Here is a 144,179-nt window from a genome sequence, read left to right on the forward strand (position 1 = left end):
ATATACAATGTATATGTGTGTATATATATATATATATATATGTATGTATGTATGTATGTGTATATGCTTATGTATATATACATGTATATATATATGTATGTATATATGTATGTATGTATATATGTATGTGTATATATGTATAAATATATGTATATATATGTATTTTTATATATATTATGTATTCTGATACCTAATATCTACAGTAGAACAGTATTTCCACTGGTGGTACACATACCACAGTGTGAGAACCATGGTGTTAACCAATGTAGTTCATCTTATTATTATGCTATAGGCGTCACGTACAGTAATTAATAAATATTTTTACAATTGAATAGTTTTGATTGCAGATATTTATTGAAAAATATACATGTGCATCCTCTAATTTCACTTAGAACACAGATGATATGTATAAAAAAAAAAAAGCCATTTTCTTTTCCCTGCAGCTAATATATTAGCTTAGTCATTTAGCTTGTTCTTTTAGCCGTATTTCACCTTGGCCTGATATGTTTTCCAATCACAGGTCATGTCCAAAATGATCACACAGCGGTGGTAAGGACTTTGGTGGCTTGTAACATAGTACTAAGCAGCAGACTACAGACTAAGACCAGGTCAACATTAAAGTTCTTGGCATCCTGGTGTGTTTTTAGCTTTACTCATGTCCCAATTTCCCCTAAAACCATTACAAGCATTTAGGACAACATTACATTGATGTGATTTTGCTTCAGAAATGTGAGCCCACGTGTTTCTGTAGTTAGTTTACATGTGATCCTGGCAACTGGGTTGTCTTTTTAAGATACTTTCGGCCTGGTAATGATTAAACGAATAAAGAAGAAGAAGCCACATTTGTTCGAGTCAAAAACACTTCATGCTCTATTACGGGGTTTTTATCCAAATTCCCATCATTTTAAGTCATTTTACCAGCACAAAAAGCTAATGGAAAGGCGAAGCTTAGTGACTTAGCAAATTGAAAAGCTAATGGTGAAAGGAAAAGCAGTGAGTAAAGTGAAATTCAAATTGGAATGGATATTGCCCTGTGTAATGTGCCTGATTAAAATATGCACTGTTAATTCACTTGCTATACAGGTATTCATTACTCTAAACTACATTTTCAGAAAGATTTTCACAATTCTGTTAATGATTTATTGTTTTTATGGCGTATACCAGGGGTGTCAAACTCATTTTCACTGAGGGCCACATCTGCATAATGGTTACCCTCAAAGGGCCAGATGTAACTGTCATACAGGATAAATTTAACTAAATGTCACCAAATATAATGTAAACTAAAGGTAACTACTCCGTAACATATTGCTAAATAACGTTCTGTATTTATTACTTATTCAAGTTACAAATATGATGCATTAAAGATTTGTAACCCTGTCCGCGATGGTGTTTCTAACTCTGTATCTGGTCAGAGCAGACCTGCTCACACACCTTCAGCATGCACTGCTTCAAAAACACACCCTCAGAAAAAGACTTTGAAGCACGGGTGATTTCTTCAGCCACAATAAAGCGAGCTTTCACTGCCACATCGTTTTCGGTTGTGGCTTTTGTGAACACATTCTGCTGCGATCACAGTCTCAATCTCAATTTCACTCGTCGCATGATGCGTATACAATGAAACACTGTGATCTAGTGGCGGGATGCCGTCACTTTGCAGGTAACGCAACCGCCATGCATTGTGGGAAATGTAGTTTATGGTCAATGCATGCCTTAAAGCAGCATATACCTATTTTAACACAGATTTTCAAGACCAATTAATCACTCGCTGGCCACATCTGGTCCCCGGGCCTTCAGTTTGACACGTGGTGTATACATTGACTGTTTTATTATTGTAACTTACTTTTGTCCAACCTCTAGATAATTTCATGTCCAATGCATTTATCTTTGGAACACAACCCAGAGCTCACAACCTTAGATTAAGGTCAAATCTTCACCCTTCATATACCACTTCAGAAGAGAAACATAAACAAAGGTTTAGACTTAATTACTGCGAGGCTCCCTGCTGTCACAGCTGCTGGTCTTATCAAAGCCAACATGTTCATCTGTCTTGTGTGGACACACCAGGCTGTACAGACTGAAAAACCAAACACAGCCACGGATATACAGGCGGAATTATTCTTCACTTTTTAAGACAGCTTACAGTTTTACTGTTGACTGAGATTTTTCTCCTCATCTCTGCTTGCCTCTCTGTCTCCTGTCTGTCTCTCAGACACACACACACACACACACACACACACACACACACACACACTTGCATTGGAAACAAGGAGGGAGGGAGAGTCAGTCTTATTCTTTGCTTGTCAGTCACACAAAACATGAAGATGACTGGCCCAGTTTTAGCAAGACTGTGGTGAACAGTCCTGTGTTTTTATGCAAGTCCCTCATTTTATGCCATGTTAAATATGCTGTCTTATAGTGGAGCAATTATATAACCAAATGTTGGCTTAAGAAATGGTTAAATGCTGTATTTCACACCAGTGATTTAATAAAATGGAAGAGAAATGTCACATTAAGCTAGTCATTACACATGAACTAAACTGTATCAAAACATTTGTTTTTAATTATGGCCAACAGTTCAAAAAAATAAAATATGTTCCTCCAAGTATTATAATAATTCAATGCATAAATACCCATTCTCTGAAAGTATGTTCATCTGTACACTCACTCAGTAATTGATCACTTGACCAGAGCTCCTTCAGCATGAATTACTGCGTTGATAGAATCAGAAAGCACAGATTTACTGCAGCACCAAAAATGAAGAGCTGTGAGTCACTGCAGCTGTATGTGCCGCCATCTTGTTTAGATTTCACAACGACTTGATGTGTTTTAGTATGTAGGCCATCCATCTGCCTGTGGCACTGAAGCCCAGGTTGCCTTGATGGTGGTGTTCAGTCTGTCTGTATTGTTGGGTCATGCGTTTCTCATCTTTCTCTTGACAATACCCCAAAGACAAATAAACTCTATGGTGCTTCAACTCAAGCAAGTTGGCTGACCAATCAAGAGTGCAGTAATATCATGGTCAGGAAACCAGTTAAGCCATATTTCCACCGAGTGGTACGGTTCGCTTTGGTGTGGTACGTTTCATATCTTTTTGCGTTTTCATTTGGAATGGTACCAAAATAACCACTCCCAACCATTTTTGGCACCCTTCCCTTGGGTTACCAGAGTAAAATGGTACGGTCCGGGTGGCGCTAGACCAGCTCCACCCACAACAGTCAGCTGATTTTGTGACTGAAAAACGTCACTCCCTCGCGACCAGTGTTTCTTCAATGTTTATTCTCATACAAAGCTTGATGTCATATGAGACAACAGTTACAAACTGAATCGAAAATCTCCTTATAGATGGCTGTGTTGTCTTGAGTAACACAGTGGAGCGACACCAGCAGATGACATGGCACACCAAATCATCACCAACTGTGGAAACTTCACACTGGACTTGAAGCCACTTGGAGTCTGTGCCTCACCACTTTCCCCACAGACTCTGAAACTTTGATTTTCAGAATGGCTATTGGTTAGTTGGTCCTTACACAACAATGGCTTGATACCAGGAATGTACGGTTCTAGCCAGTTTCCTGAAGACATCTGCATCTGCATGTGCTCTTGATGCACTGGCTGCAGCCTGAGTCCAATCCTAGTCTTGAATCCACTTTAGTTGAACATCTTGTCAAGGCTAAACCAGCTCTACCACATGTTCCCTTCCAACCAACTCTCCAATGATAAAGCATTCAGCTAACATCCAGCTCTTTCAGCGCTGACCCTCTGTGGCTTAACATCATCTTGGATCATGTCTTCTGGACAACTGTCAAGTTAGCATTCCTGTGGTAAGGCGAACTGAGCAAGGTGTAGTAGAGAGACACAGTTTATACTGTAGGGACAGTTATTTACTCAAAGTTGAGATTAAATGTAATGTTGAAATGGAGTTAAAGTTTTGAGCTAATTAAAATTAGAATGCTTAAAATGCTTGAACCATTAATGAATCAAGGACATAATCATTTACACCTCCTTAAATGACTGATAGAAAATATTGAACTTCTTCTAAAAAAGATATTGTAGATTGATATAGATAGATATTGTGAGCTGCGTCTGTAATCGTCAGATGTCTTAATGTAATGATAATAATATGCTCTGTTTCCAAACCATTTCTTCTTTTCTAATTTAATCCAAATGACCTTAAATACAAGGATTTCCATGGCCTAAGTAGAGCCAAGCAGGTATTTGTCAGATCCTGTTTGGATCTCTTTTGCTCAGTTGTCACAGAAATATTGGTGTTCAGCAATGGAACCAATGGAAAGGAATCAATGTCAGTCATATGTGGTGTTGCTGTCTTCAAATCCAGTAAAACAGGCTCTATGCAGCTCGCTGCTGTTTTTGAATTTCATATTTTCTAACACGTCAACTGTTAAATCATTCACGAAGAAGGCAAAAACAAGTGTGCGATACGTTGCTACCGGTCATTGGTTTCCTAATGTTAATAATAGATCCTGTTTCTGTTTTCCCTCGTTATAGCAGTACATGGTCAAAGTGATGGTGCTGACGATGACGACGATGTTGTACTGCACTGTATAGGATACAGTGAATATCCATTGTTGCCTCTCCGTCTCTCTTTCTCTCTCACTCTCCCTGACGCCTCCACATGATGCGCGTTGCATTAACGCTGAGGTGAAGAGTGGGAGGTAGAGGGCAAACTGAGAGGGCTAAAAGAGAGAAGGAGAGGGACAGAGAGATAGTGTTTTGTGTGTGGGAGCCTGAAAGATAGATAGATAGATAGATAGATAGATAGATAGATAGATAGATAGATAGATAGATAGATAGATAGATAGATAGATCTTTATACTACATCTCCTATGGTACCCTATTTCTAAAGAGTCTGATTGTGATGATTTCCCAAGGGCAACCCACTCAGGTCAAACTAATTCTAGAAGGGATTGAGAGAAGGTGGAGAGAAAGATTAAAAAAATTGCAACACAGAGAGATAAGTGACAGATAAGAATGAGAGATGTGCTAATGGAGAAAGAAAAGGGAGGCAGATGGAGAGGAGAAGTTGGTCTCTTTGCTGCTCCAAAGCTCTTAAATCCCTAAAGCTGTGTGGAGTGTAATAGAAGGGGAGAAAGAGAGAGAGAGAGAGAGAGGAAGAGAATGAAAGAGCGAGAGGCTATGTTGATGAGAAGAAAAGCGAGGCGAGGGAGAGAGCGAAAAGGAGAGGAGGAGGAGGGTTTGCGTTGGTGTGTTGGTTGGCAGAGAGAGCGCTTGTCAAAAAAAGCCTTCCTCTGACAGAAGGCATGATTCACGGGAGAGGGAGAAGGAGAGAGAGAGGGAGAGGGAGGGAGGGAGGGAGACAAGTGACAGAAAAATAGAAAAGCAGCACAGATAAAGCGAGGGAGACGGCGTGGCAGGGATACCGGGTGAGAAAAACAAATGAGGATGCAGGTTTGAGACAGGATGACAACACATGACCTCGATGGAGCTGAGTTGGATGGACCGGATTAGCTGATGAAGCCTTTTAATGACTGCGAGCGTGTTGATAAGGTTCTGGCTTTTCTATGGATCAGGGTAAAATAGAGCAGGTGGCAGCAGCAGTGATGAAAGAGAGGGTGTGTGTGTGTGTGTGTGTGTTTGGAGGAAGGCTGCTCTAGAATGCTGGCATGCTGAAAAGATAGAGAAAGAGATAGAGACTCTGGATGGTTCTCAGCTATCAATAGACTCATTTGACGGAGGATAACTCATTTGTGAGAAAGGCATCGCTAATACAAACAAGAGAGTTCTGACTCCTTTATGTGACATTGGGTGAAGTGTGGATAATTTGTGGGAAACTGACAGATGTCATTGTTTTCTTTTCTTTCTTTTGTGTGGCGTATGACGTTCCCTGAATGTAGTTTTGATAAGACTTCATTTGACTTAATTCATTAGTTGTTCTGTGGGGAAATGAGTCACTGATCCGTTGAGTTTGCCAGATCGCTCTTGTTATTTTGGACTTCGTGTCACATTTAGAGCTAATCAGCATATCAAGTCATATTTTGCTGCAGTTCAGCAAGTTGCTACCCTTATTTCTTTTGACATGTTGGATAATTCAGCATCAGATTTCTCTTATTGATTGAGGCGGCTGTCATCATCTTTGCTTTATTTTTAGCACCACCTTTGCATTGTGCTTTAATACTAAAAATGGTCATGTTAACATCTCTTCAACGCCAACTGTTTGAAGAGTTCATGTTTTGTTGATCTGTCTATGAAGAGCTTTCCGGTTTTTTCAGTTCTATGAAATTAACCAGCAGGCTGAGCCGTGCAAGGCATCAACATTTTGCTTTGTGTTGGCATGTCCTGTAAACTAAAGTCCTTCTTGAACAATAAGTTAGATTTACAGTTTTTGAATGTGTTTTTTAGGCCCTGTGGTCTAAATATATACAGTAATACCTGTAAAATGTATTGATGAAAGTATGCAACTAGAGCTTCAATATTTAGCTAAGTGTTAGTCTGGCCTTCCAAGAAGGACATAGCATATACAATGGCCTGTTTTTCCACTGTAGAATTGTACATTTGTTTATATATTTTTTTGGTCTTCCCTCTGATGCAGTTCTGAGGACTGCTGGTTAATTATATAGTGTAAGATTCAAGGTTTATAAGTACATTTGACCAGGGCTACAGTGCGGAGCTCACTGTTTAACCAGTCCTTGGAGGAAATGATCAATAAACCAACTACGAGTAAATAAAAGGTTGTACCTTTTGGCCAACAGTCTCAGGAAACACTTTAAAACAATTTGCTTTTCATGTGATTCACCCAGACAAAGGCTGCAACTCATTGATGTGTGGAAGTCAGTGACTTTAAGTGATTGTTCTATGTTTTCAGACAGTTTTTTGGCTACTTTTACTCTCCAAATTAGAGGCATTTCAACAGTTTCAACAGTTCCTTGAGACGCAAAGAAAACTGACACGTTCAAGATTAGCGGACGGTTCAAACTGTTCAATAACATCTCAACATTGACTATGCTAAAAAGCACTCTCTGATATGACAAATCTCTTCTTTCTTTTTTTCCGTTTGTTTTCCACAGGGAAAATTATGTAAATCAACAAATACTGTCAGATTGAGCCAAGAAGATTTAATTGGATTCAGTTCTCCACCCACTGCTCTCCTTCATTCTGTTCCTCTGTGTCTGATTGACTAATGCTCAGCCTGATAAACACTTAAATGGCTCTGAGAAGGTAGTCGATAAACAACCGCAAAGAAATGCAGTCATGCCGGAAAATAGTGGGACCGAAGATGAGCCAAGATCAGTAACACTGTGGACATAACTGGACTTATTCGTCTGATCTTTTGTCTCTCCAAAATCAGTGTGGAACGATTCTTTAAGTAGTAATACATCTCCAAGGATAATGTAGATGTAGATGTCGTTTGCAGTGCATGGAGAAGAAGAAGAATTTTCTTTTCATCACAAGATTGTCCGCATCATTACAGAAGATATATGGTTCAGTATATTAAATTGAATGTAACATTGCAGTTCTTTCAGTTTTTCATGGCCCTTGGGAAGCCAGCTGCCATGCGTCTTGCACATTCCGAAAGGCCAGTTTCGAGCGATTCTTGTCAGATTTTGTGAAACCAACAACTTCACAATTCACACTTCAAACTTCACACGTGCCTCCCACCGACCCCTCCCACCATCAGCTATCCATCCAAGCATGGGCAAGCCTCTTAGCCGTCCTGGGTGTTTCAGGAAGAGCTCCTGCTGCCTGGAGAAACATGGAGCTGGAGATGGGAGAGTGGGAGGGCGAGACGGGGGAGTGGAAGGGGGATATGGAGATGGCTACATACCCCAGCGTTCCATCTATGACACCATGTGCATCAATCAACAGATTGACAGCCATCACCACCACCCTGGAGGGTCCATACGGCGAGAGGGAGGGCTTGAGGGTAATTTTAGCTACTCTGCAAGTGGCTCCCTCAGGGTTTGCAGATCCCCAGCCGATATGTTTGACCCGCAGCCCCGCTCTTTAACTCCAAATCCCTCGTTTGTTCGGCGACTGGATGAAAGAGCCATTTATGATTCTTTGAAGCTTGGGGGTCAGGATGTCAATGGTGGTGGCTGCCACTCCCCAGAACAATTTACCCGATCTGTTTCTCCCTCTGTATCCTCATTCTCAGCACCAGGAGTGTCCTCCTCATCTAAGAAACATCACCACCACCATCACCATCACCATGGAGACAGCACAAAGAGCAGAGATGGACGACATTCCTGGAAAGTCTTGACACCTCCACAACACCTGGAGTGTGTGGAGCTCAGAACAAATGAAATGATGGACAGAGGAGGAGGATATCTAAATCCTGGGCATTATCCTCCTCCTGGAGGTCAGTCCTCCTCTCTTACCTCTCCCCTTATTTCCCCCTTCTCTGGCTCTCCACTTTCTTCAGGCTACCATACTCCAGTTTTTTTCTCACCTGCCAAACCTCGTCCCAGTCAATCTCAGAGTTTGCGTTGTTCCCCTCCCCATGCTGTTCAATCAAGGCACTACTCCCAAACCCAGAGTCTACGGCTGTCACCACCCCAAGAGCTTAGACGATCACCCTATCGTGCTCCACTTGTTCAGCTGTCTGCTCATGACCTTGAGCAGGACCTGAGGGATCGTGGAGGAGGGTGGAACCGCACTGAGCGAGAAAGGGAATGGGAGAGGGAGAGGGAAAGGGAGATGGAGCGAGGGTGGGCCCAGCGAGAGTGGGAAAGAGAGAGGGAGAGGGGGAGACTGGAGAGGGAGAGGGCAAGAGAAAGAGAAAGGAGGGAAACATCATTTTTTGGGACATTTGGGTATGGTCGGCCAGTTCCTCTGAATTCAGAGAGGGATTCTGTGTTTTTAGATCATGAACAGGGTTTAGACACAACACCCCTATTGCTTCCCCAGCCCTCACCTTCACCATCGCCCAGTGCTGCACCCAGAATGGGCACCAGTGTTGTGGGTAGGAATAGAGCTGGGTCAAAGGTTGGCCTTGAAAATGTAGGTGGTGGGATGGTGTCTAAGTTTGATAATGGGAGTGTTGGTTTGGTGTTAGTTGACAGCAAAACTGGATGTGGGCCAAGGTTAATAAGTGAGGTTGATGCTGGGATCCATCATCACAGGTGTGAAAGCAGGGATAAATATGATAAAGGATCAAGGGCTAGTATTAAAAATGGGTCTGAAATAAGAATGGGTCCCCACGTGAAAACAAGACCAGGAGGACGGGATTTTGAAGGAAAAGTGCAATCTGGGGTAGCAATAGAAAATATTGCCCTGTCTGTAAAGGAGGGACACAGGGAATCAACAACTGGAGAAAAAACTGGAAGGGTTTTGACTAAATCAGAATATAGTGCTGAGGTGACGCCTGCAATTCTAAGTGAGACTGAGAACAGGGTTGGACCAAGAAATGAACCGGAGATTGGAGCTGGATCTGATCAAGGAATAAAGCCAGAGTTTCATGCAGGCATTGAGGCTCAAGTTTGTTCAAAGCAGGTGGAGAATGTGATTGTAAAAGAAGCTGGAATTGGTGCTAAAGATAACAATGACATTTATTCAACCGTAGAGTACAGAGTAGATGCCAAACTTGACACAGAAGTTAAGATGACGTCCGAGCTTGACACAGTGAAAGAGGCTGTGGTTTTAGATGAGACCGAGTCCAATAATGAGTCTGCAGTTGTCAGTGAAGCTCAGGACAGCACTGACACTACAGATAAAGCTGTGAGTGGACACAAGATTGAAACTGCCCCAACAAATCAGTCTGATAAAAAGCCCCTGGAGATTGAAAAAAGTGAAACTAGTCATAAAAAGAAAGGTTCCAGGTCGTCGAAATCCAAATCTTCCAAGTCCAGTTCCAGGACACGACCTGGCACAGCCACAGGGATGCGACCAGGCATGGTCAGCCCACGCTTAAGCAGAGGGCTTGCAGACCTTGAGTCACCAGCGCCCTCTGACAGCATTGAATCCACTTGGCCTCGCCGTATCATTGTTAGAAAGAGGACTGTAAGGCAAGGTGGGGCACTCCACAACCTCCCCATTCTCCCCCCACTCCCTTCTGTCCTCTCAGCTTTAGAGAAAAGAAGACCACAAGCCCTCCTCCAACTGCGTTCAGAGAACCTTCCAACAAGCATAATAAATTTTGTGGGCCGATGCTCACTTAAAGAACCATCCAATTTAGAATCAGCACAGGTGGCCAGTATGGTGGGCAGGGCCTCCTTGAAGGAGCAGAACTTGGAGCACTGGAGGGCCTGCAGAGAGTTGGATGAACACAGGACATTGGGAAGCAAGGAGACAGATGCAGAAAACAGTAAGAAGATGAAAAGGGAGGAGAGGACTGGTAAGGAAGAGAAGAGAGAGGAAAGGAGAGAAGAGAGTGACAAAAGGGACAAAGTGGGTGAGGAGAAAGAGAAGATTACTGTCTGTGAGGGACTAGTAGAGGAAACCAAGCAAGAAATGAGACCGGGTGAAGAAGAAGTCCAAGCTAATGCAACCAAATATACAAGAGTGGAGAATGATGCTGAAACAATGTCTGGCAAGTTGGAGAGTATAAAAGATGAGATTAAAGAGGGACATGGACAAGAGCTGGAGGTGGTTAAAATACAAAAGGAAGAAAGTGAAGTGGAGGGAGGAGAAGGAGAGACACTCGGAGAGCAACGGGGCACAGAGAGTTGGGATGTGGTCCTTGACATGGTGAACACATTGTGGGACGACGGCTGGGAGAAAGGGGGCAAAGGAGGAGAAGGTGATACGGATTCCTTCTCTGGCTCGCTGCAGCGTTGGCCTCTTCTCCGGCCACCAGTTGGCTTTGGTGGATCACACCCGCCCTCCTCGGCTGCCTCAGAGCTCAGCCTGACAGAGTTGGAAAGGAGAGCAAGGGAGCTGGACTCTGACCTGGAGCACTTAGACCTATCTCAGCCCCAAAGAGACAAACGTGATTTAAACAACACACTGCTGGAGCCACAGCGGCAGAGAGCTGACATGTATCAAACACATCCTGGGCCTCAGAGAGAGAAGGTTCCTTTATTGACAGGTAGGTTTTTTTTTTTTTTTTTTTTAATACGATAATAACAATAATATACTTTTTTTTTCTTATTGAAAAGCCTCAGTTTATCCTACGCAAATGTTCACATTTAATACACCAACCCTCATTGTGTTTGTTTATTCATGTAAAGCAATAATGGCATTATGAGTTATTACTGTGCAGTGTATGTTGTTAAAATAGTTTTTTGTTGTTTTGAACATTTTACAGCTTTGTAAAACCTTCAGTTTACCTCTAGAGAACATCCTTCCTCTCCTCTGTTATCTTGAAATGGGTGTTGGTAATTGCCTCAACAGCCTGCTCTGAGATAAAGTGCCCAAAGTGCGTCCTCAGCGTCATCTTGCTACTGCTATTGTGTATTTTCGATTTGCTCTACAAAAAAAAACATGCCAAAACATGATTTGCAGTCTGCAAAAGATTTTTTTTAATTTTAACATTATTCCTGAGTCTCTCTGACATATTAAGAGGATTTTATGGCCAGTTGCTTTAGAATTATTACATAATGCACCTTTAAATTAAATTATTTACCCTTGAAAGTGGTGGAAACATTTGCATATGAATAAAAGAGGAATGTGTATGAGGAAACTGCAACGACTTAGTGCAAGAAGCAATTATTACTACAGTCATAGTGACCTCTGCATTTACCCCAACCTTGTTACACACCAGTCGTGAACACATGGGATGCTCAAGTTCCACTAACTGTAGTGACCCAGATTCTTTATTATTTTATTAAATGCCCAAACCAGGGCAATAATGGAATCACTAGGGGAACACATAACTTGTTTGTTGCCTCTTTGAATGACGTAACATTGTTCAGAAAAATCGATTAATTGACTCTAATTATGTTTGTTCCGTTATGTAACCAGTTGAAACACACTGAATAGCTTCCTGTTTTCAGCGGATGCTCTTAATTGTTTTGTTGTGCGTGAATTCTTGGCTGGGATGTTGACAGGAAATTATTTCACTAATACAGAGAACAAAATAATTACTGCCAGCAAAAGTGTAGGGTCAGCAAAGAGTAAGATTTAATAATCGTAACCATAGTTACTATTTTGTCCTCAATATTAGGACAGTGCTGTAATAAGTCCAGGTCTATACAGGTTTATATACACAGTGAATCACTGTTGACATGCTTTTCCTTTTTTTACTGGCTGGGATCCAAGACACTTGCTTGACCAGGAGAGGGAAGGAATGAATAGTTGAAATGTTTTGATGATATTTCCTGAGTCTTTTGTTTGATTTTTCAGGAGTAGGGAGTCGATCTCAGGTCAGTCTGGAGCTCACGTCTATGGCCTCACCAGCCACAGACACAGACAGACCTGTGGACTGGACAAGCCAAGGCAATGGGACGTCCACTCTTGGCATAAGGTAAGACCATGAACATATGAAGGCTGACTCTCTCTGCCCAATTCAAATTCAAGACAAGGCTTTATACTTGGCCCATTTTTTTTTTTTACCATTTTTCTTTGGATAGTTTGAATTTATTTTGTGGTTGCCTGGGTCATAACATTGAAATGGAACATGACACATTTAACTAGTTTCTGAGGATTTCTCCAAGTCAGTTGCAATAACCTTATTAAAATATTGTATGAACAAGACTGTTAGTCTCACTTAATTGTCAATTATATTGTATTTTGTTGACAAGCAGCAGATTGTTTATAGTAGTACTTGAAAAGCAAGTACTTTGATTTTATCCTTGTTTGAAACTCTACGTCATCGTCAGTGTGCAAAATACCACCCCAAGTACCACACTGCCATATTGGCTATCTTCCCTGTCATATGTGGGCTTGTGTGGGCCTTTTCTACAGCGTCATTTGGAAAGCAATTAATTTAAAACATTAAAATTCAAAATTACCAATAAAATTATTTACATTTTGTCTGGTTATATAAGATAAGAAAGCATGAAAAGTGTATTATCTATATAAATCATTTATGTAAAACTGAAATTACAAAAATCTTTAGGAAAAAAATGTTTTCCAATTACACTGTAACATGTTTAGACCCCCCTAAAATTTTGCCTGTGAGGCTTTCAGGGGGGCTCAACTGTTAATCAGCCTAGCCCCCCCAGACCCCCCTGTATCATCGTTGTGTTAGTCTCTCTGTCTCCACTTCTTAAAGATGTTCCTCTTGTGCTTCTTCATATCTTGAGGCCAAGAAAATAAAGGGCTTTTTGGATTTGCATTTGTCTTAATACAAAAATACTTTCGAGGTAATATTTTACTGGAATATTTGAGAGCTAGCATACTTTTATGATGGTGTATCTGTCACCAAGATGTCCATGGAAGCATTCAAACTTGAGCTCTAAAAAAAAGGTCAAAGTGCTGCGATTGTAGGGCTGAGTCACAGACACCGACCGATTGCTTTGATCAAATCCACTAGGTTATGAAAAAGTTGATGGCAGGATGTGGTAACTAACGGTAGAAATAGCATTAGACGTCAAAGTCACCGAAAATTAATTATACACATTTGGGAATGAATCTAACAGTCATGTGACTGCCTTGTCTTTTTTCTAGCTCGACTAAGGAGGACAGCTCTCCAGACTCCAATATAACACTGGAGTCCGACTCCAGTGGTGTCTTTCTGTCCTTATCCAATCAGAGTCAGGAGGACGGAGGCTCCGACAGCGACCAGCCAGTCAGTGGCTCGGACTTAGGAAGCAGCACGTCACTGGAGAAAGACGCAGAAGACGGAGGCATAAAGGAATGGGGAAGGGAGGAGAGTGCAGAGCTACAGTGGTGCTACCCATCACTCCTCGAGACGTCACATGATGACCCGGGATTTAGTAAAACAGAGCAAATACACTTTGGAGAGGAGGATGAACAGAGGATGAGTGATGTGAATGGGAGAAAAGATGGTCAGATAGGAGCAGGGTCAATTATTGAAGGCTCTCCAGCTCGGAATTACCAACAAAGTAAAGAAATGCCCCCCAGGAAAAAAGTGACCCTAATGGGAATTGAGTCCCCTCTTGCTCTGTCTCCCTCAAAACAAGCAGTCCGACACTTTTTAGATCCTAATCAGAAACCAATCAGAAGCTCCGGACTGGACTGTGGTGACATAGATCCCTTTGTCCAATCGGACAGCTTTGTTTACCTCGCTGTTTCTGCAAGACGCGCCTCCCAAGGTGAAGTCACCGCAGTGACAGAAGTCACCGCCCTTGATACAAAACAAGATTTGATACAAACAAGACTTGACAACATGATGCCACATTTAGGCAGCAGGACCACACACTTGGACTGGTCACATCCAGAACAGGCTGCCAAGCTGACTCACCTTGGCCCACAAAAGCCAGAGGAAGGTGATTTTCTGTGCACGGACAGCTTTGTCTATCTGGCTGCTCCAGCCTGTCTCCTGCTGGGGCCTCCGGGAACCACACCTTACAGTGGCAGGTATATACATTCATGTTTGTTGAGTATTCCATTTATTAATTTTTGCTTCAATACTGAGTCATTAGGACCAGATTCTGGTCTCCACGAGGACCTACTGGTTCTGACAAGGTCAGTGTTTATGCCAGAAAGGGTCCTAAAGAGGCATCAAATACAAGTACACACACACATAGTCTGGTTTCCATGACTTCAGAGGACATCACATTGACTTGCATTCATTTCCTGGAGACTCACTGTAACTCTTAACCATAACTACGACTGGCCTAATCCAAACCTCATCCAAACCATACCTCCATGTCTTCACCTTAAAAGTTGATCATTTTTATTTTATGGGAAATTACATTTTGCCCCCATGAGGAAGACAAGTCCCCATTATGTGACTGTGTGAACAGATTTATGTCCCCACAACATGAGTAATACCTGGAATACACTCAAATTTTGCAAAGGTTTCATCGTAAGGACACTTGACCCTAACCCTAGACATAATGCATTCTCTAACCCCCTTATCAACCATCTAAATGCCTAACCCTTAATCCCAATTCTAACCCTAAAGCCAAGTCTTAACCCTCAAAATGTCCTTTTAGCAGATGAGAGAAAGTGAGGACCAGCCAAAATGTCTTCACATTCCCAAAATGTTATTCCTTCCCTATGATTTATATATATTTTTTGGTCCTCAAAAAGATACCATACAAGAAAACACACACACATTCTGCCAAAGCACTATCAGCTAAATACACAGTGAAGATAATACCTTGCTTGTGCAGCCATGTCAGTGCACAAGATGATGCAGATGCTGTAGGATTGTTTTAAATAAATAGATGCAATTTTTTTTTTTTTTTTTTTACTTCAATTCATTTGACTGATTATGTGTGCCATGTTTTCTTTTCCCAGGGATTCAGACTCAGATAGTTCAGGTTCCGGTCCTGTTGATGTATCGGTGCTGGGTTGCGATTCAGTGGCAGGAGACAGTGACTGGGACTCTGACCTGTCTGACTCGGATCCCAGTCGCTCCTCCAGAAACTTTGCCGCTGGAAACAAATCCGCCGGAGTGTCACGACCCAAGCGGCCGCCGACTGAACCGGACTGGGACTTGTTTGGAGAAACGACTGAGCCCGAAGTGCTGACTGAGCTCTTCACAGAGCAGGACAGGAACAACAACGGCAAAGCGAGAACAGTTACCGGGGTAACCACCTGCATGCAAGGGACTCCAAGCATTCCCATGGCAACTCAGCCTGTCACTACACCGGTGAATCTGTCCACATCAATGGAGCAGTCGTCCACGACAAAGAAAGTGACGTGGCAGTTTAAACCCGCCCAGAGGTCCGTCTGCACAGGAAGCAGGAAGGAGAAGGACGTGACATCGTCGACGTCATTTGTAAGGTTTACGGAAATGGATGGAGCTGAGACGCACAGACCTCTCCCTTCATCTCCATCGTCGTCGTCATCCTCACCATCATCGTCGTCCTCAGGTTGACCTTGTTTTGTTCTAACATTTGGGAAAAGCTTTCATTGCCTGAAGCTGATTGTGTCGCCGAAAGGTTTTGTTTTGTCGAAACTGCTTCAACAGTTAGAGCTTTTTCTTTTTGCCCGTGAATTTTGAATTTAGCTGCTGCCTTTGCCTTCTTATATATATATAAATTGCTAATTGTTGCATTTATTTTGTAGATTAGCCTCAATATAAAGTATATAACCAGTTTTACTTTTGGGACAGTGTGAGACTCAGGCCCTAAACAGGACCTTCAGGTTGAGTTGATGTTCAAATACGAACACTGAGAGAAAAGGAAGGTAAAATATGCACTAATGAGGTTTATCAGTGAAAACGGTGAATATTTGAAAACAGGGTAAAATTTATGAGTTACAAACACATATTCTATCTAAATAATATATATATTAAGAGTTCTGTGGGATTTTTTTTATAGATATAGTAAATGTATGTACAGGATATTCACAAATATAAAGAAAACTCCTTTAAAAGATTAGTTTTATTGTTCAAATACAAAATACAGACTCAGTAAGACTGAGTGAATGTGTTTTATTAACCCTGCAATGATGAACCCCTAACCCATATCATACTATATGATGACTTTAGTACCTGATCTTACCGCTTCATGTATGTCATTTAAAAACTGACTTTACTGTGAATAATGTATTTTATAACCAGAAGTTTTAATAGTGCATTGATAATATATTTTGAACACTGAATGTGCAAACAGGAACAAATAATGGAAGGATTTTGTCAGTGGTAACAGTTTATTTAAATCCTTTATTTATCAATTACATGTGAAAGTTGTGAATGTAATGATCAAGCAATATGCTTTACGGACTGTTTGGTGCCAATAGTCGTGTTTAAAATTCATTTTATTTGTACAGTTAAATACCGATTGTACAGTCAATGCGGCCCTACACTTGTTTAGAGGCTCCATGTGCAATGTTTTTTCCGACTTGTCGTGAGGCAGCTTGATTTAGTGTTGAGGTATGTTTGCTATTAACAATGAGGCCATTGCTGAGATGACTCACAGCTCACAGCCTGGTCTCTCCTCACTGCTGTGTCATATTTGGCTCATCTTCGGAGGACAAACATGTTTGTTTTTTTTTCATTTTTTTATTCTTTCTCTCCAATTGTCACTGAAAGAATATCTCACAGCTTGAGCTTTGTTTGTGCTGAAAGGAAAGGAGAAGATTTCCGTTCAGATGCAAGTGGGAGGCACACGACGTAAAAGGTTTCGGCGTCGGCAGAGTGGTAGAGCTGTCAGTCATCGCAGCAGTGGTCCTGATGTGAGGTTATTACAAATACTAAAATGAATGTGTTAATCATGACCTGATGTTACGAATGATACACCTTTCCTGCACAGTACTGTCACACTGGTAAAGGAGAGGTGGAAGGTTTACAGAGTCTTGTCATTCATGCAAAAATAATAATAATTATCATAATTCCTGTTCCCGTTGAATTTCCACTTGAATTGGAGATTGACGGCTGTTATTTTCCTTGCAGTGTGTGCAGCTTCAAACTCTCCACCTGTCCTTACACACGATGACAATGCTTTGTGTAAACCAGCAGGATTTGGTCGATCCATGAATCACCTGGCAGGTTCAGTGATGGGTTTATTTCTGGCGCTGATGTACTCGCATGTCCTGGGAGGAATTAAGTGCTTCATGAGCATATCCACCATTTTAAAGGTGCAGCTCTCTTCTTTTTTTTCTTTTTTTTTTGAACTGTCCTTGTATCTTTCGAGGTCAGTGCTATTCATAGCTGATCTAATGACCTAATGTAGGTTTAAAATGACCACAGCGTCTGGCTGCTGGTGGTTTTTCCTAACCATGTTCCTATCAGTGTGTATTATTAAACGCCAACAACACACACTCTAATTTCTGTTGAGAGACATTTTGGCTATATGAAAGCTCCCATAGAACGGAGGTTCCAATTCACTCTGTTTTTTTGGTGTGCATCTGCGTCATTACCTCGTTTATGAAGCCCTGAAGTTTCAAAACAAACAGTTCAGCCACTGCTGAGAACGCTGGGTTTGATTGTATTCTCGTCTCAGCAGATAGACAGCAGATCCTCCTGGTCCGGGCTCGAGTCCGGGCACATTCGGTTGCGTACATTAAACCGCAGAAGAAGAAGAAGAATGTCCGTTGTGGAGGTGTTTCGCTTGTGACAGTGTCTTCTGACTCTGGGTCCGACTCCGGGTCAAAGGCGTAAAAGGGACTACGGTGGGGCAAAGCTGTTTTTAAACATTGTTAAAACAATGTTTTGATAATGAGTAGCAGTGCTTCCACCATTCAGAGAGGGGGGAGCTGCGCTTCTGAGAGCTGACGTGCTAATTACGTCACTTCCAGGTACCTGGCCAATCATAAGACAGTTGGGAAAGCTCTCATTGGCTGGCCAATCACAACACAGTTCAGTCTTCTGGGGGTGAGATTTCGGACTGAAACAGCATGGCTGAAGAGATCTTCAGTGAGGAGAGATTTTGATCGGCTCGTTTGCAGCAAATAGTTAATGTATGTAAGTAGACCTCCGTAACTCGCATGTGCGATAGGACCACTCTATGGGAGCTTTAATCAGTTAGGTGGCCTTCTGTTTTTAAAACCTGCCCCACACGAGAGGAACAAACTAAAGTCATGTAACTTAACATGACTTGAGAATGTAAACCGACATGGAGGTGAACTGTTGGCGTCGTCAGTTAGTTCTCCGTTTATTTAACACAAGTAATAGTGCTGGTTTATTATTGGTTTATTTTAAACAAAAGTACGTAACATCCGTTTCCCGGTCAACTCCGTCTCATTGGTTTAAAGTAGACATACCCTATTTCTCCAAGTTAACCAAATTCCCTGGTGTCCTAATGAACATGTCTGTGACATGCTTTGGTCAAAATACCATAAGAATGAAGCACCACAGCAGTTCAATCACCCTGCCAAAACAGCCCTGTTCAGAACCCTCGGTTTTGAGTGCCTGTCTTTAAATGCAAATGAGACACAGGAAACTATGTCAGCATCACTGAGGCTCCGGCAGCTAATGGCAGTTAGCATTTGGAAAAGCGATCATTTGCCAACTCTAGCGGGCACATTGCCGTCATATATAACATGTATCCACTGGACACGTAAATCTTCTGAGGCTGGAAGTTTGTGTAGAACTCTGTGCTGCACTGTGATTTTTTTCGTAATTTATTCATTTATTTAAGGTGGTCAGACCAAACCTTGCAGTGTTTGGCAAGCTGAAGATTGTGTTACATCACTGATCTAATTACTAAGCAACAAATTTGAAGTTATTTTAACTGTACTTTCCACCTTTTACGATGAGCCACTTTTAAACCAATTCTAAAGTTACACACACACACACACACACACACACACAAGCCTTAGTAACTGCATACATACAGTTCTATGTAACAACCGAAAATGGTGCAGTTCAAACACCCTTCAACTCTACAGATAAATCTTTAGCGTAAATGAATGTCCGTTACCGGAGACTCTCTGTTTCTCAGTTTTTTGTTTCCGTGTCTGTCTGTCACGGAGTAATTTGTTTTACATCAAGACTGACGACAGGAAGGTGGAAAGAGAGACAGCAGTGAAGTTTAGGTTAAGGAATTAAACATGATCTCTGGGTCTCTGAAACATGAGTGAGCTATCAAGATGTGTTGAAAGGGAACAGTTGGAAGATGCACCTCGCATCAGTCGTCTTTCCAGAAAGCTCTGCAGACTTATGCTGTGTTCACACCGAACGCTGTTTGTCACATTGCTCCGTGCTAATCGCATCTATCGCGCCGCGGGATCATTTTGTACGTTTTGTGACGCGATGGCCGCAAGTCACCGTATTTCAAACAGAAGTAATGGGCATTTCTTTTTACCATCAGTTAAAGCATTGTTGCGCTCTAAACCGTAGTCAAGGCAGCTACTGAGTTTGCGCGACAATCGTTTCGCTGGCAGCTTCAGCACGCCGCCAACCGATTCCGAGTGACTCTACAACCGATTCATCTAGGACTTCATGGCTAGTTTCAATTGAGGAGGCGGCTACCGACGCAGCCGTTTTTTCTCACTTATTAAACCGAATATCCGGTCGCAATGGTTTATCGTTCACAACCCTACTTAGCAAGTACGGGACTCGCGAGCATCTCAACGCAAACGGTTTCGTTTTGCGCGATAGACGCGATGGCCGCAATTTTGTCACGTCGCTGCGCATTAATTGCCAACATCGCGTCATGTGTACATTGGCTTTGTTTATGAAGTTGCCACGCGATGAATTTGTGGCGCGTCCGCTGTTTTAGCGACAGAAGTTACACACTGGAGCCTTAAGCGGTTGAGTTGGAGTTTTCTGAATGTAGTTGTATATTATGGCTAATATTAGCGAGCCAGCTGAGAATTATACATGTGAATGTGACAGAATTTAAGCTAACAGCCTCTGCGCACCGCTAACCCATGGGTCAAGATAACAAGTCACAGACCAGTCTCTTTTATACTAAATACTGCAAAGGATAATCATACTATGGTCCAACAAAATGTTAGATTTAATAATGATTAAAAACAACAACTATTATTTAGTATTATAACCTTTTTTCCAGGCCAGGTTTTTGTTACATTACAAGGTATACACACGCCACAACAGTCGGGGATACTTTTAAGATTTGATTTTATGCAATCTTTTGCAATATCTCTTTATTGTTGTGATTCTGATTTGTTTTTTTTAAATTTGAATAAGTCAAAATGTATATTTTAGGCAAGTCTCTGACGAGCAACAGTGACACGACAGTGACACTATAAACGTCGGCGGCCATGTTGCTCTGTTACGAGGTTACTGTGACGCGTCTCGCGGTGTGTGATAATTGGGAGATGCTGTGGGATGGAAGTAGCTGCACAGCAGCTTCACTCGACTGTACAATTAAGCGGGACTGTATCTATGTTCCCCGCTTTGTATGTGAAAGGGGAAGATGGGACCCTTTCTCTAAAAAAGTGTCCTATGTTCCACACTTTCACCCAAAAGGACCCGGGGAACATAGGACCCTACCCCTTACCCTTACCCTAATCCTTTACCCTGGAGCTCCACACCCAGGCTTCCACAAAGTGGGGAACATAGGACCTTTTTTTGGAAAAACGGGGGAACATAGGACCCGGAGAACATAGGTACGACCCCCAATCAAGCTATTAACGGTCCACGCTACATTCACATCGACGCAGTGACAACCCCGATGTTTAAATAGATTTCCGATTCACGTCTGAATTATCATACACCTAATTCAAAGTTCAAAATCCTTCCGAGGAGATGTCACTGTTTGCCTTAAAGAGGCAGTAAACACAGTTCCTCTTAGGGTGGACATATAACATTTAATGTATATTTGTATAAATAGAGAGGGTGTTTTTGTTATTAGAGTAACATTTTTTTACAGACACTGTGTGATTTATTCTGATTCTGTATGAGCCTACGCAGTCAGTCTATGTGACTCCTAACGCGCTCATGCATGGAGAGCCGTGCCGTTTATTTGAAGAGGACGGTTTGCTGATGTATAAATTGGCCCGATTCTAAACTGCCTGAACAAACTGTCCCGTGTTTCCACACTGCCCGGACGTTTCGTGCTCCTATGTGTCATTTGTAAAGGGGGTTGTTTCTTAAAAGTCACCTGTGTGAGAGTTCCCGAGTGGCACTTGAAAACCTGTTTTCTATTTGAATAGTATTTTTTCTAAGCCTGCTGCTTTACATGTCTGCTGGAAGGGAAGCTTGGACCATTAAGTCCACTTTAAAGCTCACAAACCTCACAGGCCATTTAAGAGGATGAGCCCGATTGTAGTTATGTGTACTTTATTTTTTTTCACCCCCAATAATGTAATATTTGATTTTCGCTGGCATTAAACTGTGGCAAAACATCTAGTTTCACTGTGATATATTAGAATAAATGACATTACACACTGGCTTTTGTAAAAGGCCATATGCATAATATTGAATATTTTGCTGTTCATGTTAACTCTGGTCACTGTTTAAGCTTAGTGGTGATTAGGAACCAAGACCTGAGAGACGTTCGTAGTGGAAAAAGATGATTTATGTGAAATCTTATTGTGTGCTGTTATATTCCTAAGCCTTGCTGAAAAGTTGCAAATAAAAATTTGACTCAATGGTGGCACGTGACTCATTCTAGCCTCTCTTTTTTTTTTTCTTTGTATGTCTTGTCTCTCTTAAAGGTGCATTATGTAATAAATCTAAAACAACTGGCCATAAAATCCTCCTAACATGTCACAGAGACTCAGGAATAATGTTCATATAATAAACTCAACTCACCAACAACAACAGTACAGCCAAAATATTTGCATTAAAAAATATATTTTGCAGACTGCAAATCATGTTTATGTTTTGAAATCATGTTTTGGCATGTGGCGCCACCTACCGCCGTCTACCGATTGCAGTCAGTAGAGTCTCAGCTGCCGACTAACCACGGGTTGCCAGTTACGTCAAAAAACAAAACCTAATAGACCTCGGTATTTTGAATTTTAATGTAGTAACCGTTTTTAGCCACATTCTTACATATGGCACCTTTAACTCTTTTCCCACACTTTACATGTTATTACATCAGTGCTTACAGAGATGATGCTTATATTCTCTAATATTGGCTCACTAAAATAAAACGGAGAACATTTTTTTTACAATCTGTGTAACAGACTGGCAGCAGTCTGGTCTCCTAGGAAAAGGATTTTAGTTTAGTGCAATCCATGGGAAGCATTTGTAAATACTATCCAGGAAAATGGTTGGAAGTTATGTTTTGGTAAATTGCTCATCACATCACATCACAGTTCCAAATTATCTTGTAATATTTGAATCCTGCCCTGCGATGGACTGGTGGTCTGTCGCCCTACTTCAGCTGGGATTCACTATGAATTGCAGCGTGTTGCGTCACAGTTACTGAACGTTGGGTCACACACAGTTTGACCACCAGCACATTTGGGTCACGTTCAGTTAGAATACTAAAATTATACATCACAGTCCCAGACTGTTAAGTCACACAGGGTAGAATACGAGATGTCTGTTGCGTCACATAAGGTTTGAATTCACAGTTGCAGAACATTTGAGTCACATTCAAATATAGACTATAATAGAATAACGATACACAGATCACGATCACAGTTATGAAACGTTGTGACAGACAGTCATTCTCTCGACTTTTAGATTGCAGTTCCAGAAATTGAGTTTGGGAATGCTGTGTCATGTCGGGGGTTAGAATTCCAGAATGCTACGTCACAATTTTGGGTCACGTTCAGATAGATTGTACGGTGGCCAACAGGGGAAAACGACCCAAAACACATGCAGGAGGAGAAACGAGCTGCATATTCTCAAACGCTGCGGATTCAAATGCACAAACGAATGCAACGTGAGAAACGCATCGCATAAGAAAAATGATGCAAAACCGAAAACACACGCACAAATCCCAAATCACAAGCAGGAGAGAAAACGCAAGCATATTCAATAACAGAAGTGGGTCTGTTGGAGGGCTCACCGTCTTGCAGCTCTACGACCAGCAAGTGCGATACTCCTGTATTTTTTTATGATCAGCGTTTTCATTCGCCAGTAGTTCGCTCTGGAAAGAAGTATGCTTTTATTACATCTCAAAGTTGATGATCATTTCGTATCTCGGGTGCCCACGGACCCAGGTCCCGGGTTCGAGCCCCGAGTTGGAACAAGGACCTTTCTGCAAGGAAGTTTTCATGTTCTCCCCGTGTCTGCATGGGTTTTCTCCAGGCTCTCTGTCTTCATCCCACAGTCCAGAAACATGTAATGTGGCGATAAGGTATATTGGTCACTCTAAATTGACCGTAGGTGTGAGAGTGTGAGTTGTTTGTCTCTCTATGACGAACTGTCCAGGGTGTACCCCGCCTATCACCCTATGTCAGCTGAGATGGGCACACCCCCTGCGACCCTCCTGTGGAGGATTAAGCAGTAGATAATGGATGGATGGAAGAGCGAATCTGGACTTTGAATTGGTTATAGGACAGCTTGACCACAGTAGGATATCGTAACGGCTGGGTGTTTTCTCTCCTGATGGTGTTTCGGGTCGTTGCAGTGCGTTTGTCGTGCGATTTTAATTACAAAGCTGTTCAGGACTTTTGGCTCCTGTAATGTTATAATCCTCGAAATATGTTATTGTGTATGTATAGTAGGATCAGAATTGTGGAATAGCAGATATGTAATTCCCACACAAACAAAAACTGTGTCATCTTTGCATTAAACAGCACATGGTGTGTCAGGACTTCACTAATGTAGGTCTGTCCATCTATTTAAGGCTGATTAATTAGAGCACTTTGAATCAGGCCAAAGAGAGAGAGAGAGAGAGATGGGGTTGGCATTATGAATAGTTAATCTATGTGCCAGTTCCATAACCACCGCAGGGACTGTGGTGATTTACTGGCCCAGATGACACAGTCTGTTTGCTACACTCTGGAAAAATATTACACCACATTTTATTTTATTTTCTTAAATTATCATTCTTGAACTCATTTGAGCAAACTTTCCACAAAATATACAAGAATTTGGTTTGTTTTCCTTCGTGCAAAATGATACTTCTCGTGGTCCTGATTGGATCATTCATCCATGAGTGCTGTCCTCCATATGGGAATTCAAAACTACTCTTATTTATATGCCCATAGAAATATTTGTAATAGGTTTTTTAATTTTTTTGTTGATTTTGCTCTCAATGTTTGCAGTCTCAGTATCATTGATCCAGTCGACACTGACCGTTTGTGCTCCCGATGTCACTTTTTAAGTACCTTATTTTTATTACATTACAGCATTATTGCAGTTGTTGCATCATCTGAAGACTGGGACTTTTATACTTGTGTCTGAAATAAGAAATATAATACAGTTTCATAGTCAAAGTGACCCTGAGGAATAAAATGTGTTTATTCTGCCCTTAAAGGTCCAGTGTGTGAGAAACAGTGACATCTAACAGTGAGGCTGCAGAATGCTCACCTCTGTTCACTCCTCTGTTTTCCAAGCACATCATGAAACGATGGTCGTGATGAAGTACGTCAAGTGGTTAACGCAGCAATCATTGCAGTTAGTAGAGTCTCTGCTGCCGAGCAACCACGGGTTGCCAGTTACGTCAGGAAACAAAACCTAAAAGACCTCGGTATTTTGAATTTGAATGTAGTAACTGTTTTTGGCCACATTCTTACATATGGCACCTTTAAATGTTACTTCTATAGACCATGTCACTGTTGTCATGAAATACAAGATTTTAAAGTTTTATTGTTTGGGTTTTTTCTTGTGGTAAATTGAACTTCCTGTTTTTTTTTTTCATGGTCTTCAGGTTTTCATTTACTCTGCACTCCATTTTTTTTTCTGTTGTGTCTCAATAGTTTCCTGTTTTATTTTGTGGTGACTTCCTGTCACCTGGTTTCCTTCCTGTAATTGTTTGCTCTGCCCTGATGTGTTTCACCTGTGATCAGTTATCCATAAGCTCCACAGTCTCTTCAGTCTGGCTTCCTGTCTCTGCTCCTCGTCTTCTTCAGGTATTTACAATTCTCTGTTTGTTACATTGACCATCACTTCCTGTTTTTGAGTATTTTGGTCTAATATATACTGTTAAAAACTTGTCACATGGACATTTTATGATGTTAAACCAAGCTCCTCCTCACTCCTTTAGTCATTAAAGAGATCCTAACTCCTAATATAATTCAGATCGGTTGGATCAGTTCATTGAATTAAAACCGTAGTGCAGCAATTCCGTGTTGGTCCAAATCATGGCAACCGTGCCATCCCCTGAACTATCTCCATGACAACAGAGCAAACTTCAGAGATAAACTTGCCACTCTGCTTCCCACAATATCCATAATAAAGAGAGAAGCAGAAGAGAAATGGAAAAACGTAGACCCTCTGTTTGTGATGCACCAACCAAAGCGAACTGTAATAAATCCCCTCGCCTTTATAACCACACAGAATATACAGAGCTCTATGCTTTACCGTCTCCGGTGTTCATTCAAACGATTTGATTGAACGTTAAATGTAAATTAAATTAGCCCGAGATTTATTCTAGCTCGGTCGTCTTTTGCGGCCCCCGTAATCTGCATCATGTATGCAATATTCAAGGCAAAACAAAGCACACGAACCACTATAAAACACTCACGACTAAGAGCAGCTGTGCACTATATCAGTATCTATCTCTGTCTGTGTCAGTGTGTTAATTAACCTCTTCTCTGATTTGCATTTGACAACTGGAGAGTGAGAACAGGTGTTTCTGCTCTGAGCTGCTGCCTCACTGATAATAATCCATGGACACTATTTTTTTTTTTTTTTTTTTATCATGGCAATTTACCAAAAATATCAAAAAATAATATATAATTCTGTATATAACATTGGATTTTTTCAGCTGGTTGACGTAGTGAACCTGCTGTTTTCTTTTAATTGGCGACTCTTCTGGTTCCTAAAAGAAATAAACTTATCAGTTAACATTTTCCTGAGGGGTAAATGGTCTCGACCGCTCGTTTCAGGTGTTTTTCAATGCAGAAAAAAATATAAATACAAGAAAAAAAGAACATAAAAATTGAAATTGTGAAAACCACTAGTCAAAATATACATCATTAACTCTTTAAAGTACTACTCAACCATTTGGTCGAGCACACTTTAATCTCACTGAATGTCACTTGTTCAGAATGTTGTACTTTTTTATGTAATTATGCAAACCAGGTTTATTATGAACGTCTCAACCGTTTGGTAGAGGCCTGTATCTGTAATACTGTAGGGTCTAATAAAAAATAAATTAAAAAATTAAAAAATATTGATTGAAAAAATAATTTAAATGCAAAGAAATTTTCCTTTGCTTTTCTCTTGGTGCGTACCTTAAAGGGTTAACAGACTCGCAAATAATTCAGACATTAAGGATAAGAAAATATTGACAACACTACGAATAATTTCTATGATAACAATAATAACACACAATGACATAATTAGTGGATAGAGCAAAAAAAATTAAAATAAAGTTTTGTTTCCATGTATTTAATGGAATACTGACCTCTAGATGTTTTATGAGACAATGTTTTTATCAATGTATTTTTCAATTAGGTGTATTTGTATAAAAAGCATCAGTGTGCGTCATCCATGTCATATAAACATATCATCACCCCCAACGTTTGACGACACGTACAAAACACACAATCCAGTGAGTACACACAGTATATCATCTGTTAAAGTCATTCAATAGAGCAATAAATAGTGTGGATGTACTATATCAACCATTAATGAGAATGATGGATGTGACTCTTTTAGTCTCGAAAATGAAGTGATGTGACTCTCTGGTCCTGAAGCTTTCGTTTTTTTTGGTTTTCATTGTGGTTCCTCTGCTGTAAAATGGTGATTGATGATTTCGCTGCTCAGTTTTATGATCGTGTTCAATGGGCTGCAGTGAACGTTGCGGAGAGAATCAAACCGGGTTGTAATGTTGGAGATGATGACAGGTTCAAAAAAACGGGCGTAAAAAGGAACTAGCACTGACTGGTAGACTGGTAGTTTGAAGAGTTCTGGTCCCGTTAAGTGTCAAATATGCTGTGTTTCCATCATGGTACGTTTGGTTTGGTACAGTTCAGTTTGGAATGGTAAAACCAGGGGTCAGGCCTGTGTTTCTACTGAGAATAGTACCTTACTTTACTTGGTAGGTGGGATGTTGTTAGGGCTGCAGCTGTCGAATATTTTTGTCATCGAGTATTCATTGTAATTTACACTCACCTTGTTGGCTTCTTGTTTAAACGTGAAATGGTCCCACACTTTGGACATTTACTTCCTTGTTCAGGGCTGTTTCACTCTTTGCCATCGCGCCAGCTGAAATCCGGATGTGCGGTGAAACGCGGCTAAAGCGGTCTGCGTGAAACAATGATTCCTGTGCTGAACAGGCCGCGCGAGATAGGAATTAAACAAATCCTCGAGATTTTTTTTTGTAATCGAGTTAGGTATAGAACGAGGCACAACCAGAGGCGCAGCTTGTGAACAGGCAAGGCAGGCAACTGCTTCGGGCCCCGAGCTGATAGTGGGGCCCCCTGAAACCTTCCTAAATGGGCCCCACTTAACTTCAACCCCCGTGAAGTTATTGTTCTGCAAGTTGGAAAATGATTATTTGCAGTGTAATGCTTTTTAATCTTTTTTAATCAGTTTATATGTTTTTTCCAGTTATTTACAGTATTTTATTGGTCTATATATTCATATTGTTTTATAATGTGGGTTCTTTACAGTGTAATGTATTTTTTTTACTAAGTTTATATAGTTTTTTTTAAAGCTATTTACAGTATTTTATTGTCCTTTATATTTTCCACATACTTTTTAATTACAAGGTTTTTCCATGTTATTTCATTCATTTTGAAAAAAAAAATATTTTTAACTCATACATTTTTGGTTGTGTCAGATTATCTGTAACAATGTTGATGAACACTGGTTGGAAAGGCCCCCTGGGAATGTTTTGCTTAGGGCCCCTACAGACTCTAGAATCGCCTCTGGGCACAACAGACAACAATGGAGGACATCCAGCAGCTTTTGGCTGCAACAAAGCTGACCCTCATCCATTTTACCCAATGGAAGGGTGCCAAAAAATGGTTATTTTGGTTCTGTTGCTAATGGAAATGCAGACAGTACAGCACCGAACTGTTCCACTATGTGCAAACATGGCTACATTGACCTTTTTAAAGCAGAACTTTGCAAGTCGGGTCGCTTTTTCTCGTGCTCTATCCTCAGCCCCTGACACTCCCCTCTCGCTTCCCCTCTCCTCGCCATGTGAATTGTAAACAAAAACGTGGTCCATCTTGAATGCTTCTGTGTTTTTCAATTCTCGCCATTTACTCACAGGCTCGATCAGACAGTTCTGCTTCTTTTTCGCCAGCTCTGCCATGATGAACATCTAAAAAAAAATGCTGCCTTGATCTTATAGCCGGTACCTGGCTAGGGTTTGAGTGTGTAGTGCTGTGAGGTAATGTTTCACGTGAGACCTCCTGATTCTGAGGACTCCGGGTCGGCGGCCCTGAACTTGCAAGGCTGTTTTTTTCACTAACTAGACAGTAGAGAGAGTCGAGACGGCCCACATCACAGTGGGTTGTCTCTTTAGACACAAACACATGAGAACATGGTGACGTCTTTGTGTTTCTGCAGTGACCGTGAACACACTGTTGACTTTAAAACTCACCGACTGATGAAAACTGTCTTCATCTTTCATACAGAGACGTCAACGTTAACAGATGGAGTCTCGAGCAGAATAAACAGAATTATATAACTCCGTCCCTCACCGTCTCTCCCTCTCGCTGCCACTGTCTCAGTTAGGTGTCTTTCTTCTTGTTTTTGTGTGTATTTTTCACTGTGTGAGTGTGTGTGTGTGTGTGTGTGTGTGTGTGTGTGTGTGTGCATGTGGGTGGGTGCTTGATAGCTTTTTTTATTGTGTGTGTGCTGTTCTGTGTGGGTGCTAGCTGTTTGTATGCACTGCATGTGTGAAGAGAGGAGGACGAAAGGAGCTGTGGAATCTCAGCACGCGCGCGCACACACACACACACACACACACACACACACACACACACACACATGTAAGAATATAAAGTGGAAAGCATTAGGATTCAAGGTTGTATCTTAGGCTGTACAGTTGCACGCTGTAAGATAATATTCTGTTATCTTTGTCTGCGGCTCCAGCAAATTAGCAATCAACCTTGTTTATTATAATCGTACCTCTACAGAAAGATGTCCCACATTTGCCTTGCTGAAAATAGGGCAAACCAATAATAATAATTATTATAATTATGATAATGGGATGTATGTAAGATCAATTTGATGGGTAATATTAGGTATTTATTTATTACAGAAAGTTTAAAGGGTTTGATTGTGGCGGAGGCTCCCACAGAGATGTTGCATTTGTTTAACTGAGTAACCATGGAAACGCAGATGTTGAATTTTGCTGAAATAATATAATCGTCAGGGCCGGCCCAAGCTGTTATGGGGGCCCTAAGTAGATGGCGGTGATACACATTGCCTGTGAACTGCAATACCGCCATACAGAAGAAGTGTACTGTTTTCATTCACGTTTGAAAATGTCGGTTCCAGCGGAGGTCCTGCCTGTTGTGTGGGCTATGTTGATTTATCTTCTTTTTGATAAATCAACGAGGAAGAAATATGCGAAACAGAAGACGCGATCGCCGTCTGCACGCAATAGTCAGGATAAGCACGAAACATCCGCATGTATAGATTTTTTTTACAGGCGTATTTGCGAATAGTTCGCATACAGTCGTTTGCACCGGTAGCCACCATATTGTTCCAGAAAATCGCCGGTGGCTGAGTGTGTAAGGCATCATGGGACACTCCCTTGCCCGCAAGCCTGGTCCAGAGCTGACTTGGTGGCGAGGGGCGTTTTTAGGGGAGGAAAGGCACTCCCCCTTGCCAGAGGTGGAAAGTAACGAAATACATTTACTCAAGTTACTGTATTGAATACTTTTTTTGTGTATTTTGTACTTTTTTTAACTAAAATCAGGATTTTATATTTTACTTGAGTACGTATTGACTCAAGTATTGTACTTAGTTACTTTATAAATCCTATCAGTTACATTTCAAATGAACTACTTTTTACTTCTTCTTGAGTACATTTTCAGATGACTACTTTTACTTCTACTTGAGTAATATTTCATCAAAGTATTTGTACTTTTACTTGAGTACAATATTTTAGTACTTTTTCCACCTCTGCCCCTTGCTCCCTAAAGTGTTGGGACACCCTACCCCCAAGCAGGAACGCGCTAAAATCTAGGGCTGGGGTTTGAATTGGGACAGGCCGTAAAGTAAGAGAGTCGAGTTTGAGATGGTTTGGTAAAGTGTAGACGAGGGATCGTGATTATATTGGACGGATATCTTGTCGTCGCATCGACATTTCTGAAGTGACGTAGCTCTCATGTACGTGGAGGTGGTGAAGTGAAACACCAAGAGCAGCTCCAAAACGAGATGCTACAGTGTGTGTTATATGACATCATCCTGCTGGGCTTTTTTTTTACCCTGCAACATTGTGTCTATTTATGGAAACCATATTGGATAAAGGATACACTTGAGCTCTTCTTTGCTTCAACCAGATGCTTTTTGTGCTTAAACGTAACCACATTCATATCCAGGAAATGGGTACCGTCGCTGTTACGACCCGGCTTGTGAGGGGAAAGGGAAGCAACAATATAACACGATGGTTATTTGTGGAATTAGACAAAGGAGTGAAATGGTGTGAATTCCAAAAATAAATGCTGGCTTAATCAAAGTAGAACGGGCAGTGGGCGGTGTTGTGCGCAAAACAGATATAACAACTAGAAGAGGACTCTTCAAAAAGAAGGAGCTAAATTATCTGAAGAGAATCAACAACCCGGTTCAAATGAAGTGACTCCAGGTGCACTTTGACGTGCAGTCGGCATAAAGACAAGGTCTTCTTGTGGTTTCCTCCTTCGGTGGGCGAGATCACCGGGGAGAATCACGCTCCTGTCCACACAAAGACACACAGTCTACTTTGCATATCTAGAAAAAGGAAAAGGCAGGGTTAAAGGTGCATTATGTAATAAATCTAAATCAACTGGCCATAAAATCCTCCTAATATGTCACAGAGACTCAGGAATAATGTTCATATAACAAACTGAACTCACCAACAACAACAGTACAGACAAAATATTTGCATTAAAAAAAATCTTTTGCAGACTGCAAATCATGTTTATGTTTTGAAATCATGTTTATGGCATGTGGCGCCACCTACCGTCGTCTACCAATCATTGCAGTCAGTAGAGTCTCAGCTGCCGAGCAACCACGGGTTGCCAGTTACGTCAGAAAACGAAACCTAAAAGACCTCTGTATTTTGAATTTGAATGTAGTAACCGTTTTTGGCCACATTCTTAAATATGGCACCTTTAAGGCCAGAAGTGTGGTGATACTGAAGATATCTAGATTTCTTTAATATGTTCCACATGTAAATAAGCATCTTCATCTTAGTCGAGGAACAAAAGCTTGCGTTTACACAAATGTAAAATGGCATCATGTGATCCAGGTGACTGTGTCGCCAAATCAGCATGTCGCTAAGAGGGATTTTAAAGTCCGTCTCACTGTCCAGGGTGAAGTACAACACAGCTACCTTTGCTACTCTACCTGAAAAGACAGAGATAAACGGATAAAGACAGATAAAAAAATGGGATACAAGCAGGATGAAGAGGAAGAGAAGATCAGGAGGTTGTTTAAGACCCTCACAAATATCATGGTAAAGACCTGAGAGAGACAGAGCGGAGCTATTTTAAACCTGGGCAAGAGCTCATGGAGCTCAAAGAAGCAGTGTGGGTTGATGATGTTGGCCATCACAGCAAACCCTGTGTGTGTGTGTGTAGAGTGTGTGTAGAGTGTGCGTAGAGTGTGCGTTCTCCACCCTGTGGAAACCTGGCATATAACAGACTGGGTTCTTTAAAGACATTACATAATGCTGACTGAGGCTTTTATCACAGTGAAGCACCTCCAAATTTGTCTCTGAGTCAAATCGTTCCAAAATAATTCTGATTGTTGTCGTTGGGTTTTTTGTGCAGCGCTGAGCACATTCTACCTCAACTGCCAAGACCCTGTGTAATGAAAAATAATATATATATATATATATATATATTTTAAATAGGTCATATTATACCCCATTTCTCCAAGTTAAACTAGTTCCTTGGTGTCCTAGTGAACTGTGACATGCTTTGGTCAAAATACCATAAGGATGAAGCACCACAGCAGTTCAATCACCTGCCAAAACAGTTGTCAACACACTTTATTGTCCCCCTGGGGACATTAATGTTGTGCTCAGTGGTGCTGCATATAAATAAAAGCTATATCATAGATAATAATGGAAACCTTGAATTTGAAGCGAGAATAAAATCAAGTCATAAACACATTAATATTATAATTATGCAGCTGCCAACATTTTTGCACACTTATCTCGATATTGCAGACTCTCCCGATGCACTCAGGACAGTATTGCACATACTGTAAATTAATGGCGGGTCTTTATTTATGTGGCAAAAATCTTCATGTAAGTGATTTACTTTATATTTTTGTTTCTCTGCATCTTCTGCCAGATGGTAAACGCTCATTCTCACAGTGAAGGTAATGGGATGGATCATCCACTATCCTTTTTTCCTCTGTGCTCCTCTCAAGAGGCTGCTCACGAATAGTTTGGATGATGATGACTTGCACTTATTTACCTCGGGATAATCATGGAGTGCATTTGCCAGGAAGCACCAGTACTACTACTATGTACTACTATGGTACCGTGTACAGTGTAGTACAGTGTGTTGTTTCTGGATGTGTCCATGCAGAGGATTGTTGTCATTAAGTGAAGATGATTAGCATATTGCAAGGACCATGAAGGATTTATGTTATCCCTTGTTCTGTTGTCAGTGTCATATTTCATGTTAAAGTTCAAGGACTTATGAGCATATCCGATCAGAGTCTGATCTTCCGGACCAACTGATCACATTATATATTGCAAGTGATTGCAATAGATCTGATCTGTGTGTGTCCATATATTGACATGGATTTCTATAGTTACAGGCCACATCCCCGTAAAACAAATAGTCTTAAAAAAAAAAATCAACAAAAAGGGCGACAGAATTCTGTGCCTGTTTGTGTCCCTAATGTGGAGCCTCGTCCTCCCACGGTTTGTTGTCTTCCTTGCTTTTATCTCATTTTGTTTTAAACTATTGTCTTCCTCTGTGTCAGCCTTTTAACACGCCTGCAATTAACTTCCATCTCTGCAGATCTACGTCATTGATGTAGTTTCTTTTTCTGTGAAGCTACTTTGTAAACTTGGCTGTAACGACTGTTTCCTCACTAGTCGAGGGGAAAAAAGCAGTAAGTTGATAAAGAATAATACACATTATCACGACATCAATGAGAGTTTGTATTTGCTGTGCGTTTTCCAGTGTTGGAAACAGGGCCGGCCCAAGAGTGTATGGGGCCCTAAGCTGAATGCTGTCAGATTGAAACAGATGTGGAAAAATCCAATCAGAATCACATTTGAAAACACCTCTGTATGTGGTTTCAATCAGCTAATGTATTTTTTTAATTGTCCAGACTGCAATTTGCATTTCACAAACAGCTGACTGCACCGTGTGCATCCCCCCCTGTGCGAGAACCCGCACCAGACACGCAGTGAAAACATCTGCATCGTGAATAGTTTGAACGTGATGTTTTGGCAAATTGTTTCACACTTGACACATTAACATCTCTAAAGTGACGAAACTCTCGTGTAACACCCAGACGAGATTGTGAACACGTGTCGCCGGTGTGATCCCTCGGGTGTTCTGACATCGCAAAGTGCTGTGAGTTTATGGGTTTCATGGTGTCATGGTAATAAAATCCCACAGTGTTTTTAACCCTGCATTGTTGCCGTTTTATCTCTGGACTTTGGTGGAAAAGACAAAGTGACTTATGTTAGGTGTTATTATGAGTCTCTGAAGTCTATTTGTCCTTCACGTGTCCCTGATGGCAGCCATGCTTTTAGTAGTGGCTTTGTCAGTGTACAGCTTTAACTTGATGCTTTTCATTTATTATATATTTTGTGAAGGAAATATTGTGCTAAAATACTTACCAATGCTGAGCACAGAGGCTGCTGGATATAGGATTACCTTGATATTTGTCCACGACTGATGTGGGAAAATATGCAGTTCCTAATTTTCCTTTATGTTCCTGACAGTCAACTGTTTTTGAGACAGTGATTCAGGGAAAAATAGGAAAAGCGCAGGTATAAATAATAAATTGAAATAAAGGGTAAGTTGCGAGGGTTGTTGTTGGACGTTGTTGGAATTGAACACCTAACATCCTGTGCCGCTGACACAAGCGATAGACCCACAATGCAGTTCGGCAACTTGTGATGACACTCAAAGTGAATGGGCTAGTGCGGTATAATTCTGTTTTTGTGTTTTCATAAAGTGCTTTAACTTAAATGGAAGCTGACGTAAAATTTAAAAACCGTTATTTGTGCTTTATGGTAAAGAATCCAGTCTGTAGGTGAGTCTGTGAGTCACCTATATAAGCTTAATGATCTGGTTTATGTCTGGTCTTCATACACATTCCTGTATATATCTATAAAACCAGCAGGTGTGCAGTCCAAATTTCATCTCTTTATTTATGCCCTTTATTTACTATGTTTCTCCCTCTCACACGCACGCTTTTTGTGCTTGGTTTGAAATGAGTCTCATCATGATGGAGGGATAATGATTTCTCCACAGTCATTTTGGCAGGACACAGTAGGAGAAGCACAGGTGTTAATTATCAAATGAAAGATAGCCGAGTTTCATTTAGCTTCCTCAGTGTTGGAGAGTCTGCTGACTCACTGTTGGTGTTCCTCACTTGCAGGAACTTGAACAGAGTCATTGTGAAGGTTAACAGTGACACCTGTGCTTTTCCTACTAAGATGTGTCAAAATGTCTGCGGTGAGAGAAGCTGATTCCCTGTTGTATCCTGCTCTGTTGAACACCAGCTGCAGGTAAAACCAAGATGTTGTCTCTTGAAGGGGTGGAGTGGCGCCCTCTGGTGGTTTAATTGCCACATGTGGCAGCAGGCATTTAGCTTTTTGGTGCATTACTGCCACCACTCTGGCGTACGGTTCAGCTGTAAATATACTCAACAAAAATATATAAACGCACAAACTTGAAATGGTGAACAAAAATAGAATGTCATGACGTTTGCTCAGATTCTTGATGCATTTGTTTTGCTCAAACCCAGTAGTCCAGTGTCACTTGCTCACTCCTATTGACTACAATCTCAGATTGAGTATTTCAACTCACCAGAGTCATGGAGCATGGCAGAGTGGTGGTCAATATGCGTGACCAGTACACAGACACTCCTTATGGTCTGGTCAATAAAAGGGCACACCAAAATGTGGACTTTTGTCACTTGTCAATATGCCACAGATGTCACAAATCATGAGGGAGCGTGCCATTGGCATGCTGAGTGCTGGGTTGAGCGTTACAGCTGTGGCAACACAACTGAACGGGCATCATTCCACGATCATTCCAGGCCACGATTGACACACGTCGCCGGTGTACCACTCTTGCGTGAGGCTAATGGTGGACACACACGTTATTGAAGTTTGTGAACTTGGATCATCGACCCCCATTGTGTTCTTACTGCCATTACTCCAGGACTTTTGTTTTGAAATTGAGCCTAATGCTCGCAAATTAAAGCCACTTTTTTTGAGTGTAGTTCATCACAGACATCTTGACAGGATATGAATTCCCACACACCCACTTGTACCAATCAGTGTGACACTTCAGAATTTTTGATATACGTGTTTACTATTCATGGTGCAGTACCCCCTTTGGGTCGGCCTGAAACGCTTTGTTCAGCCTAACTTGGCTTAAGTTCCATCTCTTTTACTCGTAAAGGGCCTGTAGGAAGTATGTATTCCTATAGCGGGAGCTGAAGAAGATTTTTCAGTGATGGCCAAATGAGGCTGTGTGTGAAGGTTGGATGTACAAAGAGGTGTACTCTTGTGTAGTGTTAATATACAAAGTGTATATGGATGTACATTGAGATATAAAGAGGCACATAAATAGTTACTTTTAGAAAAAGAAAATGATGTGTGCATTGAGAAGATGCAGTAGGTAGTAGTATGAAGAGAGCAGTAGGCTATTCGCGTGACCACATCCATGCATGCATTTTGTCACAATAAAATACTCATCAGTCCTTTCGTTCAGACGTTTCCATGAGCCCTGCCCACTGTATACTATTCAGGTTAATGGTTGTAATGTTTGACTGACTGCTCATTCTGATGTGTCTCATTTCCGAAGGCTGAAACCCAAGTTTGGTCAAATATAAAAAGTTCATTTCATTTTGAATGGTTTCAACAGTACTGCACCCCCCCCCCCCCCACCCAACTTAACAAGTCTAACCTGAACATGCGTTCCCTCTCACCATGAGCAGGATCACAATGTTCATTATGCAAATCCTGTATGTGGAGAAAACACGACGAAAGATAGTCAGGACAAAGAGCTTGATCAGCATTTTTATTTTAAAAGCAATCAATTCTGTCATCGTAATTGTAAAAAAAACACAAATCTGTCTATAAAAGAAACTGTTGGGACATTCCAGTTTATTCAGAAGAGAAGTAGCTCGACGTGGGGACTGAACCAAAAAATTATGAAGATATTATTTTTTTCTTTCATGAAGCTACTTGTGAACTCCGCCTTAACAACTGAGCAGCAAGTTGATACACATCTCACATCAGCGAGGGTAGACAATGACGAGGGATTTTTAAAGAGACGGTTCACTCTTCTTTAACACACTCTTTACTTTCTGAGCCATTTCCAGTGGTGGAAACAGGGCCGGCCCAAGAGTTTATGGGGCCCTAAGCTGAATTTGCCACCACCTCAGAGTAGCCATTTATACAAACGTTGCATTCATTATAGTTGTGTTATTTACTCAAATTTAAGCACTAAGTTTGGTGACACTGAATTTGAATTAAACAATTAAACCAGTTTAACGAATTCTATTTTGATTTTTTAAAACTAAGTGAGCAATTTTCAACTGCAAAATAAACCAAATAACTTAAGCTCAACATTCTTAAGATATATAAATATCATATAAAAACAAAATATGTATTATTTATTGTGGTTTGTAATTAGTAATTATGTTTTCTCCCCCTTACCACCAGGGGGCCCCAAACAGCTGATTAGTTTGCTTGTTGGTCAGCTGGCCCAAACCCAGGTGGTCTGTCTCATAGTGTTCCAAGTCATTGTTGTATTTTTTTGGCTGTAAAGAGATGTTTCTATACATATTCTAACCTCCTGTCTTGTAAACACAGTAATGGCTGAAACTCAGAGCAGGACTAACATTGGATGTAGCAGCAAAAACATTAGTTCCTTAAACACGATCCTTTTAGCTTCGCTTAAGACCTGTCCATACAGACATACACTGTGTTTACAAATGTATAAAAACAGTTTGAAAAGTGAACGTAGGATAGAAGTAGCAGTTATTCACCATAAAAAAAGCTCAATTTGAATGGGAGTCGATGGGAAAATTAACCTACTTTTCTCTTGATCTCTTGAAGTAAACATTTTCCTGAGAAGTTCATGGTTTTAATCGCTTGTTTTTGGTTGTTGTCTTCATCAGCAATATGACGTCTATTTGGTCCATTCTGTTCCCATCAAGAGGAATGTGTTTAATCGCATATGATGATGAGTGGACACAACAACAGTGTGATTGACAGCTGGTCTCCTCCAACAGCTTAGTTGCCAGTGACATCTGTGAACTTCCTGTCATCACAGATCATGCAATCTCAGAGCTTCAAAACGAGAGTTTGTTTTGCAACCCGGAAGATTACATTTGAAGGTGCCATATGTAAGAATGTGGCCAAAAACAGTTACTACATTCAAATTCAAAATACTGAGGTCTTTTAGGTTTCGTTTTCTGACGTAACTGGCAACCCGTGGTTGCTCAGCAGCTGAGACTCTACTGACTGCAATGACTGGTAGGTGGCGCCACATGCCAAAACATGATTTCAAAACATAAACATGATTTGCAGTCTGCAAAATATTGTTTTAATGCAAATATTTTGGCTGTACTGTTGTTGTTGGTGAGTTCAGTTTGTTATATGAACATTATTCCTGAGTCTCTGTGACATATTAGGAGGATTTTATGGCCAGTTGCTTTAGATTTATTACATAATGCACCTTTAATTATTTTTTTTATTGTCTATGGTCCTGCTCTTTTGCAGCTACAGTTTTGAGTCCACCACGTCCCCTGATATTAAATAGTAAAAATGCAAATATTTTACAACAATGTAACATTTAAACCATTAAACAGCCATTAAATGGACACATTAAATAACCAGCTGTTTGTCAAATATACAGTAATGAGATTGTTTCATCAGTAACCCACTTAAAGCTCCTGTCAGCAATGTTGTCCTTTGGCTAATTACTTCCTGTTAGCCTCCATAACTTCCTAAATTAGCATTTAGATTTGGTTCGTGGAAGTTAACAGTGGAGTTAGCTCCTCTCATCCGCTCAGGATATTCCTAGTTTTCCCTGACAAAGAACATCTATTTGACTACTCATTGGCTCCCTTTACACCTGGCAATGCGATGTGTTTTCTGTGATCGTAATAGCGCTAGCATCCCCTCTCCTTCAAAGATCCACCAACAAACTACAGCGTCACATCCTATGCGCTGCCATATCACCAACAACCTGTATTTATAAATGCTCAGGTGCTATCTGATTGCAATCCAATCACAGAAAATGCATTTTAATGCCGGGTGTACAGGGGGCCATTTTCTCAGTCAAGGCTCTCAACAAAGCTAACCACAGTGCTGAAGTCACCAAGTGCTGGAATGTACAAGTTTATACACATTGCTGTTGATCACAGACCAACGATTAATCTAAAGTGTCGTAAAAGACATCAGACTCCACTGTAAACCTCCTGGATGTCTTTCTGCATATGAGACACTGTAATAGTCCAGTATCACAAAAGTAGTCATCTTCTCTGTGTACTACAAAATGCAGCCATGTGTCGGCGATCCATCTCAAAGAGAGTCATGTGTTTCCTTTTCAGCTGATTCCAGAATCACAATGTTCAGGATCAGCCATTTAAAATCCTTTGGTTTGATAGTTGTTGTTTTTTTTTGTGCGGTCACCCATCGGAAAGAGATCCACAGATTGGAGGTCGGTCATCGTGTCCTACAGCGTTGTCGTTGTAGTGCCTTCTCGCACCTTCTCCTTCCTATTTAAACTCAGCTGACTCTCCGCGAGCGTTGGATCTGTCCTCCGATACTGGGACCTCGGCGGCGCGAGCTCGGTGAGCTCGTGTTGATCGGCGAATATGAGTCTCTGGTTCTCGTTTCGGACTCGGAACAATTTGCTGAATCGTTTGCCCACGAGGTAAACCATCTCGCAAATGCACATGAAGATGCACAGAGCGCTGGATATCACCATGAACAGCATGAAGATCTTTTTCTCTGTCGGACGGCTAATGAAGCAGTCGACGGTGTTGGGGCATGGTTCCAGTGAACACTTGGACAGTCTAAAAGGGAACAAAGTGGAGTTAAAGCTTAAGTATACACCCCCATATTTTAACTTGAAGGGATTAAGACGCCACACTCACCTGGGCAGGTCATATCCGTGGTATATCCTGTACAGAATGTAGAGGAATGCTGTGTCGAACGCGGCTTTGAAGACCAAACTCAGCAGATATGTCCACCACAGTCCGCCTCTCTTCTTGCCTGGGTTTGCATACAGATGAGAGCCGTGGTGAAGCTCCACATATTTCATGTCCTTGACCTCACGGAATTTCACATGAGCCGTCACCATCAGGGACGGGCAGGTGACGAAGATCAGCTGCAGCGCCCACAGACGGATGTGGGAGATGGGGAAGATGTGGTCATAGCAGATGTTGGTACAGCCAGGCTGGAGATAGGGAAGAAAAAAAAAAAATTTTAGTCACTTAAAATTAACAAATCTGCCATTAGATGATACTGTACATACAAAACAGTGCCAGTTTAAGGGGTTCAGTTTAATCAAACAGACAATCGTCGTCCAAATACACTGGAGCCTACACTTTCAATAACACGCCTTCCTGTGTGTACGTTGTAACGAAGGCTTTGTGTTAAAGGCGCCATACGTAAGAATGTGGCCAAAACCGGTTACTACACTCAAATTCAAAAATAACGAAGTCTTTTAGGTTTCGTTTTCTCCGCCATTGTAGCTCAGACGTAACTGGCAACCCGTGGTCGCTCGGCAGCTGAGACTACTGACTGCAATGATTGGTAGACGGCGGTAGGTGGCGCCACGTGCCAAAACATGATTTCATAACATAAACATGAATTGTGGTGGCTGTACTGTTGTTGTTGGTGAGTTCAGTATGTTATATGAACATTATTCCTGAGTCTCTGTGACACATTAGGAGGATTTTATGGCCAGTTGCTTTACATTTATTACATAATGCACCTTTAAAGACGCAAGATCTCAAGTTTAATTTGGCTTTTTTCATAGGTTGAATAGTTAAATAAACTGACATCGAGGTATCGTAGAGCTCCCCGGTTTTGTCAGGCTTTGAGTTATTTGTTTCTGAGATTTTTACCTCCATACCAAAGCAACAGGGACTAAAATTTTAATTTAATTTGGGAATAATATGGATGAAATGAGCTCTTTTGCTGTCATTGGTTTGATTATTTACACCACAGATGGTTCCTACTGTGTGAGTTGTTGCACCTTCATGATCCATTCAGAACACTGAGGTCAACAACTCAGCAGCTACAGGACAGTCCTATCTCCAAACTTTAAACTGAAGTGTAAAGAGCCTATTGCCCCTTAAAGCTTTTGAGTCTGTAAGTTTTGTTACACAACCAGTTAGTCATCAATAAATGAAGTTCCTTGGGTGTGTGTGTGTGTGTCTCTGTGTGGGGGGGTGAAGCAGGAGACAGGAAAAAAAGTTGCAATAACAGTGCAAATGATACAGTTCATCCCACCCCCTCACATCTGCTCTCTCGTCAATGCCCTGCCTTTAAAAGCGCGTGGTGACTCACCGCCTGACAACTGCTGGAAGCCAAGTGGGGGCGAGAGAGCGCCGTCGTTCATACCGACTCCATCATGTAAGAACACACTAAACGTTGTCATAATCAACCACATGGGTAGACGGCTCAGGGGTTGTTGATTTCAGTATCGTGTTTCCAAAGTAGTTACAGGCTAAATCTGCTGTATTCTTATTGGAACCTTGTAAAACAAAGGTTTAAACTGCAGGGGTTCTCAAAGTTTTGATACCTGAGGGCCAATTTAGGAACCAAACATTGGACTGAGGGCCGCCAAAGGCAAAAAAACAGAAATAAATCCCATTTGTAATCATTTTAATGACCAGATTGCTGTTCTACAGTTTAGCGATAAGTAATATAAGCGTTAATATAATGTAATTTAAGCATTAATATAATAACGCTTTATAATTTACTGGGTAATTACCCAGTATTTTGGCCATTGTTCTTAGCTTCTAATTACAGGATAATACCAAGTAACACATTTCTGTTACCATATATTTACTGGGTAAATAGCTAGTAATTGGGGGTTGTAGCTACCTGCTTATTACCAGCTTATAACCCAATAATACACTAAAATTCACCATATAGAAACCAGGTAATTGCCCAGTATTTTTGTTTACACTTATTGGTCTGTGTCCAGTAATGTCCAATAAACATTTAACAAGCTTAGTAGCTCCTAGATTAAAACAATCAACTGTAATTCATTGCGGGCCGCCAGAAATGTTTCTGCGGGCCGCCATTGGCCCCCGGGCCGCACTTTGAGAACCAATGGTTTAAAGGGTCAACCTCACGCTGTGTGAGCCAATTCAACATGGATGTGTGGCGATGACGTTCATGATACCATTCAGTCGTAAAATAACGTATAGTTGCTCCTCCGTGTTACCTGCCGGGTGTTGCACACAAAGTCTTTGCTCTCGTCTCCCCAAACCCTCTGAGCTGCGACCACGAACACCAGCACGCGCAGCACGAACACCATGGACAGCCAGATCCTCCCAAAGGCAGTGGAGTATTTATTAACTCCACTCAGCAGACTCTCCAATCCTGACCAGTTCATCACTGCGGCTGTACTGGCCCGGCCGATAGATACAAGTGCACCCTGTACAAGAAAAGAAGAAGGACATTTGTCACTGTTCCATCCTCACATGACAAGATACAGGTGTTTCCTGTGCTGTTTCTTTTCCTGGACTTTTTTTTTTTTTTTTTGAGAAGGAAAGACATATTTGGAGTTAAGCCGTAGCCACACCTTGCCGATTCCAGCGAGTTACAGGATGTGACACGAATAGTTAGTTATACCAGATACACTAGCTGCACCCGAAACGCAGCATGCACAGGCATGTCAGATTCATACCAGTGTGATTGCAAATCTCTCCGGTGAGATGGCCGCCTTTATAAACACAGTTCTCCGCCATGTCTAAGGTTGTTTCAGGACTGAGCTGACAGTTAAATGCATCATCTCTCTCTACATTTATAGCAACAATAGGCAGTACTTAACTTTAAAGCAGCTTCAAAATCATTTTGAAATATAATATGAATTGAAATAAAGAGTTGGTGCCTCTTCATTTCAGCTCCACTCCCTCAAATACTTCTCTATAGGCTATATATGACAGGCTATAATCAATCCACTCTCTGCTCTCTCACCCAGGAAGTGGACATTATAGACATTATGTGAATACTCTATTGTTCAGCAAAGCAGAAAACTTCTCTTCATCCCCATGAGTCTAACTCTACTGCATGTGAAGTTATCACCTTTAAAAAGTGGTCCAGGACCATTTCAAGGGACTTTCAAGGGGTTTTCTTTTTGGACTACCTGTATGTTTTAATACATTGCTTTATTGATCTATAAGGAAAAGAAACTACAAATTAGAGGTGGAAAAAAAAAAAAAATAGATTCACATAAGATTCGCGATTCTAATCATCCACAATTCTGAATTGATTCATAAACTTCAAAAATCGATTTATTTCATTGATTTATTTATTTTTAAAGGTGCATTGTGCAAGTTAACTTTTTGAATGACTAATTAAATGTTAACTTTTGTCTTAGGTTTGCTTTTGTCTGATCACATCATTGGAATCATTTTATTTAAAAATTATCTTACACAAACTGCTGTTATTGTTTTGATGCCATAATTTGCCTTAACACACTAAGCATTGTATCAATTTTGGGATCGAGAATCGATTTTCGACTCGAATCGTGAGACACCCAAAGATTCACATCCCTACTACAAAATACTTTAGTAAAGTGTTTATATTAAAATGGACAATTATAAATTATTCGGTAACATGAATCCATCAAAATAAAAAGTCCATATATTTTTATGTTATTCAGGTGTTCTCATTGGAGGCCCCCCTCTCAGTGAGCCTGCTGTATCTGCCCTGTTGGAAAGCCCTGGACAAAGGTGATGGCAAGGTAAGGCCAATTTTAAGCATTTGTAAAAGTGGAAAAACACCTTCATGCGACACAGAAAAAAACACAAAAATAACACAATACCTTTAATAATAAGCCCTCTGTGGCAATCCAGCTTTCTGCTTCAGTAAAGATTCCCCATCTCTGTTTTTTAAGTTCATTATTCCTCTTTATAATAACCTTGATGATTCATAAATATTCAAAAGTCATAAATATTCAAACTCTCCACAAAAAACAATGATTGTTTTCTTTTGATTGAAATAACCTTTTTCAAAGATATGAATAACATTTCGTTAAACAACATTTAATAATGCTGGATCAGTGTTCTCTATGCTGCTGTTAGTTGTGTACACACAGCTGCTGCTCAGAGCACTCTTTTGTGTTGCTCTGCTGCTGAATTAACACTGTGAACGAACCATTGCTGTTTGATGGTACTGAAAAAGTCTTGTATCATCACATAAGTGTGCTGTGCTGCAACTTATTCAGGTCTGAACTATGAAATCAAACCCGTCTGGGTGCAGGACAAACCCCAGGGCTCAGTCCTGATCAACCCTGTTTGATTAGCCATTAAATTGGAATTACCACATACTTAAATGAATACATTGTAAATGACTAAGTTAAAGCAATCATCTGTAAAACAAACCTATAATATAACCTTAGTGAAATCTAAAGAATTAGACAGGACCCAGTATTTTTAATGTGTGCCTTTCATCTACTGATCATCTTTAAAGGTACAGTGTGTAGAATTACTTCACTTTACTTCACTCTTCCCTTCTAAATGTGTTGAAGAATCTATGTAGCTTTAATTTAGCATCAAAGCGCTAAAGATGTTTAGTGTGTTGATTGTGGGCTATTGTAAAATAAACATGGTGGCCTCCATAGAGGTGACCCAGCTCCTGATATAAAAGCCTCATTCTGGGGTCATGAAAAACACATGATTTTAACACTTTGTGGTGATCATGTCACACACTAATGTTTGCCAAACTACATGTGACCTATAGTGTGGAGAATATTCTAGAAACCTAGCTTGTTCTATGTAAAACATGGCAGACCGTTGCTTTGGGGCCCGAGCTGAGAAGGGCACCCCCAATAACATCTGGTTTATCGACAGCAATAACAAATAAACACCCTTAAATATCACCCTCGACAATCTACAACCATAAACACCCTGTCTAACTTGGCTCAGTGCCACTTGAACCCCCCGGCTCCACTTTCCCCAGGGCCCTCAAAGACTCTTGAAGCGCCCCTGCTGGAACCATGAATGTGTGGTTTCTGAGTTTATGTTGCCTAGATACTGGTCTCCAAGTGTGGTTTTACAAAAGTACACAATCCATCAGGTTTCTATTGAACTCGGCATTACACAGGCATGGCATCGTAATGAATATCTTCCACTTTTGACTTTTGACCATTCTTTAGCTCAATCTTTAGCTTTTTTATTCTGTCTGTACTCCATTACAGATGTTGTACCCATGTTTCTGTGTTCTTATTTGCTGCAGGTAACGGCCAAACCACTGCTTTTACAGTCAACAGCAGTTAGTAATTACGTGATGGAAGTCATGCGAGTGTGCGGTTTCTATCGAACCTTAAAACTTATGCTTTAAGACACAAGTACATTATAACAGAAGACATAACTGTGCATATTTCCTACTTTGGAACTGGAAAAGACGACAAATTATATCCATATGGGATCTTTAACGCCGTCCTGAATGATTTCCAGTGCAGTGGAGGGTCCGATCGCTCACTGTTTAGAACACACTCAAATATTTAGATTTGACATGAGTGGTTCTTTTCCGAGGACTTGTTGTTTTGAACGTCTGTGAGGGCTGTGTTGTGATTGTATATATGTCAGACTGTAATGTGAATCCAAAAATCAAATATTGGTGTAAAATTACCTCCTAAATGGACACAGGGAAATCAAACTTTGGGTTTTCATTATGTAATCCACATCTACTAATCTGAACTAAAATCAGTTAAGTCCAGGGAACCAATAGGATTCTTTAGATATAATGAGGGGAATGTGGAAAATTTGAGTGTTAGGAAGTTTGAGTCAACCACGCCTCTGTGGTGACGCTCTGTGTGTCGAGTTAATTCTGTCTAAACACCGCTTTCTGGGTTTTGAAGCAGTTTTTTTCATGCTGGTGGCTCAATCTCCTCCCTCTCTTGAGATGTTTTGAGTATTAGTCATGACAAAAGCAAAAGTTTTTTCCAGGTTTAACTCTGTGAATATCCTCTTTGTCGGCACAATTTACAACTAGTATCCGTCTTGTTTTAAGGCTAAACAAGAATAAAAGCTTGTATGTCACTCAGTTTGTGTACCATTTACACACCAGTCGTTTGTTTACCCTTCAGCCATGCGATACAGTAAAATGTAAGAAAACAGTATTACACACTTACCTAGTGCTGAAACCTTGCTTTAAAACCCTCCCCCCAAAAAAAGGACGAGGACAGCAGCGGGAGGAAAGTAACACAAACTACAACAGAGAAGTCGGATGTAGTGAAGGAAAGTGTGTCTCTGCCTGTGTTGAGCTCCTTTCTCTCTCTGGGTCTGCCTTTGCTCTCTCTCTCTCTCGCCCTCTCTTCAGAAATCCTGCCAAACCAGATTCAGCAGCTGCTACGTCACGACACACACACGCACACATTTACACACAACCACTTCACATGTCCTGTCTTGTCAGTTTAAAGGAAATGGAAAACTCCACACCCTGCGAGCCATGTAACCAAACACCTTATGAATAGGTAAAGAAACAGGCTCATATGAGTGAGGACACAGGACATCCATCCCTGCCAACCTGCATACCTGTGTGTGTGTGTGTGTGTGTGTGTGTGTGTGTTCTTGAAGGTGTATATTTGTCAGGACCAAAAAACAAATAAACCATAGGGAGTGAGGACATGTTGTTGGGTCCTCACAACTTTTAAGGCCTTAGGTTTGAGGGCTGAGGTTAGAATTAGGTTTGGGTTTAGTTGTGCTGGTTAATGTCATGGTAAGAGAATACAGGACCAATAATCCTTACAGAGACCAAAACCTGGTCCTAATGAGGCAGAAATTTCTGAGGAACTGGTTTAAGTTTAGTCAACAGTAGGGACAATGCTTTGTTTAGGCTGTCCATGTGTGTGTGTGTGTGTGTGTGTGTGCCACACCCTCCATGTTGTTCCACAGCCTGTGGGGAGTAATACACTGTGTTTTTAAAGTGGGCAATTAGTACAAATGGCAGAACAGCGAATAGATTTACATTACAAATAAATAGTCTGTCCATCAGTTTTTTGTTTTATTTTTATAATTGTATAACTGTATAAAATGTGATAATATAGATGCTGTTAAATGTCAACCCAACTTGAATTAAAACAAAATGTTGAGGGGGGAAAAAAGGCACAAAAACCTTCAGGCTGAAATTAGTCATATACAGTGTTTTACAGTGGTATGACTCTGACTTGATTCTGGTTGCCTGCACACAGAAATGTGACTGTCTGTTATTGTCTATTATAGATACGTGTGCCACTTCAAAATATGGTCCTAATGCAGATATACACTCCATAGCCATTTTATTAGAAATACCTTGTCAACTGCTTGTTAAAGCAAATATCTAATCAAGAGGAAAAGTGAGTAAAGTGACAGCCATCTCCAGAGTTTACAGAGAATGGTCCACAAATAGGGAAAAATATCCAGTGAGATGCACTTTTTCTGGGTGAAAACAGAGTAGAATGACCACATGTGCAAAATGAAATGAAAGAAAAGCAACAATAATTTAAAAAAAAAACGGTAATTACAACCATGGTATGAAGATAATCTCTGAACACACGTTAGTCAGTAAAGTAATTTGTTTTCTGAATTACCGAGATACTTCAAACTCTCGCGAGAACCTCCAACCTGCAAGTGACTCCCATGCCTGCAGAAAGTGGACAAACTAATGGTAATAACATCTACGCGACTTAAAGACAGGACTATGTCCCAGTGTCTTAAACCCTGATCAACTTGATTAAACTAAACAAGCCGCCTGTGTTGTTGCCATTTAAATCGAGCTCTCAATAAAGGAATGAATGCGTTTATGGTTTCAAATGCTCTCTATACTTAAATTACTAACTTATTAACTTCACTGTTTGCATGTTTATGTATGTGTGTGTGTGTATATAAGCATGTATGTGTGTGTGTGTATATATATATATATATATATATATATATATATATATATATATATATATATATATATATATATATCATATGTATATTGTTTTTATTATTTTGTATTATTATTTATTTTGCAGTAATGGTACATTTAGATCCATATTTTTGATTTTTGACACCAAAATCGGTGTCTGCCTACTGCCATAAAACCTCAAAAAAGAAGACATTTCTCAAACGCTGTACAGTAAAAGTGTCTATCTACAGGATGCTAGTAGTCATTAATGTCCTACGCAACCTACTCAGTCTTGTCCATGGAAAGTCACAATCATATTTCTATTTTAGACTTGACTTGACTAATTTGAAATGTCTAAAAATGTACAGTAATTCTTAGTCAGAACTTTGAGAGAACTCTCTTCATACAGTCGCTTTAAGTCCATTTATTAGGTCTTTAAAACATTTTTTAAAACATTTTTTAACGTGCACGTTGAGATCCTGTGACGTCATTGTTTTATTTTGAAAACCGGATATTGACGTCCTTACAACTCACAAGCTTGGTGCTTTGACCATACCGCGCTGCTGTATTTGACAGTAGATGGCGCTAATAACCAGCCTTGCTGTCAATGATCCTCACATCCTCATTGTGAAACGTATTAATTTCATGTGAATCTTTGAGGAAAATTGTCATTATGAATCAGTTTAAATACGTCTATGTAAACGTGTGAACAAATCACCTCAGAACTTCGTGTGATGAAGTGGCTTTGAAGATTGTTTTTATTTAACCTTAACCCTCCTAACCGAAACTACGTATACACACGGATTCATGCAGTGGATGTAAACCTTGTTTACAACCATTAACATCTCCTCAGAACGGATACTCTCCCCGGATTATTTTATTCCATTGATGTCAAACCCAAACCAGTGTGTTTCCATCGTCTTCATACTCGCAGGTAAAACGTCTTCTCTTGTCTTTTTTAAATGTAAAACTCGCGAGAACCATGCTGATATTTAACCGGAAGTTGCCAGGGTTGCCCTGTAAAATAAAACCATTTTACTCTTGGATTGCCACGTTAATATTTCCTCGTTTTATTTTCGAAAAATTACCACCGGAAAGCGTAACGCCTCTGGTTGACTCTACCATTTCTGTTCAACATGTCTTCCTTTCAGACTGTTCTCTGTCACTAGACGCGTCTGGATATTTCGCCGACTCTCTACGTTTTGTAAGTATTTGAGTTTAATGTGATTGTTTGACGTCGAAAATGGTTTTCTTGCTATTGTTAAATGACCCGCTGCATGTGCTGTCATTCGGCTGTTGTTTTAACCGGTAGCTGCTTTAGCTCGAACATGTTAGCCCGCTGTGTACTCGGGAACACGGTCGTTGACCTGGTTCTACATGACACGGTTAGCGGAACATCTACTGTCTGAATGCGACGTTGAATAGTTTATTCAATCTTACACTAGCATTTGTCTTAAGTTTGACGTTGTCTTTAGAATTGTGTGTATGATGCATGTCCCATCTAAAAGCTGCTAACAGTGACGATAAGCTAGCTGCTTGGTAATCTAACGTCATGTCGCCGTAGCTAACGTGAGCTAATGTGGTTGTTTGTGAACATGGTTTGAGCTGCAGGGACAATAAACAAACATCGAGCTCTGTAGTAATTGAGTCCAGATTTTACAAGTTTAAGTGTTGAACAGGAGTCATGTGATAGAGATTCCCCTAATAAGCCACTTCTTTTGTGTTTGTTGTGCGAAATAAATAAACTTAACCCTTAAAACATGAGGATACGATATTTAATTATACATATATTATGGTTGTGACTTTTTTACGGCCAGTTACTTAAGATTTATTACATAATGCACCTTTAAATAATTAAAACCAGCTTTTTGATGTCTTAGCTCCTTAAATGTGAATATTTTCTGGATTCTTTGCTCCATACAAAAAGACATCATTAAAACAGAATACGTTTGGTTTGTGGACAAAACAAAACATTTGAGAACATGATAATTTCCAGGTTTGAGAAACGCTGATCAACATTTTCTGACATTTTACAGACCAAACAAGTACTCGAATAATGGACAGATTAATTGATCTTTTTGATGATTTATCTAATCGGAATGCAACGAGTGATGTTAAACAATACGTTTTCTTCTCAGGAAAGCAACAAGCTCACGGGCCGTTGTCAGCCTAGACGCAGAAAAACAGCATCATCATCATCATCAATGGTGTGTCTACATCCGAGAGCCGTCACATTCTCCTGTGTCCGCTCAATGAACCTGAGTCTGCTCAGCTCTCATCGCGGTGAGTGTTTACAGCAGCGATGTCCTTCCTGTTTGCACCACGGGTCTTCACGTCGCTAACGCATGACCTTGTTGCCTTTGTTTCTCGTCAGGCTGCACATGTATGGCGTTTGCGTGTCTTGGAGGGGAGTTTTGCCAAGCCCAGCACCTAATGCGTATTGTGGACAAGTGAACAGGAGACAGCAGTAAGCTAAACACTGCCATTCACTCACACAGGTATGTAGTAGCAAGAAGGCTGCTTTATATACATTTTGGAAACGTTTCTCAGTGTTTCCCATTTTACAATCCATAGATGATGGAGAGTAGAGTTACACTGAAGTGGTGATAGAATACTAATTGTCTGATTGTATGACATAAATATGTCGTCATAGAGCTAGTCGTTGAATATGTGTCTATCCCACAGGTCCTTCTTGCCACCTCGTTGAACCCATATGAAGAAAAGCCAACCTTCAGTTTGTCACCTGTCCTGGGGAGAAGGGGCGGATTTGATTTTAGCCCAGGACTTCCTTGTCTGTTCTACTCCTTTCCTGCTTTTCTTTCCCTCTTCACCTCTGACTTGTACAAGTCTTCATTGAATGGGCTAAGAAATTTGAAGGATTGAAGGATAGATCCTTTTTCTGCCCCCCTGGAATTTCGGCATTTTTCATCCAATCGTGTTGTGATCCCATTTTTTTTATTTGCCAGGAATAGTTAAATTTTTTATTATTTCCAAATATTTTTTTTGTTAGACTAAATTTTTTTGCCAAATCAATTCAATATTTACATTAATTAAATAATTTTTGGTTTAGTGTATTTATTTTATACTTTTTGGGACAAAAAATAGAGTTTTACTTTTATTTCTTTGACAATCTTTCTTTTACTCCTTATTTTTAAAGCACTGTACCTCTCTTACTTTTAATTCTTCGTTGAAAAACCTTTTATCGATCTAAAAATGAACCGACCAGCTCCAGTGGAAATCTCTTTTGGCTCTCTGAGATTCCTCATCACTCACAACCCCACCAATGCACAACTGGGAAGGTTTATCGAGGTAGTGTATTCTTCAAATGTTTTCAAATTCGTCATTGTTTATTATCTTATATTGATGAAACAAAAGTGACGTGGTGTATGAAATATGTTTGATAGGATCTGAAGGCATATGGCGTTAACACCTTGGTGAGAGTGTGTGCTGCCACGTACGATAAGGCACCAGTGGAACAAGAAGGCATACAAGTTCTGGTAAGTGTTGAATTCTTTTGAAACCTCTTTTTCTTTTAATGTAGGAAATGGAAGACTGTAATGTGTGAATGACTCACTTAGCTGAGACCTTTGATAGAAAAGTTCTAATGGTGAGTTGAGAAGTTGGCAAGAAATGAGAGTAGGCACAAAAGGTTTATATTTCTTTGTGGACGTTAGTCATTGTCATTGACAGTAGCACAAGCACACAAACGGTGAGACGAATAATGCTGTATGTGAATGTACACTGCAGCAACACAGCAAAAGTAAGTTGTGATCTCATACATTATAATTGTAAGCGTGAATATTTTTCGGTTCCTTAAGAAGTTGTTCCACATTTCAGACCATTAATCTTCACAGCATATCAAAACAGCAGACAAAGTAAATACTTGAATTTCCTTCCAGGACTGGCCTTTTGATGATGGTTCGGCTCCACCAGACCAGGTGGTGGAGGACTGGCTGAACCTGCTGCAGACGAAGCTCAGAGATGAGCCTGGTTCCTGTGTGGCTGTGCACTGTGTTGCTGGATTAGGACGGTAAGAATGAAGGAAACTAAATATTCTATATAACAGTTATAGAGATAAGAATTTTCTGTTTCTATGACCTATTATTTTAATACATTTTATTTGTACCATGCCGAAAATCACAACATACATTGAAATATATTCGGTAAATTGCATGGCGACAAAATGCGACAAAGAGCATTTAGTAAATCAAATCTAAAAACCAAATGAAATTATATCTGTTCCTTGTCCTCAGAGCTCCCGTGTTGGTGGCCTTGGCTCTAATTGAGTGTGGCTTGGAATATGAAGACGCAGTGCAGTTCATAAGAATGTGAGTATAGTGCTCTGCTTCTGCTCTACTTCTGACATCGTTTGGCAAGTTTTAACATTTAATAGCTAGACTGGATGTGTATTACAGATATGCAATGACATTCTTCCTATCCACAATGACATTCTTCCTATCCACAATAACATTCTCTCTAGGATAAATGAGTCGCCTCAGTGCGGTTTCATTACAATTATCGTAAATGTAATTATGACTTGTAACAATTGGATTGAAGATATCTGAAATGGGAGTTTCTCCTAGTAAGAATTATTTTGCAGATATATCAAGAATGTCATTGTGGATATCTGAATTGACAATTGTGGATAGGAAGAATGTCCTGTCCTTTTTTACACCAAAGAATTGAATTACAGGTGTCTGTAATACATATCCAGTCTAGCTATTAAATGTTTAAAGGTCTTGCCATAGACATCAATGTCTATACATACAGTACATGTTTTTACAGCATTTTGTCTCCGTCATTAGGAAGCGTCGCGGGGCCTTGAACTCCAAGCAGCTGCTTTACCTCGAAAACTACAAACCTAAACTGTGTCTGCGCTGCAAAGATACTGTGGGCCAGAACTGCTGTATACAGTAGGAAACGACAACCCCCCACACAGCCTCACTGCAACTTCATAGGAGACTCATCTTTTGATTTTAAATGGGAAGTTCACCTGATTATTATTATTATTATAATAATTGTTTTGTAATTTATTCAAAGCACTTTGTTTAATTCCAGAAATGTAAAGATTTTAAGGGCATTGCTCTTCAGTTATTAGGCCTGAAACTGTAGAGATATTGAAAGTTGTTATTTCCATTCCTTGGTCTGTAACCTCACATGTAGCAAAGCTGCACAAAGATTTAGTGAGTTAGACAGAGTTTTCTAATTCCAGAAGATGGCAGTACTGCAACCAAGAAGAAAATTAAGCAAAAGTTTGAATTTAAACTGTCACATTGAAATTAAACCTTGTGTGGCATTAAAGCACACATCTTGCTATAACAAATCCTGCTGGTGACAGCAGACTCCTTTTTGGTCTCAAATTTTCATATTAAGTTAAGACTTAAACGAGCTTCATTTCTTCTAAGCGATGACACTGAACCTTGTATAAATAGTTGTTTGTATACCTGGGTTAGGCTTGCCGAGGCTGCTTTATTCATGTCTTTTCTTATTGACCAAATCAATGTCCTGCAGTCAGAATGTGGCATAGATGACAAAGATGACAGAAAAGTGGAAAAAAAGAAGAAATTCTTGGAAAAGATTCAGGCTTTGATGCAAATATGAGATATGCTATGTCCAGTAATGCTACAATGTACCTCTGTACTGTGTGCTCCAAGTCTAGAGTGTGTAGAAGGTTGAGTCACTCGTCTTTACTTCTTCCCACTGTACAAAAGTGAAGCCAAATTAACCTGGATACAGGAGCTGCCATCTTGTGCTGGTCATTGAAGTCCGTGCAGTCGTGAGAGTGGAGCCACGGTGTTGACGTCTCGCCATTACACTCACTCGCTCAATCAATCACTGGCTACTCAGTCTCAGCTGTCAATCACAATGTTTACCCCTGTTTTTGAAAAAAAAAGAAGTAATTAAAGAAACAAACTTGCCAGAAATTCCCATTCACAAGAATGACAGGAACACAGTCTCAAACTCATGTCGTTGGCACCGGCTTTAATGTCACCATGGCACAGGGTCAGCATGTTAAAGGGATAGTTCAGGTTTGTTAAAGAACTCATTTAGAGACACTTGGAAAAAGGCTCACCTAATTCAACAAATGGTTGCATTATATGAACTGGATAGAGCATCGCCCCTTTGGCTCCATTTATTTCTATGAACCCAGCTCACCCAGCGCATTGTGCCAGAAAAGTTTTTGACTTCCATGTTTATTTACGGGTTATGGGACCCACAGAGCATGCGCAGTAATGTCACTACCATAATGCCTCTCGGCTATGTGAACGAGCCGTCCGCGTTATCGACTTCCTCGGCACGTACATGAACCGCGAAAGGCACAATGGGAGTACGCTAATGGCGTGCGCTAGCGGATTTCATGAATACCGACGTAACGTTAACTTCGGCTTTAAATCGTGGATTTGTCAATAAATGCAAAACCAATGATAGTGAATATAGTAAGCTGAAAAGTACAAAGACGTAGTTACAGTTTAAAACGATCAATAAAAATGGTTTATTTAATTGACTGTGGCTATTGGTTTATATGTGTGACAGGAATCATGTTGCGCTTGGCTGTGCTCGTACACAGCTGTGACATCACTCTGGGAAATAAGATTTGTCTGGGCTTTTTATGGCCTTTATGAATGTTTCAAATATGAAACCCCACGAATTAAAAATATAGAATATAAAGATCTATAAAAGCATGTGTCAATGTCGAGATGTCCTGTTGACAGTTTTACAGGCGTCTCTTTTACTATTTTGCAGTCATAGAAAAATTGCTTTTTGGGCCCCATGGGATTTTTTGTTGCAGTACCCACAGTGGCCACCATGTAAAAATTGTCTTCAAGGCAGAGGGGGCGGTGCTCTATCCAGTTCATATTATACATTGCATTCCCACCATAGAAACTAGAACTAGTCCCAGGAACTAGGGACTTTATTGGGACCATAACTTGGAATCACGTGCGTTTCCTCTGCAGGAAATAAATGGCAGTACTGCCGGTGGTGGTACGCGTTTGTTCAGTATGGTCGGGCGTCCATGTCTCTGGTTGTTCTCGGCACTGACGGCACACTCTGCCAGTACCCGACACAACCACACTTAAAAAATAAAAATAAAGTTAAACCTGAACCATCACTTTAAAAATCAGTCGGTAAATGTATTTACAAAGGAAGACGTAAAGCTTTTGGTAGATCATCGGCCTTTATGCATAAATACGAAAATTGCTTTGTCCTTATTAGAAGGCTGGTAAACAGTCAGTGTTAAAGCTTGAGCTTTGCTGTTAAAGGCAGTAAAGGATTCATGAGCTTCCAGGTCAATCTTCCAAAAGCTTTCCGTTTTCCCGATTACAGTAAGGATGGAATGAGCCAACATGGCCGCCCCTGAAGGTCAAATGGCCGTTGTGTCCGTGTCCGCCTCTGTCAGCTACTGTGTTTGTGAGATGCTGCTGGTCTTTGTGATGCTGTTATTTATTTCCTTCCCTTGTATCTATTTGTACTTGTTATTTATTTGTTGACTCCGCTTTGTTTCTTTGTGAATTGTCCATCTGCTGGAAAAAAACAACAACCATTAGTCTTGGAAAATTAAAGTGTTTAGTAATGTAACTTGTGTTTACTTTTACTTTTTTTTATCAAATCAGTTTTGCGTGTTCGTCTTCAGCACTTTAGTTTGATGTTCAGTCATTTGGAATCTGATGAAACAAATTTCTAGGATCTTATTAAAAATAAGGTAAGCGCTGTAATACTTAATCTGATCATGTGAAATCATGTACTTAAATCACCAAGCTAACTGTTATAAAAGTCTCAATATGTTATATTTACCATACTAAGGTTGTGCCAAACGGAAATATATCCTAAATGACGCCCGTTTTCACTGTGAACCAATGACTTCTCACTGCCTTCCCCAAACCTGAGTTTTCTCAACCAAAGGACAGTGTGCCCAACATGGAAATCTACTGGAATAATGGTGTAAAAACAAGTACAAATGCTCACCAAAAATACTTGAATACTGCAGCAAAGTATTATTACAGTACTATTTGAGATCAGTCAATGTGTGTGTTTATGAATGCATAATATTATATGGATGTGTGGCTATGCAAACAGCACGTCTGCTCCTTCCAGGTCACAGTGATTGGACAGTGTGTGGCTCTAACATGGCAGCCGACCTCAGTGTGTGTGTGTGAGTGTGAGCGATGGCCTGTGGCAGAGGGGATGCTGTGTGAATCAGTGTGGAATTACAGTATCACATGGAGCCGATGGGTAATTCAAGGCTGACCGCTTTTATTGACTGACCTGACAACAAACGCACAGGAAGTAACCTTGAACAAAAGCGCCACAGTGGTGGGAAAAAAATACAGCAAATGTCCACAGTCCATTCATTTTCTATTGGTTTGACAGGACCTTGTAGTAAAGTGATGGACACTTTACAAATGAGGGGATAAAAAGCTGGGGATCATTGTGATATATATATATATATATATATATATATATATATATTTTATTTTTTATTTTTTTATTTTTTTAATTTAAAAATGTACACTTACACACAGTGATGACACGAGTAAGAACTACACAACGCTCAGTCACACTTTGTTGCATCGTAGTTTGTTTATGTCAAATATTCACCCATATGTCGCAGAAAAATGCTATATATTCTTTTCTGTGCATGAGTTGTGGTTATCACATCACTTTTTCTGGCCTTTAAATAAATAATGGTAACACTTTATATTCAGGAACACATATTCACCATTAACTAGGTGCTTATGTACATGCACACAAGTAGCATACTAGCCCTTCATTAGTAAATATTAAGCACATTAACACCTTATTGTAAATAACCTTATTCTACCTCTATTATGACGAATTGTGATTTTTTTTTTCCTAGTCAGATTCACATAATAGCTTGATATGTTTTGTAAAACTTAAGAAATGTATTTAAAAAGAAAATGCATATTTATGCGTTTCCATTAACTGCCGTTTAGTGAATGCAGAGTGTCAGTTCAGTGAAGGAAGCAGTAGGTGGCGCAAATGTCCACGTCTTCGACTTGAGTCAAGGTTTTGGACTCAAATGCAAGAGACGTGAGCCGGTTTCAAAAGTTTATTTGCTTCAATAAGTACCAATAATTAAATAATAATTCAAAATGGCAACCAAAATGACCAGGTGCAACGTGATAACTAATCAACAGGGACGCAGTGAAGACAGAAACGGTGAGCGCGGACGGCGGAAACCCATCACCAAAATAAAACAGGAAGTGACGTAACCAAACCAAAAACCCAACTTAGCAAACAGACGCCACTTCGTAACAATAATGCATTCCCTAGTCCTTATTTCCGTTTTTTGGCGCTCACAAAGATACTCATACAAGAACACGCACGCACATATTTTTTTTAATATTAATTAAGTGTTTTTCATACATTTACTTCTCTTGAACAGCCCCTGGCTCTGAAGTTCTCAGTGTTCTAAAAAAAACCAATGTGCCCATTTAGCCAACAGAGGGCGCTCTCACGCAACTCGGCAACATTAAATAAACTGTCCGGAAAATAACAGTGATCGTGATGTTGGTTGATTGTTCCAGCGTCTGTAGCTTTACTATATTTCATTTAAATGAACCTGAGGAGGAAGAGGAGAGGAAGGCTGATGATGATGATGATCCACTTCACGCTGATGATTAAAGGATGACAAACACTGATTTTTAAAATATATATAATATATGATCAGTATTTTTAATGGACAAACAACTACAGACGGATGTTCCAGGTTTGACACAGGAGAGAGAGAGAGAGAGAGGAAGGAGAAGGAGGGGCGGCAGAAGCAAGAAGGAGGGATTGAAAAGAGGAAAGTAAGGAGCTGGAGTGGTTAGTTTTTTTTTCACCCCCCTCACATCTGGATTATGTGGACTGGTCTCACACAGAGATAAGAAGAAGAAGAAAAAGAATAGTTTGGTTGGATGTAAGAAAAAAGAGGACGAGTCTGGACTAAACGTTAAAAGAAGAGGGAGAAACTAAGAGGAGGAGGAGAAGTTCATCTAACGGGACAGCAGAGTGTGTGTGTGTGTGTGTGTGTGTCAGTAGCAGGAATGTTGCCGGTGAGTTTTAATTCAAAGCAGCTTCTGTTGTAACCGCTGGATGAATGGGTTTGTTCTCAGTGTTTTCAGTCAGTCTGAGCTGCTGTTGTCTCATAGAGAGGAGAGAGTTTAACATCTGCTGCTGTGATATGTGACAGATTATCACTCTTACTCTGCTGCTGCTGCTGATGATGATGATGGTTCAGTGTGTGAACAGACTTTGTGTTTCAATTACAATCCACTTATTATTATTATTACAAAATAGGGCTGCAACGATGAGTCGATTATTACTAAATTAAAGGTGCATTATGTAATAAATCTAAAGCAACTGGCCATAAAATCCTCCTAATATGTCACAGAGACTCAGGAATAATGTTCATATAACAAACTGAACTCACCAACAACAACAATACAGCCACAATATTTGCATTAAAAATATTATTTTGCAGACTGCAAATCATGTTTATGTTTTGAAATCATGTTTTGGCATGTGGCGCCACCTACCGCTGTCTACCAATAATTGCAGTCAGTAGTCTCAGCTGCCGAACAATCATGGGTTGCCAGTTACGTCAGAAAATGAAACCTAAAAAACATCGGTAATTTGAATTTGAATGAGGTAACCGTTTTTGGCCACATTCTTACATATGGCACCTTTAATGATCAACTATTTTCATAATCGATTCATGTTTTTTCAATAGTTGATACTAGTTTCGAAAAGTTCTAGTCTTGGCTGCACAGTGCAGCACAAACTTCCAGCCTCAGTGGATTTATCTGTCCAGTGGATACATGTTATATATGACAGCAATGTGCCTGATAGAGCCTGCAAATGATCACTTTTCCAAATGCTAACTGCTGTTAGCTCACAGTGGCCTCTGTGGCTGATGTTTGTTTGTTTTTTTTAAAGTCGGACCTAAAGAGATACTACTAAACGGAGCGTTCTGAACAGTTCTGATAATGGTGTTTCTTTGAGAGCTCAATGTTTTCTCAGGCGGTCCTTGGTATAAAAAGTTGTGTCCTTGGCTGAGAAGTAAACTGAGAACCTCTGCTGTAAATCAGTCTGAATATAGAACCGGTTAACACATATTTTTAAGAAAATGATTTGTTTTACATCCTTTTCAGTTATTTTGTACTTGTGCACTGTAGACCTGATTAGTCCTATGCAGAGTAGGACCTGGTCCAGGCCTATTCAACTAGTTTCTCCATATATAAGTGGGGACATGTCCATACCTACACCATTGCATCCAGAATTATTATTTTTTAATATATATAACATCCAGGTACAGACAGGAAGTGGACTGGCTGCTGTCTGTATTTGATTATAATGTAAAATTAATGTAAAAAAAAATAAAAAATAAAGGTATTTTTGGCTATTTTTATTCCTTTTAGCAATATTTTTGGCATTTATAATACAATCATACAGACATTGGCCCACCCTCTTCTGAAGTTGAATAGCCCTGATCTAGTGTATGTAAGCTTCTGAGTGCATGAGCAGTATTAGGAACATGTACAGTATAAGCACAGTCTGTCGTAAAAATATGGATGAAATGAATATTATATGGTTTGGTAACAAGAAAACCCTCTCATGTCCTAATGTAGTAACCACTTAGCCCGTGTCACGACGTGGAATAGTGGTCTCAACCTGCCAAACAATGAAATCAGTTAAAGCATTAGAATTCCTGTTTCCATCCTTTCCTTCCTTCCTCTTTCTTACACACACAGAGAGAGAGAGAGAGAAAACACTACAGCTCTTTGTGACTGAGTTGCGCTGCTGTCAGCTGCAGACAATGCACTGAAGATATAGAGATGTGTTTACTCCTGGGACCAAAAGAGAAAGAGAGGGAGGTTCAGACCTTTTTCTTTTCTCGTCTGTTTGATCCAAAGTTTTTATTTTAGCTCGTGTCTTTGTCCCAGTGTTCACAGCTTCACGACTGTGAGTCTTGTCGAGATGTTTATTCAAAGCTGCCACTGCTAACGTTTCATGGACTGACTATCAAAGTGCTTTTGGTGTCACATGATGGAACGAATGCACATAATGCACACACATTTTGGTCTGGGTAAAGAGCAAGAGCGAGGCAACATTGGTGCCACACAGTATTTACATTCTTGGTGGACAGAGGACATTTGTGGACATTGTGGATGAATCACAGAACACTTTTGTCACAGATTGTTCCGTTTCCCTCAGGATAAACTGTAATCCAGGGCTCCGGGCGCTTGCAATATTCCATCATGATATTGCAACAACACTATTAATGATGATGTGCTGCAGGATTTCAAAAGAAATATCTAGTTCACAACACATAAAACATTTATAGCGGCAAATGAAGCTATAAATAACAGAAACTGACAAATAGACTCAATGATTAAATAAATAATCATGCGCTGGCAACTGTGACGAAAACAAAAGACAAACATCAAAATCTATTGATTCTTTGAAGTGTTGTATAAATATGGAAATATTCGAGACAGTTGGTTTAAGCCTCTGACCACTAGTTGGACAGTTTGACTCTCTCCCCCTCTTTCCAAATAGTTTAAATCTATAACTTATATAATTTTTATTATGAGAGTTTGCCACTATAGCTTTTCAAAGATCACACCTATCTTTTTAGAACAATTACAGTGTTTGCACCCATACAGTGATGTCAATGCGTCCTCACTATTCGTCACTATTCGTGACTGAATTAATAAAGAAGACCTGAAAAACTGAGTCAGCATCTAGTGATGATGAGCTGGTGATCATTACCTGTAACACTGAGCGTATTTTTCTGTAATTATGCAACAGTTTGTCCGATTGGAAACATTTTCCAACAGTTTCTGAAAGCTGAGAAGTAGCACATCAACGATTAATTAATTATTAAGGTAATTTCACTCACACTGTAGCAGCAAGCCGGCGAATCAGCCTCTTTGTCACCAGAGATAGTTTCCATTTTTTGGCCTGTTTTTGAACATTGAGACAAATCCGCAAACGTTATTAAAATCTGTTATTTTAAATAAATGTTACGCTGTTGAAATTTCAAATTTCACACGCAAAATCTGGTGTTCATGTACAACTACAGTGTTTTTTTTTTCAAAATATAACTTTTGGTTTTTCTTCATTTTAAATTGTCAATGCACTATTTTGGCATGCAGTCGATTGTAAAGTGGGCAAAAGCACTTACTCAAAGGATATTTTCTGGTTCCCTTTTATGGTTAAAATAAGCAAAAAAAAAAAAAAAAGTCCAGACGGACATTTTGAGGGTTAGGTGTTATAAACACTTGTTTATACCCGACAGTGTGGAATTGAGGAGAAGTTGTTTGGTTTAGGAGCTTAAATGTACTTTTTTTTGTTTATCAGACAGTTTGAATATTTGAGGAAGGAGCTGTTTGTTATTATTATCATTAATAATGTTGATAATAATAACTAGAAAATTCCGCCGGCGTGATTCCGATCGTGCCTGCTGGTTGGTGCTGTTGTTGTCGTGTGCATGACCTTTGCTGGCAAAGTTAGTGGGCACTTCCTGTTTACAATGGCCGACTTCCTGTTTGGTCAACGGTGTGTCCCTAAACATGTCCAGGGAAGGCCCCTCCTCTTACATCTCGTGTTTCATGCAGATTTGGCCATGTATGGCAAAGTTACATTTAACTTCCTGTTTCGGGCATTCCACTTCCTGTCTTGGGGTCATCTCTTGCAGACGTGTTCAGAACGGGTCTCTGATCTCACAAGTTTCTACGTTTAAGTATGACGACCCTTTTTTTAATATAGTTTAATAACAATAAAAATAATAATAACATTAAAAGCGCAAGAATGAATCAAATAATTAATTAAATATAATAAAAAAACATACAAATCTCTGTGATCTCTGGAGTGGGAGTGTGTCAGTAGGCGTGCAGCAGAGCTCTGGACATGTTGAAGTTTATTTGACGAGTTTTGCTGGTGAAATGTAGGAGGATGCTGTTGCTGTCGTCGCTTTTGGAAGTGATGAGTGCATGAATTTCATCAGCGGGTTCAGTTTAGTTGACTTTATTATGTTTTGCAGTGATGAACGGGAACCTGTTGTCAACGGTTGTGTCTGTGTGCGTTTGAATTTGAATATTTTTATACTAAATTACCTGAAAAAACGTAAAACACGGTGGTAATGATATGTAGAAACCTTTCACAACAGTGGCTGTTCATCAGGATAAGACAGCACAGTGGTTTAAAGTAGTATACAGAGTGTTTCCGTCTCACAGAGCTGGAGCTTATGTTTCAGAGGAGCACACACTGATTTGTGACTTTGTGTTTGGGGCAGAGCGAGGTGGGGGTGGTTAGAACACTCGTCACTGTCAGCTGTCACTGTGTTCACACACACACACACACACACACACACACACACACACACACACACACACACACACACACACACACACACACACACACACACACACACACACACACAGCTGAGCAGTTGTCGCTGAGATTCAATTAGAGGCAGAATAATAACATCAGCAACAATGAAGATCGCTAAAAGTCACACACTGCAACTTTAAAGGTCCAGCATATAACTTCAGGAAGGGTTTACTGGCTGACTCCACCCATAAATTTGTATAAATTAGTGCTGTTTAACGGCGTCAACATTAGCACACTACACATTTCCATGACGACTGACCGGAGAAAGACTCGCGTGACGTCATGTTTACGTGACTCCCGATTGTTAAAATGAGTCTCTAAAGTAACGCTAAACTTTAAAAACAGAGGCACACATACGCAGTACACGGGTACGTTGGTTATTTGTAGTGCTGCACTTTTTGTTTAATAAACAGACCAGTCCAGTTCGACTGTAGCCGCGTTAAAGACGCTAAAAGGAGCTAATGCAGCTAACGGAGCTAACTGGTAAACGGCGCCTGGACTCGTAAACATGACATCATGCGTGTCTTTTTCAGGTCAGTCGTCATGGAAACGTGTCATGCATGAACGCATGACCTAGTGCTGTGTTCACCTATTGCACAGCACTAGTATAAATATATAATCACATTGAAATAGAATTGTAATAATAATATGTACTTAAAGGGTCACTTCACCCCAAAAATATGTTTTTTTGTTTTTTTTACTAATCCAGAGATAAACGCGTTATCAGACTGTAGATCTGAGATACAGATTGTAATTTTTTTTTATAAAATTGACAAAAAGTCGACGTCAAAGTCACTTCCTGTCAAGTTTTATAAGCAAGAGAAAAACATTTTATCAAATTAAATCTGTAAATAAATAAAAACTGGTCCATTTTAATCCAATTCTGTAATAGAATGTCAACAGCAGCATCATAATGATTTTAAGTTTATTCTTCATTTGACCAAGTGGGAAAAAAATGGGTTAAACTGCACTTTAAGGCAAAAGCCTTGTTTTACTTAGGCCACCTTCTTGTGCCACCATGTTTCTACAGAAGCCCTTAAAGGTGAAGTAAGTAGTTTATAGTGACATCTAGAGGAGAGGCTGAAATTTACAACTTTCTCCGTGTCAGCAGATGAGGTTCATGAGGTGAGGGAGAATGCGAGCTACCGCGGCCGTAGCAGACGAAGCGGAGAGAGTGGAGGCGGGACTTCCGCTACAAGTAAAGAGACGCTTGATTTGTCCTATCGCGTTTGTTCTTACAGGCTCCGGTAGAAACATGGCGTCTCGCTGCTAACAGTGGCTATGCAACCGCGGCCCGCGACCATGTTATTTTACATGACTTTTTGAAACACTACGAAAATGAAACAAAAACTATTATACAGCAACTAGACAATGCAGGAGCACATAATATGTATAAAAAAGTGGATTTTGGGTTATATAAACCCATAAATACTACACAGTGTCCCTTTAAAGGACACACTAGTGTTCCACTTCAGGTTTTGAAGAGAAACTAAAGACACTAACATCCAATGTAGGAGTGAGCTGAGGAATCTGTAATTGATTCTTACATACTAGAGCTTTAAAAAACTCAACTACCACTCATAATTAAAGCTCATCCTCTGGTTAAGTCATTTCAAGTTTGCATTAACAAATGCATTCACCTCAGTATAAATATAATATGGTTATAAGATTAGTCTTTATCTGATTCCATGATTAAGCGAGGTGATGCATTGGGAAGTCAGTGTGGCAGAGCTGTTCACTCACCGTGTGTAACACTTTCATAGTTCTGGTCCATGTACTGTACCTTCTATTTAAAACAGATGTCTTCATGTGTAATATTTAAACAGCAGTGGTTTCCTGTCACACCCCTCCCCTCTCCCCTTCACTAACCAGAGAACATACTGTTCAAATGGCTCAGAAATTAAAATTAAATCTGTGTGGGATTCAACCTGCTGCTGTGAAATCATCCCTCAGGTTTCCTGTCAGAGTGACTGTCGGTATAATATAGGCTGATTAAAAACACACTGGTCAGCGAGAACACCAGTATGACAGATGGCACGCACTGAAAAACCCCAGGAGAACCCAGCTAACCTTGAAGGGTGCGAGCAGGTAAAATAATAATAATATACACAATCCATCATCATCTAAAATGACACAAGCCTATGGCAAGCCGTTTTAACAATTAATAGCGAGACTGGATATGTATTGCAGATATCGGTTATTCAATTCTTCCTATCCACAATGATATTCTTCCTATCCACAATGTCATTCTTCCTAGGACAAATGACATCACTTTTGCCTTTCATGTGTATTGGGCTTTCAATGTCAGATGTCCACAATTACATTCTTCCTATCCACAATGATATTCTTCCTAGGACAAATGACGTTTCAGTGCGGTTTCATTCCAATTACCGTAAATGTTATTATGACTAGTAACAATTGGATTGAAGATATCTGAAATGGGAGTTTCTCATAGTAAGAATTCTATTGCAGATATCCAGAATGATCATTCTAGATATCCAGAATGTAATTGTGGATATCTGAAATGTTCTTTTTGACGAGGAAGAACTGAATTACAGATAGCTGTAATACATATCCATTCTTGCTATTAAATTGTTATTAAATGTTGCTTGCCATACAAGCCTATGACAAATCTAACACAGTGGTCCAGTGTATAACGGGGGGTATTGGCTTTGAAATAAAAAAACATGTTTGGTTTCCATAGCCTAAAAAGGAAGGGGAACAAGGCCACAGTAGTTCCTTGACATACTTGGGGAAAGGAAGAGTTGAGCTAAGTGTTCTTCTCTTTGTTGTACTCTTGGTTTAGGGCGAAGATTGTTAGGGATAATGCTTTGTTTATGTTGTCCAAATGAATGGAAGTCCTTAAAAGGGCACGTTCACAAACTAGTGTTCGCCAGTCATGCTGCATTATATCTCTGTCACCTCCCTAATCTCTGTCCTGCAGTGCTACCATCTTCTTTTCCATAACACGATTCAACCACTGACTGTTTGCACGTTACATTTGTAATTGGTACATGAAGATATTAGCGATGTTTTATTTTTAGCACCAATCCTCAAGTTGTGATTGTGTCCATGTTGGAGGTGTGTCATGGTCTGTCAGTCTTCTACTACGCAGCAGTTGGATCATTCACAGGCACTGCTAAAATTACCGCCACGCAAAAAGACCATCATGTATTTTCATCATGAAGGCATTGATGATTTTGTCAGTGGAGGTGTCGGTCTTGACCTTCAGTGACCTGGTCGGCTCCAGCTCTGCTGGACTGAAAGTTTAAAAAAGGGGGGGGTTGGCATCAGGACGTCTGGGTCGTGTCACTAAACTTAGTCTGTGGTTGATTATCCTGTCAAATCATGACAGGTGATAACAGAATATTTTATCATTTATTTCAGTATTTGTTGACTTAGTTGTACAACACTTTTAAAAGAGTTGAGTGATACATACTGTGAATCTACATAGTTTCTCATTTACGTTTGAATTCTCATGGAAAAAGCATTACGTTACCAGTAATAACAAATTTTTTTGAAGATTCAATTTAATACATAGTGGTTGCAGATGCTGCTACAAAAGAGAGGCTTTTCATGGCTGGAGCCAACATTTAGACTGAATCTGCTGGAAATGTGTGAGAAAATGATTCTCAAAGCCAGTTTTACTGCTCGATACCACGTTTTTTCCCCCACATCTGATACCAATATCACAAAGTCTGATACAGTCTGTATCTTTTTAGATTTGTGCTGATGCAACAAACTATCACCAGCCATTTCAAAAAAACTTCATGAGGATTAATTCCAAAATGAGGAAATAAACAGCCCTCATTTTATTACATTTATGGTTTTTACACTTTATTTTTTCCAAATTATGACCAGTGCTTTAAAAAAGCACATCAGCTTCAGCTTGCTTCATTGTCCAGCATGAGTCGTGTCCACACCCCCATCCCCCCACCCCTCATATTTACTGAAACCTGATGTCCTTCACCCCCTCCCTCCCTGACACACGCTCACTTATATCTGTATTTCCTGTCCTGTCACACACACACACTTACACATTCCTACCTACTGTAGACATCACTTTCTCCAATCATCTGTCTCTCACACACACACACACACACGTGCTTGCGTCCTGATGTGTGTGCTCTCTGCTCGCTGGTTTCCCAATGAGGCGTTTCTTTGGCCGCTTGCTGGAGCAGCTGCTGTTTCTGTCTAAAAACCTCAAAGTGAGTAAATGCAGGAAAGCGAGGAAGACGCCTGCGAGCAGGGGAACCAAACCAGTGGTGAGTGATTAGCAGAACTCCTCCACATTTGTTTTAAGATGCTGTAATCCGTAAAAGACTCAGTCAGGGTTGTTGCAGCTGAGCTCCGAGTCGGAATAAAGTAAGTCAAATGGCATGAAATGAGTGTTTTCACTTAGAGAATGTTATGTCCCTCAGTGTTTTACAGTCAAATCAGAGCCTGGGGGAATTTACTACTGTACTTGACCCAGACTGAGTCTCATATGAGAGGATGTGCACCAACCACTGTTCCACTGTGCCTGTAGGAACGGCCCAAAGTGTCTAACTAATAAAAGGAGCACTGACGTGTTTATTGCAGCAGTGGGACTTACAGTTTGTTGTTTGTCACTCTGTGGCCTGCTCACTGTCTTACACTGCACTCTGTCTGTCTCCTTTCTCTAATGCTTAAAATAGCCAGAGTCACTCCATTCAGCACCAGAGGCATTTTAAGAACCACAACCCAATCTCTCTCTCTGTGTGTGTGTGTGTGTGTGTGTGTTGTCATGACAAACGGCCTTTGCATGTCATCGACTTGAACGACTTGAAGGGAGCAAAAGTAAGAATCACTCAATTTGGTGCATTTTGACGCATCCTCATTATTCAATTAAAGGGGCCATATGAGATATGATGCAAAATCAACTTTTTTAATCATTTAAATCCTTATATTTGGGACTCTGGAGGCCCTGTCAGTTGGCAAAGTGTGAAAAAAGATGACTCACTCGTGTTTCTGTGGTCCTTCTCAGTCTAAGTACAGGAGATAACGGTAATGTTGACTTCCGCGCTCATTAGGACGTCACAATGCGCTAAATTCCTGGTATTGTTGTTAAAACTTTGTCCGTAAAACACCCAAGAGTGCTGGCGAGGGCAACGGTATCCGAAAACCGGAAGTCCGCAAAGTGCACAAAAAGTTCTATTCTTGGCTCCACAGTGCAGCACAGATTTCTACACAAACTTCCAGCCTCAGAGGATTTATCTGTCCAGTGGATACATGTTATATATGACAGCAATGTGCCTGCTAGAGCCTAGTGCTAACTACTATTAGCTCCCAGTAGCCTCTGTGGCTGATGTCATTTCCTGTCCCTTAAGTTTCGTTTTATTTTTTTTTAAGGTGGACCTAAAGAAATACAACTAAACAGAGCGTTCTGAACAGGGCTGTTTTGGCAGGGTGATTGAACTGCTGTGGTGCTTCATCCTTATGGTATTTTGACCAAAGCATGTCACAGGCATGTTCATTAGGACACCAGGGAATGAGGTTAACTTGGAGAAATAGGGTATAATATGGGACCTTTAAGCAAATAAATTATAAGGAGCAGTAATGGTGTCACTGGAGGAAACGGTAGTTTGTTTGGTTTGTGAAGTCTATATGGAAAAATGAGCTTCTCACTTGATTCAGGACGTCTGTAAACATTTTACTGAGGAGTTAATGATCTCCATCACCAGATGTAGCTCGTCTTCAATAGAACATGGTGTCGGTTTTGTAAATCATGTCCCCATTTAGAGGAAAACGGACAATGAAAGAGGCGGCGGTAGCTCAGTGATAGAGCTTTCACCGTTTACCATAAAGCATGGCAGACATGAATGGACACCAGTGTGATATCGTCCAACAGGAGGACTGGATGTCGTTGAACTTCCAGTTTTAGAAACGATCACGGCTCTGGTCAAATTACAAAGCTTAAGGACTAAAAAACATTGCGGTCAAACTATCTGATGCTGAATTTTAATCCTTGAATGGGTAAAATAATGAGACCTAATAACTGCAATTTTGTATAAAGAGAATCCTTTAAAAGACTAATAAAGTTCTGTTCTGCACTTCGATACAGTATCTACTAGTGTACTGGAAATTAGACATTGTTAATGAAATTTCAAATGAAAAGTCCCACATTCACTCAACTCCGTTGTGTTCAGGATATCTATGACCACTACCATACTGAACGTCAGACATTTGTACTGTTTCAGAGAAATTTCAAATTAAAAGTCGCACTTGTTAATCGAAAAAAACTGATTAATTATTAAAAAGTCTGACCATGGAGACACAAGTGTCAGATAGTTACACTACTCTGTAGCTTGAGTAGTGTAGACTGCAGAGCTTGAAGACTGGTGTGTGTGAATGTAACCTTGGTCACCATTGTGATTTGCATTGGGTCAAACAACGTCCCCTGAGCTGATGGACGATATACCTTGAATGTACAATGAATGTGAACATGAACGGAACCTGTGCATCACTCCGTCATTTCATGACACTTCCATGTCACTTACATGCGTCATCAAGCTGTCATGTTCTGTATTGTGTATGAGCTTGAAGAGATTATGTAAAATAAAATAAAACAAGAGAGTTATTAATATTCATCTGGTCTGATTTGATGATGTAACACCTCTTCATCGCTGGTGTCACTCCTTTAGTGGAACAACAAATGACGAAATAGAAGCATAACAGCCAGTAATTAGGGCTGTATTCAATTATTTAACTTTATACTATTGAAGGACCTTTTCTGGCTTAAACCAGTAGTCCTCATGGAGACCAAAACCTGGTCCTAATGAGGCAGAACCTCATTTCTGAGGAGCTGGTTAAGTATGGGGTTGAGATTTGTGGTTAGGTTAAGGTTAAAGGGTTAGACAATAATTGGTTGTGGTTAAGTTGAGGGATAACATTGTGAATGGCAGTGTTCCGTGTGTGTGTGTGTGTGTGTGTGTGTGTGTGTGTGTGTCTAATCCGAGCTTTAGAGAACGTGTCCTTGCTCAGTCTGCATGCAACATGAGATTACTTCACATGATCAGGTGTATACAGTGCTGTGGATTAGTTTGCGTTGTATTTTGTATCTGTGTGTGTGTGTGTGTGTTCCTATCCCAGATTACCCTAAATTTATCGCTCTGCCGCTGACTGACCATCTAACCGTGACGTCACCAGTGACATCACTGCGAGTAGCTGATTGCTATTTTTAATCTTTTGGCTGCAGAATCGAGAGGAATTAATAACAGAGTGATTCCACAGCGGATCATCATCATCATTATGGTCATTTTTCAAATCGAATCTTTGAGTCATACGCACTACTTTTCTGTCAACAGCATGTTAGTAATGACAAAGCGTATATAATATACATATACAATAATAAATAATACAATGATCATATTGATGATCATAGAAATCGTACCTACTTTACATCAGTGTATGTTGTATATTAACACTTGGATGAATTCTGTCTGGTTTCAGGTGATCCTGACAGTTTACCTCAGTGACACCCAGCAGATGTTAACTGAGGTCCCAGTGACTCCAGCAACCAGAGTGAGAGACGTGGTTGAATACTGCAAAGAGCCTGGAGAGGGGGACTGTCACTTGGCTGAAAAATGGAACGGACACGGTGAGTGCTGAATCAGCCGAATGAACGAAAACATTATGATGGATGATAGAAGGTTGTAAATGGAAAGTTATTATCTTACAGTTGGTAAACATATTAGCAAACAGACACCTACCGTGGTATTTTACACGTCAAGATTCTCCAAATCATGTCTCATAAAGATGGGCAATTCTGACTCTACTTGTTAGTTTTTAGACCAAACTAGAAACATCTTTCACAGTACGTGCAGTGATGTACATACAATATAACAAAGTTATAATATTCATTGGTGTACCTTTGTGTAAGATTTGTATTCAAATATTACATTTACTAACCTAACCGTTGTAACGAGTAATGAAGATAGTTGGGGGGGAAATGTAGTTGAGTCAAAGTAAATGTTACTAAAAAATATATATAAATCACAGTAAAATACAGATGTGTGAATATCTATATATATGTATATAAATATATATATATGTATGTATATATATATATATATATATATATATGTGTATGTATATATATATATGTGTATGTATATATATATATGTGTATGTATATATATGTGTGTGTATGTATATATATATATGTGTATGTATATATATATGTATGTATATACATATATGTGTATGTATATATGTGTATATATGTATATGTGTGTGTATATATGTATATGTAAATGTATATATGTGTATATATATGTGTGTGTGTGTATGTATGTATGTATGTATATATACAGTATATATATTTATGTATACATAAATGTATACACATATGTATGTATATGTGTATCTATATATATTTATGTATATACATGTATGTATACATACATATATACATACATACACACACACACACATATACATACACATTTATACACACATACATACATATACACATATATACACATATATACATATATGTATGTATATGTGTATATATATATATATATATATATATATATATTTATGTATATACATTTATATATTGATTTAACATATACAATCTGATGTTCATGTTCAACTCCAGTGCCTTTTCTAAATAAAACTTTTTCTTCATTTTAAATTGTTAATATGCTATTTTCACATGCAGTAAATTGTAATTTTCTGGCTCTTTTACAGTTAAAATAAGCAAAAAAAAAAGGCCCAGACAGACATTTTTAGGTTTAGGTGTTAAAGGGTTAAGTCAAAATTGTTACAATACAACACAGAATGACAAATGAAAACACACAATACAGAACTTCAAAGTCCTTTTCCAACCAAATGTGTGGCAGATGTGACAGTATGATTCTAATCCAGCAGTAAGTTGTTAGTTGTGAAGTCAGACCTACGTCACAGCTACAGCCTGTGTAATCATTAAGGAGTGCTAAATAAAGTGCCTCCCGTGTGTTGTATGTCATTGTAAAACATGAATAGACCAGTCCATCACACACATACAGACACTGAGAGCAATAACAGTGTGGCCTACATTCATTCAATCATAGCTGTTGTAGCAGTGATTCACAAAACAACACAGTGTGTGTGTGTGTGTTTGTGTAGCAGTGAGGTGTGAGCGAGCGGTCAGCCGAGCTATAAATGGCTCTGACGCTCAGACGAGGGTGACACCGTGAAGGAGCTCATAATAAATGGTGGTGTAAAGTGTGTTGTTGTGTAAAGAGAAGCTTTGGCTTCAGGCGTCCAGCAGAGCCTCACAGATTATGTGAGAGTGAGGCCACAAAGCCATTGTGTGTGTGTTAAATGTGTGTATTATTAGCGTTGGTGGATTGATGCGTTTGTGGCTGTGAGGATATTGTTGTTGGACTTTGAAAACATGACTTCACTCTATTCACTTCTTTGTTTTCATGTACATTTGTGAGTTTAATTATATAAATACACATTTCCATACAGTCAGACACTTAACACCGATATCTTCCCTCAACCACCCAAGTCTTATATTTTACATCCTGATTGTATTCGTTCAGTTATTTGATATTTACACATTTAAAGGTGCCATATGTAAGAATGTGGCCAAAAACGGTTACTACATTCAAATTCAAAATACCGAGGTCTTTTAGGTTTCGTTTTCTGACGTAACTGGCAACCCGTGGTTGCTCGGCAGCTGAGACTCTACTGACTGCAATGATTGGTAGATGGCGGTAGACGGCGGTAGGTGGCGCCACATGCCAAAACATGATTTCAAAACATAAACATGATTTGCAGTCTGCAAAATATATTTTTTAATGCAAATATTTTGTCTGTACTGTTGTTGTTGGTGAGTTCAGTTTGTTATATGAACATTATTCATGAGTCTCTGTGACATATTAGGAGGATTTTATGGCCAGTTGCTTTAGATTTATTACATAACGCTCCTTTAAGTAAAACATTCAAAGCTATAACCTCAGAAGGCAATACTGTAATATCATGAAAATAGATATTTCATTTGTAAATTATATCTTCCTGGTTTCCCTGGAGGAATAACATCACTATCATTTATCATGTGTGGCCTTAGAGACAGAGAAAAGTGCACTATAAGGCTTTTATTGCACAACAAATCACACCGACCCTGTTTAGGTATGGATTTGTACACATTTTTAATGTACTCTATATGCATACATACAGTACATTTGTTTTATTTGGGCTTGATTATGTTTTCAAAGTACAGTGTAGTATGACAATACATACTCCTGGTGGCTCACAAGATTACAGCAAAACCACTGCATACTTTTACCATCAGTGTGAGAGGATACAATGTGTGTTAGGACAAAATGAGGTGTCTCATCCATTGTCCCAGCATTCAATTGCTCAAAAAGTCATGGTTGGTTGGTCAGTGGTTACTGCACATGTCAAACTCGAGGCCCGGGGGCCAGATGTGGCCCGCCACGTCATTTTATGTGGCCCGAGAGTGATAATTGGTCTCAAAAATCTGTGTTAAAATAGGTCTATGCTGCTTTAAGGCGTGCGTTGACCATAAACTACATTTCCCACAATGCATGGTGATCTTGTTACCCACAAAGTGACGGCACCGCCACAAGATCGGAGTGTATCATTGTATATGCGACATGCGACGAGTGAAATTGAATAAGTAATAAATACAGAAAGTTATTTGTCAATGAGTTTGACACCCCTGGGTTACTGCCTTCTTCTGGATTGAATCATCCAGAAATTAGGATTTGTGATTTATGATGTTCTTGGTGTTTTCAAGATGCTTAGTCTGTGTCTTGTTGCCATGGACGGTGATGCTGTTTTAAGGTTTTATTCATCTGCCCCTCGCCCTCCTGTTTCTCCTCAGAGCGAGTTCTTCCTCTGGACATACTGATGCTGGATCTTCTTCAGCAGTGGGGCACCAGGAGGCCTGAGGTCAGCTTCTACCTCAGACACTGTCCCCCCTGGGCACAAGGTACGGAACGAGCGCACACTAACTCTATTTACAGCGAGGGAAAGCAAAGGTTTGTTTGTTTGCGGTTCAGAGGTTTAGGTCATGGGTTTGGTCAGTAATTGGCCAGATAAGATGATTACTGTTACATAACATGGACGGAAGACAGGGGACAGGGACGAGGACGTAAAGACGTTTGGTTTTCTGTTGAAATATAAGATTGAAAGTCTGGGAATAATGAAGTGCATCAGTGATTAAGCTCATGAAATCTCTTCACTGCTGACTCGGTATTAAATGAAATGATTCTTACAGTAAAGCATGTGCACACATGCACCAACCAGGGAAAAGTCAACCTCACCACCTGCTGATGTTCTTTTTACCGCCTCATTCATCAAAAAACATCCTCATTCATTAAGGTTTCATAATTAAAGGGATAGTTGAGGTTGTATTAGTCGCTCACACACAGCGAGCATGTTTCATACAGCTGACTGTGCTCTGTGTGCTCCCTGTGCTGAGAAGTGAGCTTCAGCACAGTGAAAACATACTTTGAAAATCGCTGACTCCCTGCACCAAAGTCCATTTAAAAAAATAAACCTGGCTGGAAGTTTGTGTAGAACTCTGTGCTGCACTGTGGTATAGAAGAATAGAACATTTCGCTGACTTTGCAGACTTCCGGTTTTCAGATACCGTTGCCCTAGCCAGCGCTCTTGCGTGTTTTACGGACAAAGCGGAGCTCCGCGAGACAACAATTCCAGGAATTTAGTGTCTTGTGACATCCCAAGGAGTGCGGAGTAGCGAGTGGGCAATATATTAATGATGATATTTCTAAGTAAAAGTACTTGTTTTGATATGGAATGATCTTTATATATATATGATGTAAAATAAATCAAAAACTGATCAGAAACAAAATTAAGTAAATAATAATGTAAATCTGTAATCAAAACATGCTTATATATATCTGTGTAGTACATTTAATACTATGATAATAACACCCAAATGTCTTATAATATTACTATTAGAAAACTTTTCCTAGCAAAGTATTATTGTATGATATTGTGCCTGTGTTCTATTACCTCACTGGCAGCTGTGCCTCAGCCGCCACACATGCTGTGTTTAGAGGAAGAGGAGGTCACAGGCCATGTTTTCATTATAACATGATATTAAATGGTGGGTTGCGTTCAATCGATCGAGGGGCAGCCCCTGTGTGCTGTGATTGAAAATGACTTATTTTCATTGAACAGCTTTGAAGCTTAGGTCTGTTGTAGTTCATGTAGTCATAGCTTGTCATTTCAGCCCCTCTGGGTTAGTATGAAAAGTAAGTTTAAAAAAATAAATAAATAAAAATAAAGGCCAGCAGTTCATTTGGCCACCTGCTGCTTAGATAAAAGAGTCAGTTTCTGCTTTACTCTTTCCAGCACCAGTATGTAAACCATATGTGGCTTTGATGTGAATGACTCACTGTTTTTGGACTGGCTGGTTGTTTCCCCTCTGGCAGCGTCCAAACTGTGCTTTCAGCAAACTTTTCTGCAGCTCCTTCACCTGATGTAATAAACCTGACTCCTTATAGTGTCCTCTGAGGAGCAGAGCGACACATTAGTCCAATGCATCACCTCCTTTCAAGGCTAATTTAGCATCATCTGCCCTCTGTGGCTCGTTGAAGGTGTCATGTGGTCATGAGTTTGCAACTCCCACACAAGGACATCATGTTTGTCAGATTTATTTGCCTCTCTCCGTCTTCGAGTATGATTCCAGTCGTCAGAGCCGGCCCCAGCTACAAGCTAACTAAGTAGCTGCTTCAGTTGTGTGTGGAGGAAAAACCAAAACATTTTACCACAATAAAAAATCTCAATATCTTTAGATGTATATATGGTTGTCAATAGATTAAAAAATAAATAAATTCACAGCCATGCAGCATAGGTGTCCAAATGGAAGTCACCAGGGAGCTGCCAGCATATTACGGGCACTATCTGTGTCTGGAGCGGTTGGTTTGCCACTAACTTTTTCACTTGTTGGCAATGTTGATGAATTCATCTAAGCAATTAGTCGTCCATTTGTTTTTTCTGACAGTCAAGGCCAAGGATCTCAACTTCCAGTCATTGTTAATAAATTATGCCAAGGCTATTCAACTTAAGGCCCGGGGGCCAGAACCGGCCCTTCAAGCAATTTGGACCGGGCCCGAGTCCCATTAACCCATAAATAATGAATGTATTATTAAAAAGTCTATTTCTGGCACTTTGCAACACTTTGCGTCCCTTTTTGGCAAATACTAGTACAGCTGTAATTGTAGGCAGCCTATGTATGTAAGAGAATATTTTGCACTAAGAGAAAACTGTAGCAGTTGTACCTGAATATTATTGGTAATCTTACTTATATTTCTGCAAATAATAGCCTATTGTGGCCATTGCACCTGAATATTGTTTATATTGTTACCTATAATTTTGTAAGAGCCAATTGTGACATTTATACCCAAATGTTGGTGGTACTGTAACTGTTACCTTTTTGCACTGTACGCAAATAGTTTTGTACCTGAATGTTGGTGGTTTTGTTACTTACCTTTTTTGCACAAAACTAGCAGCCATTTCAATAAATAGGTGCAAAATATTGCATGACATTTTGCATCTATTTGTATCCGTTTACTGTACATGCAACACAAAATAGTAGTACAGGGAGTCAGTTGAATGTTAACATGGCTCCAAGCACTGTGTCGGTTATTGGATACATTTGTAACTGCTGTTGAGGAAATACTGTCAAAGTGCTCTCTTGACTGGAGGTGAAACAGTAGTGAGCTGCCTGGGATTAGCCCAGATTGGAACTGTCTGGTCTTAGTGGCATTAGAATAAATGACTGCTATTCATAGTTTACACACTGCCACAGGAGGACGGGGCTACATATAGAGATAAGAGGAAAGGAGGAACTCACCTAAAATAATCACAATTATTTGTTGCATGTGTTTAGTCAACAGCCCAGCATGTACGACGTATATAGCCCATGCAAAATCGATATTACTGTAAGGCACCACTGTGTCCTCTGTGTTTCTGTGCACTGGCGGCAGGCAATCTGCCCAGAAAATCATCTCCTTCCTTAGTAGTAGGAAGACAGTGCCAACAAGGACACAAACATAACAGCTTTCACTTTCAACATCACTATACATTGGGGAATTCTGAAGCTAGAGCCTATTGTAGATTTACTATCTGTAAAAAAAAATGATGAGAAAAGCACATTTATACACACATTATTTTATTTTTTTTCTCTCAAAATCTGTCCATCGTACCAGGTTCAACTTCAACAGGGTCTAATTTAATGTGATGTTTCGGTATCTCTACTCAGCTTTCTTGTCATTTTTTATTTATTTGCAGGAAGTCAGCAACCGTTGGATGAAAGCTGGACTTTAGGATCAACAGAGGTCGCAAACGACATGGTATGTGGACACACAATCACACAGAGAGGAGACTTGAGCTGGGCTGAGCTGCAGGGCACGACATATGTAATGCATCTCAGATTAGCTTAAAAGTGATAGTGCAGGTTTTTTTAGAAGTGTGGTTTTACTGACGTAGTCGACACTACACTTGCTATGCATGCACCCGGCTCGCATGAAACCAGCCGTTTAACAGCTTTTTCTGACTTGAAATTGAGGTTTGTAAACCACTCACTTCTCCACTCCAAAGCCCATAGAGCAGGGGTCTCAAACTCAAATGACCCGGGGGCCAATGCATATCTATTGTGGTCAAGAACAAAGAACAAAAACAGACATTTATTTTTAAATTACATAAATATACATACTGTATATGTAATTGAATGTCGTATAATACATATAATAATGGGATAATTATGACCAAATCTCAAGTCTCATTATTACTGTTTTAAAAAACATTATATTCTATCGCTGGCAGCTGTGCTTCAGTTACACACTGTGTTTAATAGACGGTAATGTTGTGAGCCATGTTTTCATTATAACATGATATTAAGTGGGGGGCCGCATGTAATCGATTGGGGGCCGCCAGTTTGTAAATCTGACCAAATATAATGTAAAATAAAGGTAACTACTCTGTAACATATTGCTAAACTTTCTGTATTTATTACTTATTCAATCTCACTTGTGGCATGATGCATATACAATGATACGCTCCGATCTAGTGGCGGTGCCGTCACTTTGCGGGTAACATGATCGCCATGCATTGTGGGAAATGTAGTTTATGATCAACGCACGCCTCAAAGCAGCATAGACCTATTTTAACACAGATATTTGAGACCAATTAATCACTCGCGGGCCACATAAAATGACGTGGTGGGCCACTTCTGGCCCCCGGGCCTTGAGTTTGACACTTGTCTTACAACCACACTTCAAAAAACCTGAACTATAACTTTAATGTCAATGCCCAGGGCCTATTGTGCAGCGTACAGATTAAGACGTTTTTGCACTTTTTGTCTGTGCTAAAGGTCTGTGACACAATCCATGTCACAGTTTATTGTATATACTGTGCAATTCATTATTAAAAATGTGCAAATATGTACACATTTGAACATGAGAAGCATTCAGACATTTATGCATCCCTTTGTTTCAAAGCTCCATATGATTGAACTATAGTTGAACCTACTCCAGATAATCTAGCAGCACACATTTCTTGGTATAATTTTAATTTGCTGGTTGTGCTCTTTAGCAGCCTTTAATGGTAAAGTGTGTCACAAAAGGACAGTTTAAGAGCCAATAAAATGGGGTCCAGTCCAGTGAAGCATGTTTATTCACTTCTGTGAATGAAAAACATTCCAAAAATATTCCTAGTACTTTGGTTATGCATGTGTGTGTGTGTTTGTGTCTCTTATTGGATTAGCCCATGTATCAGTGACAGACAGTGATGATTATACCTTTCGACCAGCAACAACCATGTGAACACACACTGGGCTTAAATTGCTGCATATGTACAGAGAAAATGGGAGTTATCCTATGACTAATTAGCGTTAGCTAACTGTTTTTTTGTTTTGCTAGCTTTTGTCGTCTTTACAACGCAATGACTCATAGGGTTAAGATAGTATGTGACCTCATGTTAGCGGCTTTTTGTTGCTAAATGCTATTTTGGACCATGTCAGCCGTTATATTTAATACTATGAGACATTCTGTTGGTGAGGCCTTGGTTAGCCAGTCACCAGCCATGTTTGTGTTTCTGTGTTGTTTGGTCTGCTAGTTAACCACTGTGTGTGTGTGTGTGTGTGTGTGTGTGTGTGTGTGTGTTGGTCAGTCAGTGAAGCTAGGATTAGCTTGGTCCCATGACATAAGCAGGCTAAGAGGATTGTCAGGTAGCCAAACAGCCTCTCCTCTCCTCCCCTTCCGTCTCGTCCTCGTCCTCTCACCTCCCTCACTTCTTTACACTTGTCTTCAAGTCTCTGCCTCCCCGTCTTGTCTTCTGTCCTCTACGTTTGGTTTAAAAGAGCAGCAACAAAGACTCAAGTAAAGGGCCACGGGGTGAGTTCTGAGAATGTTTTAGGTGTGTGTGTGTGTGTGTGTGTGTGTGTGTGTGAGCTGAAAGGGCAAAAATGTGTGTACAAAAAATGGTAAATTGTCTTTTAGTAGTGTTTTTCTAGTCTTGATGACTACTCACTTTAACTTTACACTTCAACATTTTGTCTTTTACCCATTCAGTAAAGGGACTTGGGGTTAAATATCTTGCCCTGAGACATATTGACATGCAGACGAGAAGAGCTGGCTATGAAACATAACCAATTCCAGGGGTTCAAAACGTTAGGGTTGGGGCAGCTATGTCATTACAATGGATTATTCTCTGAAAAAATGAGTTAAATAACATTAACTGTGTCAAGTCTGGCTAATTGGCAATTGTTTTTTTCTTTCTTCACTATGACTCTGTTCAGTTCATGTAAGTCAGGACAGTTTTTCTTCTTTGCCAGTGTCTCTCTGTACAAAACAGATAGCATAAGTTAGCATAAATAGCAACATTTGGAAGAACAAAATTCCACTAGAATTAAAGTGCAGGAGAAGGAAACCCAAGTGCATTCAAGAAAATACAAGTGGGGACTATCATTTTAGTGAACTGAAAAGTGTATAAATACAAACCATTTACTATATAGTATGTGTACGCAAGCCTTTATGGGACCCTAAGCTGAATTAGATGTTTACTGCTTGATAATTATTGATAAAAATGTAACGTTATAAATTGCATTCATTATATGTATATATGTATGCGTATGTATATATATGTATACATATATATAATTTTTTTTAACCTTGTGTCCTAGTATTAATTTGCACTTTTATTTTCAAAGTGAAGCACGAAGTGTGATGACGATGAACTTGAATCAAAGTTTATTGAATGTGTCCATTTGTTTGTTTGAGCAGACATAAAAAATGTGCACGAAATTATTATCCACACTATTGAAACCGCTTTCTTCGTTTATGCTCTGTACATTGTTTGAATCAGTTTACCATAGGATTTTCACTGAATCTATGGCCGCCAGTGGGGACACAATGAAAAACCTATTTTTTAGAAACCTAATAAAAGGCTCGCCTAATAAAATCTATGCCATTTTTCATTGAGAGCTAGTATGTGACATGACATGAACACCCATGAAGCACGCACTAGCAGAAGGGTTAACATCTTTTACGACTTCCTGTTTAACATTATTCTGAGCAGAATTCCCTATCATTGTTTGAAATGAAACAATGTAAAGTGGTGACAGTATTTACAGTATTTGCTGTACAGACTCGGACAAGAGATGGTGTGTGTCCGTGTCCTCTGACAAACCTTGCCTCTTGACCTCTCAACGATCACATGGCTACGGTCACACACTCATGATTCATTTTGTTGATCCAACCGTGTGTAACTCTAACCCGTGTTTGTCTGTGTGTGAGTGCTGCTAAGGGATAAATGAAGATGTCGGGTCAGGTCAGCTGTGTGTTTGTTTGCTCCTGACAGAGGATCATGCAAAGGACACATGTCAGAGATGGTGCTGTGATTAAGATGAATGTCATCACTGGAAAAGCCTCCATATGTTATGAAGTATTATAGTCTGTATCCAGGGACGTCTGCAGACATGAATTGCTTTGTGTGTCCTGGTGATGGAATATTCCCCCAAATCCATTTGTTTTTATTCCTGCTTTCTTCTTGACTTAAGTCAGGACACATGTAAGGACAGGTTGTGTTTTGGTTGGTCTGTGTTTGAAGACGTGACCTCTCACTTACAGGACGGGCCACCCTGCTGTGTGAAAGTTCTTCGCTGGGGTGGTTCTGATAACAGAGTGTTCCCCTCTCAGCCCAGCTGGGGCTGCAGGAATGTCTGTGGGCTATTATTGTAGATTAGGAGGAATATTTTCACTGGAGGCGTAGAGCAGATGGGAAGGGGATGGGTTTCATTGAGTAACCTATAATCAGAACAAGGTGTGTGTGTGCGTAAAAGAGAACATATACACTGTTGGGAAACATAATACTCATAATTTGAGAAGGCAAACTATTCCCATGTGCTTCAGATTATAGCTGAGATTTAACAGAGTACAGCCTCAACATGATATTGGCCACTTTCATAATGTTACAAAGAAAATTCCCCTTAACGTCACCAAAAAACATTTCAGTGCCTTAATCATGTATATGTTGTTTGAAATGTCACCGACATGCCCATATACAATCATGTGATATTAAAATAGCATTTTATCAGGCCTTCATTCATCAGAACAGAACAGGCATGAATTGGATGCCTAAATGCACTTTATTGATCATGTGATTTTACTTTTTAAAGGGGACATATTATGCAAATATTTAAAATCATTTTAATACTTATATTTGGGACTCTGGAGGTCCGATGAGTAGGCAAAGTGTGAAAAAAGATGACTGACTCATGTTTTTGTGGTCCGCCTCAGTCTAAGTACAGGAGATAAAACGTGATGTCGACTAACGCGCTCATTGCTACGTCACAATGAGACATTCCTGGAATTGTTTTCTCATGGAGCTCCCTAAAAAAACGCACAGAGTTCTACACAAACTTCCAGCCTCAGAGGATTAACGTGTCCAGTGGATACATTTTATATACGACGGCAATGTGCCTGCTAGAGTCGGCGAATGATGGCTTTTCCATATGCTAACTGCTATGCTAGCTGCCGGAGCCTCAGTGACACAGACATGTTCATTAGGACACCAGGGAACTAGGTTAACTTGTAGAAATAGGGTACAATATGTCTCCTTTAAGTTGTTTATCTATTATTTGAAGTAGTTTTTATGCATATTTTATCATATTTTATTTGTTTTTGTTTGTGTATGCTGTATGGTTAAGTGGTTGTGTCTTTGCTCTAACCTATATGTACACTGGGGTTAATCTCAATGAGTTTTTGTTCCTGGTTAAACAAAGGTAATAATATAGAAATAATTAAAAAAGAGTGTGAGAGTGAATGGTTGTTTGTCTGTGTCCTGTGATGGTCTGGCAACCTGCCCAGTGTGACCCCGCCTATCGCCCTATGTCAGCTGAGATTGGCACAACACCTTCCGCGACCCTCATGTGGATGGATGGATGAATGGATAATAATTTTATACAATATTCCGATTGGATTTTAGAGGTTGCTTTGCCCTCAAATCCACTTTTTGATGACTCTGCATGTACTCATGGGGGTATGCTAATTTCCATCCAGTCGAGATCTGGATGATTATTTCAATGTCCAGCCCCAGCACGATATCTACCATTCAGATATATCAAGTGCATCATCGGGGATGAGTCTGCATTTCTTTCCCCAACATCACGTTATTGGTTTAAACAGATATGGCCTCACTCCAGAAATGTTGTCATCATCTTCCTCTCCCTCAGAAACATCAGTCTCATTTCCTCTCTGTTGTACATATACTGTAGGTCAGTGTTTTTCAACCACACTAGTGTGCCGTGAGAGATCGTCAGTTGTGCCGTGGGAAATTATCCAATTTCACCTAATTGGTCTAAAAACATTTTTTGAAAACAAATAATTAATTATCTGCAAATAATATGGATATTATTATTCAAGAAACTTTGATAAGAATGACTAAATTGTTAATATAGGCTACAGAGTATCATTTTTAAAACATTTTTGTTTGGTGGTGTGCCTCGTGATTTTTTCAATGAAAAAAATTTACCTTGGCTCAAAAAAGGTTGAAAAACACTGCTGTAGGTAACAGTGGTGGCGAGGAGTCTTCCATTGTTAGCTACAGTATCATGTCATCATGCTGTTGTAGCTTCAGCGCTATTGGCTACCCTAAACACCCATCAATGTGGGTGTTTCAATTTCTTTGTCTCAGAGCAAGAGAACAACACCCCTTTCCTAACACAATATACCAGGTCCCTTTGTGTATGCAAATTAGGATGTCTGAACCGAAATACAACATCCTGCAGGATACCTCTGGGGGGATCTGCCTCAATACCTGCAATAGACAAAGGGGTGTGAAAGCACGGCCTAGAGGGGCAGACCCCTGCAACAGACAAATGGATGTCAGAGGGGTGTCCCTTAGGTATAAAAGTTTATCTCTCGCCATGTTCTGGGTCTTCATCTTTGACCACTCGTGTGTTGATTTCCACAACAATACATAAATATGTGGACTCTTATAATGCTAGGAGACGCATGTCATGACGACTTTAATGATTGATCGCTAGCAGTGACCTTCCACTGTGCACTTTTGTGTTGGATAATGGACTTTAGATAGATGGTGCTTTTTTTATTCCTCTAAAGGCACAGCAATGTGAATAAGTGTCAGGAATTCTGATGCACCCTTGCGATTCACATAAAGTTTGTCACGATTAAGCGAATACATTATAAAGCTCTGCAAAAGTGAATATGAATCACGAATGAATAATGAATAAAAAAAGGACGAGAAAAGAAATACCAGTAGAATGCCAAATACCAAGAGAGGGGAGCTTGTTTCGTTCAGGCGCTTAAACTTTACCACATCACTGCCTCAGGACAGACAGTTTGAAGATTTTGGTGAAGGTCAAAACACAGAGCTGGTGTTGTGATTCAGAGGAATACAGTTATATGTTTACCAGTCATAGGCTGTACTTCTTCTCCATGAAGTCGTGGCAGAGCAGTGTAATAAGAGTGCAGGCTGAAAATGCTGATTCACCTGATTATAGCCTAAAAAACCGTCTGCCAGTGAAAACCAAGCCTTGAAATATTGTCGCTCTACGTGTCACAAGGAGACAAGAATCATGTCTAATCTTTCCAGTCAAATAAAAGCAGGTCATATATGCTGAATCTGGCCTATAGGCAACAATGAGCTCCTGCAAGAGCTCCTCCAAACAGATGACAGTGTTCATCTCAGCTTAATAGTTGGTTTAAATGGTCCAGACTTTTAGCTGTTTGACAGTGCATTTGTGACTAAAAAATAACAGAAATACACGTCTTAAATGTCAATGGAAAACAAGTCAATTGACCTTTTAAGGAGGTTTGTCACTCTGGAAGAAAAAACACTTATACTGTAGTTTGCATGATTTAAAAGAGTTATAAACTTCCACGACAGTCTTATACTTCATCTACATCATAACGCTGTGTGAGCATAATCAGATACATTTTCCCTCTCTCAAGAGCTGCTAACTTTCCCATAAATCATTTATAATAATATAATCATTGTATATAAGAATGAATACAAATGTTTGTTTGTTTTGTCGAAGGACCCTTTTGGAACCAATGCATTCCCTAGCCCCCTTACCCTAACCTTAACCATCACAACTTACCCTAACCCTGAACTCAATTCTAACCAAAACTCTAAAACGAGATTTTAGAGGTTTTACAGTACGTTTCTTTGGACCTCGCTAAATATAAATACAAATACCCAGACCTGAAAACAAATCAGTCTGCTTTCATCATTACTTGTGTTAGTTGTTAGTCAGCCACTGTGCGTGTGTGGGTGTGTGTGTGTGTGTGTGTGTGTGTTGCAGAGCGCAAGCGGAGGAAAATATGACGCAGCAGAACTCAGCTGTTACTTCAGCATGCATTCGTGTCCACACACACACACACACACACACACACACACACGTTATGTCCTGCCGTTCGTCTGTCTTCATCACCGTCGTCATTTAAAACATCAGATGCTGACAGGAGACGTGTTGACTGAGAGCTGCTCACAGTCGTGCCCCATCAGACCATGGTGCAGTGATTTCCCCTTTGAGAGAAAGTGGGAGAAGGAGGTGGAGGGGTGTGGGGGGGGGGGATTCTGACAGGGACGTCGCTGCAGCAAAGAGCTGCAGAGGAATGACTGAAGGGACTGAAAGAGAGATGAAAGGGTGATGTTGTGCGGGGAGAATAAGTGAAGAAAGTGTTTAAGAAAAGAATGGAGGGAAAACGCACAAAAATTCAGAATTGAGGACGTGGAAAGATGGAGCTAATGTTCTGCGTGTTCGCCTGGTTGTAGTAATTGAATGCTGTGTCACATGCAGAGGGCTTTCCACTCTGTTCACACGTCATATGTGAACACACCAATAACAGAGAGTTGGTACAGGGACGGAGGGAGGGAGGGAGCGTGAGATGAACAACAGAGAGAGAGAGAGAGAGGGGGCGCAAAGGGGGAGAGTGTGTCATGAATCACAGCACATCAGCAGGAGAACGAGAGGGAAAGTTGTGATAAGGATCGCTCTCGTTTCCACCTCTCTTCCAGGCTTTTCCCCTCCTTCAAGCCCAGCGTTTCTTTTTCTGGCTGAAAGCGTTTTTCACTCTCTCTGTGTGTGTGTCTGTGAGCAGCGTTTCCTGTGAGGATGGAGTGGAATGAGGTGGATTTGGTGCAGGAATTTACTATTGAAGGACAATGCAGCAAAATTAAAGTGCGCTCCTGCAGGATCACATGGGACAGCCTGCAGGTAAATACAGCCCTGTGGGAAACTGATGAGGAGCTGCATGTTATAATGTCAGGGCAGCGACAGTCTGCAGGAGACACAGCGCGAGCGGCAGAATGCATGACAGGTGAACTGCGAACTTTTCTGTAGCTGCGGGAAACGTGTAATACTTGACGCCACAGTCAGTGACTGACAAACAGTCTTTAGTCCAACAAGATGTTGTACAACACAGTGTTTTTATTCTAGTTTGATGACCAAGCTTTTTCCAGCTGATTTTAAAAACGCTGTATAGTAAGCTCCAACAATTTATGATCTGCTACTAATTAGAGTGAAAGGCAGACTCGCCTTTTTAAATACAGTTTGACATGACAAGGACAACACCTTCTCGTTTCATCATAGTTGGCACCAGAATCATATTTGCCAGTAGACACGTATTATTCTGTATACTACTAAGAACATTACTACCAAAAGCAACTTCAATCATAAAAATCATAGATAAAAATACAACTTTAGATGCTGACACTCACGAGCAAACTTCGCAGAAGTACAAATATATATAAATACATGGAGAACAGAGAGTTTATCCCAAAAATTCTTAAAACCCTTTAAGGTACTACTCAACCATTTGGTTGACCACACTTTAAGTCACTATATCTCATTGAAAAAGCTGAACTCACTTACACTAAATGAATGTGACTTGTTCTGAATGTTGTACTTTATGAATTACGCAAGCCAGGTTTATGATGAACAGACGTCTCAACCGTTTGGTCGAGGCCTGTATCTAAAATACTGTAGGGGCTAATTAAAATATATATATATAGAGAGAGAGAGATAAATATTTTTTCCTTTGCTTTTTTCGACAGGTTGGCATCGGTTTTGCTTGTCATTTCCTCCTCCTTGCAACAGTTTCCTCTGCTTCTTTTTTTTCGCCAGCTCTGCCACGATGAACGTCTAAAATAGCCGGTACCTGGCTCACAATGACACCAAAGCTGTTAAATTAGGTTCAAAATCCTGCAAAGTTCCGCTCCAAAAAACCCTAAAACGTGCACTGATGTAGTAAAAACTGTAAACGCTGTCAAAATACCGAACTAACCCAGTTTAAACTTTCTGCAATGTTGCTATATTGACTATGTAGAGACAGCATGGGTCTTGTCATTTTCGACCATGATATTCCTCTGACTCACAATTTAGCCAAGTTTATAAACCACTTTTCTGGATGTAATTGCATGTTTGATATAGAATTTGCTTGGGTTTTCTCAAAGCTGTAGGTTGAGATACTTCATGTGGAAGACCATCTATCCATTCGTTGTCTACCACTTGCACATGAGGGTTGTGGGGCTGCTGGTTCCAATCCCAGCTGACAGAAGGCGAAAGGCGTGTCAGCAAATATAGGCATTATTATTATTATTACAGTGCTTTTACCAGGAGTTGGAGCTTTGCTTGAATTATCCACATAGATATATTATGGATTATTTTGGCACTGCCTGGTCTCTGTAAGTTGACACTGGTCCAGAGTGCATTAGCATAATACACATCAAAGTGAGCATCTGCAGAATCCCATTCATCAGCAGTTAGTTAATGATAGGAGGCACCACTGACTGGAAAACCAGTCTAATGTGCACAATGTCATCATCTAAAACATGATGTATTGGAAGACTGTGTGTTTGCATAATGACAGTGGGAATTTCCACAGTTCAACCACAAGGCGCTGATTCTCGCCGTCTATAGCGCAGTGTGGTTATCAGAGTCATTAATCACAGATGCTAATATCAAGCATATGCTGCTCATGCTGCCAAAGATAGAGCTGAGCCATTAAGTGGCCGATGTGTTTAATTAGTTTTACTGTTTTCATATCTAAGCATTGCCAGAAAACCCAAGACTCTGTTCCTTTTTTGTTTTCTCTCTCAGCTTCTCCCTGAGTCATGGAACCAAAGTCTCCAATGAGATGTGTGCAGATATATTTAACAAACCTCTGTCCTAGTATTTATCAGCATATTTCCAGTCAGGTCACCCAGAAAGAAATGTTGCTGTTTTAGTTTTCTGCAAATGTTGCATTTGTACATTCTGTACAAGAAAAAGATGTGAATGGAAAAAAAAAAGTGCCATGTGGGTTTTAGAAAAGAGAAGTATTTAACTGAAATAACTTCTCACCACAGGTGATGGGCGGGTAGCAGACCACAGTATGAGTTTACGAGATGTCAATGCTATGAGGAAAACTGATATTTTCTTAGTTCTAATCAGCTGCTTTTTGAGCTTGTGAAGTGCCTTTACCCTTACAGCACAGAGCATTGTGGGTGCTTTTGTCCATGACTATGTTTAAGCATGCAGTTCAATACATACAGTGGTTATAAGAATGTGCAATATAGAGTTTCTTATATCTTATATGTAATTTCTTTCATTTTCACCAACTATATAAACACACCTGAGCAAAAAAAACTCATAATAAAGGTACATGATGTAACAAATCTAACCCAACTGGCCATAAAATCCTCCTAATATGTCACAGAGACGCAGAAATAATGTTCATATAACAAACTGAACTCACCAACAACAACAGTACAGACAAAATATTTGCATTAAAAAATATATTTTGCAGACTGCAAATCATGTTTATGTTTTGAAATCATGTTTTGCCACCTACCGCCGTCTACCAATCATTGCAGTCCGTAGAGTCTCAGCTGCCGAGCAACCACAGGTTGCCAGTTATGTCAGAAAACGAAACCTAAAAGACCTCGTTATTTTGAATTTGAATGTAGTAACCGTTTTTTGGCCACATTCTTACATATGGCACCTTTAAGGCAAATATTTAATTTGGTAGACGGGGGTAGGTGGCGCCACATGCCAAAACATGATTTCAAAACATAAACATGATTTTCAGTCTGCAAAATATTTTTTTTAATCCAAATATTTTGGCTGCACCGTTGTTGGTGAGTTCAGTTTGTTATATGAACATTATTCCTGAGTCTCTGTGACATATTAGGAGCATTTTATGGCCAGTTGCTTTAGATTTATTACATAATGCACCTTTAAATGCGTCAGTGAAAAAATTCTGAATATTCCCTGGAAGCAGATTGTTTTTTTGCTTTAAATATGTTCATTGTGTTCTGTAATTCTATGAGATGTTTTAGTTAAACTATCTATCTATGTAACCAGCCTTATAAATAATACTTAGTGCTTTTTTTTGCAAAATGAGTAGTGGGTGTATTTGTAGTATTAAACATTTAATAATGCAGAGTGATATTTGGTCCAGTCCTGTTTTGCCTTGTTCAATACTGCTATGCTTCTTGATAGCGTTTCTATATGTTTAATATGTGGTTTCCAGCTGATTCAGTCATCTATCACCCCCTGTAATGCTGTAACAAATTACATCAGCACAGGTTTAGGAAATAGCTCGATAGTTTTTCCCCAACAACAACATATAGCATTGTCCGGGTCTCACTGTATACAGGAAATGAATGCAACAAAGCAGATGCTTGTGTGTGTGTTTTTGTGTGTGTGTGTCCATGAGTGAGCATATACAATAGCAGGATGTGGCCGGGCTAAAGCTTTCCGCTGTTGTCTGCTAAAGGCATTCCTCTCCCCGACAACCCCACCCACAACACTCATCCCACCAAACACACACGCAGTGATCGACACATTTCAGAACATTCAGCACAGTCATAACAACAATGCTCGTTCTTTACAAGGTGTTCCAGTGTGTCCGCACAACTCTGATAACACGGCACGGGACAAACAATCAGTGTTTCTTCCTGGCGATGTCAATGTCACAACTCTGTAACAGAACAGATCGGATTTTTCCCCCACAAGTTACCAATACTATAATTCTGTCACTCTGTCAAGGCCACCAGCTTCCAGTCTAATAACATTTCTGTAGGTGCTCCATGACCTAACGTGTGAGATGATGTGTGAGCAGCTGTGTGGCAGAAATCCCACGCTCTGTTTTGTGTCATGGAAAGTCACAGGGAGAAGCGTATAGGCCTTTTTTTTTTCTGTGGATAGACATGTGTAACAATGGATGCAACCTCTCTTGTCTCTCTATAGGTTCCCCGTGTGGAGCTGACCCTCTCCGAGCTCCAGGAAATGGCCACGAGACAACAACAACAAATCGAGACTCAGCAACAGATGTTGGTCGCCAAGGTAAATTAAATTGGATTAAGCGTCGGTAACCGTGAGGTTATTTATGTTGGCGTCTGCCGGAAAAGGTCGGACGTAGGGGCCAAGGCCTCAAATGTGTGCGTGTGTGTTCCTTGGAAAAAGAAGAACATGTAATCCAGGTCAGGTCTGGAGGATTGGCAGGCACATGACCTTTGAATTAAGAGGAAATGAGGTAAGTAGAGGAAAACACATTTGGAAGCAGAATTCACCTCCAGGAAGGAGTTGACAAGCCAGAAAGAAAGACCAGACCCTTAGGGTTTCCCCCATTTCAATACAGAGATGGGCTATTCCGACAAAGCTTTGAACTGTTGCTGCTGTACGCACATGTTAGGCCGTGTTTAAAAAGCAGCGGTTTCCCTGCTAAAATGGCGTGTAATCATCGTTTCCTTCCTTTGTAATGGAATATTCTCATCCCTCTGCGTGGAAAAAGTCTCTGCAGTCATGTGGACACAATTTCCGTTGCCTTATCCTGGGATACAACTCGAGGATTTCCATGAAAAAAAACACAGGTTCAGAACATTGCATCGACGTTTACTCCTGTGGCTCTGTAATGAAAACAAGCTACTGTTATGTAATATGTGTTTAGTGTGTGTGTGTGTGTGGTTCAGAGAGACACAGTTCAGTTGTACTCTTTGTGCTGGCATGATAGAGAAGTGTGAACTGCCTCAGTCAGCATGACAAAAAACGCAGGTCCTGCTTCTCTCGCCTTCTCGCTCCCCCTCTCTCTGCAGGATATGTTTTGTAATGACATGATTTTCAGAATTTTGCCTCTGTGCTCCTCCACAGTGGTTGAAAAGCTCTTCTTTTTTTTTTTTTTCTTTCAACTGCACCCTGAAACTGTCTCACCTTTATTTTGGTCTTGTGAATTCACACATATGCTTTGACAAGACATTAACACGTTTATAGTTGCAAATTCTCAATCAAGAAACCACATTTCCTGGTTCTCAAGATAGACATTGGAGCTGTATATTTCAACAATTGCCCCTGTACAAAACAAAAAAGCAGCTAAGACTGTTGATATTTGCAGGATGTATAATGTCTTTACTTGATTTGCCTCCTTTGTTTAGCCCAATTGATTTTATCACTGAAAAAACTCCACAGTGGATAAAAAGGCTTTAAGGCTGCAGTGGACAGCGTCACTGGAAAAGTAGATGGTTTGGTGAGTTTTATCCATCAGATAATAACAAAAATACTCACATTTTTGGGATCATAGCTCTCTGTTCTGAGCTCCTCTCATCAGATTAGCGATGATAGATACTCATTATTCACCATTCACCACATTCTCTGAAACGCTAGAGGTCAAGAGATAGAGGCCGATAGAATAACAATAGTTTGAAGCATTGCTGATTAATGGACTGATGAAAACCCTCCTCCCCACTACCAAAGGAGAAAAAAAATCTGTATAAATTAAAGGTGCAATATGTAAGAATGTGGCCAAAAACGGTTACTACATTCAAATTCAGGAGGTCTTTTAGGTTTCGTTTTCTGACCTAACTGGCAACCCGTGGTTGCTCGGCAGCTGAGTCTCTACTGACTGCAATGATTGGTAGACGGCGGTAGGTGGCACCACATGCCAATACATGATTTCAAAACATAAACATGATTTGCAGTCTGCAAAATATTTTTTGAATGCAAATATTTTGGCTGTACTGTTGTTGTTGGTGAGTTCAGTTTGTTATATGAACATTATTCCTGAGTCTCTGTGACATATTAGGAGGATTTTATGGCCAGTTGCTTTAGATTTATTACATAATGCACCTTTAATTATGTGTCCCAGTGTCCTAATGTTGTAAAATTTTACATGGTTCCTTGAATGCAACAGCTAGAGGCATTTGGTGAGTGGACTGTCTGTGCGTGTTTGCAGAAATCACACAATTTACAAGGTTCACTGAATGTATCTTTAAGCTCAACACCCTGTGGACTCTGCATGACTCAAACCAGTTCTCATGCACTGTATATTTCATGGATCTAGAGATCTACATAATTGTGCGTAATGGAGTCTTTAAACTGTTGTATTTTTGTACCAATCATAAGGTGAATTGTGTATACTCACACCAAAAGTGGGCCTAAAATGAGCAATATGCAGCCATTGTTCCATAAATTGGCAATGATCTGTGTCTCCACGTTAGACCTGTATACAGATTAGGTTTAGTGGAACAGCCAGTTAGAGGGTTCTCTTTTTATCTGAACTGTAATGTGATTGGTCAATGTCTTCATAAGTCACACAGACTAATATTATAATTAAAATGGGGGTTAATGTCATTTGCAATCAATAACTGTCTAAAGTCTAAAGCCTTTACTGCAGTTGCCTTCATGTGCTTCTCGTTTGAGTGGTTTTGTCTGACTTGGTCTTTGAAAAATATTCAGTTTTGTTTATCTGTGAATGTTCTCAATCTCAAACAATGCAGGCCTTTCACCTTCTGACTTGTCAGTTTCACCTGAGTCAAGGTGTCAAAGAGGGGCATCAGGGTCACCTGGGAGACAAAGTGAATGCCAATGTAGCTGGAAACGAAAGAGAGCTTCATACATCATGTCCTTGCTTTTTTTCCCTGCAGGAGCAGAGACTGAGATATCTTCACCAGGGAGGCAGAACTAACCAGGGACAGACCCAGGTGGGATCCATGTGTCCGTCTATCAATACATCGCTCACATCCTCGTTTGAACTTCAAATTTATAATAAGAAAAATGTGGTTTTCTCCTGTCTGGTTTAGTCTGAAGCTGAGAAGCTGCAGCGGCTGAAGGAGCGAGTCGAGACTCAGGAAGCAAAGCTGAAGAAGATCCGAGCCATGAGAGGACAAGTGGACTACAGTAAACTGATCAACGGCAACCTCTGTAAGCCCAAACCGACCCTACTTAAACAAAATGTCTTATTTACCATTCAATTGTCCTGATATACCTTAAAATATATTCAGCTTAAAGTCATAATTCAGGTTTTCTGAGGTGTGGTGGTTATGTGAGGCACTGACACATTAGTCAAGGCAGCCTGAGCTGCATGCACCCCCTGCTGGCCCCCTGTGTCACCAGCTGGAGACATGGATGCTCACGTTCAGTGAAAACATGGCTGCCAGCAGGAACAGATTTTAGCCACATAGGCTAATTGCTCTCTTAAACATATACAGCTGCTTACGTTCATGACATCTTATGAATATGTTTGCCATTTCTGCCATCTCCATTTCTGACTGGAAACTGAAATTGAAAGAGGCAGAAGTGAACCAGCAACTCCTGTGGGCCATGATGCAAAATCTTAGATTTTGTGGATTTTTCCTGTCAGAAAAGGCAGTCTAATGGTGAGACTGTAGCCTTTTGTTCTCGATGGAGAGGGCACGCACAGCTCAGTCAGTGCCAACTATGTGTCAGTACCTCATGCATAAATAAACCTGAATTATACCTTAAATGGAACTTTGTCCTGTTGTTTTGTGATTTCCAGCTGCAGAGATTGACCATGTTAGCAACCTGTTCCAGGAGAAGCAGGCGGAGCTGCAGTCTGCAGTGTTTAGAGTCGACCAGGTAAAGTTCAGGATTGTTAAAGAGTCGGAGCCTATTTTACACGTTCAACATCAAACACAAGTTTGCGGTTTGCTCTTTTACTAGTTGACTCAACAGTTGGAGGATTTGAGGAGAGGACACCTCCATTCTGTTCCTCCAGCTCATGGGGCACCCTCCTCTGGCCAGAGAGGATCCCCTCTGTCTGGCCCTGCAGCTCTGGAGCTGAGGAAACTCTACCAGGAGCTGCAGGTAAAGTTAATTCAAATGTTAGGGTTTTCAGGATTATACTGAGTCTGTCATGCGAGTAAGCATGTGTCTGCGTTTCAGGCTCGTAACCGCCATAACCTGGAGCAGAGCAGCAAGTTGGCCCAGAACAAGGAGCTGCTGAACAAGAGGAATGGCCAGGTGACGGTGATGGATCAGCGTATCGGTGAACTGAGAGAACGACTGCACAAGAAGCGAGCAGAAGTACGAAACGTATCTTCTCGCCGTGGATTTTTTTTTTTAGCTGTGGTTAACCAGGAAGTGGAGATGTGTTAAAACTCTCGTTCTCCTCTCATTCTTCCTCTAGTTGAACCATATGAACGGAGGTGGCCCCTCCTCCCCTCAAACCTCCTCCCGCCCTAGTGGTGGAGTTCTGGGTCGAGTGGCAGCCGTCTGCCCTTACATCCAGGTTCCAGCTGAGGAGAGACAAGAGTCAATGTACCCACTGCCGACTGACCCACCACCCAAACCTACCCCACTCAGCCACACTCGCTCCCTCTCAGGTTGGTCCACACATTTAAGGGGTTCTCAGTCATCCAAGTCCTTGTATCCTCAGGTTTAGAAAAATACAACATACTGTAACCCCTTTTCCAGGCTTCTTGATTAAGCAAATCCAGAATTATTTGCAGTCTTCTACTTGACAAGCTCTAACTTTTTCTTCTTTTTCCTCTTCCCGTCTGTTGGCTCCCTGTTTTCCTTCCCACTTATGTTGTTCTTGATGTCATCTTCAACAACATCTATAATTCTGTGACTTTTTTTTGTCACTTCATGTTGTGGTGGTGGTGGTGATTGCTGTTTTGACTGTTGCCATAACTATCATTATGATGTCATGTTGATGACGTTGCTGTTGGTTGGTTGTGGCTGTGGCTGTGGTGGTGGTGATGGTGGTGGGTGTGACCCTGCAGAAGAAGGCAGGAGTGGCGTCAGTAACCCACCCAGCGCATGGAAAGTGTCAGATTTAGACATCACTCTGTCAGAGTCCACACAGACGTGGGAGAGACGTCTGTCTCATCAGGGGGACGACAGTAACAGTGAGTCCCTAGAAACCAACTAATGCAGGGATCTCAAAGCATCTGAGCGTCTAGTCTGGCCAAGTGTAAAAAAGAATCCATGATTGAATGAGAAAAGGCAACAGTTTAGTAGAGGCGGCAATATGAGCTTGAATTATATCATGACATCATTCTGTCATGATGTCACAGCACTGATACTTGTGACATTTCACGGAAATAAAAGTGTTTTGTTTTATGTAAAGATCCCATTTTATGCAAAATCAACCTTTTAATCATTTAAATCCTTATATTTGGGACTCTGGAGGTCCTATCAGTCGGCAAAGTGTGAAAAAAGACGACTCGCTCATGTTTTTGTGGTCCTCCTCAGTCTAAGTACAGGAGATAAAACATGCGATGTTGACTTCCGCACTCACTGGGACGTCACAATTCGCTAAATTCCTGGAATTGTTGTTTCGCGGCGCTCCTCTTTGTCTGTAAAACACGCGAGAGTGCTGGTGAGGGCAACGAAAACCAGAAGTCTGTGAAAAGTTCTATTCTTGGCTCCACAGTGCAGCACAGAGTTCTACACAAACTTCCAGCCTCAGAGGATTTATCTGTCCAGTGGATACATGTTATATATGACAGCAATGTGCCTGCTAGAGCCTGCAAATGATCACTTTTCCAAATGTTAACTGCTGTTAGCTCCCAGTAGCCTCTGTGGCTGATGTCATTTTGTTTTACTTTTTTTTAAGGTGGACCTTAAGAGATACTACTAAAGCGAGTGTTCTGAACAGGGCTGTTTTGGCAGGGTGATTGAACTGCTGTGGTGCTTCATCCTTATGGTATTTTGACCAAAGCATGTCACAGACATGTTCATCAGGACACCAGGGAACTAGGTTAAGTTAATAGGAAATAGGAATATAATATGGGACCTTTAATGTAAAATGTGTCTGCGAATAAAACATACGTACAGAAATAACTCATTATAAATTGAGTGGCGGGCCACATGGGGGCACTGGGGATACTGGTGTATACGGGGAGCAGACTCTATCCTCTGCAGCTGTTTCCTTCGTTTCAGGAAATAGTAGTGAGCAAAAGTAAGGACAGTGATTTCTGTTGTGTGACTGATAACAAGGTGCAACTAGGGCTGGAAATAAGTGTTGACAGAGCTTCTCGTTCACAGCCGATAGTCAAGTTGTGGCTGATAAGAGCCAATCTGAGAACAAATGCGGGAAACTGTGTCATCAAAAACGGAGTCAACAGTGTCTTCAAACTTCTCAGTTTCTTTGGACACTATGGCTGAAAGATTGGGTTTAATTTCAGGTGCCATATGTAAGAATGTGGCCAAAAACGGTTACTACATTCAAATTCAAAATACTGAGGTCTTTTAGGTTTCTTTTTCTGATGTAACTGGCAACCCTTGGTTGCTCGGCAGCTGAGACTCTACTGACTGCAATGATTGGTAGACGGTGGTAGGTGGCGCCACATGCCAAAACATGATTTCAAAACATAAACATGATTTGCAGTCTGCAAAATATATTTTTTAATGCAAATATTTTGGCTGTACTGTTGTTGTTGGTGAGTTCAGTTTGTTATATGAACATTATTCCTGAGTCTCTGTGACATATTAGGAGGATTTTATGGCCAGTTGTTTTAGGTTTATTACATAATGCACCTTTAATGCACCCATCATCTTATACTGCTGTACCCTCCACATGAGGGTCGCGGGTGACGCTGGCGATAAGCGAGGTACACCCTGGACAGATCACCAGTCCATCCCAGGGTTACATATAGAGAGAAACACATGACTTACCATCAAAACATCATCTCATGCAAGGATGAGAGTTTCTAACATTTACTTATTGTAGTTTTTTTTTTGATTGGAAAAGTACTTAGAGCAATCTGGGATCTGAAAGATAGAAGGATTGAATTGCAGCTTTTGCATTTTGCTAACTTTGTCAATTCAAATTGCGTTTTGAAAGCCCTCAGCAGAATGAATCCGTTTTTTCAACAAAATTGGAGTAATGTGAATGTAGCCCTTGAGTAGCAGCACCACCCGCCTTTCTCACACACTCACACACACAAACACATCAAGCCCGTCTGCAGCAAATTCCTACGTCATTTCACCACAAGGTGATTTTGAATTAATCCAAATGAAGCATGGTTGTGGAGCGTGCAACTCTATAGGGAAGCAGATGGTTAGAAGAGAGAACATAATTGAGTCTGCTGCAGAAAATGAGGGTCATGATATGTGTCTGAGGACACAAACATGACATCTGATATACCAGCAGCTGCTCAGGGTTAGGTCTACCAGCCAATAGAAAAATAAGCAGTGCAAACCACAGTGTGTGGACTAAGTTTCACGTCTGATTATTCTTTCAAATCTTTTCCGTCTGGTATCAGAATTTTAAAAACAGTGAAGACTTTTATGGTTTTCAGCCCCTACTGCAAAATCAGAATAATAAAACATTCTGCCCTACAGGTAATAACATCCATCATAGGTTTAATTGAGTTGGCAGTGATTTCCCTGACTGTCACATTCACATTGTTAGGCAATGTCTAAATTTAAGGCACGTGGTCACCTGGACCACAGTGGATAATGGTTGTGTCACTGATGAGCTGCGTCTCACACACCTGATGTCTGCTGCAAATCTGATGCCATGTTTTACATCAGGTTTCCCTTTAGAGTTACATAATTTTTTAATAATCAGATGAACACGTCTACATTTCTCGTTTAGTTGCGCTTGTGTGTGTGTGTGTCAGTGGACGTGAACCAGCAATGCTAGAAATACCATAGCGTCAGAGCATAAGTCACAGCTCTATTTATGATCCCTGCTTATATAATGTGGAAAAAAGAACGTTGTTGTAAATCATGTCAACAGTTTACTGTGTAGTCAGTCACAGCAGTGAAAGAAAGGAAGTCTATGTGTGTATGTGTGTGTGTGTGTGATGACAAGAGTATTATACAACACCTATTGTTGTGGTTAGAGAGATTAAAGCTGTCAAATGTTAATAGAGATGTATATGTATATGTATATGTATGTATATATATGTGTATGTATGTATATATATATGTGTGTGTGTATATATATATATATATACATATACAGATATATTTTATTTATTTTTTTCCAACTGGCAGGACAAGTCGTGCAGAAAACTTATATATGATAATGAATTATGAGAACGAGCAACTGATCAAGCACAACAATTCAAAGCTGTATCATCTCTGCCAGCTGACATCGGGCGAAAGTTTCACGATCACACGAAGAACGATTGCAAATATCTGCTTTGTGGTCAGTTTAAGACGTTAGATACAGTAAAAGGCTTGGATCGTGTGACGTTTGAAGCTGAACCTGAACTAATCTTGGTCTGTTGCAGCAGGACGTAGTGTCATAGTGTCACTGCTGCACTTTATATTCCCACTCTACTCTCTACATCTAATCTGGCCACTTTCTCCAGAGCTGACTGTTTGTTTCCTGTCATGACTGTTATCTTCCTGAGGTCAGCAGGTCACTTAATGTACTGGCTACAGCATGACAAGCAGTTAATCCCGATTATTCTGGTGTGTGTGCCAGAACTGTGACATGGTTGTACCATTGACAGCATGGCAAACTCATTCCAGTTTTTGACTTGATAAGCAGTTTCATTCTCTCTCTCTGATCACATGATGCCTAAAAATCCATACTTGTTGTACCTTTAACTCCATCACAGTTTTCATCTGTTGTCAACATCTGTCGTGTTTCCTTTCTGTTTGTGTCTGTCTTCGTCTCTTCCTCTCCTTGAATGCCTTTCCTGTTGTAAACCTTGTCCCTTTCTCAACATCCCTCCCCTCTCTCTCTCTCTCCATTTAGCCAATGAAGCATCATGGTCTGATTGGAGGACCAACAGTCCAGAACAGGTACTGTTTCTACACTAGTCACTAGTAATCGGTAGTGGAGGAAGTACTCAAACAATTTACTTAAATTAATAGAAAAACGCATATAAAAACATATAGTACTACATTGAATATTTGCTTTTAAATGTGGGTTTAAAAAGTAACAGTACTTGCTGAATATATCCAGGTAATGGTCTATTATTTACAAGTATGCTGCAGATGTCATTTGCCAAAAATAACAAAGAAGGCTGATTATGTTGTGCCATTAGCAGTAATAAGACAAGCCATCTTTTTTTACACTACAGCAGCACAGATAATAAAAAGTATGTATTCTAAACATCCAGAAGTCTAAAAACAGTTGTAAAACATGACATATTAGATGTTATAAAGGTAGACTAATATATATAATAATATGGACAGTATCTAAACAGAAAGTATATCAGAAATATATCAGGAAAAATATATATTTTTTCTGTGTCTCCTTCTACCACCAGTTTCCCTCCACCTATGGTACTTACCCCAGTGCCATCCACCAGGCTGCGGGCCATCACTGTGCCACCAGCTCCCTGCCCCGCTCTGCCCCTGGTACCCTGGGCTGGCCTCGGTCCAGCAACAACACGTCCCCCTCCCCTTCGTTATCTTCCTCCTCGCAGCAAATTCACCAGCGAATCGCTGTCCCTCCTAAATCGAGCCCAGGTGATTGAAACACAGTTGTCTGGCAGTCATTTCTACTGCGTTAAATTGTATATTACATTTTTTTTCCCCCACTCTGTGTCACAGGCTCTGCCGGCATCTCTCCGTCCTCTCCACGGTCCCCACAAGCAGAGCGCACAGATCCCCCTCCAGCAGTGGCTGTACGTCCCTACGTCCCCGACCATCCCTCCAGACCCCAGTCCCCCAGGAAAGGCCCCGCCACTATGAACAGCAGCTCCATCTACAGCATGTACCTCCAGCAGCCCCAGGCTAAAAACTATGGCTCTCTCAGCAACAGGACAACCGTCAAAGCAGGTGATTAAACACATTCAATTAAAGATTTGAGGTTATTTTGCATAATTTAGTGTTAACATGCTGTTGCACATGCTACATTATCCCCTTATCTCTGCAGTCTATGGCAAACCCATCCTCCCCACATCCTCCGCCTCTCCATCCCCAGTCCCTTTCCTCCACGGAGGAGGAGGAGGAGTAAAAGCAGGAGAAGATGTGACGGATAAAGAAGGTGGAAAAGGAGGAGAGAGCAGCGATGGACAAATCCTGCCTCCACCGAGCGTAGATAACATCCCGCGCCCTCTCAGTCCCACAAAACTCACCCCAGTTGGTAAGATAAATCAGATAGTTGATGGTGTTTTATGGCAGTTAGCATCCAAAATGTCACTACTCTTTTCTTGACCTCGTCTCTCTCCTTCCGAATGTCCCCTCAAATTGTTCTTCAAGGCCCTTTTGTACCTTTTTGCCCTTTTAAAGGATGTTGTTAATATTGTTTTATAGCAGTTGGCATTCCTCTCTTTCCCGTTATTCCTGTTTCCCTCTTCTTTCTCAAAGTAGAAAATGGAAAGCAAAATAAGATATTTATTTTTTAACCCTTGCCCTTCCAAATATTTAATTCCAATATAGGTTTTACAGCCCTTTGCATCGGTAATTTTGCATTACCGCCGCCTTTTTCTCTTTGCTTTTCCCTTCGCCCTATGGCGCCCTCTTTCTTTTCAAAGGAGAAGAAGTAAAGTAAAATACGTTATTTGCTAGTACAGCAGAACATCACAAACACCAAGTCAGTTCATTTGTAGTGATTCTAAACAGGTGAGATACCCTACTGTGGTTGCCATGCCAACCCATGTACAGATCAAATGCAGGCAATATGCTATAATTTTGCTAATTAATGCTCATCTTCATGAGGCATGAGTGGGAATAAGTTTGAATTTGTTTGAGCTTTTTGGTGCAGAAGAGTTAGCAGTTTGCAAAATTCAGTTTCCACTTGGAAAAAGGCTGTCTAACAGTGAGCTAAATAAACAAACACTCAACAAACTCATACAACCACACTTCAAAAAACCTACCATTTTAACCTAAAAAAAAGGCATAGTTATAATCACCACAGACTCACCTTGCACATGCTGCTCCACAGCGCACTCCCAGCTACGTTACCAGAGCGATGTGGACCTGGAGGTTCTGCGCCGACGCCTCAGTAACGCTCCGCGACCGCTGAAGAAGCGCAGCTCGATCACTGAACCCGAGGGCCCCCAGGGACCAAACATCCAAAAACTTCTGTACCAGAGGTGAGTGCTGCTCTGTACCACTCAGCAGATACAACACTGTTTCAATTAGACATTAAACTCAAAGAATTCTTTCATTTCTGCAGGTTTAACACACTGGCAGGAGGCATGGAAGTAGGCTCAGGTAAGACACTGATATAGTAGCAGGTGTTCTAGTGCAGTGATTCAAACTGTGGGTCCCAACCCCAATGTGGATTGTGAGATCTTGTCCAAGGGTCATTCCATATTTTGTACTCGGAATTGTTCTTACATTTCATTTTCATCTGAGTGCTCATGAGTCAGTTGTTGTCTACAACAGTGGTTCCCAAAGTCTAGTTCGGGACCCACAGATGGGTCGTGGGAGGGTTTTTTTGGGTCTCCAGTCAAATTTGCAGATTTTCCCAACCAGATTCACGTGTATGTGTTTAAAATGTTTTATTAATCTGTTTAATCTCTTGGAAATCACTAATTCATCACTTAAAAATGATATTGGTCGCTACATTATGCACACTTGTTGCTCTTGTCATGTTTTTATTGTAATTTGGGTCAGAAAACTTGTTATTTTTACAAAGTAGGTCCTCCAATAGATAGTTTGGGAAGCCTGACCCACATCTGACAAGCTTTGTGTATTTTGTATGTGATGTATTCTACATTTTGTATGTGTAATACTTCATAATGGAGTGTCTGTGACATACTGTACTTTGGGTTGCCTGCTCCAGTGGATTATTCGGATGAGATAGTGACTTTAAAAGTTTGGGAACGACATTTTAGTGTGTTTTAACCCAGGATCAAAATGGTACTCTGCAATTAAAGCATGCTTAAATTGCCTGTTTAATTTCTGCAGGCAGCACTTTCTACCAGCCCGACTGCCTTTTGGGCGACATGGACAACATCCACTCAGCCAATGGGAACGGAGAAAGTGGTGACAAAGACATTGGTACCGCAGCTGTGGAGGGAAAAGTCAAGAACCTGAACTTAGACTCCAGACGTTTGTCGCCTCCTTCTGTTGCCATGGAAACAGCCAAAGAGACAAAAGCGACAGCAGGAACTACTCCCTCCACCCAAACGAGCCCACGTCTTGCATTGAGGCAAGAAGACCAGAACAATAATAACAAGAGAGGAGCAAGTCCAGCCCTAAACCCTGCAGGCCACGCCTCTCCATCACCTGCTGCAGCACCTTCACTGCCTAAGGTAAATAGATAATGTTGGATATAAGGTCAATACATTAGCGTGAATGTAAATGAAATGTTCGTTCTTGTGTCACCTGACAACATCCTCACGCTGCACACAGGAAGTGATTTATTTCATGTGAAGATAGATACAGTTTGCAGCAATATTGTGCTGGCAAAGCGAGACGGCTGCAAACAGTTCCCTCAGTCAGGTCTGATAGTTTTGCCTGACGGAGTATGTTTTCATTTCAAGGACGCGGCATACAAATAGTGTTAGATTGTTTCTGTTCCTGAAGACAAAACAGAGACAGAATAACAACCAACATCACATTAACATTGAAACCTAAATTTACACACTGCAGCTTTAAGCCCAACAGACTGGATAAACACCCTCTCACTTGTTTCTAAGCATATGTTCAGCTGCATGCATCTGTTTGGTTATATCTCTTGTTTTTCCACCTCTTAAATGTGTTTCTGATAGCCTTATAACAACAAACACAATATAATTATCCCCACTCAAGGCCAATGTGCGAGATTAATCTGTAAATACGTAACTTTCTCTCTCCCCGCTGCAGGTGAAGCGAACCAACCTGAAGAAGCCGTCATCAGAGCGAACAGGCCACGGTCTCAGAGTCAAGTTTAACCCTCTCGCTTTGCTGCTGGATGCGTCGTTAGAGGGAGAGTTTGATCTGGTGCAGAGAATCATCTATGAGGTGAGGCATAACATAATATACACAAACTGTGAACCTTGCACTCAACCACAAAATGGTTTGGGTGAAATATGAAAATATGATTTTGCAATTCAAGTCAAGATTCAGTTATTCAGTATTGACTGTGTTCCAGATTTAAAATAGGATTGAGCGTTGTGACATGAGATGATATCCAAACTATACATGAATGCAAAATATGCAATAAATAGAATAATTGTAGGCTTTGTGTTACACTAATTGCATTCTTTCAAATTGAAATGTTGAGTTTAAAGTGTATTGTAGTGCAGCACTGTTAGAGTCCCTGAAGAGAGATTGACAGAATTGTAGAGATAGATAATTTAGTTAGATGTCAGCATAGCTTGACTTAGCATAAAGAAAAGTAATGGACCAAGTACAGCATCTACACCATAACAAACTGACCTCTTTCTTAGGACAGACCAAGTGTCCTACTGTATGTTCCCTTTACACAAGTGAGGTTTTTTGATAAAAATTAACAAATAAGGTGGACGGGAGTCAAAATGAAGGGAAAGACACTTGACTACAGCCCTAATCTCTCTGCAGACCACTGTAAATTTGCATTGACCTGGAAACTTCAGCAGCTTTTCGAACAAAATCTCTATGATTTCCACCTCTAAAATGCTGCGATATATTTTTTAACAGTTGTGATGTGGGGGGTGGAAGATATCCCCTATGCAGTAGAGGAATATATTTAACATGCCCATAAACATCGTTCACTCACAGACACACAGGTTGCCTCGACTGATTTGCTTTCAACTACAAGGATTTGAAGCGTTCAATACCGTCAGGACACTGCAAATAAAAGTATGTCTTTGATCCTCAGCAATACTGTCATGGGAGATGTGGTCTCTGTTGTCAGGTGTGCAGACATATTTCTGAGGGGCGCACTCACACTGTGTCTGTGTGTTACTGCAGCGCAGAGCCTCAGGGAACTAAACCTTTTTAGATGTGAATCTCCGTCTCCCCCTGACATCTTTCTTTCTCTGAGGCTGGACGAAAGTGCCAACTGACTCTTCAAAATGCAAACTCTATCTGCTACTCTCAAATGTATTATATCCTGAGGTACTAAAACTCAAAAACTCAGTGATTTACAAGCTGTTTGAAACTATGTAGTACTATCCTGGGGTTAACGGTGAAATCAGGCACCTGTTTTATGCTCACCACAAGGGTTTCTCAACACTTTCTCAACATTTGATCTCTCCGTTGTTGTGCCAAGATTAAGCATCAGCATTTGATGAAATTCTAATAAGTGTGTGTATATTTCCTTATCATCCAAGGTGGAAAATCCCAGTATGCCCAATGATGAAGGCATAACTCCTCTTCATAATGCTGTCTGTGCTGGACATCACCATACAGTCAAGTTCCTGCTGGACTTCGGAGTGAACGTCAATGCGGCTGACAGTGACGGATGGTCAGTACTTTGATTCAAGTCCTGTAATAAGTTTAATAATTAAGTGCTGAACAGTGACTGTTGAAGGACACACTTTGTGCTCAGATAATTACAGATGCTAGTACAGTGCCCGTAGGAAGTATGTATTCCTAGAGTGGAAGATGAAGAAGATTTTTCAGTTATGGTAATCATTATAAGGAACGTAAAGGCTAACATAATTAGCATAGCGTAGCTAGCTGTTGTGACTGTTAGCCACGCCAGCTAGCTACGCTAATGCTAATCGAAAATTTAAAACATTTGCGTTGTGCCTCATGAGGTTGCACAGTGTTTGTATTATGTTAGCCCTACGCTAATGCTAATCGTAGCCTTGCTAGCTTACTTTTGGAAACAGGTTCGCCAAGTTAGCCGCAAAGTAGTAGCACGCTAATGCAAAATAAATATGTGCTCGCGCACCTTGTCGTTTCAGTATAACACCATGTTCTGCGGTGAACCGTGTGAAAATGTCACACCCACCGTGAGGACAGCCTCTTCACTCCCACCTCCTTACTAAGGGCACCAGTGTGTGCGGTTCCAACTTTGGATAACAAATACAAGCTATATAACTTCTCACCGTTATTTGTCACAACCATCATGCTGTGGTACTGCTCCTCCAGCTGCCAGTCTGTACCCAATCAACTGCAGCTTCCTCCTGCTTTGAAAAGAGCCAAATCTATGGAACACCAATAGGGTCACAATTCGTCTGAGTAATTAAGTGTGTCTACCGTTTGAAGTCATGTTTTAATGTTGTCGTCGTCCCCCCAGGACTCCTCTGCACTGTGCTGCGTCCTGTAACAGCGTCCATCTCTGTAAGATGCTGGTGGAGTCCGGGGCGGCCATTTTTGCGACAACAATTAGCGACGTGGAAACGGCAGCGGACAAATGTGAAGAGATGGAGGATGGATTCACGCAGTGTTCCCAGTTCCTCTATGGTAGGTAAACACAGAGAGGGTCCGACAAGACTGAAATCAGGATTTTAATTGAATAATTAATTAAGTAATTCTCATTATCACGATAATACCTATTTCATGGATTACTACTTACTACCGATGACTTCCTGTATCTGTCTCAGGTGTCCAGGAAAAGTTGGGTGTGATGAACAAAGGCCTGGTCTACGCTCTGTGGGACTACACGGCTCAGGAGGACGACGAGCTCTCCTTCAGCGAGGGCAGCGCCCTCACCGTGCTTCGAAGACACGACGACAAAGAGACGGAGTGGTGGTGGGCGCGGCTGAACGACCAGGAGGGATACGTACCCAGGAACCTGCTGGGGGTGAGAGATCATACGACACCCTGACTAACACTCCACACATCTCACTGGGAATGTGTTCACACACAGGAAAAAAAAAGCTTCACAAGCTACAACATTAGGACCAAAAAATTAGTCTGTAACATCCTATTTTCCATGTGTACACGTTCTCAGAGGACGGTTAAGTATTACAAATTCATCCTTCGAAGGTTGAGCATCAAGTAAATACATCAAGGAAAACGGTCATATTAGAGTCTATTTATGGCTCTTCATCGTAGCAGTGTCGACCCGATATTAAAGGAATAGTTGAGTTTTTTTGTAGTGTGCTAATTTTAGGTATTGACTGAAGTGGTGACATCAATACTTGTTCCTGTCAATTTAGTGAATTAAGGAATAGAGTAAAATAGAATACAATATAAAATAGCCTTTATTGTCATTGTGTAGCTAGTGTACAACAAGATTATGGGCGCTTCCTCTGATCAGTGCATTGTAAAACGATTATTAATTGTTACTAAATGAATCGCCAACTATTTTGATAATCGATAATCGGTTTGAAGCTTTTTTCAAGATTTCTGATTGTTTTAGCTTCTTAAATGTGAATATTTTCTTGGTTTCTTTGCTCCACATGACAAAGAAATCATTAAAACTGAATCATTTTGGTTTGTGAACAAAACAAGACTTTCGAGAACATCATAATTTCCAGCTTTGACAAACACTGATCAACGTTTTTTAACATTTTATGAACCAAACGATTAATCGGTTACGAAAATAATCGTTAGTTGCAGCTCTATTTGCATATCATATCATATCATGCATATTATTTGCGCAGTAATCAGCATCACCCTGTCCTACTTCCTTGGCTTCACTACATCCATTTTTAATGTACATTCTATGATTTAAAGGCCGTAAAACCCAAAATTATCTTTATTTGGAAGTGATTATACAAATTCAAACATGCTTATATTTAAATATAACCCAGCAAAGCTTCCTTGTGGCAGATTAGTTCTTATGATGTGCCTTCAAGATGTTCATACACCTTGTGGACAATGTCAACGTGGTGTAGTGACACTGCTCTCTGTCTCTCTCTCTCTCTCTTTCTCTCAGCTGTATCCAAGGATCAAACCCAGACAACGCTCACTGGCATGAGGCCCAGATCAGGGGTTACATGCTCCTCACAGCAGGCGTGTGCACTCAGAGAGGAAGCGGAACAGTCGCAGGATTAGAGCAGAAGGAACAGTGGATAAGGAAGTGACAGAAGAGGGAGGTCAAAGAATTGCAGAAAATGTTGTGGATGTTACGCTGGAGCCATGTTTTGGTCGAATCATAGCATGGAGCATTTTGCTGCAGACTTAGAGAAATTGCCCGCATCTTATTTTGAGCAACAGTTAGCTTGGCACGTTCAGCCGCATGACAGAAGCTGAGTAGAGAAACAAAGATGCAGCTTCAACATCCACTTCAGTTCATTTAGCTCCAAAACGCGATAACACGAGCTCGGTGGTTGTTATAAGGCCTCATCTGACACATTGATCTGTGAATATCACATTAGGATTTTCATGCAACCAAGCGAAGCAAAAGGGATGTGTTTTTTTTTCTCTCAGTGGACGTCGTGTGACGTGGGACAGGAGATCGATTCTGTGTGACGTGGTTTGACAAGTCGGAGCAGGGGGAAGTGTGTGTGCGAGGTGTCGCGTGAAAGTGAGAAGAGAGAACAGGTGAATGTGCGTGAAAGCAGTCACTGCTGTGGCTGTCGATGGAGCGGTTATTATCAGCAGCAGTCGCCAGGAAAGATGTTGGAAATGCAATCGTGAGACTAAGAATAAGGCAAGCAACTGAGATCGACATCAGCCTGTTTACAATAATGTATTGCAGCATGTTGGTTATATCGGATCAATTATTAAGTTCTGTTTTTGCAAACTGAAAAAAAAAGCATCTGTCAGACATTGCTGCCGACTCAGCCTTTGTGTATTTTGCATTTGTCTTGACTCAGCATTGGTGAGTGCTGGCATATCAACATCTGGCTGCTGCTGGAAAAACAGGGCAGGAGGAAGGGAAAGAAGTAAAGAAAAGGACGTTGTAGGAAATATGTTTGTGAAGTACAAATGTAGTTTGAGAGCCCATTCAGGACTGGACTGGAATGGACAGTTATTCTCTTGGTATGATAAAGTTTGCCAGTATTTATACATTTTCAACTGAAGACTTAGAGCCACATTCACTCTTCAAACTAACAGCCAGCTCAATGTTGAAGAATTTCAGTCATGCCTGCTGTTTAAAATGACTCATCCAAGCTCCGTTAGATCAGTTTCTCTGCGTTCTCTTAACTCTGAATGTCTTTTAAAAAAAAGTGTATCGAAAATGAATCACAACTAACCTAAAGTGAATGAAGACTGTCTCCAAGTGTCACCTGATTTTTTATTTCTTTCCTATTTCCATGTTTCAGACGTTGTATTAAATGTATTATTATATTTTTTGTTTGTTTGAAAAACATTGTTTTTATATTATTATATGATTAGTATTATTTCTAGGACACACTGCTCTCGTTTCTTTCCGTTAGAGCTGGCGCCTCTCACTGCTGCCACCTAGTGTACATTTACATTTTTGACACAAAACAAAGCATCGTTTTCTGTTGACACGTGCTGTGTAAAATATGAAGCAATAAATTGAAGTGAAGTTTGATTGTGAGAATGTGTCTTTCAATGTATAAATCGACTTTATTGATGCAGCACATTTAAAACAACCCCAACGTTCTGCACAGGCACAACAAATACATGGCAGGAACAGGTGAAACAAGACAAAAAGCAATCTACAAATAAATATGGAAATATATAATATAATATAATATTAAAACCTTAAAAACAAGCAATAAAATATTCAAATAAATCCTGAACGGGACAGGAATTCAGTGTTCACATGCTTGGAAGGGAAGGGTTCAGCTGCAACCTCACCAAAAAAGTTGACCAAATTGAATACACTGTACCATGACACATGATACAGGCATCTGTCATGGTACAGTGTATTAAACCAAATATAACAAATAATGTTAGGGAAAAAAGGTAGTAAAATCCCATAGTACGCATGTTTTAAAGTGTGAAGGTGAATTCTGCTAACACCAGAGGATACGACACATCACTGACCTGGTGCTGGACAGGATCCACACACAGGTGAGAAACTAATATCAGGGCTTCATCTTTTGCTCATTTTGACCTAAAATAATAATGTTTCATGTCTCCTTTAATGTCTCTGTTAGTGGTACGTCCAATCTGCAGCTCTCCGTCCACCCTGGTCCTCATGTGTCCACGACACTATTTATTTTAATTATTGTTTTTATTATTATTATCTTATGTTGTTTTTTTATTTTAAATATGTTGTTCTAATAACCACATGTCTATGATATCATTTGTTTTGGTCATCATGAATGTATAATGAGGACTGGATTCTGGTTCCTGGTGGTCACCACTTAAAAGCTTGACTCGATGTTGGTGCTATACCCAGTTTGGCCACGTGGGGGCAGTGTCGCCAAAGCAGACGTTGACTCCACACTTGTGGTTACACTCGCAAAAATAATAATGAAGTTAAGTCATAGCAGTGTTCGCTGCTAAATGTACCTTTTAACACGGAATAAGTATAAAGTGTGATATTACGGCGATGACACAGCAATGTCATGAAGAATATTTTCAGGTATTTGCCCTTTGAACCTTGACGAATCATGAAGGCAGGTGTTTGTGCGTGTGTGTACTCGTTGATAGCCTTAGCTAGGATATGTATCAACCTTTTTGTTCATTTTGTCAGTCCACTGTAATTATGAATGATAAAGAAACAAGAGAATATAACTTTAAAAAAAATACATATATATTTAATGATATTCAACAGCTTGGAACAGTAGCATAGAGCAGAAAGTAGAGCAATGACCCGCTGTCTTACCTCCAGGGATGTTGCAACAGGCCAGCTAAAGTAAACAATTCCCTGGAGGACCTGAGAGTCAAACAAGTATTTTAGAGTTCCGTGGAAAAACTTGAATTCTATGACTTGTTATATATATGTGTATATATATATATATATATATATATATCCATAGTTTTTTTAGTTCAACAGAAAAATTGTTAATTTAAGACACTGAAAACTCAGAGAACTTGTTTTAGTTTGTCTGATGCTTGTTCTATTTGCCTTGTATGTCCATTTTACTAAATTAGCACATCCGCTAGTTTATTTTTGTATTTATTCCATGTTCAATTCCTTTATTCCTGATGTTTGTTCAGTCATTAGTGTTCTAGTCTCTGGTGTTTTCCTCATTGCTGACGGTGGAGAATATAATGATGGTGGTTTCCTTACTTTTGTTCCTTTTGTTTTATTTGCTGTATGTGTTGGACGCTGTTTTTTTGTCATGGAACACACTCTGGGGGGATACATAACTTTGTATAAATGAAGTCGGATCGACTTATGGATCTATTGTAACCGTTTATTTTCAAACAACCAGCAAAGAGGCATACTTTGCCAATGAAAACATAAGAATCATCATCTGTTCCCCTTGTGTGTGCGTGTGGGGGTTCTCTGGTTTCCTCCCACAGTCCAAAAACATGCAGATTTGGGGATTAGGTCAATTGTAAATTTACTGTGAGTGTGAGAGTGAATGGTTGTTTGTCTCTATATGTGGCCCTGCGATGCCAGCTAAGATTGGCACCAGCAACCCTCATGTGAAGGATAAAGTGGTAGAAGATGAGTGAGTGAGAACCAATGACAGAACTTACATCTGCCTCAACCAGCCACAGAAGTTCTCGAGCACAGTTGAAAAACGTCAAACTGGCCTTAAAATAAACTTGTGATTCAGACTTTTTACACGTCTATTTTCGACTTTACAGCACCTCCTTCACATGGTCATTTTCTACAGTGTTGCCGAGTGAATGTATGCTGTGTTCATCACAGTCAGCAGGGCTGATTTACTGCCAGTCACACTTCCACCTCATGACTCTGTCATCCCTCATGTAACACTGTTTTATCCCCCCAACTGCTGTGTGTCTGTACAAAATAACACATAATAACGGCTGAGGGCCACGCGGTGACCAAGTGGTTAGTGCTGTTATCTTGCAAAAAAAAGACCTGGGTTCACAACCTGGTCTTTATGCACTGACGTTGCATGTTTTCCCCAGATTTCTCACTCTCACTCACTGTGTGTTGGACCTGCGATGGACCGGCAACCTGTCCAGGGTGCCCTGCCTTTCGCCCTGTGTCAGCTGGAATTGGCTCCAGTGACCCAGGTGAGACAATAGATGGATGAACTTTCTGGCCGAAGCAACCTTTTGAGAATAGAATTAATTATTTTTGTGCACACTCGCACCAATTAGTGATTGTAACTTTAACCCATAGGGCCACACTGTTGGTGTAGTGGTTGCCTTTGCAGCAAGAAGACCTGATTTCAAGCCCCGGTTGGAACAAGGGCCTTTCTGCATGGAGTTTGCATGTTCTCTCTGTGTATGTGTTCTCCAGCTTCAGTCCAAAAACATGCAGATTTGGGGATTAGGTGAATTGGTCAGTCTAAATTTATTGTAGGTGTCAATGAGTGAATGGTTGTTTGTCTCAGTAGTGAACAAACACAAGCCAGATGCAGGAACAGTGGGGTATTGTGAGGCCTTACTCGGATGCACCCCAGCCCTTGACCCGTCATGGGTTTTGGACCAGCAACCCTCATGTTACCAAGCTAATTAATTTCTGCTTCCGATGCATGTGCCATATTGCAAAATCTATATTTTCCCCGTAGAGCAGTATCAAACTTGAGGCCTTTTGCATCAATGTCTTTTCTTTTGAACGATATATCATTCCGTATCATAATAAACACTGACCCCAGACCACTGACCTTTCACTGCCACATCGTTTTTGGTTGTGGCTTTTGTGAACACATTCTGCTGCGATCACAGTCTCAATCTCAATTTCACTCGCCACATGATGCGTATACAATGATACACTGCGATCTAGTGGCGGGATGCCGTCTCTTTGCGGGTAACGCAATCGCCATGCATTGTGGGAAATGTAGTTTATGGTCAACGCACGCCTTAAAGCAGCATAGACCTATTTTAACACAGATTTTTCAGACAAATTAATCACTCGCGGGCCAAATAAAACGACATGGCGGGCCACATCTGGCCCCCGGGCCCTGTGTTTGACAAGTCTCCTATACCCTTACCCTAGCATTAACCATCACAACTAAACGCCTAACCCTAACCCTTAACCTAACCATAACCTAAACTTCAATCTAACCCTGACCTTAAAACCAAGTTTGAACCCTGAAAAGCCATTTAAAGTTGCGAGGACCAGCCAAAATGTCTTCGCTTGGTGTGGTTTATACGTTTTTTGGTCCTCACTGTTTGTTTCTATGGGCTCTCTCTCTCTCTCTCCTCCTCTCCCTCTCCCTCTCTCTCACACACACTCACACACACACACGCACACACAGTTTCTATGTACGTGCCGTCACAGTGCAGACAGAGGTTGTAAATATGGCGGCGGACGGGATGGTGCTCACCAACCACGACCATCAGACCCGAGTGGGGATTTTGACAGGTGGGTGGACAGTCCGCGTAAATGCGACAGAGCGCTTCTTTATGTCGCACTCGAGTGTGTGTGTGTTTTTTTTGTCGTGGATTATCCGTGGACGTCGATATCATGATACGTGCAGTCTTCGCTGCAGAGCTAGCTAACGTTTGCCCGGACCGCTAACCTCGCTCGAACATTGGCCGCCTGCCGTTTGACAGGTCACACACATGTGTGCACACGGCTCCGAATCCGCGTTATTTACGGTTGTGTGCTGGGGTGTAAAACGTGTTCGTGTTCATGCCACGAGTGGCTGTCATGTTCGGTGTTTTAGCTTCACGACAGCCACAGTGACACGTGTAATGTAGCGTCAAGAAGGTAAAAGAAAAAACCGGCAAAGACTTTCAAAATTCGGTTTCGGCTGCCAGGCTAACCGTGCTGCTTTAAAATTGCGCTTTTATTTTGAAATTCAAAGCAACATTTTTCTGGTTGTCTTGTGTTGTATGTTGCTAGCTTGATGTCATTTTTTTTTCTGGCAGTGTACATATGGAGCCCGAATGAGCTGCATTATTCATGTGCCGTTGCAGATACGATACGTTGTTTTAATTAACATTTCTCGTATGGTTGCGCTGACAGCCCTGTTGTATTTGAGCGCAGTGGCTGCGGTTTTATTTGAATAAACGAAGAAGTACATGTATGAAATCACGAAAGCCTGCGTTTGGTTGCCCATTAAAAGCTAGTTAGAAAGCGACGGTGGTAAATATTCTGCTGTGCAGGTGGAGTCGCTTCTGTAATTGTCGCTGTAGTGTACTGTTAGTGAGTCGTGCAGTGGACTGGGACCAGTATAGAGCTGTGTGACAGTCCCCAGTATCCCTGCTGTCTCCTTGCCCAGGCAGAGGGGGACGTGAGAGTAATGCTAAGAGGATGAGAGGCATCAACTACAGCAGCAGCAGCAGCAGCAGCAACAACTGGCCGAGGAGACTGTCGTGGTTTCACTAGCACAGCAGCTACAATATGTCTGATACACATCCTCCTGACACCCACTGACTCCTGTCACGTTTACACACGTTCCCAATCCGGTTTATGTCCTTTTTTCACACGTCTAATTATGACACTTGGTGATGATGTGATAAAAAAAAAAAAGCAATAGTGTGTTCCACTGTGTCCACTGTTGTTAAGTAAATATTGGGGAGATTAGCTGTAGGTGGAGCAAAATTCAAGGTGCCAGTGTGAAAGCATTAGTGACCTCTAATGGTGAGACTGCACATTGATTCCTCAGCCAGTGCTTCAGGAAGCTAGAGTGGCCTCATTCCAGAAAGGCTAGTGATCGTCTTTGATTGCGTCGCGAGCCTAAACTGTGTAAAGCCAAACTTTGAAAGTCTGGTCGTTTTATCTGCCTTTTTTTCACCAGCTCTGCCATGATGAACATTGATCTTGTAGCCCACATGTGTCCAACTCAAGGCCCGGGGGCCAGATGTGGCCCGCCACGTCATTTTATGTGGCCCGCGAGTGATTAAAAATCTGTGTTAAAATAGGTTTATGCTGCTTTAAGGCCTGCGTTGACCATAAACTACATGTCCCATAATGCATGACGATTGCGTTACACTCTTAGAAATAAAAGTGCTATCGAGAACCATATAAGGTTCTTCGGCTTGTCCTCATAGGAGAACCCTTTTTGGCTCCAGGTAGAGGGTTCCACCAGGAACTCTTTTAAAACCCTTTATTCAGGAAAATGGGGTTTAAAGGGTTCTTTGGATCAAAATGGTTCTTACTGGAACCGTTAGTGTTACCAAGAACCCTTGCCATTTGGGTTTTTCAGAAGCAATTGGTTCCAGGTAGAACCTCAGCCCTTGTAGAAGGACCCTTTTGGAACCCTTATTTGTAAGAGTATACCCGCAAAGTGACGGCACCGCCACTAGATCGCAGTGTATCATTGTATATGCATTACATGTGAAATAAGTAATAACTACAGAAAGTTATTTATCAATATGTTACGGAGTAGTTACCTTTGTTTTACATTATATTAGGTGATATTTAGTTATGTTTATTCTGTATGACAGTGACATCTGGCCCTTTGAGGGTAACCATTATATTGATGTGGCCCTCAGTGAAAATGAGTTTGACACCCCTGTTGTAGCCGGTACCTGGATTGGGTGTGTGTGTGTGTGTAGTGCTGTGAAGCAATTCATGTTTCTTGCAAGACTTTTCTGCTAACAGACAATAGGGGGATTGGAGACAGCCCCCACTATCATCACATCCAGACATTTTAACCATCAAAATGACTCTGAAACTGGTACAGCAAATTAGGGTAAAATCCTGCATAGTTCTGCTTTAAATATGGACATAGTTTTCTGGTTTAAAAATTAACGATGTTGGATGGAAGAAGCCGTTTGCTACCAGGCGACTGCGCTAGTTGAATTAAAAAATAACTGTTTGAATGGAAGTCAATAGGAAGCTCTTTTTCAGTAGGACATGATCTCATTGTGTTCCCATTTGGAGGAAAATAGACACAACATGGACACCAGTGTGATTGACAGCTGGCTTTGTTCAATAAGCGTGTGGATGCAGGTGACATCTGTCAACTTGTGGTTGCAAAAACTGACATTGCAAATCACAATTCTGACGGCTTCAAAACTGGAGTTGATTTTTCAGCCAAGTGCATCTATCTCTATATACAGTCTGAGGTTGCGATCTTCTGTGTCAAGAGCCAAAATGTACACTTTGTCTGATTTGTCCTTTCGGTCTGCTGTAGAGACATGGTGGTGCAAGATGGGGGCCTCTGTCAAGCAAGGCCCTTTCTACAAGCACATCGGTTACAAAAAGCAGAACCTTACTTTAAAGCTAACAAACTTATTCAGTCATGTTCATGTGTTGTGTATTTGATTCTTGCCAATAACCCCCCTAAATGTTACACACTGGACCTTTAACATTCAAGAGTTCCAGTCTTACCATCAATTATGATAGTACAATCTATGTAGTGGAATGTTGTTTTCCTTCATCAGTCCACACCATATCCATGTTTACCTTGTTTGCCATTTGTCCACCATGGCAGTAGTGAAATATGGAGGCTGGAGTGATGATTAAGTCACATGAGCTCCAAAGGTCATCCTTTAATCTTGGAATCAGTAGACAGTAGACGGCACATAAATCAGGCAATATGTCAGAAAACTAGAAATGGAGATGGTGGATAGATGTTGTGCCACGGGATGGAAAAACAGTCAGAGACAGGCTAGCAAGCTAATGGGAGAGGATTTGACTGGAGATCCAGAGTGATAGTGGAGATGAATCACTGCTATGAAACGTTCTCAAACACAAGCAAAGAATTTGGTTGTTAACGCTCAGTCTAACTGACACACAACTCTACCACAGGAATTATTTACATTACACTGTCTGTTGCTAATGCTAATGTTATCTTAACGCAACACTTAACTGTCCAGTGACAACAACGTTATCTTTAGCCAGAAGGCTTCAGCGTTGAATGTTTTGTCACAAAGCATCGATTTGTTTCCGTCCAGACTCTTATAAACTCTCAGTGTCTGTCTGGAGTAAGATGAAGGGAAGTTCATCAAGAAGTTGTAGATCGCCAGCTTTTTCTAAACTCATAAAAAGCATGCCGGGGCATTATAAGGACATACAGAGATATATTCATGGATTTAAAGTGCGCAGTGAAATCCAGCACTGGTCTTTTTTAATTTTTGCTGCATCTGAGGCTGACAACATGACGGTTTCACGTGATGTCCAGAGCTCTATTGCCATCTTTTCCACCATAAGTGTCATATCAGTAGACTGAGTCTACTCAAAGGTGGCAAAATGTACCTTGAAGGACCTTTATAAACCTTAAGTTTTTACTTCAGCCTTTTACATTCATTCTTTCATTCATTCTTTCATTCATTCATTCATTCATCCATCATCTACCGCTCTATCCTCCACAGAAGGGTCGTGAGGCTGCTAATGCCAAACCTAGCAGACAAAGGGCAAAATTCAGCCTTTTATAATAAAAAAAACAACTGTCCCAGATTAAAAGTAAGTGCTTGGAGAGTGTAAAATACTGCCAAGGCTGCTCATTTTCCCACATTGTCAATACACTCCTCTTTTTTCTCAAACCGTTGAATTCGATTTAAATCCGGTTCACCATTGGAATCCCAAAATGTCTTGCCTTGTTTTCTAAACTGCATCCCAAAAAATGTCAATAACATTTGTCTGACTTTTTGAGCTATGCAACTGCACACATACTATTTCATTTCATGTCGGTTTTACAGCTTTACTTTAAAATTAGTCAGTCTTTCGGAACTTGGATCTTTGACATTAGTTACATGTAGTGAGTTGGTAACAAGTCAACGAGGCCTGCAACAATTATTTTCGTAATTGATGTATCTGTCAACTATTTTCGCTTGGTCCATAAAATGTCTGAAAATGTTGAAAAATGTTGATATTTTTTTTTTTAAACCTGAAAATTATGATGTTCTCAAATGTCTTGTTTTGTCCACAAACCAAAATTATTCAGTTGGAATTATTTCTTTGTTGTATAGAGCAAAGAAACCAGAAAATATTCACATTTAAGACACTGAAAACTTGATGAATCGAGTAAGCACTATAGTCAATATCTCTCTTTAAAAAAAAAAGAATAATAAGGATGTTTATTTTTATCCACATTGGTAATGCAAGGTTTTTCTATCGTCAGTATTTCTTCTTTTTTTGAAAGAATGTCAGACATTTTGCCGGCCCACATTAAGGAAAAGCACAGGTGTATTAAAATAATATTAATTAAGGCTAAATTACGGCTTAACTAAGGCTCAATTTAGCTTCCTCAGTTTTAGGGTCAGTGTGTGTGTGTGAACACACACTGTTTGTGCTTCAAATGAAGACAAACATTTACATACACCTTGTAGCAAGTATGAATGTTTGTATTTCACAACTGACAACAAGGCAACACTCAAAATTGAGGGCGGCGTTTTGAAAAATGTTGCCGCCCATGTTTGTCTGAAGCCCTGAGGGTGCAAACTGGCTCAGTGTCACACATGTGCTTCTCCTGTTACATGGAAAAGTTGTATAGTTCAATGTAAAATGCTAATACAATAAGATCCAGGATGAACACCTCCTAGATCTTTGTATTTTTTAATATGTAATTGATAATAAACATCATGTATAGACATGACGTCACAGGCGTTGTCTTAACTTGTGTAACCTGAACTTCTCTCCTCTTCAGTCAGTGACAGCTGTTTCAAGAACCTGGCTGAGGACAGAAGTGGTGTCAACCTGAAAGATCTTGTCCACGATCCCTCACTGTGAGACTCCACTCAAAGCCTATGGCCTGCAGCTGTAACTGTAAATTGTCATACTCGCACGTTTGCATCCCTGTTAACGCGTCTCTGTCACCCCTTGCAGGCTAGGAGGAGTCATAGCAGCCTACAAGATAGTTCCAGATGAGATCGATGAAATCAAGGTGCGTGAATTCGCTTTGAGCTTGGTCACTCGGTCACAGAACAACGTTCAGTGATATCATTCATGTCCTAACACACTTTCCCTCTTTCCCTTTTTATTATGAAAATATTGCACATTTGGTTCATCTTTATTATTAGTGTTATTATTATTAGCAGCCAAAGAGTTTCTGCATAATCTGTCCAGAAACAGTGATTTATTACTTTATGGGTTTAGTTAAGATCCCAGAAGTTGGTATCGACTGTCTTAGTTTGAATCCAAAATGAATTTGAATGTTGACATTGAGAAGGAGAAGGATGTGTGTGTATTAATAGTTTTTATTAACCATGTGTTCACTTGTTGTGAGCAGGACACTCTTTTGGAGTGGTGTGACGAGCAGGAGCTGAATCTCATTCTCACGACTGGAGGAACTGGCTTTGCACCACATGATGTTACACCTGAGGTAAACCGCACTGCAAACACGCCTGCAGCAGTTTAGTAAATAAGAGAACGAATGTGGATAAAAGTAAATACTGTATTAAAAACTGGAAATATAGTGATTCAACTTATTTGTTTTTGTGTCGTAGGCCACCAGAGAGGTGATCGAGCGAGAGGCTCCAGGTATGGCTCTGGCCATGCTGATGGGATCACTCAATGTTACACCACTGGGCATGCTGTCCAGGTAATGACAACATTCCCACTATTCAGTTGGTAAAAGTTGGAGTACTAGTCTCTATAATTCTAACCCCATTAATGTGTGCGTTGTGGCTCTTATATTCAGGCCGGTGTGTGGTATTCGTGGGAAAACTTTGATCATCAACCTGCCAGGGAGCAAGAAGGGCTCTCAGGTATGATCCTCATCTGTGCTTATTCTTAAAACACACACATATGTACTGAGAACAGGACCTTTTCTTGGTCGGCAGTGTGTGTGGGCTGTGCCGATGGTTGTGTAGCATGACATCTTACTGTCCTGAAGTCATCAAACCCGACACAACAGACGACAATGGAGGACATCCAGCAGCTCTTATTTTCCTGCTCCGTTTGTGGCTTTTTGTCTCAACAAGATGTTGAGACAAGTTTTGTATGAGAATAGACTGCGGGCGTTTGTCTAGGTGAGCTGTAAATTTGCCTAAGGCATAGATCTCACTCTCAAAGAGCCAATGTAACATATCACAATCAGATAATCAACATAAATGGGGGTTCTTCCCTGGGAAATTTTTCAAAGTAAATATTTCTCTGTTCAGTCAGTGTACACAGGGCAGTGGAGCAGAAAATTAAATAATCCTCAACAACATTCAGATCACATAAAACACATAAACGCTGCCCTTCATAGATACCTTTATACCTACCTTAACTGAGCACAGAGGGACCACCGTCTACTCTATAAATTTAATGTAATGTTAAAAACAGGTTCAGTAGAGTAATCATCACAAAAATGCATTTTATGAACATTTTCAACCGATAACCGATAATTTCTTGCTTTTCACGGCCTATTCTGATATCGATAACTTCTCATGTTAGAAAATGAAAAAGCTAAAATGCAGTGACCAAAAAGAATATCTTGATAATTCTGACCCAGCCATAACAGAAAACTGCTACTAGAACAGTGTTTTACAAAATAACCAAGGCACTTCAACGAGAAACCTTTATTTTGCGGATAACACCATGATAAAAATTAGAGAACAGTAATAAGACAGCGTGTCTTGCTGTGGCTGATAGGGTCACCACCTGGACAACCTGCTTCTGGAAGGTTTCAGTCACTTTAGAGTGACTCTCATCTTGTAAAGTCAGTGAAACCTTGAAAATCAGGCTGCCAGTTAAATAGGGTTTGTCAGATCATGAAAGAAATTAGCACCAAGTGCTAATAACCGGAAGGTATCTGATCGTCTTTTTCAAATATCTCATTATAAATGTTGAAACTATGCTTCAAAAACTGCTCTTTTTCGCCTGTTTGGATAATTTCAAGTAGAACTATGCAGTGACCTCACATATAGGAAATTGTCAATTGTAATTGTGATCTCTAGTGTAAAGTAGAGCCGGGAGTTGAACCCACAGTCTTCCAGTTAAAAGACAACTCACTGTACCACTGAGCTACCGTTATTAAATTCTAACTCCCAACTTTAAAAAAAACAAAAAAAAACTTTTACTTTACATTTAATTTCAGAAAATGACTTTTGATACTTAAGTACAGCGAATGTCATGTACTTTTAAGACTTGTACTGAAGTAATATTGTAAAAGGTGACTTCAGCTTCCACCAAAGTCATTTTCTGGGAAGATACCTGTACTTTTACTCCACTTTATAGAAGACCGCCAAGAAGGGCAACCAGATTTTACAGAGCATCCCTTGTCCATTGAGTGTGAGTAGGTGGGTGGAGACTCCTTCAGTACATCAGAATGACACGTCTAAAAGGGAGAGTAAGGCAGCTCCACGAAGTAAGATAGCAGTGAATGACCAGCTGGTAAAACATCAAAAAGGTCCTAGTAGTTCAAATCTTACGGAAGATGTTGAAGTTGGTGATTTCAGTGCATGAGAAAAGATGAATGAAAGTAAATGCTGTCGTTCTCTGCAGGAGTGCTTTCAGTTCGTCTTGCCCGCTCTGCCCCACGCCATCGACCTGCTGCGGGAGGCCTCGGTCAGAGTCAAAGCCACACACGCCGCCTTGGAGCAGCTGCCCTCTCCTTCCCCCCTGCTGGCCAACACACACACCAACACACACACCAACACACACGCCAATATACACAGCAACACTCACGGCAACATGCACGGCAACATGCACGCCAACACACACGCCAACACGCACACCATGGAGCGCGGGACCCAGTGTGAGGAAGAGGATGATGAGGAGGAAGACCGGAGGAGAGGTCACCATGCCCACAACCACCACCATCATCACCACCACCACCCCCAGCATGGCTCCTCCCACATCACCGCAGCCGCCATCGCTGCCAAGGTAATGAGTGGTCAAGACAAAAAAACAAAAAGAGCTGTGCTGTTGCTCAAAACCTGATAGATGAAACATTAATGACCCCTGTGGGGAAATTGGGTCATTGCAGCAGCAGCAAATTCCATAGGCTGATGCAGATTATGGAAATCACAGTTTCCTTGTAATAGCTGTCCTCAGTAGGGAAACAGAAACTGTATATTTCATTCTGTAGGGCCTTTAACTCCATTTGTAAACCTGTGTCATTCATTTCATTTAGATGATGTAGATCATGACTTTATATAACCGTTTTAGAGCGTCTTCAGGAGCCACTGATGTTTCATGGAAAAATATCAACCCATTGTTTAAACTGTCACCATTTCATTTCATTTCATTTGTCTGTCTGTACCAATGTGCATCTGTGTGTGTCCATCAGACAAGCCATGCTGTGGTCATGGCTAAAGGGGGTCCCTATCTGCCCGGCACCTCACCCGCCCCACCCACTCATTACACCTGCTCCTGTAGTCATGACCAGCAGGTGAGACACTCGAGCACAAACTCATCATGTCATCATGTCTGTAACACACTCTTAGGCCAAAGGGTTTTTCAAGAACTACCACCAACAGGGATGGATTGAACAAACATGGCATCATTTTCTTTGGTCAAGAGCATGAGCAATATAACAATTTATAAAATCAATATTTAAAATCCTTAAAGCTGCAGTACGTAACTTTAAAGTTCCATTATATCCTATTTCTCCAAGTTGAGCTAGTTCCCTGGTGTCTTAATGAACATGTCTGTGACATGCTTTGGTCAAATTACCATGAAAATGAAGCACCACAGCAATCACCCTGCCAAAACAGCCCTGTTCAGAACACTTTGTTTACTAGTATCTCTTTAAAAAAATAAAATAAAACGAAACTTAAGAGACAGGAAATGACATCAGCCACAGAGTCTACTGGGAGCTAACAGCAGTTAGCATTTGGAAAAATGATAATTTTCAGGCTCCAGCAGGCACATTGCCGTCATATATAACATGTATCCACTGGACAGATAAATCCTCTGAGGCTGGAAGTTTGTGTAGGACTCTGTGCTGCACTGTGGAGCCAAGAATAGAACTTTGCGCATACTCCTGTGTGTTACGGACAAAGCGGTGCTCCGTGAGACAACAATTCCAGGAATTTAGCGCTTTAGTGCTTTTCAGACCGGCACAGTTCTGGCTCTGGTGCTGTTCTTGAGTTCTCTTTCTCTCTCTACTTTCCGCTTGTCTTCACAACTCAGAATATGACACGCCCGCTGGTGATGTCCCAGTTCGCAGGGAAGGATCAGGTATTTCTTGGTTCTCTCCCTCTCGGCCTGTTCAAATTGGGTTCGGGAACCCCATCAGTGTTTCTCGATTGGTTTAGATCTTATGTCGCCCGGTGACACTCCTGTGCTGCACACAGGAAGTTATTTGTTTCATGTTGAGACATACAGAGGCAACAGCAGCATTGTGCTCTTACTTTGAGACTGTGTCAGATGTTAATTGTGCTGCTGAAAAAATTTGGACATTCAGCAGTTTCCTTGCCCCCCGCCTGCCCCTGCTCTGCTGGTGTATACACACAAACACTTCCTCAGTCAAGTCTGATAGTATTGTTTGACGGGTTCAGATGAGGGATGCAGCAAACAAGTAATGTTCCATCGTTTCTGTTGACCAAGCAGAGGCAGAACAATAACACCAACAACAAAAATCACCAAAAGTTATGTACTGCAGCTTTAAATACCCTTTATATGTTAAACTATCCATGAGGTTTCGTGCACTTGAAGCTACACTTACAGCCCATAAAGCGAAGAGGATTACATGTACACGTAGCAATGAAACCACTGACAGTTGAAACTCAACTTTTCTGTTTCCGTCAGCTCAGCAGAGCTTTGTTGTTAATCTCTCAGATCACTGTTCTGTTTTCACATCGTCAATGTTTTTCATCATCAGTCTCATTTCTGGCAACAACAGGCAGCTGTAAAAGCCACGTGTTTTTGTTAGGAGTGGATGGAGAACAAAACAGTCAGATATTCTTTCAAAAAGATGCACTTACTTCTAATATCTAATTTATGTATGATTAGACTCATGCTGTCCTCAGGTGGCTCAAAAATCAGTTTTCTTAAAAAAAAATACATATTTCAGGTATTTTGAAGTTGTCCTATGAGGTACTGAAGCTGACTTGGCTGAGGAACCAGCCCTAGACACGTTCGCTTGCCCTCACTGACATGGCGAGGCAGTAACCCAGTGACAGATTATAATCCCTTAATAAAAGGCTCACGTAATAAAATTCATGCCAGTTAAGTCTGTGATATACTGAGAATGTGTTCGCCACTTTATCTTGCTGTTAAACGGCCAAAATGTGCCAAAGTCCATAGAGGGAAATCAGCATTTTTATCTCACAGAAACACAGGAGCTGCTGGTGCGCTTCTGCCTCGTTTGGCAAGTTTGTGTCATTTACTGTTATTCCAAACAAACGATATCAACTTACTGATGAAATTGCTTGTGGATCAACAGCTCGCTATGATGGAAAATTGCTGATTTTTTATCAGAGGATTGGTTTTCAAAGCAGGGACAAACTTTTTACAGTTGGAAAGTGGTGTCCTGTTGATCAGCCTGCTAATTCTGTGACAGTACCTGATCAGACTGATGTACCAGCTCTGTTGCTCCTCCAAATCTTACATTTTTCTTTCAAAGCTTGCCATAAGATTTCCCTACTTTCCATTAAGATATTCCTGTCACTTCGCTGTTGTTCGATGAGAAAAATCTATTTGCAGGTACTTGCTGCAGGTAGGTAATCCATCACAGTGAACATACTCCAGCCCTGTTCACTAGGAATCAGGAGTGATGTGATTTTTGTTCGCTGCAGAGGTTCGACTAAAATCTTCCAGTACATATAATCTTGTATTACTTTTTTTAAAGAAAGGAAGAAATGAAATATGAGAGACACACACACTTTGTTTACCTCATGTGAACGTGATTGAGTAAATAACGTGAAGGTCTCAGTCCCTTGCCTCTGGTCAAGGCAAGGACACAGTAAACACTACTATCCTCCAAAAAGCTAACAGAAAACATGAAGATTTACATGATAACTTGGTCTCATATGATTATCACAGTGCCTTGAACTGGAGTTTAATAGTATGAGGCTCAGTGGTGCATGTATTTGGTTACCATTCAAAAGTTTGGGGTCACTTCCTTATTTTTCAATGAATATAACATTAAATGAATCAGAAATACACTCTATACATTGTTAATGTGGTAAACGACTATTCTAGCTGCAAATGTCTGGTTTTCACTGGAATATGTACATAGGTGTATAGAGGCCTATTTCCAGCAACCATCTCTCCAGTGTTCTAATGGTACATTGTGTTTGCTAATCGCGTTAGAATGCTATTGGATGATTAGAAAACCCGTGAACCCTTGTGCAATTATGTTAGCACAGCTGAAAAGTTTTGCTGGTTCTTTAACGAAAGGGCAAAATGATTATTTTGAATAAAAATTATTATTTCTAATATTGTTCATGTCTTGACTATATTTTCTATTCATTTAGCAACTCTTTTCATTAATAAAAGTGTGAGTTTTAATGGAAAACAGAAAAAAATTGTATAGGTGACCCAACTTTTGAACCGTGCAAGTATAAATAAACGGTCATACATAGTCGGCTATCCCTCACAAGGCAAGTTCATGCATAAAATTATCACTTTTTTTGATGAAAACCCAACTGTGTTTGTGTTTAGATCCCGGACTCGATCATTTCCCGAGGCGTTCAGGTGCTCCCTCGAGATTCTGCCTCTTTGAGCTCCACCCCTTCCGAGTCTCCACGGGCGACACAGGCAACCTCCCGCCTTTCGACTGCCTCGTGCCCAACACCCAAGGTACGCAGACGCACACAAGCTGACAGAGCGTACTTTTACATTTACAGTATTTATACTACACACACGCTTCTGTCTCATCATGTAGGAGATATTTGGGAGAAATGTTTGCATCATAAATATGCATCAAACCATGAGCAAATTTTGTGTTTGTCTCTCTCTTTTCTGCAGGTTCAGTCACGATGTGGCAGTAATGAGAACATTCTGAGAGCCAGTAAGTTGTGTGTGTTATTCAGCTGTCCTTTAAAAGTCAACCGTCAAGAAGACACAAAATCCTTGCACATATTCAACTGCTGCTTAATAATACACCCATGGACAGAACTGGCCATTTCCTTCTGTGAAAGTAGTTATGATTACGCCAGAAAGTAGCTTGATATGTCGCGAGTAACTTTTTTTGAAGGAGGTCTAAAAAGTCACTTTTGGCGCTTTTCCATTATACAGTTCCATTATACCTGGTGATTTTTTTAGTACCTGCTCTGGCAAGGCTCTATGCGAGCTGAGCCGATACTTAAATGTGATATCAACAGACTGCCGGCCACAGATTGGCAGCGAGTTTTGGATTGGATTTTGGATTTTGGACTGTGCAAGAACCCTCTTCAAGCTGTATGGTTTATTATTCTTCCGCCAAATGAATCATTTTTGAGGGCCTGAACATACGCCAAAACTCACGGATTTTTGCGACCGCATCAATCCTGGATAAAATTTACATATTTGAAAGGTTCGGCGAAAAAGCGTGGAAAATTGGAAGTGGGAGGGGCTAAAAACGGATGCAAAAAAGTGCTAGTAGGTCATCTGTCGGGTTTAACGCACATGGACGAAACTTGGTACACACGTTCATGAGGTTGTGCTGTTAATATAAGTCTATGACAACTGTCCTGTGAATGCTACAGAAAGGCTGCCATTTTGGATTGAACGTGAAAACTGAGGGATTTTGGCGAATTTGCACGAATTAGACGTTTGTGTGTTTGTATCGCACATGAAACGATGGCAGTTTTGCCACAGCCATGCTATGGTGACCTCAACCCACATTGAGGAGGTGCTACTACTGATACCACATCGAGTAGAGAAGATCCGAGTCGTGCTCGAACTGCATAATTTAAAAAGCGCCATATTTTGGTCTCTTTGCTTTACTGTTACTCTATGCTTTACATTTCTTTTTTTCTTTCATTTCCCTTCTTTTACCTTTGCTCGGTTCATTTCTGTGATTATATAAATTGCAACTTGTACTGTATAACTGAAACTGCTTTCAGACCTGCACTGTTGTCCTGACATTCTCCTTAAAGTGTCTGTTGGGGCATGGAAATGCAACGGTCCACCACTGTAGCTCGGTAATTACAAGTATCAGTTACCATCACTACGGTGCTATCTGATGCCGTTTGTTTAGCTTGCAGCTGTTTATCCAACGTGTCATGTGGTTAAAAGAGGTAAACAAGGATGTGTGTTGCATTCAAATTCACCACCAAATACTACTCGTGTGTGCGTTGCTGCAGTGCGTTAACATTTATTTAGTAGCAAACCCATTTTGTCTCGTGTTAGCTAGCATTTAACATCATATAATATGAATATGCAAATTAAAGACAAACAGGTCAGACCGTTAAGTGGGATTTTATTATCGAGTCAACAAGAAGCTACTAACTGTACCATATCTGTGATTAATGCTTTCTCTCTCTCTCTATCTGTGTGTGTAGGCCACAGCGCAGTGGACATCAGTAAAGTGGCACGTCGTCATCGCATGTCCCCGTTCCCATTGACGTCAATGGACAAAGCCTTCATCACTGTTCTAGAGATGACGCCTATTTTGGGAATTGAAGTCATTAACTACAGAAGTGAGTCTTCTCAGAATGTTTTGTTTTCGTTAAACGAAAGTAATTCTGGGTCTTAAATTTCATTCATTCATGTTTTTTAAGTGTTGAAAGCTTAAGAAACCCTGTGTTGACGTTAGGGATGGCATCATAGCACTTTTTCCCTGTCTGATACCAGTAACACAAACTCCAGTATCTATCGATCTGATGCATTTTAGAGCTTTTACACTATGAAGTTGTTAACTAGGGATTGAGAATCACATGGCACCTCATATATGATACCAACAACTCAATCAATCATATAGTGATACAGCAGTCTAACTGAAGAACATCATGGATGGGGCCTCTCTTAACGTAGCTTTCTCCACCATTATCCCACTGTAAAGTCTCTCTTCTTCAGCCAGGTAACTTCTGCTCAAGTTTCCATCATTCATTTGAACAGCGCCACCATGAGGAGACATGAAGTAGCGACGCCAGTCGGGGACTATTTACTTTAGAGTGCCTTTATTTATTATTCCAAATATCGATAGTTATGCTGGTGTATTGATTCTCTTATTGCGCTTAGATCCATCCCTACTTTTAATGCTATTCCAAGACATAAAAATGCATACATTCTCATTCTAACTGTGAAACAAGTATTCTTCTCAGCTAAAGTGCTGTTGCTTGTTTCTAATTCTATTTTTAGAAATGATGGCTCTTGTAGCTGTATTATTGTCACTCAATTGTTTTAATGTGCTCATTAGACTGTACATATGTATGGGTCTGCTCTCTGCAGGCGGATTGGGTCGAGTGCTCGCTCAGGACATCTATGCCAAAGATAACCTTCCTCCGTTCCCAGCCTCTGTTAAAGATGGCTACGCTGTGCGAGGTGAGAAACATCAATAGCATCTTTTATTTTACACAAAAAATTAGCAGGATGATCTATGAAATGATCTTTTAACACTTGCCACTTTACTGTTTTTTTTTTAAGGCCTACAGCTAAAAATAATATTATAGGCTTTGGATTTAACCTTTAGTTTTGTTTTGTGGCATTGATGAAGGACCCCAAAATTACATTTTGCTTAGGCCCCCATGAAGGCCCTGGCCTCAGCATTGCCACGGCCTCATCACCTCCTTGTTATACCACAGTGATGCAGTAATTCATGCGAAAGGAGGCCTGATCAAGTCTTGTGTGCATACATCTGACTCTTTACAATCATTTCTGTATTGTAAGTCCAGTCTTAGGTTTTAAAATCGCCTTAAGAAACAACCAAGGCCTGAAATATTTCACTTAAAGTGTAATGAGTGTCGAATATATGAAGGTTTCACCTCTTGAAATAAAGTTAACATAATATTAACCTGTCTTCTTGTCTGTCACCTAAAATCAATAAAATCGCCATGGTCTAATTTTCCTAATTAACGTGATTAACAACATCATTTTCATTGGCGTGTAGCTGCCGATGGCCCAGGAGATCGCTTCATCATGGGAGAGTCACAGGCTGGACAACAGGTCAGCGCTAACACACTAACACTCATGTAGACATGACATCACGAATGGAGACTTCTACTGACTCATTGACAACACAAGTGTTCACACTGTCGACATCTCTATTAATATACTACTTTTATTAGTAGTAATCCTATAATTGTAGACAAGTGCTACTCTGGGCTCTATTTTAGACTAGGGCTGTAATGATTACAGGGCTAACGTGTGTGTTTCTTCCAACTCCTCTTTCCAAACAAAGCCAAATAAGTCAGAAGTATTTTCTGTTTTCTTTTCTGGAGGTAAGATTAGGTTTATTAAGAGAGTTTTTGCTAGTTATTGCATTGTAATTCTCTGAAGTAGATAAAACTGCTACACTTTTGTCAAACAGGCTTTTGATTTATTTGACTTTGTTTGGAAAGTGGAGTTGGAAGAAACACATACATGTTAGCCCTGGTTTCCCTAGGCCACTGCTACTGCTACTTCTGAGTTCTTATGAAAGTCCTCAAATAAACCGGTCTTTAACTGAGAGACTTTTCCATCAGTGAGCTGCCACCTTGATACAGACGGCTATGATGTGTTTTATTTTTAACCTTCCAATTATTGATTTTCCTGCATTGATTCCTCATTGTTAAGTTGAGAAATTGAAGTGTTAATCAGACATTTGCTGCAGAAACTGTGGGCTCACCGAGTCGTATCTGGCCGCCGAGGTTCCTCTCACAGAGTGTGTGTGCTTCCTTTGTGGCAGCCTGCTGTCATTTGCACATGATTACATCAGGGATGGACTGCTGAATATAATTGCACTATACTTGGCTGCAGATCTTCTTGCAGGGCCACACATTCATCAAAAATATCTGTCCTGCTGCCTTCAAGGTGGCTGTGGGGTTTTAATGAATGAGAGGAGAGAGAGCTATTAGACAGTACAGGTGTGGGTAACAGCTGCACCTTCATTTATAGACTCATTTCCTGACAGCACTGCCTTCATCACATTCATCCTGGCACAAGTATGGAGTTGATTCATTCCATCCACTGAGCTGTTATTCCTCTGCTTCAGTAATGTGTTGTTTAACTGTTCTAACAGCAGATGAGACCACCTTGGTTTTGATAGTAACTCGATCTTCCATTTCCCCGACGAGCTCTCGTTATTTCTGCAGGACTGTGCTGGTGCTCTTATTGTCTCAAATAGTTTCTTCCTCCATTGAGCTGCTTCATAAGACTGAAAACAGCGGACTTTGTTCTCAGATGTGATCAAAACATCCACAGCAATGATTTAGGGATGCATGAGGGCACGTTCTTTTGCATGCATGTATATAATCCATTCCCAGGACAATTTAAAGACCTCCTTTACAGCTGATGTCCACTGTTTATACCATACTCTCTTCTTTTCCTAATCTGAAGAATATGTTTCATGCTACAGCAGCTTAGCTTGAGAAGAGCTTTGACTTACTCAACTTCCCCTGTTGTTTTTTTCTCTCTTTACCTGCCACATGGACACAGTCATCTGACCTCGCAAACAGACGTGACATAATGCGTATTTACATACAGAGTGGGGAAGACATATTCAGTCACATGTGGTTACACACATACAGAGACACCATGAATAGTGACACTTCTTTATCACCAGTACCTCTTAACTGCTAATAATTTGACATTGTACCCTATACTGTGGCTGCTGAAGTAACTCTGTATATGTATGTGTGCGTGTTTCTGCAGCCCACCCATACAGTGATGCCAGGTCAGGTGATGAGGGTGACGACCGGAGCTCCTATTCCTTGTGGAGCTGATGCTGTGGTGCAAGTAGAAGATACAGAGCTGCTGAGGGAGTCTGAGGATGTAAATACTCCATTAAGAGTTTTCTCTGTCTACTATTAATTTTTCTGCAAATATGCCGGGTCATAGACGCCACAAACTGTGATCACCGATACTACCATTTTTTTAGTTTTAGTCTTCCTGAAAAGGTGCGAGTGAGCGCTCACACCATACCTACTAAAAAACATGGGGGACTCCCACCTTCTCCTTTTACCTGCCCATGGCTGCATATGTACTGTATGAACAGGAAAATCCCAGTTTGCCTGTCTTTGCTCCTGCAGAGTTAACAAACCATAGGGAATACCGTCTGGAATGAGCGCAAACAACACGTTAGTCCATTGTTCTAATCATCCGTCTGTTACAGGGCACAGAGGAGTTGGAGGTGAGGATTATGGTTCAGGCTCGGCCCGGACAGGACATCAGGTAAAAGCAGGAGCAAAAAGTTGCTGTCAGCATTAATAGACCATCTGTTGTTTCTGCTTGTAACATGTCTGAGTGTGATCCACACAGGCCAATAGGTCATGACATCAGGAGAGGAGAGTGTGTGTTGGCCAAAGGGACACATATGGGACCATCAGAGATCGGCCTGCTGGCTACAGTGGGAGTGACCGAGGTCAGCGTGCACAAGTTTCCTGTGGTGGCCGTCATGTCCACTGGGAATGAGGTACATACACATCAGAAAAATCTGACTTTTATTTTGGAATTTGCTGTGTTTTTGCCAGTGAATCAATATGCCCATTCAATCCTGTACTTGTGTGTGTGTGTAGCTGTTGAATCCAGAAGATGACCTCCACCCAGGAAAGATCAGAGACTCTAACCGCTCCACTCTTCTGGCCACGATCCAGGAGCACGGGTACCCCACCATCAACCTGGGCATCGTTGGAGACAAGTATGATCGTTACTCTACCTCTGTTGTTGTCAGAGCTTCATGTAGAACGTAATATTGACTCTGGCTCCAAGGACTACACTGAATGTGTACTGGGGTCAATTTAGAGTGTCCACATAACAATGCGCAATAGGGATTAGATATTTTGATCTGAGGAACCCCAACCCTTTACCTGGGGTTGGGGTTCCTTTTTTTCCCTGAAAACAGAGTTGATATCATACAGACTTCTGCCTTCTACAGGAGCATACAGTACAACATTGTTTCCCAGTCCTGTACTTCATGCTGAGTCGACCTTGGATGGTTAAATTATTATGGGCTGAGCATCAAACTCTGCCCTGAAAAATAACACAATTTTTACTTCTGGACTCGCACTGCTTTACTTTCTTTTGACAATGCACTTAATATATTGTAGGACATGCAGCTCATAAAAGTGTTAAACCTTTTTTCTGTTTGAGAGTTCAACTGGTTCAACTCTCCGTTCCTCTGTCTGTCTGTCTATCCACTCGTCTATTCTTCTGTTCATCCCGTACTTCACTTTTAAACATTCCAGCTTCCAGTTTGGTACAAATATTTCCTTAATTTCAAGGATGACCTGATCCAAATGTCTAATAGGAGAAAACAATGATTCAGCTCAAAAGTCAACTTCTCAGTGACACTGTGATAGTGTTCTGTAAAAATTACTTTTCTGGCTGAAACTCAAAAATCCAAACCCCCAGTTTGTTTCCATGATGTGTCCTCACTGAGATATAAAAACAAGTGCATGTGTGTAGTTTTAAGCTCTTGTGTGATATTATCGGTAAATCTCATCCACTGCCACAGTAAACATGAAAACAGCTGTTGGCTCCAGAATCAGCCCACAGAGTTTAAACGTGTCACACGTGTGCTTGCAGCCCCGATGACCTGCTGTCAGCTCTGCACGAGGGAATCAGCCGCGCCGACGTCATCATCACCTCAGGAGGCGTGTCCATGGGAGAGAAGGTACCCGGAAGTTACCGCTTCTTTCAGGCGTAAAGCCTAGGTTCTAATATCACAGCTGATTCGAGGTCAGTTTAATATTATTCTTGTCGTCCGTGTGTGTGTTTTTCAGGATTACCTAAAGCAGGTGCTGGATATTGACCTTCATGCTCAGATCCACTTTGGACGTGTCTTTATGAAGCCAGGGTAAGAGTTTACCATACTTTTTGACTATATTAACTTTCCCCTCTACCTTTTGCTTTTATTAATTCTCCTTCTACTATTATTATTATTATTATTACTCCTACATCTGGGGCAGCGGTGGCTCAGTTGTTAGAGCACCTGCCCCATATGCTGAGGCTGTAGTCCTCGCTGCAGGCGCACCTAGTGGTCTTTCCTGCGTGTCATTCCCCATCTCTCTGCCTCCTGTTTCCTGTCTCTCTATACTATGCTATCATTAAAGGCAAAAAGGCCCAAAAAATGAAAATAAATAAATAAATAATTACTCCTACATCTATTGCCACGACTACAACAGGTTTTAGTTCGACTATTACTGCCTTGTTTAGTATTTCAGCTATTTCTGCTCGTGCAGTTTCTACCACAGTGCATCCATTACACTATCAGTTCTATAGCTGTCACTGCTCCTCCACCACTTCCTACTATGGGCAAGCATTCTCCTGCTGTTACATCAGTTTGTAGTTCTTTTACTCTTTTTGACCATTTGGAGTTGTTAATGCTTGTTGTAAATAACCACTGTTATTATTAATTCCAATACTCGTGGTGTTTATATTACTGCTGATAATAGTAATGCTACCACTCTATGTACTACGGGTAAATAATCACTTGTCTCTTTCTTAGTCTTCCAACTACCTTTGCCACAGTCGACATTGATGGAGCACGGAAACTCATCTTTGCTCTGCCAGGTACGATATTTATATCTAGACCTAATCAAATAAGATTTATTGCCGTTTTGGTGTTCGTACATCAGTAGTGCAGACAATAATCAGAGAGAGTGGATCTGTAATAAATGCTAAAAGACGCAAAACAATGGCAATTTAAAGACAAACATTCAGAGCAATTGAAAGAATCGGAGCCATACCTAAAGTTAATGAACTGTGTGAAAGTGTAGAAATATAAAAGGTGCATTTCCAGGATTAGTAGTTCACCAATGTAAGCTCTTCCACCGTCTGTAGGCTCTGCTCTTTATGCTCCTGTAGATTTTGTCTAATCACAGCAGTTCAGACGGTGTATGTGGAAGGTGTGAGGAGGCCGGCAGTGTTGTTATGTTGTCAATAAATAAGGATCTCCACTCCCTGGACGGACAGACGTGCACTAGATGTTACCCAAAACATACAATACACAATTACAAAAAATAAAGAGTAAAAAGTCTTTAAATGCCAGGATCCATCTGGATCACTGGGTTTGTCGCAGCCTATAGTGAAGGCTGTTGTGGTCAGAGACTTGGGGATGACGGAGTCCTTGTTTCCGTCCTGGCCTCATCCCGTTCACTGGTGGCAGCAGAACTGTAAGAGATTAACACTCACCACAACAGAGGGGACTAATGGATGACAGATTATTGTCTGCTTTGTTGTCAATCACTGACGAGGTCTCTGTCACTAAAAAGTCAATTTTACGTCATTAGTTTACCTTTTTTTATTCGACTAACTTTGTTTACTGTATTAATATTGTTTCCTGTATTACTGTTTTATTTTGTTGTGTTTTATCCTTTGAAGCTCTTACTTTGCTTCAGATTAATGAATTGATTGATATTGAGCACGTACTGCAGATGATAAGATATTTATATAACATTTATACAGCAGATTTTTCCACCTCAATAACTCGTGTTGTTCATGTCGTGTCGTTTTTGTGAAGGTAACCCAGTGTCTGCAGTGGTCACATGTAACCTGTTTGTGATTCCTGCTCTGAGGAAGATGCAAGGCATTCTGGACCCTAGACCTACTATTATTAAAGCTAGGGTAAGACGCACATTTATTCACACATTAATAATATTGTTTTGTAGTATCCAGCAGATGTGGCTTTCTCATTAAACGAAGAGATGTTGTAGCTTAATCTTGTTCAACCTTTCAGCTTTCCTGTGATGTTAAGCTGGATCCTAGACCAGAGTATCACCGCTGTATTCTCACCTGGCATCACCAGGAGCCACTGCCCTGGGCACAAAGCACAGGTACGCACACACATTGTTCACATTATTAACTTATTTTAAAGCTTTTCTCTGTATATCGAAACTATGGTGTCAGCAGCAGAGACAAATCTGTGTTGTGTTAAGTCTCAATGGTGGTTTTAGAGTGGTTTTTTTAGTAATTTCTTGATTCTTTAAAAGCCTAAAGGAAAAGTATTGCGTATTTTTGAGTAATTTCTTGATTCTTTAAAAGCCTAAAGGAAAAGTATTGCACTTCAGCTACACTACCGTTACAGCTACACTACCTACACTAGTACGACGGTAGTCGTACTAGTGTACAACAAGCCAGTTCATTACATGGGTCTTATTACGTTGCAATAAGGTATAAAAACTTATTGTCATGACTGATAACCATAAATGTGATTCACAGCATTATTGTGAAAATTAATAAAACAATCTGCTTTAAAATATAATGGCTCTAAAAGACAAGAAAAGTTTTGGTTGTTGAAGAAAAGGTTAAAAAACCATGGAAACCATACATTGTGTGTAATACATAGAACAATCCTACACATTTACTGTATATACAACTATTTCATCACTCTGTCTCCAGGCAACCAGGTGTCCAGTAGGCTAATGTCGATGCGTAGCGCCAACGGCCTGCTGATGTTGCCTCCTAAAACGGAGCAGTATGTGGAGCTACATAAGGGAGAGGTGGTGGACGTCATGGTGATTGGACGACTATGATGCAGGTTGATCACTCTCTCCTCTCTTTCTTTTCACTTTATCATAAAAAGGCGGCGGTCAAATAAAGCCCTCACTAACAATCTGCCACACTGCTTTTATCCCCAGACTTCAGTGTCACTCACTACCGATTGCCATGGCAATGCCAGGACTTCCTGTCTGGACAGGGACTGGGTGGGGTGGGGGTGGGGGGTGCAGGAAGTGATGCATGTCTACCTGGTCGCCATTAGCTGTGATGTCATATGCAACAGCCAATCGGAGCCAGCGCAGGCTGAATACTCATTGGTCTGCTCTGAGGAACTGTATTTCAATGGTGAAAAAAAACAAACAAAAAAAACAGTGAAAATGTGAAAAGAAATATATAAAATATGAGATTTATTCTGTAATATTATTATTACTATCCTGATGATAATGATTATTAATATTCTTAATTAATATTCTCTTTATTATTGATTGAATATTATCATCTTAGTAGTATTCATACCCTCTTCTTTCCTGTTCATTTGCTTTGTGCGTTCGACATGTTTCCCTGGTAAATGTGAACATGTAGAATCCCCCTTCCTTCCTTCCTTCCTTCCTTCTTTCCTTCCTTCCTAACTTCTTCACCCCCTTTATCCCCCTTTCTCACCCTTTCCAACTTCTCCCCTCTTCTTTTTCTACTCTCTGCTCTGGCGCCCTCTATCCAGATATTTAAGCTCCCTGATAACCCAATCCCTGCAGTATAACTACAACACTGACCCTAACATTAATATTAATACCGATATATCAACCTAAAGGCTTATGAGGAAACCTTTTGATTCAAGCTGCTGATATAGTTTGTGCGAGTACAGTAATTATTTAAACTCTTTTTGTAAGAAAAAAACAAATATGGGGGAAGAAACATGGATCATTTTTATTTCCTTTATTTGTCCAGATATAACTGAAGCCACAGTGAGAGGCTGAATCTCATTATGACTCTAAAAGCCATTAAAAAGTCATGTGAGAGAGACGGGACTTAAATTTAAACACTGGCATTGACTCTGAAAAATAAAATCATGATAATATATACACTACTTTTACACTAAACACAACATTACTGATATTTTTAATGTGATAAATGTGTTTTTTTTTGTCATTTTGCTACTATTAAAGGTACAGTAAGCAGGATTGAGTGCCGCAGGTTATTAAAGCTGTAGTATGTAACTTTTATACAATTCTCACAGTGCTGATAAAGCCTTTCAGTTCCACACAACTTAATTTTTTTTCTTATTATAGAGTTGTTTATTTTTTCCCATGTCTGTGGAGACACAGCGTGATGTATTTTACACAGCTGATGGAGGGAGGGGGGAAGCTAACAGCTATGCTAATAAAGTGGGATGGCAGTAAACTTAAGACCAACTTTAGACTTGCAGAAAAGCTCTGCAGACTCACCTGAGGCGTGGAATAATTCTGGTGGGGGGGTGGGAGAGACACGAGTAATATATTGGCAACAGAAGTTACACACTGCAGCTTTAAAATACCAGCTGTCAGACGTCAGGTTCAAATGCAACAGTGAATTTCTCCACGTCTCTACCTCTGCACTGCCCCGTGATTGGTTATCCTCTGATAACACTACAGATTTAGTTGTGAGGCTGTAAACAGATTTACATTTAACCAAAATACAAAAAATATATCCTGCCTTCTGTACCTTTTAAAAGACGAAGCTGAATTAATTTGACCGTTTTCATATGGTCAAAAAAATCCAGCTGAAAAACCAACAGCATTTGCTTTCTCTGCGCCGTCTCATTTCCCTCTGTCTGTGGCTCTCAACCCCAAGCCAACTGGCTCTTAGTGGAGTGGAAAACTTAAATTTACTTTAATGCTGTGAGTTAGATTGACACCTCGTGTCTTTCTGTGAAACATAAAGCATCTTCACCCTCCATTTAAAGGAGCCAGCCTCTGTCCAAATAAAAGCTACCAACACATCGACCATCGCTCACTCAAACTCCTTTTTTTTTTCTAGTGGTTCTTATTGAAAAAAAATAGCTCCAACTTTTTAAAAAAGATTCAGTAATTACACAGAACAGCTGGAGAGTGTTGTGTTTTAGCAAATGTTAATCTACACCTGGTGCTATATTGAGTATTTTTGGCTTACAGGCAGTGTGTGCGTGAGTGAATGTGTGCGTGTGTTTGTATCTCTGTGGCACATAGGCATGAAATGTATCATGCATTCGATCCACAGAGAACATTTGTCAGTGCAGTCTGGCCTTTTAAAGGATTCAATCAATTCAAAGTGACAAAAGTGAGCAGTGTGTCCAATTCAGGTGCTCCTTAACTGAACAGCCAGAGTATTTTAAGGTGCCGGTTGAAGTTAAAGATGTGAGTCTAGATCGAGTTCAAACTTAATCGAAGAAAACTGGAGTGAGATTTAGACCACGATAAGCGATAAGTTTACGCTGTTACATGTTTGCATCCTGTTGATTTAATGCCAACTTTTTAATTTGCTGTACCCCCCTCTGGTTCCTCTATCAGTGAGGTCAATGCCAAACAATTCCACATGATCAAAGGTCTAATGTTGAATTCAGGTCATGTTGGAAACGCTGGTTCAAAGCTGTGGTGCCTATATATTTGAATAAAAGTGTACTAAAATGGCACAGTTACTCCAGCTGATAGTCTTTTATCAGAGAAATAGAACACGTTTATTTCCATTTGAGAAGATCATTTGTACTATCTTTCCTCTATGAACTGTAACTGTACTGGTCAGTGTTTCTGACCGTTGAGTCCTCTCCTTTTTGGCTGAACTCTTTTTCTCATCTCTCCCCCTCCCTCCTCATCTTTCTCTTCCCCTCCCCACTTTTCACACTTGTATACCCACTTGCATGCCCATTAAAGGGGGGAGGGAGGTGTCTTTCTCGTTGGGCAGGAATATTTCCAGGTGTGAGACCAGGGTGCAGATCTGGGCGTGGCTTCTGATCCGATTAAATGCTATATTTATGTTACTGCTTGATGTGATTATTGGTGCGTTAAAAAAAGAAGAAAAAAAAAACAAAAGGAAGGAAAAAAAAGAGTTTTCAGAGCCCAGCCTCTGGTACCAACACTGTCTTCTCATGAATTCCTCTGGCTCACATGTCAGAAACTTCCCAGTTACCTCAAACGCACCATACTTAAAGTCAGTGGCTCATGCTGCTGTGTTCATGCCATGTAATACAAATTGGAAAGACGGGGTGAAATTGCCTTCCAAATGTTTGACAGCTGGTATTAAATTCACGAACCTACATCCAAATTAAAGGTCCAGTGTGTGACATGTAATGGTGAGACTCCCTTTCCCAAGTGCAATAGGGAATCATTCCTTTTTTTGTTATTTGCAGAGCAAACTTTAAAGCTGTCGTATGTAACTTCACAATATCAGTGAATGTCTCTCTGGAATTTACATTAGTGTCGTTTACGTGGACACAAAAATGAAATGGTCAGGTTGTGGCGTGTGTAGCGTTCAGACTGACTGGACTATTACATGTGAAGCGTTGAAGTGCTTCGTTTCCACTTCCGAAGAAAACGCTCCGCGTGTCAGCTCGTCCTCTCGCTTAGCTGACGTTTACGTGGATCAGATACGTGATCGCACCAAACCAGGAAGTCGTTTGGAGCTTTTCGGATTGGCATGTTTACACGACATACTTTTATTCCAATCAGGCTTTTATCCTGATTACTTGTGTTCATGTAAACATAGCTTGCGTGGCAGTGGTTTGTTCTCGTCATGAACGATGTAGGAAAGGTGGACGCGTAACAGTGAAAATGGCAGGGAACTTTAGGTTAAGGAATTATCCCGAGTTCTCTGATACACGCCGTGGGATAAGTCCGGAAGGACAGAGACACTAGCGTTGACAGAAGTTACACACTGGAGCTTTAATAATGTGAGCTGGTTTGTCCATTTGGGGATGAAGAACTTAAATAAAGATAAAGAAATTATTATTATTAGAAGAAGTAAGGCCTGGAATTACATATAAATGGCTTAAGGCTATGAAACCAAACAATTTTGTATTTTAACGTTATAATACATTTATACAAAGTAACATATTTATTGTTCTATATTACATTTCTGCCAATAAACCCTTCTAAATGTTCCACACTGGACCTCAAATAAAAAAATAAAAAAGTCGTTATTTAAAACGCATTGATCTGTTTAATTTATTCTGTGCTCAGCAGCTCATATTTATAGTGAACTGGTGTAATGACATGAACGCAGCATCAGAGCCCTCATGTCCTGGGACCTGCCCAAGGAGGACAAGTCAAACCCAGATAGCTTCATTTGAGTAAGAAGAAGCAGGTTCTTGTTAAACTGCCTTTGTACTGAGTGATTCGTAACACTGGAGTAAACTCAGTGTCACACTGCACATACTATAAACTATGACCAGCACTTGTAATGAAGCAATGACACAGCATTCTACTACTACTGTATAAATATGATGAAGAGGATGTTTTTTCTGTAATAATATTGAAACTGAAGATAAATTAATAAAAATAATCCTGATTATTCTGTACCTTTTGCCTGGACAGTTGTTATTTTTTTGTTTATTCTTCTGTGTCTGACAAATGGCGAGTTTTTGTGTTCCATTCTTGTCAATGAGGCAAACATAGTCTCAATGTCAAAGGACAGGGTCACTGAATTTGCATCTCCAGAACACCTTTAGATAATATTTAAAGTTTTGCTCAAATGTTTGCTCTAGTTTCAATTTATACGGCTTAAAGTTCAAGGTCTATTCACTATTTAATTTGTCTGTTTAATGGATGTTTTTCAGAGTAAGGTTTCCACTGGGTTTTCAAATAAAATACTATTAAACTGTTTTCAACAAAACAAGTATTTAATGTTTAACTTTCTGATTAAATATCTCTTTATATAATATTACTTCTTAGTATTTAGGCATATGGAAAAATAGCATGCATGACCGAATGAATACACTGTATTTTGATGTATACTTTTACCTCAATTATAGATTGATAGCTATAGATTTTACAAAACATAACAGAAGACGTGTTCTAAACCAGTGATTATAAGATGATTTCTTTTGCACCTAATTTGATAGATATTAAATCTGGATTTTATCAAGCAATATGGTCCACCCTGCACTTTGTCTCGTTAAATTAAAAAAAATTAAATTTCACGTAATCTTCATTATCCTTGAGAGGCAATTTGCTGCACAGCAGGAGAGAAAAGACAACAAAAATACAATTCCTTTCACAGCAAATCATGTTATTGTTTAAAATACAGTGTAGTAATATACATATTATTCTTTATAGCCGATTTATTCTGCATCTGTGGCCGGACAAAAGCACAAATTTGTTTTGTTTTTTTAAAGAAAACCTGACCTGATCCATCAAAATACCCATCAATGTTATAATAAGTCAAAATCAACATTGTGAATCAATCAAAGCTGAGGAGGTCGTCACATAATGTGAAATCTACAGATGCTTTCTATGGAGGACCATATCTGACATATCAATAAATAAATAAATACATAAATAAATGCTTTACATTTATTTATTGAACCCTGTATTTCTGTATTTATTTATTTATTTTTTGATATGTCAGGTTTCGTCCTCCATAGCTTTCTACTCACGTTTGAGCTTAATTTGGCCTCTGTTATACTTTATCAGAAGTAATAGTAACCCCACTACACGAGATTCACGCGCTACATTCCACCGATATAGCGACACATTTGATTGGCTGCGGTGAACAATGTAGCCAATCAGAGTCGTTGTTTTATCTCGCTCTGGTATGTTGTCTCCGCCCCCCTGTCTGAAGCTGGAAATGACAGTCAGAGAGGAGGAGGGGCAGGGGAGAGGTCTATGTGCTGCTGCTGTTGCTGCTGCTGGCTTCAATAAACCAACAGTGACTGAGGCTGACTCTCAGAGTGAAACTGCCAAATAAAACACAAGAAACACGCGCTTGGATTAAAACTATCACTTGTTGACGGACTACCAGTTGGATTTAGCAGCTCACGGAGCAACAGGACGGCTCGGGCGGAGCGGGGTGAGTGGTCCAGCGTTCGCTCTCTTCTGAAGTGGCTTTGTTATCAACAGGTGCTGCAGGAAGGAGCAACTTAGCTAACTAGCCAGCCGCTAACGTTAGCCTGATAACGAGAAATAAAACGAACACACACATGTTTCAACAATGTGTGTAGTTCTAGCCGGGGTGGCTGGTTGTTAGCTTGGTGTGAATGTCTATACCATACCAATAAACTATAGTGAAAATAAAACTACTGAAATTTAAACTAATAGGCTTCATGCCCAGCCACTCCTGGGTCACTTTGGCTAACCAAAACAGTCATTTTTCTGAGCCAACGTTACCCACGTAGCACCGTGTGTAGTGGTTTTGTCTCTGAACTATTTAGTAAGGTGTATCAAACTCTGAAATAAGCTATTTTTAATCATATGAGCCTTACGTTCTGACGTATTTCAACCAGGAAAATTGATTATCTAAGGTTATAATTATACTTTATGATAATATTACGGTCACGGATAGTAGATATTGAAAGATACAGACTTGTACATGCATATAAAAAGTGTAACAGGGAGGCTTTTGAACATAATGTGTTAGCTGATGTGTACCCATTGTAATAGGGACACAAGTCATTGCTATGCACTGCACTGTCATTATCTCTATGATATATATTGGATTGAGTGATCGTAAACAATGATATTGTGATGACTAACTTGACACAATTAGTTTGTGCTCTTTACTAAAAAGAGGCAACTGTACAGAGAGACAAGAGTCAATACAAGAAAAACACAATTAAAGTTGAAGTCTATAGTTTTAGTATTAAACAACATGCACATAGGAAAGCTGCTGTAGTACAGAGTATTTAAAAGTGCTGTGCACGAGATCTCAAGGTCAAAATGTGTCTCAGGAGGTTAAATAATGTAAAATAAAAAAAGAATAGCAAGGTTGATGTTTGACTTGGATACAAAAAAATAAATGAAACAAATGAGATTAAAAGTAAACAACCACAGATACACAGTTATCAGTAACACAACAACTCTGTACTGAAAGTCACCCTATGGCAGTGAATGAGTGTCCAGTGTTATGCTGTGTCCTTGGCTGTCAACACAGATTTCATAAGAACTGGTTAGATTCCAACAAGGACTTCAAGAGGAAGGCAAACATAGCAGAGAAAAAGTGGAGTGGGATGAAGTGTTTAAGTGCAGTATGTTTATTTTATCTGCCACCGAACAATATTTCTAGTCGGGAGTGAGGGGGGTGATGATGATGAGGATTGGTGTCTTGAACCAGCTTCAGCCATCATTGTGGTTACACGAGTGGCAGTACTTCTTCAGCGCTGTCTTACTCTCAGAAAGACATCAGTTTATGTTGTCCCAGAGACACAGTATGAATCTAACTGTCAATACTAACCTCTAAGACACACGTGTCAAACTCAAGGCCCGGGGGCCAGATGTGGCCCGCCACGTCATTTTATGTGGCCCGCGAGTGATTAATTGGTCTCCAAAATCTGTGTTAGAATAGGTCTATGTTGCTTTGCGTTGACCATAAACTACATTTCCCACAATGCATGGCGATTGTGTTACCCGCAAAGTGACGCCACCGCCACAAGATCGGAGTGTATCATTGTATATGTGACGAGTGAAATTGATAGTAATAAATACAGAAAGTTATTTAGAATTTATAGAGTAGTTACCTTTATTTTACATTATATTTGGTTACATTTATTCTGTATGACAGTTACATCTGGCCCTTTGAGGGTAACCATTATGCTGATGTGGCCCCCCAACTCAGTGAAAATGAGTTTGACACCCCTGCTCTAAGAGAAAGAAGGATGTGGCAGCACACTGTAGCGAGAGACATTTTGTTTTCACAGATAAGAGGGGAATTAGGAATCGGCTTTTTAATGACAACACCAGTACAACCAACCACAGCATTTGCTGCAGGTACTTGTTAAGCAGGACCTGCTCACATCCTCAGACAGTTTTAATTCTGAGGTTTTCTGTCAACCTCAGAAGTCGGAGACCTCCTTTCATGGAATAATGGTTTAGAAAAAAAGAAAGTCTGTAGCTGTGGATGATTTGAAATGCAGAACTGCCAGCCAACAGCTATAAGAGTAATACTTTGTGTCGAGTAGAAAACCTTGTGTGGGCATCTGAGAAGTAATGTCACATAACATTGTAAAAAATTTTGACTTCTTCTCCTCAAAGCAGCATCTCAAAATGGCATTATTATGTTATTTGAGAATACGTATGTGATTTAATCAAATGTCTTGTTTTGTCCTCAAACCAATGATTTCTTTGTTTTGTGAAGCAAAGAAAATACATTTAAGAAGTTGAAATTTGGACAGTCTTTATTATTCTAGGTGACAGATTGACTGTACAATACATTTTGGGTCCTGCATTGCCTTGAAAAGCAGCATGTATCCTATAAATGATCATTTAATAAAACTATTTTAATGATGATTAGGCTAATGCAAAACATGGAATATGTCTGAAATAAATAACTAGCTGACAGAAGGTACCTTCCCTTCAGATATCTCACTGTAGCCTCTGAGCTGCAGGTGCATGCTGTTCATTGGTCTACTTTTATGTCAGTGTGAATAGCACCATAAGTGAAGACTCGGATGGTTTGAAACTCTGAATTTACCTGTTAAATGAGCACAGCAGCCAGGTATAAGGTCACATCGCTATGGTGACTAGGGTAAGGCTGACTTTTATTGACGCAAGCACACAGAGTGAGTTAATAAAGTGAAGCAGAAAGGCAAGCACAACCAAAATACACAAGTCCTCTGTTCTCTGGAATGCTCTCTCAATCACTCGCTCACGTTCAGCCTTGGTCTCTGACCTGATTTGGACCCAAATTAAGGCTGCAAATCAAAGGGTTAAAATGAGGCAGGCGCATACTTTCATTAGAACTGGTTATTTTCAATAAGTCATTGAGACCTATCTTAGCCCGCTGAAACAAGGTATCTTGATTTATTTTGACAGACAGCAGAAAGGGAAAAAAGAAAAACCTGACTCAAACGGTCAGCGCGTCATTGAGCTCTGCAAAAGCCTGATAACGACCCATTCATTTGAATTCAGTGTTGGAGCAGGGCAGTGGGTCCCCAGGACCATGTACTTAACCATTTATGAAAATCATTGTTTTTTTAGTTATTTTAAATGCAACAACTAATGCTCATGAAGTGTGATGTTGGGAACAAATATATTTTACAGATCTGTCATAAATTTAACTGTCTCTATTATTACTTTTCTCTCTTATATCATATGATCTTTTAAATTATAGGCTGTTGAAATCTGTCTCTCTCAATTCAACACATCATAACTGACTGAGTTAAAGTTTGGCTCCAAGCTCCTCCCTCCTTTTTCCCCTCATTCCTCTGGTATGGTACAAGGTGGTACAGCCCTTTTAAGGAGTGTGTGTGTGTGCGTGTGCACGTTTGTGTGTGTGCACGTTTGTGTGTGTGCATGTGTGTGTGCATGTGTGCAAGATAAGAGTGGGCTCTGCTCCTGCTCCCAATGACATAGACAAAACACACACAGAAAGACAGGGAGAGTTGTCGTAATTGCAGCTTTACTGCAGAAGTGATGTTTTCACACACGTCATTTTGTTTATTCTATCTCACTTTCTTCTCTTAGTAGAGCTTCACTTAGTAATGCTGCTTTTGTCACAGATGAGGACAGTCATCTTCTTTGAGTCAACTTTATTGTAACTATCGATGTACAAAATCTGTGTTCATGATTCAAAATTGGGGAATTTTAAATCATACACACTATAACACTTTAACACAAAGGCTAAAGGAAACCTCTGTAAATCTGTTTATTTAATCCTAAAAGCCATTTTTCTGAACCTTGAGCAGATTATATGGTTTGTGCCATTATCTTTGAACAATCATTGTGACTGTGTGTGATAATAACATCATATTCTGCTATCGCACAATATAATGTAGTTTTCAAATTATGGAGATGCCGTTAGCGCTGTAGTAAGTAAAACATTAAATGAGTGTGGGACGATATATGATTATTATAGTTAGAAAAGCACACAATAATTGTAATTTTACATCATAGCAATAAACACAAAATTGCTGATATTTCAAGTGAGTGATTTGGAAATGCTGTGGAGCTTGCCAACATACAGTCCTAGTGATTATACTATGTTTTTAAGAAACGGCAATCTTTTTGGTCCTTATTTTGTGTGTTTTAGAGCCATTCTACAATTCTTGCAATAGATGTATAGGAGACATGCAGTTGATGGAAAAATAACAATATTAAAATGTCAATTTGATATTCAGTGAGTGCAGCTAATAAGGTTATAGTAGCTGTAGACCATTTGTTTTGGTGACCGGCAGTGATATGATTCTACACTGGCCATCTTTCTTCCATTAGCTACTTTGTTTTATTACTCTGTCCCATGTTTGCTCCTAAGTATTGAAGTCTATTAAACTATTTAAAAATTTTTTTTAATACACTGACATACTGTCAGTTGTATTGCGAGTAAGAGAACATCAGAGCATCATCTTGTTTTGGAGGCTGGCCTTAAAAGAATGAAGTACAATTACCATGTAAGCAGGTTACAGAACTCATCCACATGGCAACTGGAAAACGGATAATGCAATTCACATGTATGCATGTATTCCCCCATGAGTTGACTGAATCTGTTAACTAGACCTTTATTGTGAAATACATGCATCAATGGTGCAATTCCAGGCAGTTATTTGAATCCATAGGTTTACATACAGTCAAGTCCATAAGTATTAGGACATTGACACAATTCTCTTCTATTTGGCTCTATACACCACTACAATGGATTTAAAATGAAACGAACAAGATGTGCTTTAACTGCAAACTTTCAGCTTTAATTTGAGGGTATTAACATTCCAAATCAATTGAACGGTGTAAGAATTACAACACTTTCTATATGTGCCTCCTCCCACTTTTTATGGAACCAACATTTCCCAATATTTATGGACCTGACTGTATGTTTGGCCATAACCTTAATCCCAAAGGCTAACTGTATGTAAAACATCTTGACAGCAGATACACACGCAGCAGAG

At 40.4% G+C, this 144,179-nt stretch overlaps 4 protein-coding genes and 1 long non-coding RNA gene across 9 annotated transcripts; 4 read left to right on the plus strand and 1 right to left on the minus strand.

The window, feature by feature from the left end:
- Positions 1-39,537: 39,537 nt before the first annotated feature.
- Positions 39,538-46,283, minus strand: LOC310942173 (gap junction beta-4 protein-like; the record flags this gene model as incomplete). Its single annotated transcript, XM_083907494.1, has 4 exons — positions 46,183-46,283; positions 42,268-42,480; positions 39,962-40,263; positions 39,538-39,880 (listed from the first exon to the last, which is right to left on the minus strand). Exons 2-4 carry the CDS (start codon positions 42,436-42,438, stop codon positions 39,538-39,540), a joined length of 816 nt encoding a protein of 271 aa, XP_083763620.1. The 5' UTR covers positions 42,439-42,480; positions 46,183-46,283.
- Positions 46,284-49,071: 2,788 nt separating this feature from the next.
- On the plus strand, positions 49,072-50,883 carry LOC310942797. The gene is made up of 4 exons (XR_014593107.1): positions 49,072-49,125; positions 50,060-50,204; positions 50,296-50,419; positions 50,607-50,883. It is a non-coding gene; the product is annotated as an uncharacterized lncRNA (long non-coding RNA).
- A 251-nt stretch (positions 50,884-51,134) lies between these two features.
- Positions 51,135-53,068, plus strand: LOC310942531 (protein tyrosine phosphatase type IVA 2-like; the record flags this gene model as incomplete). Of its 3 annotated transcripts, XM_083907930.1 has the most annotated exons (5): positions 51,135-51,230; positions 51,326-51,418; positions 51,821-51,951; positions 52,175-52,249; positions 52,727-53,068. In XM_083907930.1, 5 exons carry the CDS (start codon positions 51,135-51,137, stop codon positions 52,836-52,838), a joined length of 507 nt encoding a protein of 168 aa, XP_083764056.1. In that variant the 3' UTR covers positions 52,839-53,068. The 3 variants fall into 3 exon arrangements, with proteins under 3 accessions (XP_083764056.1, XP_083764057.1, XP_083764058.1); XM_083907931.1 differs by lacking the exon at positions 52,175-52,249; XM_083907932.1 differs by lacking the exon at positions 51,326-51,418.
- Positions 53,069-57,914: 4,846 nt separating this feature from the next.
- Positions 57,915-107,305, plus strand: LOC310942166 (apoptosis-stimulating of p53 protein 1-like). Of its 3 annotated transcripts, none has more exons than XM_083907486.1 (23): positions 57,915-57,979; positions 69,792-69,939; positions 73,183-73,290; positions 76,623-76,684; positions 89,089-89,184; positions 91,758-91,814; positions 91,914-92,034; positions 92,630-92,709; positions 92,794-92,937; positions 93,016-93,156; positions 93,260-93,455; positions 97,796-97,842; positions 98,313-98,514; positions 98,599-98,826; positions 98,924-99,133; positions 99,935-100,085; positions 100,169-100,206; positions 100,906-101,252; positions 101,806-101,943; positions 103,236-103,369; positions 104,150-104,316; positions 104,457-104,656; positions 105,737-107,305. In XM_083907486.1, exons 1-23 carry the CDS (start codon positions 57,971-57,973, stop codon positions 105,776-105,778), a joined length of 3,066 nt encoding a protein of 1,021 aa, XP_083763612.1. In that variant the 5' UTR covers positions 57,915-57,970; the 3' UTR covers positions 105,779-107,305. The 3 variants fall into 3 exon arrangements, with proteins under 3 accessions (XP_083763612.1, XP_083763611.1, XP_083763613.1); XM_083907485.1 differs by lacking the exon at positions 57,915-57,979 and adding an exon at positions 66,370-66,586; XM_083907487.1 differs by lacking the exons at positions 57,915-57,979; positions 69,792-69,939; positions 73,183-73,290; positions 76,623-76,684 and adding an exon at positions 78,648-78,724.
- A 3,776-nt stretch (positions 107,306-111,081) lies between these two features.
- Positions 111,082-133,294, plus strand: LOC310942554 (gephyrin-like). Its single transcript, XM_083907962.1, has 24 exons — positions 111,082-111,178; positions 116,355-116,433; positions 116,534-116,591; positions 116,937-117,029; positions 117,154-117,248; positions 117,348-117,414; positions 119,138-119,518; positions 119,925-120,026; positions 123,245-123,382; positions 123,551-123,593; positions 125,068-125,205; positions 125,957-126,049; positions 126,615-126,670; positions 128,357-128,476; positions 128,817-128,875; positions 128,963-129,116; positions 129,220-129,341; positions 130,229-130,316; positions 130,426-130,499; positions 131,151-131,215; positions 132,165-132,268; positions 132,381-132,477; positions 133,043-133,181; positions 133,282-133,294. Exons 1-23 carry the CDS (start codon positions 111,115-111,117, stop codon positions 133,174-133,176), a joined length of 2,424 nt encoding a protein of 807 aa, XP_083764088.1. The 5' UTR covers positions 111,082-111,114; the 3' UTR covers positions 133,177-133,181; positions 133,282-133,294.
- Positions 133,295-144,179: the final 10,885 nt, after the last annotated feature.

The sequence above is a fragment of the Microchirus variegatus genome, assembly GCF_963457635.1.
Source record: "Microchirus variegatus genome assembly, chromosome: 21".
NCBI classification, from domain to species: Eukaryota; Metazoa; Chordata; class Actinopteri; order Pleuronectiformes; family Soleidae; genus Microchirus; species Microchirus variegatus.

Coding starts and splice junctions, on each gene's coding strand:
- LOC310942166 (XM_083907485.1), top strand. CDS start 66,470: ATGAGGCGTTTCTTTGGCCGCTTGCTGGAGCAGCTGCTGTTTCTGTCT. Junction 93,157..93,259: donor TGCACAAGAAGCGAGCAGAA/GTACGAAACGTA, acceptor TTCTTCCTCTAG/TTGAACCATATGAACGGAGG. Junction 93,456..97,795: donor CCACACTCGCTCCCTCTCAG/GTTGGTCCACAC, acceptor CTCTCCATTTAG/CCAATGAAGCATCATGGTCT.
- LOC310942554 (XM_083907962.1), top strand. CDS start 111,115: ATGGCGGCGGACGGGATGGTGCTCACCAACCACGACCATCAGACCCGA. Junction 120,027..123,244: donor CCTGTAGTCATGACCAGCAG/GTGAGACACTCG, acceptor GTTTGTGTTTAG/ATCCCGGACTCGATCATTTC. Junction 123,383..123,550: donor CCTCGTGCCCAACACCCAAG/GTACGCAGACGC, acceptor TCTTTTCTGCAG/GTTCAGTCACGATGTGGCAG.